The sequence below is a fragment of the Saccopteryx leptura genome, chromosome 13 (genome assembly GCF_036850995.1).
Source record: "Saccopteryx leptura isolate mSacLep1 chromosome 13, mSacLep1_pri_phased_curated, whole genome shotgun sequence".
Taxonomy (NCBI): domain Eukaryota; kingdom Metazoa; phylum Chordata; class Mammalia; order Chiroptera; family Emballonuridae; genus Saccopteryx; species Saccopteryx leptura.
This window is the reverse complement of record NC_089515.1, coordinates 1402835-1541875: the sequence shown is the minus strand read 5'-3', so window position 1 is coordinate 1541875 and position 139041 is coordinate 1402835. Positions and strand designations below refer to the sequence as shown.

Genomic DNA, 139041 nt, shown 5'->3' with positions numbered 1-139041 from the left:
AACCTTCAGCCTCTCTTCTCTCCTGGAGGTCAGGGAGTAAGGTCTGAAAGTAGTGACCCTGCCAGATCAGGGGGGTTCCCCTGGCACCAGCCCCATCCTGAAGGGCTTTTCAAAAGTCTATTTATTAACATAACAAAAGATACCTTCCTGGCTCTCATCGCTTAGGAAATTCCAAGGCTTTTAAGAACTCCGTATCAGGAATGGGGACAAAGGCCAGATATGTGGTTTTTATTATAAGTCACAAAATCACCAAGGAAACATCAGAAATACTAAGAAGTCGCTGGTGTCAGTAGGCTTTCAGCTAACTGGGGCCCTTCCGCGCTGGGTAGCTCAGTTCTCCGGGTCTCGGGCATGGGCAGCACAATGGCCACCAGAGGGCACCCTCCGCCCTGCTGCTGAGCTGGCTGTGCTCAGAGGGTCACCCCCACCCTGAAGTGGCCCCTGGCTTCAGGCTGGGTCCTGAATTGCCTCCATCCTCTAAGAATCCCCAGTCCCTCTGCTTCCCACCTCCTCTGGGCAGGCAGGACACCAGGGCTTCAACCACGGTGGGGATTAAATGTTGGGGGAATGCAGAGGGCGTGGTACACAGAACAAATCACCATGCGAGTCGGTATTAACTTAGCCAGGAGCACCCGTGACTCAGCTGTGGCCGTGGACCCCAAGCCTCGCCCTGAGGCTGGAGTGCACTCCCCTGCTGTGGGCAGACACTTCTGCAGCTGCCCCCTCCCCCAGCCCTCCCCCAGGGGGAAAGGGTCCCTGGGGGCTCACAGCCCTTCAGAATGCTTTTCCTGGGGGCAGGGGCGCCCGGGGCATGTGGCAGAGCTCAGGGCCACCGTCCTGTCGCTGTTCTGGGAAGATGACAAGTCCTGCCCTTTCCTATGATGGAGATGTCTTAGAATAAAAGGTCATTGAACAAATCACACGAAAACCCAGCCTGTCAGCTTCTGAAAATGACTCCAACTCAGAAAGGGATAAATATACAATCTACCAAAGTCTTATGACTGAGCTTTATGGAGACTTTTTCTTAGATTTCTGAAGGCAGATTTGACCACTGGTGGCAGAAACCCTGGAGCAAGAAGAGAAGAATCCACCTCTGTCCGTCTATAAAAAGTTCAGGCGATTCAGTTAAAAATAGTCTGAGTGCCCCTCCTCACTGACCTAGAAATCTCAGCATGCGTTTTCCTTTGTCAAATGCACGTTGCCGCCTGGACATCTGGCTTCCTCTAAGCTGGAGACCTGGGGGAATGGCTCCCTCTGGGAGGGTCCCCAGGTGAGGCCCTGACATCCTTCTCCTGGGGGCAGCCATCCTCACCACGGGAACTGATTTCTTCCCCATTCGAAATTGGCCGTGACACTCAGAACGTCTGTCTGTGATTCCTAGAGGCCCTCGAGTCAAACTGCGCCATGTCACGAGGTCTCCTTAGGCTAGATCTAGGGCTGGTTGGTTTTTGTTTTTTTTTTTCAGAGACAGAGAGAGAGTCAGAGAGAGGGACAGATAGGAACAGACAGACAAAAATGAAGAGAGATGAGAAGCATCAATTATCAGTTTTTCGTTGCAACACCTTAGTTGTTCATTGATTGCTTTCTCATATGTGCCTTGACCCTGGGCCTTCAGCAGACTGAGTATCCCTTTGCTTGAGCCAGCGATCTTGGGTCCAAGCTGGTGAGCTTTGCTCAAACCAGATGAGCCCGCGCTCAAGCCAGGCGACCTCGGGGTCTTGAACCTGGGTCCTCCACATCCCAGTCCGACGCTCTGTCCACTGCGCCACTGCCTGGTCAAGCAAGGGGTGGTCAGTTTTCATTTCGGTCACAAAGGACACCCCTTCCTGGTGTGGCCTGTGCCTGTCATAGGCTTGAACCTGCTTCTCAGCTCGGCTCCGTCACGCTGGGGCCTGCGTTCTGATGGACAACTGCAGGCAGGCATCCAGAATGCAGGGAAGGACCCCCAGGTTGCTGGCTCGGAAATGCCCTGAACCCTGAAGAGACCTTCTTACTTCTTTTTTTTATTAAGACATCAAACACTTGAACACTGACTACAAGAAGTTTCCAGAAGGTAACCAAGAATCATGGGAAGAAACAAAGACGAGTGTCCTCTGAGGGCATTCGTGCCGAGGGGTGAGCTGTGTGTCTCTGCCCTCTGGGGAGCATCCACCACAGTGTGGCCACATCAGCATTTCAGAAACGCATGAACAGGGGACGTCTGGGAGGCCTACATCCCTGGGAAGTGGACAATCCAAAACATGGGGGCCAAAGCTGGCCAAGCTCCAGGAATGGCGTCAGCTCACCGACAGGGTGCTGGCCAGGCAGGAGAGCCAACTCACCGTTGATGCCCATGAGCTGTACCAGGCGCCTGGTCCGGGTGGGGTCGCACCAGGTACAGCCGTCACGGCCAAGGTGATTCTTTCTCGGGTCCTGAACACAGTGCTGGGGCTGCTCCTGGGGCTGGAGGTCTGCATGGCTCTCCTGGGCTGTCCCCCTGGGTGTCCCAGCCCAAGGACAGCTGCAGACACAGCTGGGGTCCTCACGGAGCTTCCCCGGCACTCAGCGGCCGTGGGAGGGAGACAGGGAGGAAATCCTCACGGAACCCAGAAGCTCTTCCCTGCTGTCAAGGAAGCCTTTGGTATTCGCGCCTGACAGAGCCCCGCCTCCCAGCTGCCCACAGCTGGGTGGGAACAGACAGCCTGTGTGCGAGGAGACACAGCCCCACAGAGCTCCTGGGGGTGGGTGGAGCAGGGCAGCGTTCTGGGAGGTGTCATCCTGAGTATAAAAATGTCTTTCTTCAATGACCTGGAAAGAAAAACTAACTTGCGTTCTGGGGTGGGGGCATGGGGTGTGGGAGCCGACGGATCACAGCAAACAGGACAAAGCAGCAAGTGATACGGTCAGTTGGGAGGCGGTATGTCCGGGGTCAGGCAGGTCACGGAGGAGGACACAAGGAGGTTCTCCATCATAAGGAGGGAGCACATCGGGGTGTCTGATTAGACGGAGTTCCCATCACCAGGACCGGCCCTCCCCAGCCAGTCCCTCTGACCACATTCAGCCAAGATAGGTGACATCGCCAACATTCGCCTATGGTGACGGTCTTCTCACTTGGTGGGGTGAGGCGTGGGGGCCAGAGGGGGGAGCATGGCCAGCGCAGCCTGTCCACGCAGCTGCCCCAGGCTGGTGTTAAGGCCCAACTAGAGGCACAGAGGAACTTCCAGTGCCCACAGGGCAGGGACCCAGGGCCCAGGTGGGAAGGCCCCAAGGGGCCCAGGTGATCTCTGAAAAGGGGGGAGGGTTATGCATCTCCTTCTTGCCCCACCTTGGGGGAGCCCGGGCAATCCATGCAAACCTGACCCAGCAGGCCTAGTGCTCAGGGAACCCCCAGCTCGCCGTCTCTGCGGCCGGGGGCTCATGGGAAACAAGCCTGGGCAGTTGTCATCAGGACAAAGAAGCGTCATCATCACAGGAAGCTGTGGTTGTTTCCCAAAATAAGGACTTGTGGAGAGAGATGGGCAAGTCAGCACTGGTCACTTGAAGAAGAAAAAGTGAGGACACCCAGCAGGCGTGAGAAGAAGGGTGTTCACACTTGAAACACACATTAGTGTGTTTGCTGTTAGTCCTGGAAATATTCTGTTCTCTTTTTTTTATAAATGGGGGAGGAGGGAGAGAGAGACATCAATCCACTGCTGTGAGGGCACAGTCCAGAGGGACACAAACCTCCAACGCCAGAGCAGCCTGGAAGCAGTCCCCTGCGGGAGGCAGAAAGCCTGAGTCAGCATCTGAGGGAGATGAAGGACAGGGCCTGGCCTGGCAGAGCTGCGCGGGAAAAGACCCCTTAGGAGGGCGGAAGGAACTGCCCGGAAGCACAGAGGCTGTGAGCAAACTGGAGGGTCCGGCCAGGAGCTTCATAAAGACAACGGAGACAACGTGCAGGTCTCAGAGACCACGGAAACCTGCTGTTGGTCGCCCACGTGACAGTCCGTGTGACCGAGGCCCTAGGTGTGCACTGCGGGTCCGGCTTCCACTGTGCGGTGCTGAGGGTCAGTGGAATGGCGGAGGGTGAGTTACCAATCACTGAGGATGGCGAGGAGGGCCCTGTCCCAGAGCAGCTGTCTGGTCCCCTGGCTGCCCCTGCAGTGCCAGCCGTGCGTTGCAGGGACCACTCTAAGTGAAGCGGGCTGTTCCTGTCACCTCCCCCCGCCCCACTTTAATTTGAAGGGGGCTGGTGATAGCGTCTCCATTGTGCCCACATCCCAAGGCAGCAGGGGCCTCAGCAATCTGGCACGGTGGGGATTTGTCACCAAGTGTCACTCCTGCATTCTCTTTCATTTTATAGTTCTCGTTCTCTCCTTCAGGTCTCTGGTCCGTTTTCATTGAATTCATCTTTTTGTATAAATCCCTCTTTATGCCTGTGGATGTTCGACTGTTCCAGCGTCATGGGTTGGGATGACTGTTCTTTGCGGAGAACCAAGGGACCACGTGAGGGTTTATTTCTGGGCTCTCATTTCTGTGCCGCCGGCCTCGGCATCTGCCCTTTGCCAGAACCAGCATCCCGCGGAAAGCTCTGGAACGAGGTCATCCTCTGACCCTGGCCTTTGTCCAGCTTGCCCGGCTGCCCTGGCTCGTTGGATTTCCATGGGGTAGGATGTGTCTCTGGTTTTCTCCCCGGGTTCTCCTGCAAGTCCACCTCCCTGAACCCGGTCTCTGGTCTCCACGTCCACAGCTGTGATACGGTTTTAGCCTCACAGTGGTCGTCCGTGCCACGGTCCGGCCTGTGTCCTCCAAGTTTGGTCAGCGGGTGTCTGACATCCTCTAGCAAGGACGCTCTGGGAGCTGATGGTTCTAGGTAATCAGGTAACCAAGGTAAGTGCTGGTGGGGTCGGCCCTCACACTGAACAGCTGAGCAAACCCGACCTGAACAGGGTGAGTTTTAATTTCCCAAACAGCCTCAAAACAAAATACAGAAGCTCTTCAAGTCCCTCCATTTTGCCTCCCTGTCCAAATCAGGGCCAACACTGGCCAGAAGCTTTGGTTCCAAGACAAGTCCGATGCCCCTGCCTCGAGCCTCAGGGCAAGACACAGTTTGTCCCGGGCAGCACAGCTGATGCCAACAGGATGCTCACAGTCCTGGCTGCGTGGAGTGACTGGGGGCCCTGGCATCGATGCCTGGTTTCCCCTCCAGAGAAGCAAGTGGGCAGGGCCTCACCAAATGCCGCAAAGAAAGGACAGCTCAGCAAACCAGTGTGGCCGCCTGGCTGGCAGCTGCCTAATGCCAACCGCCCACACGTACCGACCTTAGCAACATCTCCTCGTCCGCCAGCCTTCTGACTCTTCCCAAACCCAAGCCCTTAGTCCAAGCTGAGCCTGGTTTGCTGTGTATGCAGGTTGCTATCGTGGAAAAACTGGGTTCCTCACACTACTAAACAGTGTGAAAACATTCTGCCCTAGTTTTCCGTTGCATCACAGAACTTTGTGCTGGCCGTGGTTTAATCGCTACAGCCTTGTGCCCCGCAGTTTGAGTTGAGGTATGTGTGTTTTCTGTAGAATGATCACTAACACTCCTCTTATCTGCAGAGATTGGAAGAGCCCCTAATTGACACTGTTCGGCCAGGGCCCTCCTCAGACCTTCAGAGCCGAAATGTCTGGATTAATTCTATCTGAATTGCCCTGGAAATCGTGCTCCTATGGACACTGCTCGTGGAGGAACCTGGGGTTACCAAGCGAAAACATCAGCACTTCTGGGAAAGAGCCCACACTGCTTGGGCTGCACGTCCCGATCTCCACGTTGTTCGTGGTTTTCTCTAGATTCACATTTTGTATACTCTACTTTCAAAATACATTTAAGGAAGGTTTTAAAAGGCTCACTTTTGCCTTGGAACAACAACAAAATAAAATAAACCTGTTGAAAGTTGCCAGCCAAAGAGATGTGTTGACTCACGCATAAGATTAATAGATTTTAAGAACTTACATGTAAGGATCACTTTTGACAGTTAGGTCTAACCTACTTGTTTAACATGGGAAGCAGCTGCAACAACCCGATACTTTCCAGGGCGGGCCCTGTGGGCAGGTGGAGGGCGGCGCACCAATTCCAGTGTGACCAGGCTGACGTGCCCATGTCCCCTGCCAATACACCCTTCCCAAACACCAGGGCCCCCCGACTCTCACTGTCCACAGATCTTGCAGCAGCGTCCTGAGGCTCACACGCCTAAACCTAGGAGCCCAAACTGCACACCTTGAACAGGAAACATAAGTGCGTCACCTCAGACAAGGAGGTTTCTTAGATAAAGAACAAAAGAGCAGAAAGACTGTAACAATCAATAAGCTAGACTTCATCAACATGAACACTTCTGCTCTTTAAAAGGCAGGACTAGGGAGAGGTGGCGCCCAGCCGGACGGGCGCTCGTGAAGGACCTCCGAGAAGAACGTGTGAAGAGCCCTCACAGCTCAGTGAAGGAGGTGGACAAACTCTTGAAGTGGAAAAATGTTTGAACACATTTCACAAGAGAAGATGCACGAATGACAAACACACTCATGAAAAGATGCTCAAGGCCCAACCAGGGACCGGTGGTCACCGCAGCCACCAGAGGTGCTGGCGGGAGGGACGGCGGCAGGCAGCAGGCGGTGGGGCCTGTCCCTCCCTCCGCGTGAGACGAGCTCACCCAAGAGAAATGAAGACCAAAGATGCGGAGAGACCAGCACACGACATTCACAGCAGCTTCATGTACAGCAGCCCCGAGCTGGAGCCACCCGAGTGTCCACCGGTCAGGAAATGGATAAAAACACAAAGAAATGGACGTTATTCTGTTTCTCAAAACCCATCACACTGTATATATACTAAAAGTGATCAATTTTATTGCAGGTTATACATCTAAAAGGAATTTTTAAAAAAAAAAAAAGCTCAGAGAGTTCAACTTTGACTAAAACACAACGTTTGCTGTTTCCTCTCCGAACGAGACTGTCACACCTAGACTTTATTTACGTGACTGGTGATCAGGAAGCACACATCTTCCAATACCCTGGCCCTCTGCTTCACAGAGTAAGAGGGGTTTCACAGTGTCACAAGTGTCCTGTCGATCTGGCACCTTCGCCTGCAGCCGGGTTACCCCGCACAGCGCACTCACGCACACGCATGCCATGCCTAGGACCTGCCCTCTGAGGGAGCCAGTCTAGGCCTCCTCCTCGCCCATCCAGGACTCCATGGGCACCTTGGCTGTGTGTGGAAGAGGCACCCAGGAGGCACATGTCTGAGAAGCAGCAGCCGGGATGGACTGTTGGTGTGAAATCTCTCTGTATCCTCTCTGTGGTCTTTCTTAAAGGGATTCCAGTGTCAATATTCTAAGATGGGTAGGAAACCTATGGCTCGCGAGCCAGATGTGGCTCTTTTGATGGCTGCATCTGGCTCGCAGACAAATCTTTAATAAAAATAATAATAACGTTAAAAATATAAAACAGCCTGACCAGGCAGTGGCGCAGTGGATAGAGCGTCGGACTGGGATGCAGAAGACCCAGGTTTGAGACCCTGAGGTCGCCAGCTTGAGCGAGGGCTCATCTGGTTTGAGCAAAAACTCACCAGCTTGGACCCAAGGTCACTGGCTCAAGCAAGGGGTTACTCGGTCTGCTGTAGCCCCGCGGTCAAGGCACATATGAGAAAGCAATCAATGAACAACTAAGGTGTCACAACGAAAAGCTGATGATTGATGCTTCTCATCTCTCCGTTCCTGTCTGTCCCTGTCTATCCCTCTCTCTGTCTCTGTAAAAAAAAAAAAAAAAATTATTAAAAAAGATTTGAAAAAATATAGGAAAAGAAATATAAAACATTCTCATGTATTACAATCCATTCATTTCCTACCGCTCATGTTCATGGTTGCGGGTGGCTGGAGCCAATCACAGCTGTCCTCCGGGACAACAACAGATTTTTATTGGATAATGCATAACGTACACGGGTCGTTGTATGGCTCTCATGGAATCACATTTAAAAATATGTGGCATTCATGGCTCTCTCAGCCAAAAAGGTTCCCGACCCCTGTTCTAAGACAAGCTGCGGAGAGCTCTGAGATGGGCAAGCCCAGCAGGTGATGTGAGACCGTCCTACACGTCTGTGATCACAGAGCACAATTTAGGAAGGGCAGGCTGGCCAGTCCAGCGTGTCACTCTCCATGGGGCTCTGGTCAGCATGCCCACAGATTGGAAGGAAATAAAACATCCCGATTATGACTGCGTGGTTCAAACTGGGCAGCTGCAGCCCCATCCTCTGGCCCCTGTGGAGCTCACCAGACCTCAAGAGCATGTGGGTCAGGCAACGGCCACCTTCACTTTAGACCAGCAGCTCCTGCTGTGATCTCCACACAAGGATGTCCATGCAGTCCCAAGGGGCCAGCCTCCCTGACACCAGGTGCTTGGACTCACGGTGTTCGTCCAGGTGACACCTGTCCTCCTTCAGCCGTACCTTCTGCGGTGGGTTTGGCCTTCAAGCTGAGGGCTGGATCACTGTTTCTGGAAGACAGGGGCCAACAGCCCCAGGGGCACTGCACACTACAACAACCTGACGAGATCACCCAGACGTGCGGGACTTTGAAACTGCTTGTAGACTCCAGAGAAGAATCCGCCACCTTCCACCCCGAATGCCCACGAGGTGTCCCCTCTGTTGCTCACACCATGGCTGTTGCTGTTACGTCCCTTTGTGACGTTGGCGCCATGCTGGGACATCACTTCCAGGAATCTCAGACCTCAAGCAGCAGGTACCATGGTCGCCTCAGGATCTGGTGTTCAGGGACCGCTGGGGCAGAGTCCCACCGAGGCTGTTTAACACTGTGGACGGTGGGCAGGAGAGGATCCCCGCTCGCTCACAGGGCTGTGATGGCTGGAACACGAGGATCTCGTGCTCGTGTGTCCCCACAGACCCCCACTCACAGTCCACAGGCCTGTTTCTTCAGACCAGGGCAGAAAATCACTGCTTTCTCATTTCTGTGCGTGCATGTGGCGGGTCCCACGGGGGCCAGGGGTGGGGGCTCAGGAGAACGGCCTCGCTGGCCACATCCCTCCCTCCCTCCAAGGTGCACCCTCAGCACCCCAGTGACTGCACGGATGAGCTGAGAGCCACGGACGCCTGCACTGCAGGACTGGCCTGACTCAGGCTTCTGTTGTCACATGGACACATAGACCCAAGAGGCAGGAGAGTTGGGGAGAAGCATTTGTGCAGAAGAAAACCACTGAGTGAGAAGCAGGGAAAGGAAGAATAATGTGGAGGAGGTCAGGGCACGGTCGGTGTCAGCTCCCTTCCAGGCTGGAGGGGGACGCCAGGAAGGGAGCACATTGGCTCTCCGCCACCTTCTTCCACGGCAGGTGTGGAGGAGTATCTGGTGACCTGGCATCGCTGGGACAGAGATACGACATTTTACTGAGGGGAGGCCGGCACCAGCGGGGGGTCACAACCGAGGAATGTGCGGAGCCTGCCAGAACAGGCAGAGGATGCCGGGAAGGCGCGGAGGATGCCGGGAAGGTGCGGAGGCTGCCTGGGAAGGTGCTGAGGATGCCGGGAAGGCGCGGAGGCTGCCTGGGAAGGTGCTGAGGATGCCGGGAAGGTGCTGAGGATGCCTGGGAAGGCGCGGAGGATGCCGGGAAGGTGCGGAGGCTGCCTGGGAAGGTGCTGAGGATGCTGGGAAGGTGCTGAGGATGCCTGGGAAGGTGCTGAGGATGCTGGGAAGGTGCTGAGGATGCTGGGAAGGTGCTGAGGATGCCTGGGAAGGTGCTGAGGATGCTGGGAAGGTGCTGAGGATGCCTGGGAAGGCGCAGAGGATGCCGGGAAGGTGCGGAGGCTGCCTGGGAAGGTGCTGAGGATGCCGGGAAGGCGCGGAGGCTGCCTGGGAAGGTGCTGAGGATGCTGGGAAGGTGCTGAGGATGCCTGGGAAGGCGCAGAGGATGCCGGGAAGGTGCGGAGGCTGCCTGGGAAGGCGCTGAGGATGCCGGGAAGGCGTGGAGGCTGCCTGGGAAGGTGCTGAGGATGCTGGGAAGGTGCTGAGGATGCCTGGGAAGGCGCAGAGGATGCCGGGAAGGTGCGGAGGCTGCCTGGGAAGGCGCTGAGGATGCCGGGAAGGCGTGGAGGCTGCCTGGGAAGGTGCTGAGGATGCCGGGAAGGTGCTGAGGATGCCGGGAAGTCGGGGAGGATGCCTACCCATGGTCTGAGTGTTCTATCCCTTCCACACCTGGGGGCTGCTTCTCTGGGGAGGAGGCTTCTCAAGGCTCCTCCGGTCACTTCCACGCCACCGATTCTGCAGTGGAGGCCCTGCTGGCTCCTGTGTCAAGGGATGCTAGCTGTGCCTCCACGACGAATTCTGAGCTGCTCTGGGCCCCACTTTTCCGTAGGGATTTGTCGGGAAATGTTTTCTGCAGACAGACACATGGACCCAGCTCTGACCGGGCACTCGGGTGGCTCCAGCCCGCACCCCGCCCATCCAGTCCTGTCTGTAGAGGCTCCAAGGCAGAGAGAAAGGTGTCTGTGGTCTACACACGTGGTTTTCAGAATAAGCAGAATAAGAGACACTTTGAAACTTGATGGTGCAAAGCCCAAGGGTTCCCACGACAACCTGGGCAGCATCCAGAGTCCAGGACTCAGAGCTGCGAGTCTGGTGGGAGGGAACGTTCCAGAACGATTGGTTTGGGAGAGTCTGAGAGCAAACGCAGAACCCCAGTACCAGGAGGAGCCCTGTGAAGAGGCCACGTATCCCAGCAACCTGGGCTGACAAGATGCCTGCGTCTGACTTGTGTGGTTATCTCATTAGTGGGGCCAAGGAGCCCGGTTGCTGATCCTACCAGGCTCTTTGCAATCAAGATAACAAGCAAGAGCTAAAAATAGACAAAGAAACTGCCACTCTGCATGGCTGCTCCCTTCTTGTTCTTCCCAGAGCCCAGGGCCCACCTGGCCCCTGGTGTGCTATTGGCAGGGCCTGGTTCCATCTCCGCGGCCTCTGCCGAGTGAGGCTGGAAGAGAGCTGGGAACCCGACTCTGGTAACAGTTGGGTCACAATCTCCCACACGGCACCTCCCTCAGTCATGTTTGTCCCCAGGACCCAGCTGAGGGTGAATGCCATGGTCCTTTTGTTTCAGAAGCTTTAAAAAATGAAAGCAGGTGTGTCTGAGGCAGTGCCGAGCCTTCCATGCTTCTGCAGCAGCGTCAGTGGTGAAGGATGCCGCTGACTCTCTTTGGAGCACAGTTTGCATAGTTTTAGCGGGAACTGCAAGGCCTGAGAGGCACAGCCATATGTGAGAGGCTCTGGGTGGCCCCCAAGCCAGAGAAGCCAGGGAAGCCCAGGACCACCACATGGGCCACGGTGAACCACAGCCAGCTGAGCTCAGGTGAGCAGCTGCCACCCTGAGCTAAGTGCTCAGTGGTCACACGGTACCTGATCCCACACTTCCTTGAAGAGGAGGGCTGGGTGATGGGACCCAGTGGCCCCGCATGGATCTGTGCCCTGTCACCCACCGGTGTCCCCATAGCTCGGTTACCACCCACAGGTGCTTGATGAACTCAACAAGAGTGAGGCCCAGAATCCACAGGCAAACTTGCCTGCTCCAAATGTCAAAGACAGACGGCACAGGGAGCCCCACGCACACACATGAGGGCGTGTTCACGCACAACACACGCACACACTCGTGCACAGGTGTACACACAATACACGGCACATGCGGTCACTGTTGTGCACATGGGCACATGCATGCACACACATACACACCATCCCTAGGAGCTGACAAGCCCTTTGCTGCCACCACCAGCTAAGTGGACATTTCAGCTAAGACCTCAGAGCCGCTCAGCCTGGAGTCTCTTCGTTCACCTGCCAGCACCGCGGTGTAGAAGGGGCAGAAAGGTGGCCTGCAGGGGGACATGGTGGCCCAGCAGTGCCCCCAGGGCTCTCACTGGTGGCTCTTGTTTGGGGAGAAAAGTATTCCTTGGCCTGTGGAGTGCTCTTCCCCACATTAAAAACCCAGGCTGTTGTTCTGATGTTTAACACCACGATTTTATACAGGCTGCCTTTTTTTAAACCAAAAAATAAAAACATAAAGGACTTTTCCACCTTGAAAAAGTATCACTGTGCTTTTGTGAAGTCTGCAGAAGAGCCTGTGTTTCCTTCTTTGTTCTGTGTGGCCGTGAGTCTGGAGCTCGGCTCCTGAGATGGAATAGCTCATGACTTCGAGGCTGCACCACTGGGATGCTCTTTCTGACCAATGGAAAAGTAAGTTCTTACAGATGGAGGTAAAAGGTGAAGGCTGTGTTCTTTTTCATGTGGTAGGAACCGCATCACACACACCGGGGGTCCTTTCCAGCACTTGCAGGGCATCTGTCTAACATGCAAGGAAGGCGAGCACACTGGTTTGTAACTGGAGACCCCCTTCCTGTCACAGCTGTGCTCGGAGCTGCCGGAGGTAACATGGGCTCAGGAGCCCAGGGTCAGCATCTTCACAGGAGCAGGATGGCCGAGGCCTAGGGCTTCCTGCTGCTCGGGGATCTGTGCCCACACACAGCACAGCCCAGAGTGGTGGACGAGAGGGAGCCACGTGGGCCAAGAGGGAGCCCTTGTGGCAGCCCTGGCCCCCCAGAGTCAATGCAGGGGAAGCTCAGAATGTAGGGTGGAGAGCAACAAGATAGAAAAATTTTATACATGTTCCTGGGCTAACCATCTGATTCCTGTAAACTTGCCCCAAGGTCCTTGAAAACACCGTGAGGCCCAGCGCGCTGTGATTGGCTGGAACCAGCTGACTCTCAGGGACCCTTAACTCTGGGAAGAGACAGGCACATGTGAGAGCCAATTGAAGAGGCAGCCATGGTCACCCCTGGCCTCGCTGCCCTCCAGACCAGCTCAGCCTCAGTCTCGTCTAATAAGGAAAGTGGTGGTATCTACCCAGCCTGCCATTAGCAGTAGTCCCAGAGGGCTCATTGGACGGGTCCCCAAGTCACAGCTGCAGGTGAGCTCTGTGAGGAACAGACGGCAGGTTTGGCCATCAGCCCCTGACCGCAGAGACAGCCCCAAGGGCCACCACCCACCGACTGTCCTCAAAGTGCTTCTCTGAGGGACAAGGACCTGCTCTGGCCCCAGGGCTCCAGGAGGAGGTGCTGTTTCTTCCAAGGAACCCCAGCTCCAGTGTCCCCCAGGACCACGAGGGCACCTAGCCTATCTCTCTCTTTGCGGGGGAAGGGGGTTGGACCCCAGGAATGAAGACTTGGGGACATGCCTCATCAGACTGCGCCCCTTGGGTCACAGATGCCCCCTCACTTGGGTCCCTCACAGGGTCTAGAACAGGCCAGCAAAGGCGAGGGGGTCATCTCTGCGAGGGCCAAGCTGTGCAGCCGCCCCCTATACTCCTCAGTGGTGCCCCCTTGGCAACCCCCTTGGCCCACCACCCGTCTCCACTCAGCTGGGGCCCTCGCTGCCCGCCCACCCCCACAGGCTCCTTTTAAGATCAGATCCCGAGCTTGGTAAATCTAACTCTAACCCACTTTGATCGGCAGCCCCCATAGGGAGAGGCAGGTGTTTTGTTGGCAATAAAAGAAAAATGTCTAAACGTGTAACCAGCAGATAGAAGCCGCCTGGCTCTGCTTTCCCTGCGAGTGGGGACAAGTCCAGGCTGGGCCCCGCCCCCAGGGACCACTCCGCGCGAGATCCCCGTGATGCAGCTCCTGTTAGTGGCGGCCTAGGGTCTTCGTGCGTAATTGAGCTTCCTGAATAAAATATTAAGAGTCCAGGTGAACCAGCAGACTAGAATTGCCTTTTTTTTTTTTTCCAGTGAAAACTGCACGAAAATCCTGAGCTGGGCTGCAGCCCCCGTCCCACGTGGCTGTTCCCGTGGCCACACGCAGCTCTGGAGGCTGAGACACCAGCCTCCCCTTGCCTCTGACCCAGAGGCTGCAAACCAAGCCAAAGCGTGTCCGCACCTGAGCTAGACTGTGTCCCCGGAGCAGGGACTTGTGTTCTGACAACAGGAGAGAGCCCCGGGTGAGGGGCTCGCCACCTTTCTCCGGGACACGCTGCGGCGCACCTGCCCGCGGGTGGCTGGGCCTGGGTCCTGCAGTTAGATGTTCACGCGTGACATCAGAGAGCCCTCCCTTCCAGTAGGTGTGCGTGTTGCACCCACGATGTTTGACCTCCCTGTCTTCTTGCAGAACCATGAGCATCACTAACCGGAAGCCCCCCTGACCCAGCCCAAGGGGTAGGTGTCTGTGAGGGCTGGGCTCGGAGAGCTGCGCCCCTCCGCCCACAAGACGGGGCTCTCTGCACAGAGCAGGTCCCGAGAGCTCGAGAGGGCAGCTGAGGGCCAGGCCTCGAAACCTGTTATTTCAACACCAAGATATCTCCCTTGTCCTGGCCCCAGTCGCGAGCTGCATGTTCCGGTTAAAAATAAAACTCTAAAAGCACATCCTCTGAGCTGGCGTCGGGACAACGTGACGCTCCCGCACAGAAACCGCGAGAGCCCTGGGAGCTGGTGTGGTGAACGCGCTGTTTCTCTAGCTTGTTACAAACGCCCGCACTCCCCGACAGGAGCCAAGGGCGTCCCGTCATTGTGCGACAAAGCAAAGGACTGCGAGATGCCTTCCCTTGACTGAGCACACCTCACGAGGTCCACGCCGTTTTGTTTTTGAACCGTGTATCAAAGGCCCACTGATTCTTCCGGCATTGGAAGGCGTTTGGAGACGCAGAGACGTCCTGGGACCACGCTGGGCCCTCTCCCTGGAAGCCAGCCCCAGGCCCGCCTTTGAGGGCCCGTCGGTAGGCCGTCTGCGTTAGGGGACTTTGAGGTCTGATCTCATGGCCCCAGGTGGGTGGACAGAGCAGTCACTGGGCATGCCAGGGAGGTCAGCCTGTCAGGAAGAGCTGGGTGAGATTTAATGGGACAGTGCCTCTCCACAGGGCCACCGGCCACTCAGGTTCGTTTCTCTGGCCTGGCCTCCATGCTGTGCCCCCGAGCACTGGCTGAGCACACTGTCCCTGTTGCCGGCATCTGCTTACACGGGTGCAGGAGGGAAGCTCCGTCTTCCCCTGAGGACACAGGTGGGGTGCGTCTCTGTGCGCTGGTATAAACTCTGCATGAGCTCCCGCCACACAGAGACTGTCTGCTCTCTGCTGTGTCCACTGAGGTTGGCACAGGCCGGACGAAGGTGAATGTGTGAGCGACTCAGACTCAACATGCATGACAGCCCCTCAGCAGGCAGGAAGTAAGGGTGTTAATTCAGCCGACCCTGAGGATGGCGGGAAGGACCAATGTCCAAGGAGGGTTTCAAAGTTACTTAGGATATACATTTTTTAAAAGACTTAAACATTTTTGTTTTGCCTTACCGGGCAGTGGCGCAGCGGATAGAGCATCAGACTGGGATGTGGAGGACCCAGGTTCGAAACCCCAAGGTTGCCAGCTCAAGCACAGGCTCATCCAGCTTGAGCGTAAGATCATAGACATGACCCCAAGGTCACTGGCTCAGCTGTAGCCCCCCGGTCAAGGCACATATGAGAAAGCAATCAATGAACAACTAAGGTGCCACAACTATGAGTTGATGCTTCTCATCTCTCTCCCTTCCTGTCTGTCCATCCCTATCTGTCCCTCTCTCAATCTCTCTCTCTGTCCGCCCAGCAGGGAGACGGCTACAGAACTGTTGTGAGCGGTTAAATGCCACTTAAATGTGTGCTAATTAAATTTGCCGTCCTGTGCCAAGTGTCCGTATCCCCAGCGGGTGTGCCGCCCCGGCCAGCTGGAGTCCCCCACCTGCCCCCTCGACCTGCGCTGGGGTAAGTTGGACTCTTCGCGCATGTGTTCATGTCGCACAGACAAAATATGTCTTTTTCTCTTTCAATTTTTTTTCAATAAGAAAACAGCATCATCCGCCAGATCAGGCGGTGGCGCAGCGGATAGAGTGTCGGACTGGGATGCAGAGGACCCAGGTTCGAGACCCTGAGGTCACCAGCTTGAGCACGGGCTCATCTGGTTCGAGCAAAAGCTCACCAGCTTGGACCCAAGGTCGCTGGCTCGAGCAAGGGGTTACTCGGTCTGCTGAAGGCCCGCGGTCAAGGCACATATGAGAAAGCAATCAATGAACAACTAAGGTGTTGCAACACGCAATGAAAAACTAATGATTGATGCTTCTCATCTCTCTGTTCCTGTCTGTCCCTGTCTATCCGTCTCTCTGACTCTCTCTCTGTCTCTGAAAAAAAAAAAAAAGATCATCCAACAAAAATGGTTTTTAGCAAATTAAGTCCAAGTCAAGGAAGAAAACTTGAAGTTATTTTTTGAAAGGTCTGTGGTGTGTTATTATTAAGACTCAGACTGTTTGCAGCAACACAATCAAGCCCACCGGCAAGGTGACGCCATCCCGGCTTGCCGGAGACCCGCCTCCCAGACGAGTGGTCGGACCAAGGAGACACAGTTTCCATGGAGACGCAACGGTTCTATGTGTCAAGGCACATTCTTCTTTGGACGTCAGCACGGAAGGGTCTGACCAGAGGCCTCTGGCAGACTTGGGCAGCTCTTAGGGGGCATCTGGCTGCCCCCAAGAAGAGCTCCCCTCCAGGGTCTCCAGGCCTCCCCCATCCACGAGCACAGTTCTCGGTTGTCCTCCAGTGGACTTACATTCCTCCCACCGTCTACCAGCTGGACTGTAAGTGCTTCAGAATCCACAGTCAGTGGTGCTGTCCTGAGGTCTGAGCACCACGACCAGCCGCCCTCCCATCAGCCTCCACTGGGCTGCTGGAGGCCACGTGGTGCATCCTTCACAAGTAGAGACAGCCCTGGGGACACTCTGCTCTGGAGCCTCCCCCTCAGACTGTCCCTGTGGGAGGGGGTCACACCCCAAAACAGGCACCCGGACACCCTGGGGCCCCACACAGAGGACAACAGGGTCCATAGCCCTCTTGTGATGCTTTTTATTTACATACTTTATGCACAACCAACAGATTGACTCAGAATGTCCAAAATCACTTGGTTCACATGATAACCTGATGGTCCCTTCCCGCCAGCTCCCTGTGTGACCTCTGCAGGCCTGTCGCCAGGCCGCCCTCCGTCCCACATCATGTGTTCTTAGTTGTTCATGGTGCATCTTCGTCCCTGGTGCGGGAATCGCCCTTTCTGTGTGGGGGTCAAACTATTTCAGAGGTCGTGCAGCAACACGATTGGTATTTACCGACAGAGCCGTGTATCAGTCTGTCCTGTGACTTGCAGACGGCCCATCTTCCCAGCCCACAGGGTCACCTCAGCTGGCACTGTCCCTGCAGCTCCATCAGTTGGCGAGGCTGCCTGCAGGACACCTTTTTGTTCAGATTTTTCTAATATCAGGTCGGTGATCTAGAGGCCATCCGGTGACTGTTCACAGGAGGAGAGAGGTCAGAGCTGGGCCTCCCCTGCCCTGTCAACAGTCTCACACCAGCCGCCCACATCACAGCTGAGACATGGCAGCACCTGCTGCCTTCTCCTGTGATTCCGGCCCAGAGCACATCCTTGCATCAGAACCCACCGAGACCCCAGGGGCCCTTAGCAGCTTCCCAGGAGCCCACCCCCAGCTCCACCCCACACCCCATGTCCCTCACCCTGCATCCTGGTGCCCCCAGAAAATGGCTCCTGCTCAGTGGGCAGTGTGAGAGCCAGCCTCCATGGTTCCTGGGCTTGGGGTTAGGTCCGATCCCCTGCTCCGCTGCCTACACAGCCCCTGCAAGGAGAATGGGCAGCGCTGGGCCTGCCCCCCACCCACTGCAGACACATGGGCCTCCACAGGCAGCCGCCTGTGTGGCTTTGTCCTGACCTTGTCACTGGTGGCGTGTGGCCGCAGCAGACAGCTCACTGTCACACTTCCGCGGCTCACCGAGGTCCCCCCGTGTCCTTTCCCGTCACTCACTAACGTGGTCTCCAGTCTGGAAGGCCCAGGGGGACGCTTCCCCAACTGCTGGCCAGAGATGGCCACTCCCTGGGGCATCCTTGGGAGGGACAGCCGGGCCCTGAGGAGGCCAGGCTTTCACAGAAATGGGTCAGCTCCTGGGGGGATAGTGGCCAGGCTGCCAGGCCAGCCCCCTCATCCTCAGCACTCCCCAGGGACCCTGCTGGCCAGGTTTCTGCAGCCTGGCTGCCCCTCATCTGCGCCCCCCAGGACCCTGTCAGAAACCTTGCCCATGGTGCTCGGCCATACAAGACCCGACAACAGAAAGGAAACGCCCCTCCCATTGTCCCTGCTGTTCTTGGCCATGAAGACCTGTGGTAAGCAGCTGGTGTGCCACCAGAGGAAGCAGCATGGAGAAGAGGTGCCAGTCCCCAAGGGGCCAACACGTGCTGGAGGGACAGGACGGGCCCCTGGACCCAAGAGCCACGTGCTGCTGGTGAGTGCGACCTCTCTCCAGTGGCCTGATGGCAGACGGGCGCAATGGGCGTCTTCAGGCCCTCAAGGCGACACCAGCATCCCCGTGGATGGTTCCAGCTTGCAGCCCATCGTCCTGGACGCTCAGTGCCCATCGGCCCCATTAAATCAGAAAGCACCATCTTTACTGACCAACTAAACTCCCCGCCAGCTAGTGGCTGTGAGTTATGGATGGATAAGGAAAGTGGTGTTCTGTTTAAATCTGGTCCTTGTGGAACAGATGTGAGCAATTGGAATGTGTAGGGACGGTTGCCCCTGGTGTGGGGCTGGGGTGTCTGAAAGGAGCCGGGCAAGGCAGGGCCGGGGCTGGCCCTCGTTCCTTGAGGACCCCCCACTGTGAAGGATTGGAACCTCCGACGATCATGCCCCTGGAAGGTGGCCCCTCAGACCCCACTGAAATGCCCCTGGCGGGGGTCCCGTGGGTCCCGTGGCTCTGTGGCTGTGGTGGGGAGCGGGCTCCCTCATTCCAGGTGCACAGGACATTGTGTCCCTGCGCATCTCACTGGAAAGACCTCCCCTCCACCCATCCTGAATCGTAAGCCCTGTGGGCACAGAGACAGGACCGGCTCAGACACGGCTCCCCCAGTCGTGACCTCGGGGTTGCTGACTCCAGCACGGAGGGCAAACTGAACCGTGTCTTCATCGAGATGCGGGTTCTGGACGGGAACCAAATCCTTTTCCTCTTAAGATATTGCCAGCCTAAGAGCTTGGCCGCATGATGGGGAGACTGTTCCAAGTAATTCGGAAATCAGTCCTCCACCGTGACAGGACTGTGGCTCAGAGTTTGTGCCCATCAGTCCTGGGAGAGACTGCGGGATGGCTGTCCCCGCGGCCCCCTCTGCGAGGCCCCAACCATTCAGGCCCGAGGCCCTGAGTTTCCAAGCGCTTTAGTCTTTTAATTAACTCATGTGACTGTCACCTTCCTGTCCCTGCTGGGAACCAGGTGGGGCTCCGTGGGGAGACAGAAGAGAGTCTCTTGCGGTTGGAGCTGCCTCTCCAACGGCCGCGGCCACACGGCTGGTTTTTAATTATTGCAGCACCCTGGGTGCCTTCTCATCTGTTTCAGACCAAAACCAATAAACACATGTGTTGACGTGGGCATGATGCCAGTTCTTGTGCGGAGAAGGCATGACCGCCTGCCCTCGGGCCCGAGATCTACTCCAGCTCCTGCCGGCTGCACTCGGTCTGTCCCTCTGCCCCTGGGACCCGCAGCCTGAAGCTGGCCACTGGGCCATCCCAGAGGACTGAGCAGGGAGTCTGGTGCGTCCACAGAGAGCATTGATTAGCCCACCGCCCACCATAGGTGCCCTCAACGGACGTTTGCTGAATCAGGAACAGCGAGAAACCTATTTGATTAAGTTGCATTTGCCAAAGGAGACTTAAACCATCCAGAGCAGCAAGACACTCTGCCCCCCTCCATCCAGGATCAAACGCTAGAGAACCCGCAGCTGAGGGTGCAGGCCTGGGCCCGGAGCAGATGCAGAAACCTGCATTCTAGACCCTCCTGCTCCCCTCCCCAGCTGCGCAGCCTGAGGCCAGTCGGTCGCCGTCAACACCCTCTCGGAGCCCAGCACAGGAGCCCAGTGAACAAGGAGGCGTGACAGGCCCGCCAAGGCACACATTCCAGGAAGAGCCAACAGTCACGATTTCTGGCTTTGTGGGACATGCGGTTGCCGTCTGGACAGCACCTGACCAGGCAGCAGAGTACGTGCCTCTTAGGTGTTTGTGGCCAGCCGGGGTGCATCCCAGAGGGGATCAGCCCATGTCAGGACCCCAGGAGGCCAGTGCTGCAGGAGAAGTGGAGGGCTGAGGCGAACGGAAGTCTGGCCTGGAGCCTGTGTTCTTCTGGGGGGGAGAGGGGCAGTCCAGAGGCCCCTGGAATCTCAGAGGCTCCCTCTTGGCTCAAAACCTCAGCAGGCGTGACCAGGTGGTGGCGCAGTGGATAGAGCATCGAACTGGGATGTGGAGGACCCAGGTTCGAGACCCCGAGGTCGCCAGCTTGAGTGCGGGCTCATCTGGTTTGAGCAAGGCTCACCAGCTTGAGCCCAAGGTTGCTGGTTTGAGCAAGGGGTTACTTGCTCAGCTGTAGCCCTTCCGGTCAAGGCACATATGAGAAAGCAATCAATGAACAATAAGATGCTGCAATGAAGAATTGATGCTTCTCATCTCTCTCCCTTCCTGTCTGTCTCTATCTGTCCCTCTCTCTGACTCTCTCTGTCTCTGCCACAAAAATACAAACAATAAAAACCTCAGTGGGTTGAAGCCGGGCCTGCACCACCCTCGCCCCACCTCGCCTGTCCACTGTCCCCACGGATACGCTTCCTCAGGGGGCAGCTTCCTGTGGCACCTGAGGAAATTCCTTCCCACTGGCCTTTGAGGTGTCCAGAGAGCTGGCCTGGGTCTCTCTGCCATGACATTGCTCACGGCTGGGTCCCGCTGCAAACATGCCAGCTCACCGTCTCCCTGCCTGTCCACTACACAGTCTCTCCTTACTCGGTGGACTCCTACTTATCCTTCAAGGCATGGTTCAAAGGCTGCCTCCTCCAGGAAGCCCTGCCTGTCTGCTCTTGCCCTTCACAATAGATGGCCTTTGTCCCAGTCTCTCTCCTGTCCCACCATGCCTTGAACCTCAGTCTTCGTATGGTCTCTTTTCCCAGGGTCAGTACCCTTCTGCCCAGCCACATGCCCCAGTGGGACCTGGCCGTGCTGGAAGGTGCAGGATGAGTCTTGGCTCGTCATGAGGACAGTGCCAGCCCTCCAAGCGATTTGGAGAATATCAGCCCCTCTCAACAAAGGGGCCCTGCGGGGATGATTGCATCACCATGGAAACCATTTACAGTGAAATCCAGATGTTTATTTTGGTGGCATCCATCACCACTAAGCAGACAAATCACATCCGAATTCTTGTCACCAAGAACATGTGACTTGACAGCTACCAGGACAGCTAGGGGTCACCAGAGACCCTCCCGAGGGCTACTCAGCCAAGGGCACGGGGTTGGCTCTCCCAGAGCAAATGTTTCTGAGACTGTGACCAGGCCACTGGGCTTCCAGTAAGCGGTTTCCTCCCCATGAGGCCCCCCGCCCAGTCCATGGGAGCCTCCTCCCTCCCCCTCCCTTGTGCTGCTATTCCCTGTGAGTGCCCAGTGGGTCTGGCCCAGGTGTGACTCTGGGAGTCACAGGTCAGGAGTGATGTCCAAGCCACAGCAGGGAAGGAGAGAGGTGGCAGCCAGGGTCTGAGAGAAGAGGGGTCAGCAGCACAGGGGCAGCCTGCACAGCGGGAGCCTGGGGGTCAGTGTGAGAGCCAGAACCAGCCCCAAGCCAGGTGTCTGCTGGCTGTGAACAGTGAGCTCAGCCGCTCTGACGAGGCTGCAGTGGAGGAGAGGCTGGTCCAGGGGAGCTGGTCAGGATGAAGGCCGTGGCCCAGGAGGGAAGTGACTTGCTCCCCGAGGGAGGCTCCTCCCAGCTCCCAAGCCCAGGGAAGTTCCTGCCTCAGAGATGGCAGGGCAATTTCCTCCTGAGAGAACATCTGCCCAAGGTGAGGCTGTCCAGGTGAGGTGGGTGGAGACTCAGGTGCTGTCCAGGTGAGGTGGGTGGGAACTCAGGTGCTGTCCAGGTGAGGTGGGTGGGGACTCATGTGCTGTCCAGGTGAGGTGGGTGGGGACTCAGGTGCTGTCCAGGTGAGGTGGGTGGAGACTCAGGTGCTGTCCAGGTGAGGTGGGTGGGGACTCATGTGCTGTCCAGGTGAGGTGGGTGGGGACTCAGGTGCTGTCCAGGTGAGGTGGGTGGGGACTCAGGTGCTGTCCAGGTGAGGTGGGTGGGGACTCAGGTGCTGTCCAGGTGAGGTGGGTGGGGACTCAGGTGCTGTCCAGGTGAGGTGGGTGGAGACTCAGGTGCTGTCCAGGTGAGGTGGGTGGAGACTCAGGTGCTGTCCAGGTGAGGTGGGTGGGGACTCATGTGCTGTCCAGGTGAGGTGGGTGGGGACTCAGGTGCTGTCCAGGTGAGGTGGGTGGGGACTCAGGTGCTGTCCAGGTGAGGTGGGTGGGGACTCAGGTGCTGTCCAGGTGAGGTGGGTGGGGACTCAGGTGCTGTCCAGGTGAGGTGGGTGGAGACTCAGGTGCTGTCCAGGTGAGGTGGGTGGAGACTCAAGTGCTATCCAGGTGAGGTGGGTGGGGACTCAGGTGCTGTCCAGGTGAGGCGGGTGGGAACTCAGGTGCTGTCCAGGTGAGGTGGGTGGGGACTCAGGTGCTGTCCAGGTGAGGTGGGTGGGGACTCAGGTGCTGTCCAGGTGAGGTGGGTGGAGACTCAAGTGCTATCCAGGTGAGGTGGGTGGGGACTCAGGTGCTGTCCAGGTGAGGCGGGTGGGAACTCAGGTGCTGTCCAGGTGAGGTGGGTGGAGACTCAGGTGCTGTCCAGGTGAGGTGGGTTGGGACTCAAATGGGACAAATTTGAGACCTGCCAATGAGGCCTTTCTGGCAGAGGTCAGGAACAAATTCTCAGTGAGTCAAGGTTGAGGGGTCATAGAATGTCGCTTGCCGATGGGCATTGTCACGTCCAGTGACATAGTGACCGAGAACACGTGAGCCTCCTCACAAGAAGGAAGCTGGTCTTGATACATCGGTTTGGGGACAGTGGGCTGTGACCCTAGAGATGGAGAGCACCCTAGGAGGCCAGCAGCCCAGGGGTGGTGACCAGTGGCCAGGAGCCCTCAGTCAGCAAAGCTGGCGGCCGAGGACATGGGGACTGGGAGGGGCGCTGGGCCTGGTTTGCTGTCGTCACAAGAGCCTCGTCATTGGCCCCAAAGCAAAGTGTCAAATTCACGTTCCTTATACCTTGTTGAGAAGTCAAGAACCACAAGTTCTCGTCACAGAATCCACACGTCAAGCTTTTTTATTTCATTCCCAGTTCATTATCTTCTCTCTGAAGTGTTTCTTCTCGGGCACAGCCTGTAACATTCAGTCAGGAGGTTCCGGGAACCCCTGGGGACGCCCTCTGAGCACACAGGTCTCAAGTCCCAGGCAGGGGCTCTCTCACCCCTCAGAGGGCACCCCAGTGACTGTGCTGCTAGTCAGACACAAGCCCCTTGCTTCCCGACTCTCCTTGGACACCAATGTGCCTGGGGAAACTGCCTCTGGGAACAGTGTCATTGTTACCTCCGCGTCCTGTCCCCTCGCACACAGCCTAGCCCTGGCACCAGGCGACACGCCCATCACAAGGTCAGGGCTGCCATGCATGCACATCATCCGTGACGATGGCCAGGGCGGGCTTCCAGGCCTGTGGGAGCCAGCGAGCCCCCCAGAGAAGGCCATGAGTGTGTTGAGCCCCATGTCCTCCTCAAGCTGGCGAGGACCCGGGCAGCCAGGACTCCGGTTCTTTGGAAACAGGACTGAAGCTACAGAGCTGGGGCCAGTGGCCCGATGTCAGTCCCACTGCTGCCCGTGGGGTCGAGGAAGATGCAGCTGGAGGCTCTGTGCAGTGGCGGCCGGGGACGGCCCCCACATCTCAGCACAGTTGTGGCAAAGTGCTGTGACTTTAAGAAGTGTTGCTGGCTGAAACCCAGGTCTCCCTGGAGGCCCCAGATACAGAGCAGTTGTCTAAGAAAATTCCTTTACTGAATTAAATATTTAGCCCAGGTCCACATTTTCAGACTGTCTTATCATTTTTACAGTTTATGTTTTCAATCAGAATCACAGAAGGGCCCTGCATGGTAACTAGTTCCTTCCCCCTTTGTGTTTCTGCTGAGAAACCCAGTCCTTGGTCATTTCGGACGGACACCCAGACTTGACAGGCAGCTCCCAGGTGGGGGCTCCCTGCCTCAGTCACACACAGCCCAAGACCCGAGAGGTGCAGGGAAGGCTGCGTGCTCCTCGCTGCCTCTGAGAGCCCCCGCCCCTATCTTCACTTCCTCCAAGCTTCTCCTCCACCTGCTGCTCCACTGGGAACACTGTGGACCATATGGACGTACTGGTCAAATATTTGCAGCTTGTGAACTGCATTGTGAAATTAATGAGGATCTGAGCTTTCAGACACTTCCAAACTAGATAAACACACCCACTGGGGAGAAGGGGGCTCGAAGTTTCCCCTGAAACCGATTGGTCTTCTCTCTCCCAGAAACATCACAGCCGTGGGGACACCTGGCTCTTGGGGATGGGTATGTATTCTGTCCTTCACTCTCCGAATCAGCCTCAGGGACCACATGTCCCTGGGAAGGGCTGTGTGTCTAGAGAGGCCCTGTCTTCCTGGGACAGCGCCCCGGCCCTGCCACCGACCTCATGGCACTGTCGTCCCCACAACGCAGATGCTCATGTGCTCGCCACAGACCGACTCTGAGGGCAGGCTGTCATCACCGCGTCCCCACCCAGGGCACGTGGCCCCCAGACACGTGGGAAGTCCAGGAATATCCACGCACTGCTCTTTACAGGACTGAGTTTGGGTAAAAGGGGCCTTGGAAAGTAATGATTTATCGTCACAAGTTGTGATCCTTTTTCAGAACTCAAGGCTTTTTTTCCTTTTGTTTCTGCTTTCCAAAATGTTTTGCTTTTTCCTTCCTTCTAGATTTTTTTTTAAATTTTAGTGAGAGAAAGGGGAGACAGAAAGACAGACTCCCACATCACTCTGACCAGGATCCAACAAGCATGCCCACTAGGGGGCAATGCTCTGCCCATCTGGGGCCATTATTCTGTTGCTCAGCAACAGAACCATATTTTTAACGCCTAAGGCAGAGACCATGGAGCCATCCTCAAAGCCCTGGGCCAATGTGCTCGAATCAATTGCACCATGGCTGTGGGAGGAAAAGAGAGAGAGAGAGAGAGAAAGAAAGAAGAGGAGAGGAGTGGAGAAGTAGATGGTCACTTCTCCTGTGTGCCCTGACCGTGAATCAAACACGGGACAGCTACACACCAGGTCGACACTCTACCACTGAGCCAATAAACCAGGGCCTCTAGATTTTTTCGATTTGTGATTAATTTTAGTGATTTTTCTTGCCCTGCATTTATTTATTTGTTTGTTTGTTTATTTATTTGTTTTAGTGAGAGATAGACAGGAAGGGAGATGAGAAGCATCAACTCATAGTTGTGGTGCCTTAGTTGTTCATTAATTGCTTCTCAAAGGTGCCCTGACCAAGAGTCTCCAGCCGAGCTAGTGACCCCTTGCTCAAGCCAGCGACCTTGTTGGCCAGAATAACAGGGAGAAAAGTGATTAGAAATTTAAAATACATGGTCCTGGTCGGTTGGCTCAGTGGTAGAGCGTCAGCCTGGCGTGCAGAGGTCCCGGGTTCGATTCCCGGCCAGGGCACACAGGAGAAGCGCCCATCTGCTTCTCCACCCCTCCCCCTCTCCTTCCTCTCTGTCTCTCTCTTCCCCTCCCGCAGCCGAGGCTCCATGGAGCAAAAGATGGCCCAGGCGCTGGGGATGGCTCCTTGGCCTCTGCCCCAGGCGCTAGAGTGGCTCTGGTCGCAGCAAAGCGATGCCCCGGAGGGGCAGAGCATCACCCCCTGGTGGGCAGAGTGTCGCCCCCTGGTGGGCGTGCCGGGTGGATCCCGGTCGGGCGCATGCGGGAGTCTGTCTGACTGTCTCTCCCCGTTTCCAGCTTCAGAAAAATACCAAAAAAAAAAAAAAAAAAAGAAAAAAAGAAATTTAAAATACAGATTTTTTTTTTTTTTTAGGCATAAGGCTATTTTGAAAGGGGTGGAGGAAGCATCTCACAGCGTGAAGTGTGCCGTGCCAATGACTCGGAAATACTAATTTTCAAACAAATCGTTATCTTAACAAAAATGCCAGGTGGAGCCATTTGCTTTGGACCACATCTGATTTGGTCAAATTGCTTTGGCCTGAACGCCAGAGCCTTGGCAGGAACCAGGCAGGAGACAACCATCGGGCAGCAACAAGGACAGCGGAAGCCAGTGAGGCCAGTCTGAACCGAGCTGTGTCCAGCGAGCCGGCCAGCCCAGGCAAGGTCATGTGGGTCAGACAAGGTCAGAGGGTGGAAGCAGGAGGCCCCAGCTGGGCGAGGGTGTGTCCGGGGGGGGGGGACACCTGGGACAGCTCCTGGGCAGCTGGGTCTCCCTCTTCCCCACTCTGTCAGGGCTAGACGCCATCCCTGCATCCCTGCCTTGGGCAGTGGACACTGGGGCCCCAGTCTACCCTGCACCCCTCAGGGTCTGCTCAGAGGAGGCCCCACAAGGAGGCAGGTGTCCCAAGATCCCTGCCTCCCACCCCACAGTATGAGCCCCCACACATCTAGCCCCCACCAGGACCCGCTCACTCACCCCTCATCATCCCGATATCCATTTAATGCCTTCCCCCTGGTAGGGTGGCCGAAGGTCTGGGCTCCAGGAGGGTCTGGGGTCTCAGAAGGAGAAGAGAAAATGTGATTTGTGGGCGGAAGGGAGTGAAATGGAGTAACTACTTGAGAAAGGCCAGAAAGAACAAAGGAGAAATGGGAACATTCCTAACATTCAGATGTCTTCATATGTGTCCCCCTCTCATTTCTCCAAAGGTCTTCTCATGGTGGCCCTTGTGAGGGGCCCTGAAGGTCCCAGAAGGCTGGCCAGGCCTCAGAGGACCCAAGAAGGTAGAGGTCTGAGATGGCACTGGGCATTCACTGTGCAGTCACCACTGCCCCATGCCCAGCCTGACCCTGTGTCCTGCAGAGTCCAAGGTGGGCCTGCTCAGCACTGACCAAGAGGGCCTGTGCCCCGACCCCAAGCCTGGACAGGCATGGACAGCGGGGGGGACACAGGCCCCAGGTAAAGCCTTTCAGGCAAAACCCACCTGAAACCCCCATTCTGCAAGGGGCCCCAAAACACCCTCAAGTTGCCCATTTATTGCAAATGGTCAACAAGAAGCTGCACAAAATACCTCAGTGACCTCCCTGTGGCCTCAGTTGGTGGCCTGGCTTCTTCTAGGGTGCAGATGAGGGCTTCACAAAAGGAAGGGCCTTGTCAGATCATTCTAAGTTTATTACTTTTATTATTTGGTTCTCAAACAAGGCTTCATCTCAGGGCTGAATGAATTTGTTGGGTGTAAATCTTGGTTAGAAACGGTCTGCACAAATTCAAACTGACACTGCGGGGCAGGGGGCGGGGCGGGCAGGAATGACTGGTTGCTACAGCAACCAGAGACCTGGTTTTAGTTCCACTCTGAAAGCCATGGATACAAAGCACACACAGAGGCCGGCCATGCGTCCCATGCCCTCCAGGCCAGGCTGCGCACACACACGGGAAAGCCACTTCCAACGTCATGGAGCATCACCTGATTTCAGGTCCTCAGAGCCCCACACGATGGATGGAAATGAGGTGACTCCAAAGCTCTCCACAGTGTTCGGACAAAGAGGAGAGTTTGGCCTGAGACGTCAGCAACTGAGCAGAGGCTGTTCTTATTCCAGACATGCTGCGTTTTCACCGAACTCCCTGCCTGCACAGGATGGGGGCCGAGCGCTCACCTGGGAGACAGAGGAGAAGGCTCCGAGAGGCCCTGGGCCGTGCTGGGACAGCTCAGTCACTGTGCCGACTCCCCAGACCCTTGACTCTGTCCACAGAGAGGCCAGCACCTCGCCCAACACCACAAACAGCTCTCTGGTTCCAGAAGCCAGAGGGTTCTGAGAGAAACTGGGGTCCCAAGAATGTGTCTTGGATGTAGAAACCAGGCTCTGGCCTCCAGCGGCACAGGGGGCAGCCGCACTGCTCTGTCCCCTGATGAGGTAGGACCCCCACGGGCAGCTCTGTGCCCAGCCACAGCAGACAGCTGCCCACCCTGCTCCAGTGAATTCCCTCAGAGGGATGAATGACATCAGTTGCAGGATGTCTCTGGGCCCTGATGTCCCAGAGGTCAGAGGTGTCTCGCTGTTGACATAGACCCATGCCTGCAGTGTGAAGACTTCGATGGGGCATCCTGAACTCATAGAATGTGCCAGAAAGCTGACCTCTCCAGAGGGAAGCGGAGACTCTGGGCACTAAAAGGGGCCAGGAGGCCACGGGTAGCTAAGAGACGGTCTTCCTGGGACGGAGTGAGTAACTTGGATGAAATGGTAGACCTTCCCACGGTGTCGGGGGAGGTCCTGGGGACACCGCAGGCCTGTGTCTAGTACACATTTCTTTCCTTCAGAAGCAGTGTCTGTGCATCAGGAAACAGGAGGACACTGAGACTCCTGCGGCCAACGCTAGACAGCAGAGGCCTCATGGATGAACCAGAGAGCGGAGCGCAGCTCAGGGCTGTGCCCCCCGCAATTTCCACAGCAGCGCCGAGGGGAAGGCGCCTGGCCAAGGGCGTGAACCCAACACAAGGCCTGTGACTTCCCAAACCCGGTCACTGTGAATGGGTCCCTCTGAGTTCTCCGAGTTGAGGCCGTTGTCTTGGTAGGACAAAGACTGAGGCTGCTGGACACAGCGGTCACTCTGAATGCGCAGGCCACCCATGGTGCCCTGGACCTGCTGTCCTGGGCAGGACCTGCCACGGACCAGCACGGCTCCAAATAACGGTGCGGAATTGAGGAAACACATTTATCAAAACAAAAACGACTGACCTGTGGTGGCGCAGTGGATAAAGTGTCGACCTGGAAATGCTGAGGTTGCCGGTTCAAAACCCTAGGCTTGCCTGGTCAAGGCACATATGGGAGTTGATGCTTCCTGCTCCTCCCCCCTCCTTTCTCTCTGTCTCTCTCTCTCCCTCTCTCTCTCCTCTCTAAAAATGAATAAATAAAGTTAAAAAAAAAAAAGATGCAACCGGGAGGACTCTTCAAAATGCCTTAGCAGTATCCCAGTGCCTTATAGGCCCAGTTCGCTTTATTATATAGCCATATGCAAATCAAGGACCCTGATACAAAGTTGCACATCCAAGGCTAAGACAAGAACTCTAGACCAAAGCATAAAACAGGATGCATTAGTGAAATCTACCAACATCAGAAAACAAAGAGTCAGAGGAAGGGCATGTATATTGCTTCCAGTAACCCAAGGAAGCAAGTGAAGTGGGTGCAAATACTCAGCATCATAGTCAATATGGAGGTGAAGGGGGGAGAACTTAGCCTTTTGCTAAGCCTCAAATCTAACAATGGTCCACAAAAAGGATCACTGGACAGGACGAGGTGGGCTTCACAGAGCAGCAGCAAAAGGCAGGATGGGCCCCGTCTGGCTGTGATACTCTAACCAAGTAGCCAGCAAGACGTCCAGCCACTCTGTGCCTCAGTTTCCCCGTCTCACAGGCATGCTGCTCTCTGTTGAGTGCAGAGCGCCACCTGCCTGTGAGGTTGGGCAAGAAGATTGAACACCCGATTCTGCCGCCAGCCCCCGAGACCTGGGCTGGAGCAGACACCCCTGGTGGCAGCTCCAAGACCTGGACACCCGGGAGCCAGAACAGAGGAGGGATTGGTGGGACAGCTATGAGTGGGCAGGGGCCAGAGGCCCCTCACAGAGCCAGAGGCCACAGACACGGTTGCTGGGAAAGCCCTCGACGTGCAACAGCACAGCCAGCCCTGCCCAGCCCCACCCCTAGGTCACTGCGAACTGCAAGGTCAGAATGTGAGCGGCCAGCCAGGCCGGTCTGCCAGTTGGGGTCCCCGGAGTGCCCCCCAAAGCACCTCAAGACCCTTTGTGCCTCCCACCTGACTCCAAGTGAGTCTGGAACTTAGCTTTGCCTCCGCAGCATGGGGGCCCCTCAGAGGGCACACTGGCTGTGACTGAGGCCAGGCTGGGAGGGGCTTTCCCAGGGCTGTCCAAGCCAGGCTGCCCCTTGCCTCCCAACAGACCTTCCGTGCGTTCTTCCAGGGCCCCCTCTGTGAGGTTGGGGAGCCCTGGTTGGGTCTAGCCCCTCCTCAGAGCCCAGGATGGGTCACTGACTCCTGGGAGAGACACAGGGACAGCACACCAGGCTGTGCACGGAGCAGAGGGAACAGCTGTTGAAGGCAGAGACCAGAGCAGCTGCCCCAGAATACCTCCCCATCCTCCACATCCCTCCTGCTGTCCTGGGGGGCCTGGGCCCCCCATGGGCTCTTCACCCCTGTCTTTCTGCCATATCTGGGCTGGGAACCCCTGAGATCAGTGAGGGGTTGACCTGAGTCCACCTTGCACCCCATACCCAGGCAGTCTTGGTGGAGGGGCTGCAGGGGGCAGGACATTAGGACACAAGCACCATGGGGACCACCCCAGCCTGGGGGAGTTGGAAAGAGTCCCCCAGCTCACGGTGGGCCTCCTGCCTCCCTCCCAGGCCTTGTTGTCCACTGGTCTGGGCCCCCAGGGAGCTCGTGACTGCCCCGCAGACCTGGAGAGCAAGCCAAGGAAGCTGGTGACCCTTGCCCAGCTCCCTGGGTGACACCCAGCTCCCAGGGCACCTGGAATCACTTCACCCCTGGGGTTCACACCCCTCATCTGAGGTCCAGGACTCAGAGCCCCACAGAGGAGCAACTGGAGCACTCCACACGGAGGCAGTGCCATGAGGCCAGGGGCCAGCGTGCAGGGGCCTCCCTCTAGCTCCTTTATTCTTAATGACACCCTGAAAATCAGGCCCCTCAAAGTCCAAGGACAGCAAGGACCTGGGAACTCCTGAGCAGGGTCACAGCCTTCAAGACAGAAGGGAAGAGTGCCCGGCCCCTCTCCCAGGTTCCCACGAACTGAGCCCAGACCCGTGGGAGCTTGTGGGGACCCCACCTCCTCCCTCCACGCTGCCTCCTCGGCCCACTTTGTCCGGGGCTGGGGGACTGGACCCAGATGCGGCGGGGGCTTCGTACTCTTTCTGCCTGGTCCCTGGGCACAGCAGCAGGGTCACCCTGCTGACTCACGCTGGGATGGACTCTCTCTGTGGGTTCACCTCTGTCTGCATGCACGTTTGGACTCATGATGTTTTAACACAAGGACTATGAAAATCCCTCCCAAACCGATTTCCTGATCCCATTTCTGTTTCTGGAACCCTCAACAGACAGGGTTCTCCTTTAAAAACAAAGTCCCCAGTCCCCCTTCCCCCTTCCAGGGAGACGTTTTCACACGAGTTGTCCAACTCTGCTGGGAGCCAAGGCAAAGCCCGGCTGGTTGTCTCTTTAAATCGGCTCCGCAGCGTGATGGGCGCGGGAAGAACCATTCCCAGCCTGCGGCAGGGAGCCGGCCACAGCGCCGCCATCCGCCTCCCCCATCCCCATGGTTACGGCTCCTGCTTCCCGCCGGTCCTCGTCCCTGGCTGTCGCCGCGGAAGCAGGCGCAGAGGCGGCTGGCATCCTCACCCGAGCTCTGGGAGCTACGTGCTGAACCTCGCTCGCTGCACGTCTGCCTGTCCTGGCTCCGACTCCCGTCTCCCGCCGCAGCCCTGCAATCTGTTGATAACTCCGCGCGCAAGCCCGGGCGCACGGCCCTCGGAATGGAGACCCGCTCCCTGGCTCACAGAGCTCGCCCAGGCTGCCGGGCAACAGGCACAGGGCTGTTGCCGCTCCAACTGTTTATGCCAAAATAGGTGAGAAGTTGGGCTTCGTGTCTCGGGGTCTGAGCCGCGGTGGCTCCAGGCCGGGGGGAGGAGGTGGGGAAGGCAAGGTCGGCGCCCACTGGCTGCAGAGTCCACTCCCGCCGTCTCTTGGGCATCCGCGCCAACCTGGGTGAGGAGATTCCTGCTCCTGGAAATGCAGATTCCAAATAACTTTGGGTTAAGCCGAGGGCACGGAGCCACGGCCAAAATCCGTCTGCGAGAGAACAGCCAGCCCCTAGGTCTGGCTACATCCACCTGCCGGGGGCTGGCTGTTCTCTGGGAGATTAATTCAAGGTTCACTGATTCTCTTTGACTTGAGCTGACAGGCGTGTTGCACACTCTGTGAGTGGGGCTCCCCATGCGGGTGGTGAGCACGGGCTGCTTTTAAATGTGCGGAAGGCAGTGCTCCCCAGAGGGCAGTCTGGCCGAGGTCCCTGAGGCTCCCAAGCCCGGGTCGCCCCTGGCACCTCTGCGCCCTAACAGATGGAGCCCGGAGTCAGGGGGCCCACGTGCTGGCTGGGCTGAGAGCCGCTGAGATGGGGCAAGTATGGGAGGTATTGGGGCTGCCTGGGGGGGGGAGCAGCAGGAGGACCCTCCCCTGCCCTGACCAGGCCCTGTCTTCACAGGTGGGTGCAGCTTCTCCACCCTCACTCGACCCACAAGAATCGCCCTGAGGCCCAGGGCTGGATCCCGTGGCTGCTGTTTGGGACTTGACCTTCTGGATGGCCATGGAGGCTGGCGAGGAGAAGGGCGCGACCTAGTGGGCCAGCGGCCACGCTATCTGCACCCACTGCCGACCCCTCGTGACTTCACAGTGCTCATGGTGAGTCCACGCCCTCAGGGGCCAGGCCGGGGCCACGCCGAGGGCGCCACCCGGCGCATGGAGGCCCCGGGCAGGAAAAGTGAGTTGTCGGGCGGTCAGCTAGCGGGCAGCCGGCACATGCTGCTCCTGCCTTCGGGAGGCCTGGGGAGCGGGGGCGGCCACCCGTCTCTGGACTGCCTGCTTGGCTGCTCGGTGAGGATCATACTAATTAGTTGATGGCATGCCGCAATGTTGAATCATTTCATCCGCGGAGGAGACGGCCGCCCTGTGCCCTCACGGTCAGATCCAGGGCCTGTGGGCACCTTCCCTGTCCCCAGGCTGGCATCCCTCCCCTGCAGAAAGTTGGCAGGACCGTGGGGGGGGCTGTGGGGGGGCTCCAGAGGCACGTACAGCAAATATGGGGGTGTTACTCTCATCAGCAAAGGGAGACGGCTGCTGCGAGCCGCGGAGGGCTGTGAGGGGCTCTTTCTGGGGATGCATGTGTGCCTCACTGTGGCGGCTGCCGGTGTGGACTCCGGAAGGCTGACGGCCGAGTGAATGATGCATTGTGTGTGTGTGAGGGCCGGCAGCGCGCGTGCAGGGAATGCTGATGGCCGGAGGACAGTGCGGCCGGCAGCCACCGTGGCTCAAGCCCGACAACGTGTCCCCAACGCAGACCTGGTTGTCTGCTTTGTAAGGAGTGGTTGGTCTGAGTCACTTGTTCGTTTTCTCTTGATTAGAAATGTCCAAACAGGAGAGATGCTTTCTGCCAGAACCTAGCCTCTCTCACAGCTGCCCCACGCCTCGGAGTCTGGGAGGACGCCAGCACTTGCCTCTCACACAGCTGAGAGGTTGCGCGTTCTGAGCACAGGCCGCACCTCAGGGAGGCGGGTAGCGTGGCCCAGCCCCCAGCGTCCTAGCGGCTCACTTGTTGCCCCAGGTGCCGCACCCAACATGGCTGTGGCCTGGGGGGGGGGGGGGGATGCTATTCCCAGCTTTCCTTCCTCAGGTGTCGATGCCCATGTGCAAAATGGGATCTGTCATTGGCAGAGGACAGGTGAGCTCAGAAGTGCTCCAGGAGGCAGGGCCCAGCTCTGCCCTTCAGGTCCAGCACGGTGACCACTGCCTGTCTTTGCCTCATCACTGACCTGTCGTCGCTGTCCGTTTCAGAGACCGGGGCCACCCACGGGCCAGGCCAGCCCTGAGCACTGCCAGTTAGCCCTGCCCACAGAAACTGGGTGTCCGCAGTATGTTGGGTTTTGTCACATTCACATGGGAAAGAGTGTCTGCCAGGAACAAAGGACTCCCAGCATCTCAGGCAGGTCACACAACATGCACGAGTGCTTTCTGGGTGTGTCGGAGCCTGTGGTGCAGACGCCTGGGCAGGTTTGTCCTGAGGGGCGGGAACACTGGGGGGAGGCCTGAAGACCCAGCCGGTGGGGTGGCCTGCGCCCTGACTGACCCCCGGCCTCGCGTGCGGCTCCTGCTGGGTGTGGGCCTCCCTGACCCCTGTGGTTGGCAGGCTGCATTCCGGATCCCATGTCTCCATGCCGCACGCTGAAGCTCAATTGCACTGAGTTCCACGTATCTCTGGGCAGCTCCCTGGGCCTGGACCTCCTTTCAGAGTGGGCAGCTTGACCCAGTGCTTGGACAGGGTCAAGACACCCAGGTACTGCCCCTCAGGTGCCCGTGTCTGGCACCTGAAGCCCAGGCCACCACCTCCCTCATCCTCCTCACAGCTGTTAGTAAACAACGCCAACGTGGGTGCTCCTGTCCCAGCTGCTGCCCTGGGGGTGCAGACGCAGGCAGGTGCCAGGTGCTTGGTCCTTGTTCCTCATCCTGTAATCCTCGGGGACCCTCGCACGAGCTGCAGGATCACTCCTCCCCCAGGGAACAAAGTGACAGGCTTCGGAAGTGGAGCAAAAGCTTGTCCAGACCTCTGTGCTTTCTCTGTCTCCTTTTGGGCAGTGTTGGTGGCCTGGCTGAGGGGCTCTGCTGTCTCAGCCCCTGTGCTCTGGGCCAGGACGCAGTGCAGGGAGAGGCAGGCATGGCCGGTGCAACCACCTGCTCACCTCCAGCCACTGTGACATCAGGTCATGCTGAGGGGGAGCTTCCATCACTGACCTGTAGGCTCCGGTGGCACAAAGGCCACTTGGTCAATTTGGGGAGGCCCAGGCTGGGCTTTATGTTGACTCCAGCGGAGCCCACATGCTCTTTGTCCTCAGCACGTCCTGCAGGGCCCCAAAACCAGGACAGGGCAAAAGGTCAGGCCTGCACCAGCCGTGCTAAGAATGGAGACACAGCGTGCTCAAGACACACCTGTCCCCACAGAACTGCCCACATTTAAAAGGGGAGTTAAACCCCCACAGAGACTAAGGTGGGCACCGGGTGGAGACAGGGCACCCGGGAGGCCGACAGGAGGGCACTGTGGGTGACCTCAGCGAGTCAGGGTGCTCCCAGCTCAGTATCGCCCAGAGTCGGTCAGCGTGTGCCAAGCGTGGGTGCTGCCCCCTGCCCGTGCCGGCACCTCCAGCCTCGCCAGGAGCCACTGCCGGCTGCCGCAGATGCTTGAGAGCCCCCGTGAGTGTTCGCTACCCCAACTCAGCCCAACGCTGACGCTTCCCACAGCTCATCCCCTAACAGAGGGGTCGCCCACTCATAAGTCCCCTCAACACGAACAGGGTGAAGCGGGCATCACCCAGTCTGGAAGAAACATCCCCGTGACGCCGCTCAGAGTTCTCCCCAAGAGCTCCCAGATGTCCAGCAGCCCACATGCCCCGTTCCAAAAGGAAACCGTAACACACATGTAAATGCAACGTCCAATTAGGGTAATTTGAGCTCTGAATGAATAAATTACTTACCTCTTTCCTCTGCCTGTTCCCCCCGGGAACACTTTGATGGAAGGTTGACAGATCAATAAGATGCAATTATCATTAAAAAGGCGACAAGGGACACTGGCTGTAATGGAATCCGTCTTGGTTGGTTCAGAACCATGAGGAAGGATGCCCGTGAGTCCAACCGGCAGGTCCAGCCTGTGGACCCCTCGCTGCGCAGGACAGCATGGACACACACCCCTACACCACGTGTCACCTCAGCTGAAGGGTGACATTCTGATCAGACAGTGACATGTGACCTGACTAGCCCTCTGCCCTTCCTCGTGTTCTCAACATCCTGATGTATTTGATTTGCAGAACACGCCAAATGGACACACGACTAACATAGTAACAGGAAGCTGTGCCTCAAGACGCAGGGACGCAGAGAGCGCACACCAGGCCTGGGCACCGTGAGACAGGAGGCCACCTGGGGAGGACGGAAACCCAGGCTCCCCAGGAGGAGGAGACAGCTTCACCGTCCAGGGAGCTGAGAGGGGGGCCCCGCACCCTCCCAGCTCCCCCGCCTCTGCTGTGAGATCCCACCTCCACCCACGTACAGGTGCTGGTCCAAAGGGTGCTGCGGGGGCCGTGGCCTCGGGGAAATGACCAGTCCAGAGACCTCAGCCCTGCTATGTTGACCACATACTGACGATCGTACCGGATTTGCTCACGGAACACTTGCATGGTACATGCTTCCAAGAGGAACTTATACATATGTGAACTTTAAAGTATAAATATGCCTCTGTTTTGCATTATCTACTTTGAATTTTAAATGTCACCTCTAAAAATGTAGAAAGGCACTGTTGATAACTCTGATCTGCAGAAAGAAAAAGGTAGGAGGCCAAAGGGAATCGAGTGTTTCTTCTTCCACACACCCACCGTGGACGCAGCTGCTCCGGGGTCGGGGCCCCTTGCTGCCTCGGCCCCTGGGCCTTCGGAGGAGAAGGAAGGCCTACGCGGAGTGACCTCCTGGCTTGTGAACCCAGCCAGGCGCATCCTTACGGAACGCCTCTGCATCTTGAACCAATGCTCCGAGATGTTAGCACGTGGCAGGAAACCCCACCCTGACTTACTGTTTGGTGTAACGTGGGGCCGGGGTGTGAATAAACCCCAACAAGGTGCGTTTGCACGAAGCTCTCTGACACGTCTCCCGGGGACATGCACCGCGCCAGGGTGATCCTGCAGAGGACACTCAGCTGCCCTCTCCACCTCCACCCCTGCACCTGTCCCCGGTCTGACGACAGCACGAAACCGGGTCTCCAGGGGAGCAGTGCAAGGCCCCAGGCATTCATACCACAGAGACAGTGCCCCGAGAAAGGGCACAAGGGGATTTGAGACCCCAGAAGGGTGGGCCGCGGCCACTCAGCGCGAGGATGTGGACGCTGGTCAGTCAGGGACAGAGCCGACACAGACCGCGGGGGCCGAGACGTGTGTGCACACGAGGCCTGCACTTGTGGCTGGGGCCCGGCTCCTTCCACCCTGGGTGGTTGTCATGGGAAGGAGGAGCCATGGACTCTCAGGAAAAGGATGACAGGGCCAGAGTGACCTGGGGACATTGCCTGCACCCAGTCTGACCTGATTCCTAGACCTGCCCGCCACAGCCAAGCTGAGGGAGCAGCGGTGAGCGGAAGGTAACCTGGCAGCAGGTGGCTTTTCTGTGACGTCTGCAGGGATTCACCTCAGACAGGCAGCAGGCACCTGCTGACAGTGACACCTGCACGATACCCGGAGGACACTTGGGCCACCAGGATCCCCTTCCTGCTGTCGCTTGATGGCAAATGCCCTGGAAGTTGCGGTGCCAAGTGCGAGTGTGTGAGTCCCAGCAGCCAGGACGTCAGCGGGCTGGCCCCCGGGATCTGCTGGCCTGCGCTGTCCCTGCTCAGCTCCCTCGTACCTGTGGGACGGTTCCTCTCCACTAACAGGAAGTCCTGTCCCTTGTCACAGAAGCCCGTCCTTGCACAGGCAAGGGTTGCTGTGCCAGGACAGAGGGCCCAGCAGGCGTAAGACCAGCATGGCCAGGGCCAGGCTTGAGGGGATGCAGGCCACCGATCCTCGCTCGGGGCCCAGCGTGGATGGTCGTCCTGCTCAGCTGAGGCAGGCAGGACCCCCAGGTCTCCTGTGCGGGCGCTGCAGCCTCAGTGTCCCTGTCACCTTGAGGCTGACATCTCTCCCCAAGCTCACGATTTAGTGGGAATTTGAGCTGGTGTGCGGCCTGCATCCTGCTGATGGCCCAACAGGAGTCACCAGTGTTTGGTGTGTGTGCCCACCTGCACTTCAGACACCCTGGGCTGCAGACAGTCCAGACTGAAGTGTGGGTGCCACCGAGGTGTCCAGCCTCTGGGGTGTGGAGTGTCACAGCACCCCTCCTCCGGTCACGTCTGGTCATCTTCTTATTCTGGGTATGGGCACTGTGTCCGGACTCCATTGTCAAACAGGTCCCGCGGTGGTCAGACCGTGAGGTGTCTCCTTGGTGTCCAGGGACTTTTATGCGAGGTCCCTCTGCTGTCACAGCAGCAGTGATGGGACTCGGTCCCCAGGGGACCCGCCCAGGGCTGTCAGCGCCCGATAAAGACTGCCAGCTAAGACCACCCTGGAGCTGATGCCCCACGTGGGCACCCGCAAGGCCGCAGCTCCACTGGCGTGAGCCCCAGCCTGCGCCTGCTGGTCCCGGCGCTGGCGGGGAGTCTGTGCCTGCTGGAACACAGCACACGACGTCCCTGAGGCAGAAAACGCCTCGAGCGACTGGCAGGGAAGGGCTGGGCCTCCAGGAGTGCCGCGTGGCTCTGCTGCACGGCAGTTTCCGGCCACGTTGCGCATGTGTGTCTGCTCTGTGTTCTTTCCAGGATTTGAAGACCGTCCTGTCCCTGCCCCAGCACCCAGGGGAGTTCCTGCACCCCGTGGTGTACGCCTGCACAGCGGTCATGCTGCTCTGCCTCCTCGCCTCCATCGTCACCTACCTCGTGCACCAGAGGTGAGCCCCTTCCCCCCAACCCCCCAGGTGTCCTGCTCTCCCTGCCGAAGGCCCACCCCCAAGTGGGGCTGCCTACCCGCGCAGAGCAAGATGTCCCTGGAAGGTACTCCACACATCGCCAGCCAGCGTGAGCCTGCCCAGCCCAAGTGGCCCTGGGGGCAGCCAAAGGTGGCTGAGTGTCAGGACAGCATGCCCCCAGCGTGTTCTGTCCCTGGCGCCCATGTTCTCATCATACCAGGGGAATAAGTTCTTCCTCCAATGGCTCAGCGTTTGCTTGGGTGCTTGAGAGCCCTTGTCCTTGGGACGTAGGCACAGCCCAGAGACACCAAGGCATGTCTGTCTTGTGCCTTTTTTTCTAGAAAAGGGAGCCTGGTCAGCTCTCCACTGAGATGGTTTCCTGGCCACCTCTGCGTGGGAGTGGAAGGGGACCTGGCTGTGTCTCCATCACTGGCAATGCCGTGGGGAGAGTGGAGAGGGGTCCTGGCCATGGTCAGGGTCTATCCCACAGTGCAAGTCGCAGGCCCTTGCCCCACGCCTCACGGCACAGGCACGTCACCATGCTCAGGGGAGAGGCGTGGGCGGGCACAGAGCCACAGAGAGGCTGTGGCCATGGGCAGAGCTGTCAGCATGGGCTAGGCAGCCTTTGCCATAGCCATGGCCAAAGGTGAGGAGTACTCACAGCTTGGCAGCGTCCGAGCCCAGGTACAGGTGTGATGATAGGGTCCCTGTGGAGTCAGTCACCGTCACGGTCTCCTCTCAAGGGACCAGAAACCTGCTCAGAGAGGGATGAGCTCTGTCCTGGGAACAAGAGACCAGGAATTTCTTTCCCCCACCCCCATCTCCATGACGGGACAGGCACCCTCAGCTGTCAATGGCCAGGTTGTTCAAGATTCCTTCAGTCTTTGTGTTCCAGGTGGATTTAACACCAGGCCCCCCAGCTGCACGCTCAGCGTGGGTTCTGTGGGGTCCATCCGTCTCTTCTTGTTCTGGTCCGTGGGTGTACCCCTCGGCCCGGAGGGCTTCAGCCCGGTTCCCATGGGGGCAGACATGGGTAAGGGCCTCAAGCCACTCCACTGAGGGCGGGTTCCTGCGTTTCCTCAGCGCCATCCGGATCAGCCGTAAGGGCAGGCACACACTCCTGAACTTCTGCCTGCATGCGGCCCTGACCTTCACGGTGTTCGCCGGCGGCATCAACCGCACCAAGTACCCCATCCTGTGCCAGGCGGTGAGTGCTGCCCGCGTCCTCGTTCTGCCACCGGGTGCATCAGCTCTCCTGCCAAACGGGAGATCTGCCACAGTTGTCTTGTGTATGAAATCACATTTGAGTTCCTGTTCAGGTGTTTCTCGTAAAAGGAGCGGTTAAGTGCCCAGTGTGGCCGTGGTACCGACCCAGGTGAGTCCAGTCACCTTGCTCAGCGTTCGGTCATGTGAAGAGCATTTCACTGAGGCCGGCTTGCCCCGAAGCCTGCGGTGACATGCTGACAAGCAGCTCATTGTCTCACGAATGGTGCTTGTCCAGAGTAGGGGCACCTGCAGAGGGGTGGGTCCAGAGCAGAGGAGAGGCCACCTGCTGACCCGTTCAGGTAAGCATCCCAGGACACTGATGCCAAGACTCGTAATCAGGCAGCAGAAGCTGTCACCCATGGGCTGCCATGAAGTCCAGGCCATGGAGACACGTGTAGAGGCCACAGAGAGTCGGTCCTGCCTCTCTTGGGTGAAAAGGGAGAAACTGAAACTACCCTTCAGTTCCCGGTAGGGCTCAGAAGAGTTCCTTCCACAATCTAGAAGCCAACAGGAGGAGACGCAGCCTCTGCAACTCCCCCTGCATCTCAGGGCCCCCTTGGGGCCCCTCCGGTCCTCCCAGCCCCTTGCCCAGCCCACCAGCTCACATCCCCTCTCATCTCCAGGGTGGACAGACACATTCAAGATAGACAGTTACCCCATGTGACTCTGTCCTGACCTCCCCACATTTCCAGAAGGTGGCAGGGGCATCAGACATTCTTCATGCATTCGTGCACAAAAATGCACCGTAGGCCGCAGGTGCTGTGGGCACCGCTCAGAACAAACCCACTGGTTCCCCCGCTGAGTGGATCCACCATCCAGTGGAGAGCCATAGACACAGCAACTGCCCAGGGCTTCAGGGAAATCAAACCCGCAGTGAAGGCGAAGCCAGGCTTGCTCTCCCTGCTGGGGAAGGAGACCAGGAGGCCCAGGCAGGGTGATGGCTACTTCATGAGTCCCATTGATGGGTTCAAAGGGCACCCGGACGTGCCCAGCACAGCAGAGCGCGTCTGCGATGGTGTTTGGGGCAAGGCGAGGGAAGCTGAGCCCCCCTCAGCTGCTCCCTGGTCCAATCAGCTGTGACAGCTGTCCCCCATCTTTGGACGCAGACACGGACGGGAATGACATCGTCACTCTCCTGGGTCTCCAGCATGTCTCGAGGGCATTCCTAGGCTCCTTAATTACACGAGCCAATTCATTACAAGCAGCCCGGCTGACCCCTGCCTTGACCACTAACAGCCACACATGGCCCTGCTGCCCACACCGGACCCTCTGGCCAGCCCTTCATGTCCCGTCCAGTGTCGCTCTGGGTGACGGTGAGTGATGGATGAGAAGTGGTCCAAGCTCCGGGTGGCAGCAAGAGCACACAGTTGTTATGGCAACAAAAAATGACCATGTGCCTCGTTCAAGTACGAAGTAACATCAAGAACACAGACAGACGGGCAGCGTTGTCCTCACATTCACGTGTGCGTCAGCACCGCCCTCGGCCCCTGGGTGGAGGCAGAGAGCTGTCTGAAAGCTAGGGCGGAGTCCCTGTCACCGATCCCTGTGTCCAGCCGGACTCAGTGTTTGGGAGACAGGGCTCTGCTGTTTATACGCTCTAGACGCCCCCACACATGCTGTCAGGCGAGGCTCAGCCCCACCCTCCTCTTTGTACTCTCCTCCAGGCCAGGGGACATGGTCCCCCTTCCTGCTGCTTCTCCTGCTGCCAAGTTCATCCCTGCTTCCCAGGTGGCCGGGCAGGGTGAGGCCATGTGCCTGGGATGGAGCTCAAGCCAGACGGAGGCCAAACCAAGGAGAACTGGACACACCCGCATGCGGGACCCCATCCTAAACCCTAAACCAGGGGTCGGGAATCTTTTTGACTGAGAGAGCCATGAACGCCACATATTTTAAAATGTAATTCCGTGAGAGCCATACAACGACCCGTGTACGTGAGGTATTATCCAATAAAAATGTGGTGTTGTCCCGGAGGACAGCTGTGATTGGCTCCAGCCACCCACAACCATGAACATGAGCGGTAGGAAATGAATGGATTGTAATACATAAGAATGTTGTATATTTTTAACGTTATTATTTTTTTTATTAAAGATTTGTCTGCGAGCCAGATGCAGCCATCAAAAGAGCCACATCTGGCGAGCCATAGGTTCCTGACCCCTGCCCTAAACACACTGTGGGATTTTTCTCACACCACCAAGTTCTCATCGATTTTTACAGAGTTTTCTCAGCAAGAACTGAACTCAGCATTTGATGTATCATTGTCGTGGCTGAATGCGGGCTTCGTTCAGAGAACCTGTGTTCCTTAAACATTTATGTCCTTTCCAATTACAGCCACACTTTACTTGCCACTGCAAAACGTCAGGTTATGACTTCAAAGGTAACCTCGTTCTCCAGACCCGCATGGAGACAGAGTGTGAATATGTGAGGAGCCCGGCCCCGTTTCCACAGTAACGGGCAACTCTGATTTACAGGGAGCAGACTTGGGCGTGTGATCTAGAAGGCGCTGCTGTCATCAACAGTGCTGGAAATGCTGGCACTCAGGAGACCGCGGCTGCAATCCCCACCAGCGCGCTCGGGGTCCGTGCCCCCCACGGGGATATGTGCACACAGGCTCACGTGCAGGATGGTGCATACACCGCTCAGTGACGCCCGTGTCACCGGCCTCATGTGGACCAGGCCCAGGAGTGCAGAGTGCACAGGCCTGCAGGCTCTCCAACCTCCCCTCTGCAGGATAGCTGAGCTGCCCTGAGTTAGGGCACCTGCAGAACTTGGTGGCCCAGGCATCTCCCCTGAGCTCAGAGGTCTCTGTGAAGTCCTGTGTCTGCTGGGGCCACCTCATTTCCTGTCACCACAGAGCTGCCTCCTGAGGGCACAGGGGTGAGGGAGGGCGGGGCGGCTCTGGTCTGAGCAGTCAGGGGCCAGCGCACTGCGGCTGACCTGTCCCCCTGCCCCACCCCCCAGGTAGGCCTCGTGCTGCATTACTGTACGCTGTGCACCATGCTGTGGATCGCCGTGACCGCCAGGAACATCTACAAGCAGGTGACCAAGAAGGCCCCACCGTGCCCGGGAGCAGAACAGCTGCCGTACTCCCAGCAGACCCTGCTCAGGTACCCGAGCCTGTGCGTGTCCCCTGCCCCAGGCTCCCGGGCCCCAGCCCTGCATCTGCTTTGGGAGTCTAGACACAGTGGCTCATGGGGAAACTCGGGGCCCAAGGACGAGGTAGCCGAGTCTGGGGGTGTCAGGAGCAGGCAGTGAACAGGGAGCTGGAGTCTGGTCTGGGTCCAGTGCATCTGGCCGGTGCTGCTGAGCTTGTGCCATGGGTGGGCCATGGTGCAAACGGTGGCACCGGGTCAGTGAGTGGCCTCAGCTACTCACAGGTCTCTGAGCTAAGACACCCACTCGTCAGCTGGGGGAACCGAGGCGGCTCAGGTGCTAAAGTTGCTGGTATCAAGGTGACTGTGCCCTGGGCCTTTTTGCGGGGGTTGACAGTGGCTTTGGAAAGGGGCCCCAGTTCCAGCCAGGCACCTGTTCCTTCCTCAGGCCAGGAGGCTCCAGGGTACACAGGGGGTCTCACGAGCAGTTGTAGTTTGTTTGGGGGTCCCTGTGACAGCCCCGCCCAGGCGGTCCTGTGAGGGGCAGCTGCTCCCTCGATGAGGTTGTGGCCCGTGTGTGGGGCCGGGGGGCCAGCCCCTGGGACTGAGCTCCGTCTGGCTCTGAATTTGAAGGGCCATCTGGCAACACTTCCGGGTGCCTGGTCGTCGTCAGAAGCACTCGTTTTTTTGTCTGTTTGTTTGTTTTTTACAGAGACAGAGAGTTAGTCAGAGACAGGGATAGACAGGGGCAGACAGACAGGAATGGAGAGAGATGAGAAGCATCAGTCATTAGTTTTTCATTGCGCGTTGCAACACTTTAGTTGTTCATTGATTGCTTTCTCATATGTGCCTTGACTGCGGGCCTTCAGCAGACCGAGTGACCCCTTGTTGGAGCCAGCGACCTTGGTTGGGTTCAAGCTGGTGGGCTTTTGTTCAAACCAGATGAGCCCGCACTCAAGCTGGAGACCTCGGGGTCTTGAACCTGGGTCCTCTGCATCCCAGTCCGACGCTCTATCCACTGCGCCACTGCCTGGTCAGGCAGATGCACTCATTTTGAGGCAGATGAAACAACGCCCTGTATTGTGTATGTCACTCAGATGACCTCCCCTGGAGGGTTCCCGACGTGGTATAGTTTTCGGACCCAGGCAGACCGATTGCCGTGCGGTAACCAGGCCGATGGTGCTGCCAGCACGGGACAGAGAGGTGGGATTGGTGATCCTGTCTGGGCTCCCGACGAGGGGTTGTAAAGCCTGAGGCCCCAGGAGGAACTGAGATCGAGGTTTATCGTACTCACAGGGAGGGGCCCACACGGCTCCACCAGGGTCGTCGGCACCAGGGACGGTCACTGAGCATTGAGAAGCAGACAAGGCAGGCAGGAACCAGGAGAAGGCCAGGAGCTGGTCGGCCTCAGGGTCTCTGTGGGGCAGGACACAAGGACCCATGTGGGGGATCCTTCATGCGGAAGGTCCATGTAGCACCTGCTCCTCCCTCCAGGAGGAGAACCACACAGGGTTCCTCCCCAGGGCAGCGGCCAGGATGTGGTCAGGGTTTCACTGCGACTGGCCGCAGAGGCGTCCCTGCCTGCTCGACCCCCACAGTGGCTGATGCTCAGGTCCCAGAGGATAGCAGGGGTCCACAGATCCCTTCATAGTCGAGGCTTCACCATACGAACTTGGGCGGGACACACACATTCAGACCACAACCGTTGGGCCGAGGGAACTGCTTCTGAATCAGACCTCGCTGTGGTTCCATAGGCGCTCAGAGACAAATGCCCGATTTAGCTACATGTAATCACATCCTAATTTTGCAATCTCTTCTGCCCTTTCTGACAAGTGCCCCTAAGTAGTTCCTGGTGTTTACGATCTGCTGGGCGTTTCTGTTAGAAAATGCACTCACACGAACACTGCGGTGCTTATGAGCCCGTGACCCGAGTGCTGCAGGGCAGGGCAGTCCCTGAGTCCCACCTGCCCAGTGGGAGGGGCTCCCTGGGGTTCCTTCGGCGGGAGCCTTCTCAGGCTGCAGCACTGATTCTGATGGCAGGCACAGGCTTGGCGTTCACGGCTGCACGCCGGGCCAGGAAGCACCACTGCCCCTTTGTGGGGCACCCCCAACACAGCTGCCCTGCGCAGGGGCTCAAGGCCAGACATCCTGGTTCGCAGTCTAGACTCCGGAACACAGAGGTCTTCTTAAACACAATTGACCACACCACCCCAAGTCCTGGCCCTAAGTGACCAGGACACACAGGACTGGATGATAAAGCATCCAGGTACACTGTAGATGCCAGGACACAGCTCTGGACAGAACACCACCTTGCAGCCCCCTGCAGTCATCACTGGCACACCAGACACAGCATTGCCTCCTCTGCGGGAGTCCTGCAGGGCTGGACCTGGTTAGTGCCTGGCCACCGGGTGCCCAGCCACTGAGTGAGTGAGACTGGTGCTGAGGGGCCACCTGGGGGCCAGGAAGAGTCACTGGCCCGGGCAGGGCTCCACACCGCTGACTGCCCACGGGCTGTGAGTATAACTGCCTAGGCCTCCAGCGCCCTCTGCTGACGTAGCCAGCTCCATGCCCTGCTGCCTCATCCTCTGCATGGAGTCCGGATTTCACTTGTACATTTACGGTCAGAACTCTGTTGTTCATGGGGAGGCTCATCAGGAAGTTTACATTCTTGCTGTCCTTGTCTGGTTTCGGTACCAGCCTCAAACTGCCTTAGGGGTCCCCTTCTTTGTTCTTTGTTTCAGAAGGAGCCTAAGTTCGGCCCGTCTGCTCGGTCAGCCTGTGATCAGGTTCACCTTTGACCCACGGACCTGGAGTCTCTCTGTAAGGAGTGTGGATATTGACGTCAATCTTTTACTAGACACAGAGTATTTATTTATTTATTTATTTTTTTTTTTTTTTTTGTGGCAGAGACAGAGAGAGTCAGAGAGAGGGAACGATAGGGACAGACAGACAGGAAAGGAGAGAGATGAGAAGCATCAATTCTTCATTGTGGCTCCTTAGTTGTTCATTGATTGCTTTCTCATATGTGCCTTGACCGGGGGGCTACAGAAGACCGAGTGACCCCTTGTTGGAGCCAGCGACCTTGGGCTCAAGCTGGTGAACTTTGCTCAAACCAGATGAACCTGCACTCAAGCTGGCGACCTCAGGGTTTCAAACTTGGGTCCTCCGCATCCCAGTTCGACGCTCTATCCACTGCACAACCGCCTGGTCAGGCGATACAGAGTATTTAGGTTTTCTACTTTTTCTTGTTTCATTTTTGGTCATTTGTTGGGTTTGTGTTTTTTTTAAGAAATTATCTATTTCGTCTAAGTTTCTCCATTGCTCACGTATGCTTGTGTACGACATGGAGATGGTCCTCGTCTTCTGGTGGAGTTTTGTTCAGGAAAACCCATCATAGGCTGAAAATGTTGTCAAGTCGGGCGTGCATGTAACACACCTAACCCACGAGCACTGCAGCTCAGCTCAGCCCACCTTCCCCGTGCTCAGAACACGACGTCCCAGAAATGCTGGTGACTCAGCACACCTCCGAGGACAGACGGCCACCCTCCTGCTGGCACGGCTGACGGAAGCCTCGGGTCGCCCGCCGCCCAGCAGCACGAGGGTGCAGCGGACCTCGTATCACCAGCCAGGGAAGATGAGGATGCGTGTCACTTTCGCACTGTTGTAAAGTCGAAAACCCGCACATGGAACCACCCTAAGTCGGGCTACGATGGTGGACTTTGTTCTCTCTCTTCTTCATCAGCCATCTCAGGGCACGGGGTTTTGTTGATGTTTTCAGGAAATCAACTTCTGCCTTGGTGATTTTCATTATTTTTGTCTTTTTTTTCTTAATGGAGGTATAATGGACGTAAAACTCTGTTGGTTTTGGGTATAGGACATAATGATTCCCTGTCTCTTTATATTGCAAAGGACATGGTCACCTCTATCAGCCTAGTGAACACCCATCACCCACATAGCTACAATTTTTTATCTTGTGATGAGAACTTTTAAGACTGACTCTCAATAATACAGTGTGTCATCTTTGAAAGTGGCTAACTAGAGTCACCATGCTGTCCATCACATCTGGGGACTTTTTTTTTTCTTTATTTCTGCTCCTGTCTTTATTATCTCCTTCTTCCTGGCTCCTCTCCACATACTTTGACCTTTCATTTTTATGGCTTGCTGAGTTGAACTTTTATGTCCCTGAACTTGAGACCTTTCTTTTTTTTCACACAGAAACATTTACTGCTATGAATGTCCCTCTGAGACCAGCTTTAGCTGGGTCCTAGAAATCTTATGTTGCATTCTCTTTCTTGTGCTGTTTAAAATATTTTCTAAATTCCCTTGTGATTTCTCCTATGGCCCGTGAATTATTTAAAAGTGTGTCATTTCTTTTCCAGATATTTGTGGTTTTCCTAGTTATCTTATTGTTATTAATTTCTAATTTAATTTCATTGTGGTCAGAGTATATACTCTACATGACTTCAATCCTTTCAAATTTATGGAGACGTGTTTCATGAAGCAACACATAATCTGTCATTGTGAACAGACCATGTGCGCTTGAAAAGAACAAATGCTGTGCATTCATTGATTGTGATTTCTAAAAAGAGCAAGTAGAGCAAGGTGGTTAATATTGCCGGTCAGATCTTCTGTTTCTTAACTGATTTTTTTTTTTTTTTTTTTTTGCTACTTCTATCAATTGCTAAGGAAAGGGAGTTAAAATCACCAGCTATGATGCTGGAATTGTGTATTTCTCCCTTTAACTTTGTCCATTTTGCTTCACGTATTTTGAATCTTTTCTTAGGCACCACATGTTCATGGTTGTCATGACTTCCTATAAACTAGCACTGACATCTTCAGGAAATGTCTCCCTTTATCTTTTCCTCTCAGAGTCCACTTGATCTGCTATGAATATAGCCATTCCAGCCTTCTCGGCTTGCAGTCTGTGTGGATTGGTTTTTCTGAACAGTAACGTTCAACTTTTCTGTGTCGTCTATTTTTTTTTATTAATTTTACTAGGGTGACATCAATAAATCAGGGTACATATGTTCAAAGAAAACATGTCCAGGTTATCTTGTTATTCAATTATGTTGCATACCCATCACCCAAAGTCAGATTGTCCTCCATCACCTTCTATCTAGTTTTCTTTGTGCCCCTTCCCCTCCTCCTTCCCCTCTCCCCCCCCCCCCAACCACCACATTCTTATCAATGTCTCTTAATCTCATTTTTATGTCCCACCAGTGTATGGAATCATGTAGTTCTTGTTTTTTTCTGATTTACTTATTTCACTTTGTATAATGTTATCAAGATCCCACCATTTTGTTGTAAATGATCTGATGTCATCATTTCTTATGGCTGAGTAGTATTCCATAGTGTATATGTGCCACATCTTCTTTATCCAGTCTTCTATTGAAGGGCTTTCATGTCTTGGCCACTGTGAACAGTGCTGCAATGAACATGGGGCTACATGTGTCTTCACGTATCAATGTTTCTGAGGTTTTGGGGTATATACCCAATAGAGGGATTGCTGGGTCATAAGGTAGTTCTATTTTCAGTTTTTTGAGGAACCACCATACTTTCCTCCATAATGGTTGTACTACTTTACAGTCCCACCAACAGTGAATGAGGGTTCCTTTTTCTCCGCAGCCTCTCCAACACTTGCTATTACCTGTCTTGTTGATAATAGCTAATCTTACAGGTGTGAAGTGATACCTCATTGTAGTTTTGATTTGCATTTCTCTAATAACTAATGAAAATGAGCATCTTTTCATATATCTGTTGGCCATTTGTATTTCTTCCTGGGAGAAGTGTCTGTTCATGTCCTCTTCCCATCTTTTTATTGGATTGTTTGTTTGTTTGTTGTTGAGTTTTATGAGTTCTTTGTAAATTTTGGATATTAGGCCCTTATCTGAGCTGTTGTTTGAAAATATCATTTCCCATTTAGTTGGCTGTCTGTTTATTTTGTTGTCAGTTTCTCTTGCAAAAACTTCTTAGTCTGATGTGGTCCCATTCATTTATATTTGCCTTCACTTCCCTTGCCTTTGGAGTCAAATTCATAAAATACTCTTTAAAACCAAGGTCCATGAGTTTAGAACCTATGTCTTCTTCTATGTACTTTATTGTTTCAGGTCTTATATTTAGGTCTTTGATCCATTTTGAATTAATTTTAGTACAAGGGGTCAAGCTGTATTCAAGTTTCAATCTTTTGCATGTAGCTTTCCAGTTTTCCCAGCACCATTTGTTGAAGAGGCTTTCTTTTCTCCATTGTGTGTTTTTGGCCCCTTTATCAAAAATTATTTGACCATATATATGTGGTTTTATTTCTGGACTTTCTATTCTGTTCCATTGGTCTGAGTGTCTATTTTTCTGCCAATACCATGCTGTTTTGATTGTTGTGGCTCTATAATATAGTTTGAAGTCAGGTATTGTAATGCCCCAGCCTCATTCTTTTTCTTTAGGATTGCTTTGGCTATTAGGGGTTTTTTTATAGTTCCATATAAATCTGATGATTATTTTGTTCTATTTCTTTAAAAAATGTAATTGGAATTTTGATGGGAATTGCATTAATTTGTATATTGCTTTGGGTAATATGGCCATCTTGATTATATTCATTCTTCCTATCCAAGAACAAGGAATATTCTTCCATCTCATTGTATCTTTTTCAATTTCCCTTAACAATGCTTTGTAGTTTTCATTATATAGGTCCTTTACATTCTTTATGTTTATTCCTAAGTTTTTGGGTTTTTTTTGTATTTTTCTAAAGCTGGAAACGGGGAGAGACAAACAGACTCCCGCATGCGCCCGACCGGGATCCACCCGGCACGCCCACCAGGGGGCGACGCTCTGCCCACCAGGGGGCGATGCTCTGCCCCTCCGGGGCATCGCTCTGTTGCAACCAGAGCCACTCTAGCGCCTGGGGCAGAGGCCAAGGAGCCATCCCCAGCTCCCGGGACATCTTTGCTCCAATGGAGCCTCGGCTGTGGGAGGGGAAGAAAGAGACAGAGAGGAAGGAGAGGAGGAGGGGTGGAGAAGCAGATGGGCGCTTCTCCTGTGTGCCCTGGCCGGGAATCGAACCCGGGACTTCTGCACGCCAGGCCAACGCTCTACCACTGAGCCAACCGGCCAGGGCCTATTTTATTTTTTTATTGCAATCGTGAAGGGGATTATTTTTTTGAGTTCATTCTCAAATGTTTCATTGTTGGCATATAGAAAGGCTATGGACTTTTGTATGTTAATTTTGTATCCTGCGATACAGGATTGTATTGGCTTATTGTTTCTAGTAGTTTTTTTGTAGATTCTTTGGGATTTTCGATGTATAGGATCATGTCATCTGCAAAAAGTGATACCTTTACTTCTTCTTTTCCGATATGGATGCCTTTTATTTCTTTGTCTTGTCTGATTGCTCTGGCTAGAACCTCTAGCACCACATTAAATAAGAGTGGAGAGAGTGGACAACCCTGTCTAAAGTTTGTTTTTTTTTCATTCGTTTTTTTTTTAGAGAGGAAAGGGAGAGACAGAGAGAGAGAAGAGGGGGAGGAGCTGGAAGCATCAACTCCCATATGTGCCTTGACTAGGCAAGCCCAGGGTTTCGAACCGGCAACCTCAGCATTTCCAGGTCGATGCTTTATCCACTGCGCCACCACAGGGCTGGACAACCCTGTCTTGTTCCTGATTTAAGGGGGAAAGCCTTCAATTTTGTGCCATTTAATATGATGTTAGCTGATGGTTTATCATATATGGCCTTTATCATGTTGACATATTTTCCTTCTATACCCATTTTGTTGAGAGTCTTAAACATAAAATTGTGTTGTATTTTATCAAATGCCTTTTCTGCATCTATTGATAAGATCATGTGGTTTTTTTGTTTTGTTGATATGGCGTATGATGTTAACCATTTTACATATGTTGAACCATCCTTGAGATTCTGGGATGAATCCCACTTGATCATGATGTATTATTTTTTTAATATGTTGTTGTATTTGATTTGCTAGTATTTTGTTTAGTATTTTAGCATCTGTATTCATTAGAGATATTGGTCTGTAGTTTTCTTTTTTTGTGCTATCCTTGCCCGGTTTCGGTATGAGGGTTATGTTGGCCTCATAAAATATGTTTGGAAGTATTGCTTCTTCTTCAATTTTTTGGAAGACTTTGAATAGAATAGGAACCAAGTCTTCTTTGAATGTTTGATAGAATTCACTAGTATAATCGTCTGGGCCTGGACTTTTATTTTTGGGGAGGTTTTTAATAGTTTTTTCTATTTCTTCCCTACTAATTGGTCTGTTTAGGCTTTCTGCTTCTTCTTGACTCAGTCTAGGAAGGTTGTATTGTTCTAGGAATTTATCCTTTTCTTCTAGATTGTTGAATTTAGTGGCGTAAAGTTTTTCATAGTATTCTACAATAATTCTTTGTATATCTATGATATCCGTGGTGATTTCTCCTCTTTCATTTTGAATTTTGTTTATATGAGTCCTTTCTCTCTTTTCCTTGGTAAGTCTTGCCAAGGGTTTGTCAATTTTGTTGATCTTTTCAAAGAACCAGCTCCTTGTTCTATTAATTTTTTCTATAGTTTTTCTGTTCTCTATTTCATTTATTTCTGCTCTGATTTTTTATCATCTCCTTTCTGCAGCTGGTTTTGGGTTGTCTTTGTTCTTCTTTTTCCAGTTCCTTAAGGTGTGAAGTTAAGTGGTTCACTTGGGCTCTCTCTTGTTTGTTCATAAAGGCCTGAAGTGATATGAACTTCCCTCTTATCACTGCTTTTGCTGCATCCCATAGATTCTGATATGTTATATTGTCATTTTCATTTGTCTGTATATATCTTTTGATCTCTGCACTTATTTCTTCTTTAATCCATTCATTTTTTAAAAGTATGTTGTTTAGTTTCCGCATTTTTGTGGGGGTTTTTTCTTCTTTTTTGCAGTTGAATTCTAGTCTCAAGGCTTTATGATCAGAAAATATGCTTGGTACAACTTCGTTTTTTCTGAATTTGCTGTTGTTATTTTTGTGGCCCAATATATGGTCAATTCTTGAGAATGATCCATGTACACTGGAGAAAAATGTATACTCTGTCACTTTGGGATGAAATGTCCTATAGATGTCTATCATATCCAGGTGCTCTAGTGTTTTGTTTAAGGCCAATATTTCTTTTTTTTTTTTTTTTTTTTTGTATTTTTCTGAAGCTGGAAACGGGGAGAGACAGTCAGACAGACTCCCGCATGCGCCCGACCGGGATCCACCCAGCACGCCCACCAGGGGCTATGCTCTGCCCACCAGGGGGCGATGCTCTGCCGCGACCAGAGCCACTCCAGCACCTGGGGCAGAGACCAAGGAGCCATCCCCAGTGCCCGGGCCATCTTTGCTCCAATGGAGCCTTGGCTGCGGGAGGGGAAGAGAGAGACAGAGAGGAAGGAGGGGAGGAGGGTGGAGAAGCAAATGGGCGCTTCTCCTATGTGCCCTGGCCGGAAATCGAACCCGGGTCCCCCACACGCCAGGCCGATGCTCTACCACTGAGCCAACCAGCCAGGGCCGGCCAATATATCTTTATTGATTCTCTGGATGACTGATCTAGAGCCGTGAGTGGTGTATTGAGGTCTCCAAGTATGATTGTATTTTTGTCAGTTTTTGTTTTAAGGTCAATAAGTAGCTGTCTTATATATTTTGGTGCTCCTTGGTTTGGTGTATATATATTAAGAATTGTTATGTCTTCTTGATTCAGCGTCCCCTTAATCATTATGAAATGACCATTTTTGTCTCTGAGTACTTTTGCTGTATTGTAGTCAGCATTATCAGATATGAGTATTGCTACGCCTGCTTTTTTTTGGATGTTATTTTCTTGGAGTATTGTTTTCCAGCCTTTCACTTTGAATTTGTTTTTATCCTTGTTGCTTAAATGAGTTTCTTGTAGGCAGCATACAGATGAATTTTCTTTTTTAATCCATTCTGCTACTCTGTGCCTTTTTATTGGTGAGTTTAATCCGTTTACATTTAGTGTAACTATCGATACTTGTGGGTTCCCTATTGCCATTTATACATTGCTTTCTGTCAGTTTTGTGTCTTGTTTGATTCTTTTCTTTTGTTTTTTTATCCTTTGTTTTTGTTTGTTTGTATTCCATACTTTTTTCCTCTGTTGCTATCTTTTTTAAATCATGTGCTTCTGTGGTGGTTTTTTCAAGGGTGGTTACCATTAAGAAATAAAAAGGGTTCCTACCCTGTTCATTGTAATGCACTATCTTGTGAGTACTTCTGTACTCCATCGTCCTTTGCTACTGTTAATTTTCGTCATCTCCCCTTTTTTTTGTTTGTTTTTGTTGTTACAAATTTACAGTTTAAATTTGGTTTTATTGTTTTCTTGGTGGAGCTGTTACTTGTGGTTTTGTTTTGTTTTGTTCTTTGTATCTGGTTGGAAAACCTCCTTTAGTAATTCCTGGAGTGGGGGTTTTCTGATGATAAATTCTCTCATCTTTTCTGTATCTGTGAATGTTTTTATTTCTCCTTTGTATTTGAAGGATAGCTTTGATGGGTATAGTATTCTTGGCTGAAAGTTCCTCTCTTTCAGGACTTTAAATATTGGGGTCCACTCTCTTCTAGCTTGTAGAGTTTCTGTTGAGAAATCCGATGATAATCTAATGGGCCTTCCTTTATATGTTGTATTCTTCTTTTCCCTGGCTGCCTTGAGAATTTTTTCTTTGTCGTTGGTTTGTGCCAATTTCATTATGATGTGCCTTGGAGTAGGTTTGTTGGGATTAAGAAAACTCGGAGTTCTGTTTGCTTCTTGAATTTGAGGCTTTAGTTCTTTCCACAGGCTTGGGAAGTTCTCATCTATTATTTGTTTGAATATGTTCTCCATTCCATTTTCTCTCTCTTCGCCCTCTGATATACCTATTATTCTTATGTTATTCTTTTTGATGGAGTCAGACAATTCCTGCAGGGCTTTCTCATTTTTTAAAATTTTTGAGTCTCTTTCTTCTTCTCTCTGTTGTGCCTCAAGTTGCTTGTCTTCTATTTCACTAATCCTACCTTCTATCTGGCCTCTTCTATTAGCTAAGCTTGTTACCTTGTTTTTCAGCTCGTGAATTGAGTTTTTCATCTCTGTTTGATTTGTTTTTATAGTTTCAATTTCCTTGGTAATATATTCTTTGTGTTCGTTGAGTTGTTTTCTGAGCTCCCTAAATTGCCTTTCTGTGTTTTCTTGTATATCTCTGAGTATTTTTAGGATTTCTATTTTAAATTCTCTGTCATTTAGCTCCAAGGTTTCCAATATATTAAATTTTTTCTCCATAGATTTTTCCTCATCTATCTGCGCTACCTCTCTGTCTTTTGTATCCATGATATTCGATTTCCTTTTCCTTAATGGCATCTGAGGGTGGTTTTGTTGATAGTACTTTGTGTTTAGTGTGGAACTGCTGGAGGCTCCAAGGATAGATTTTTCTGTCTCTGGTTGAAGATCTTGTTGAATTTTGGGGGAGATTTATCAGTATCACTCCTTACGGCGCCATTTCTCTGATGTCACTCTCGCAACTATCTCTGTGTCGTCTATTGTAGTCAGTATGTAACTTGCTTTCGGTTGTTGTTCATCCATTTTGATGATCTCTGCCTTTGGAGTCTTTAGTCCATTAACGTTTAATGGAATTTTCACTTGACTGGATTTAAGTCTCCATTTCAGTTTTCTATATTTTTTTCTTCTGTTCTTCCTTTCCTCTTTTATTTTCTTCTTTTGGATTATTTTAATTTTTAAAAATGTTTTAATCTATCCATTTGCTTTTTGCCTATTGATTTTTTTGTGGTTGCTTCAGGGATTCAGATCCACAGCTTCTTCACAGTCTATTTAGTGTGAAAATCCTACTATTTCATGTAAAATATATTAGAAACTTGGCAACCGAATGGGACCATCTCCCCTCCCACCATCCTTATGCTGCAAACACTACAGGTAGTGCCCCAACATGTGTCATAAACATCACAAGGCAGAGTTAACATTTTTTCTCTAAACAATCCTATATATTTAAAGAAGTAAAGAGGAAACAAAATCTTTTGTATTTACCCTAACATTTAGCATTTTGATGTTCTTCCTTCCTCCAAGTGTCCATCTGGTACAAGATCCCTTCAGCCTAAGGGACTTCATTTTGCATTTCTTTTGGTGCAAGTCAGCTAGTGGCCAATTCTCTAAGTTTTATTTTCTCAGAATATGTCTTTCTCCTTCATTCTGAAGGGTGTGTTCTCTGAGTGTAGGATTCTGGGCGGCAGAGTTCCCAGGAGTCACTGAAAGGGACCATAGGCAGGATCACCCTGCTCCCAACCAAGGACATGGGGCCCATGTCATTCTTCTCACTGGGGACAGGGCACTAGGGCCTGGCCAGGGCCATCTCTGCAGGGTGACAGCAGCCAGTGAGGGGGCAGAGGAGATGCCAGGCTCTGGCCATGGCTCCCTGGTGGACAGGGCTAGTGATGCCCCTCACTGACAGCCACCTGGTCAGGACCCCTGGGGATGCCCTTCCTCCTTTGCCTGGAAAGTGGTGCTATCCTTTGGGAGACCTGGTTGGATTCAAAGGGTAGTGAGTGGCCTCCTATTCTCCGGCAGGTTCTACCTCATCAGTGGAGGGGTTCCTTTCATCATTTGTGGAGTCACGGCTGCCACGAACATCAGGAATTATGGGATGGAGGGAGAGGACTCTGCATAGTGAGTATAAGCATGGGGAGAGGGGATGCCAGGCTTCTGCCCAGAAGCACCGGCCAGGTCCAGTGCCCTGGCTGCAGGTGTCTGGCAGCACCAGCTCTGCTTATTACAGCCACTCGTAGACGACAGACATAAACAGCCTGGAATGAGGTGCGATCTCACTGAGACCACGCAAGCAGGGGTCCTGGGGCCGCCCAGTGAGTGCTCCCAGCTGCCCACGTGGTGACATGTACTCCTCCCTGATGGACTCAGTGTCCCCATAGCCTCTTTCCCTGGGTACCATCATCTGGTTTTGGGGAGATGAAAGAGGCCTGGGGGACCAATAACACCCGATCGCATGGCCAAGGCCAGCAGGGTGGACCCAGCTGCACGTAGGAACTGAGTCCCCCACAGGTCCTCCCCACCCTCATTCCCCACAGGACACCCATCCCCAGCCCTGTGGGCCCCAGTGCCCCAGGACACAGCCCAGCACCCTTCTGACCTCTGACCTGCAGAGCAGTCTGGGTGCATCAGGCTGGCCCTGGTGGGTGGGGGGGTCACATGCTCATCACCTAACTGTGAGGCCCCTGTTGGCCACACGCAGCAGTTACTCCAGAGGCACCTAAGGGTGCAGGCAGAGCAGTCAGCGCTGGGCTCTCCCCACAGCTGACCCCTCTGGCCCTGGGAAGGCATCTCTCCCCCACATTTACGACAGCACCATGCTGGGCTCAGTCACAGCACAGCCCTCAGCAGACCCTCTGGACCCACAAACTGTGCCTGTAACCCCCACGCCATCACCTCTCCTTCTCCCTAAGTCTCCCCCACAAGCTGAGCCCCACAGGATGCAAGCCCTGCTCCATCCAGAAATCACCCCACCTAGGGCCTCTCTGAGGCAGACAGACACGGGAAAGGCACCACACAAAGAAGCAGGCAGCAAGGACAGGCAGCCCACCTGTGCCCCCACACCCCGAGCTCCGCTGGCACTGTCCTGGTGCCTCGGCACCAGCGGGCCAGGTGTACTTGTGTCCTTATCACACAGTTGTGCTCGCTGACTGTGGAAAACGCCCTTGTCCCGACGAGCTCAGGGGAGCAGTGGCCCTAGTTCACCAGATGCTGTACACGGTGTGACCTGTGCTGACCTGCTCTCCTCTCACAGCTGCTGGATGGCCTGGGAGCCCAGCCTGGGCGCCTTCTACGGGCCAGCGGCTTTCATTGCCCTGGTCACCTGCGTGTACTTCCTGGGCACCTACGTCCAGCTGCGGCGACACCCGGAACGCAGGTACGAGCTGCGGGAGCGGATGGAGGAGCAGCACCGGTTGGCGGGGCCAGTGGCCAGCCCCGGCCCCAGGGCCCCGCTGGGGATGCCACCCCCCTGCGCCGCCCTGGCTGCCTCGCTGCTGCAGAACGAGCACTCGCTCGAGGCCCAGCTGCGGGCTGCTGCCTTCACGCTGTTCCTGTTCACGGCCACATGGACCTTCGGGGCCCTGGCTGTGTCACAGGGCCCCCTCCTCGACATGGTCTTCAGCTGCCTGTACGGCGCCTTCTGCGTGACGCTGGGGCTCTTCGTGCTCATCCACCACTGTGCCAAGCGGGACGATGTGTGGCACAGCTGGTGGTCCTGCTGCCCTTCCCGCCGGCATGCCCACCCTGCCCTGGACGCTAATGGGGATGCACTGGGGCATGCCACCTGCCTGCAGGACTCGCCTTGTCCCAGTAAGCCACGGGGCTTTGGACACCCACCGACCAGCCACTGCAAGATGACCAACCTGCAGGCCACCCAGAGCCACGTCAGCTGCCTGTCACCGGCCACACCATGTTGTGCCAAAATGCACTGTGAGCAGCTGATGGAGGACACGGCCCACATCCACATGCACGAGGAGGACACCTTTGAGCACGACCCGTACCTGCACAGGTGCCTCCAGGGCAGAACTAAGCCTCACTACTTCAGCCGGCACCGGGCAGCCACGGACGAGCAGGAGTACGCCTACCACATCCCGTCCAGCCTGGACGGCAGCCCCCACAGCTCATGCACGAACAGCCCCCCCAGCTCGCTTGAGGGCCCCATGGGGACGCACACGCTGGCCTGCTGCGCCCAGGGCAACCCCTTCCCCTTGGTTAGCCAGCCCGAGGGTGGCAACATTAGCCCCACACTCTATGGCTGTGCCCCACGGCCCAGCAGGGAGGTAGCCTGCGACCCGGCCCACTTCGAGATGCTCCGGAGGGCACAGTCTCTGCCCTTCAGTGGCCCTGGCCAGAACGGGCTGCTCAAGGGTGACGGGTGTGACGCCGTGCCCTATGGTGCCGACAGCACAGGCAACATCCGGACGGGGCCCTGGAAGAATGAGACGACCGTGTAGCCGCCTCACCGCCCATCCTGGACCAACGTCAGAGCAGAGCAGGGAGTCTGTGCCACGTGAGGTCTGTGGGCTCACCCCCGATGATGCCTCATTGTGAAAGACTCAAATGGGAAGAACTTTGGGCCATATAGCCTCCACTAACCTTGAGGTCAGACAAGCCGTCCAGCACAGTCACCACTTTCTGAGCCGCAGTACCTGGTCCCCGGGCAGCCCAGCCATACAGTGGGCAGAGGAGCCCTGCCCACGGGTGATGTCCATGGCAGTAGGCACCACTGACGTTTCCTAGTGTTCAACGTGTGTATTGAGTCTTGTTCCAAGGGGCAGGCAACCTGCTGGTCAGTCCAGCAGACCTGGGGACCCACATCTGAGCCTTGCCCAGTGCCATCACCTCCTTCAGCCCCCCTTCCTGGATCAGCCCCGCCCCACAGGCCTGCAAGCCTCCCACGCTCAGGGGCACCATCTGTGCTCTGGGAGAACGTCATCATCAGGGGGTCAGACGGGCCTTTGGCTTTGTAAATGCCCAAACATCCTTTAGAAGATTCGACTTCCAGAGTCAGCAGCTGTCAGGACTACATCCTGCCCCATTTGGGAAAAATTAATTTCCCTGCCCCCAAAAGAGGAGGAGCTGGGCTGTCCATGAACATCTGCATACAAAGCCCTGCCTCAGAGCCCAGAAGTGCCCCATCTCACACGGGCAGGCTGGTGGGTCCTCACAGAGGCAGAAGCCTGGACATCTCGAGGGACATGCCGTGTATATGAGACCTGCACAGCTGTTCCTCCATCACTCCCTCTTCCTGGGACCCTGGGACTGTGACACACACACACACGCACATGTGTACACACACACCACACATGCACATGCCACATGTATGTATCACATGTTCATCGCACCCATGCACGGGACACCATCCCTGTGCATGCACATCACCACCACACATGCACACGGCTCATGTGCACAGAGTAACCAGATGTCCAGTGCCCTGCACAGGTGTCATCGCTGTGACTTACCCGTGTGCTCCACCGTCTAGGTGGGAGAACGTCACTTGGAACAGGTCCTTCCTTCACACACTGGGGGGACGGGGAGTGTGTCAGGGGCCCCGGGTCCCACGCTCAGCATCTGAGCACCAGGAGCCTCACTCCCCAGGATTCCTGCAAACCTGACAATGAAGTTGTAACTCACCACAGTGTCCCTACCTGCTGCCAACCCCATGTGTCCTCACGGGCCACCCAGACAAGCACCCCAGTGACCGCCAGGCAGCCCCTGTCTGTCACTGTCCAGCCTGTCCACCTGCTTCTGTAGCCGAGATGAACCTGAGCCCCGACACCGTGCTGTGTGCACTGTGGATGCAGGACTGTCAGGTGAAATACAGCGTTTTGCACTGTTCACCCTTTGTGCGGCTGGTTCATACCGTCCGTGTGCATCTCTGACCCTCACGGGGACGAGCTGCCTGTGCGCGAGGTCCTGCTCTGTGCCCTGGAGCCTGGGGCTGGTTGCTCTCCTGCCCCCCCCCTGGTGTCCAGCGCCCCCTACCCACCCACAGCCATCCTGGCAGAGCAGAGCCACATCTTCACTCAAACCAGAGCAGCCTAGCAACACATGTTAAACCTTGAGTGTCTCAGGGCTGACTCAGCTTCCTGAGCCCAGCTGGGAGCCGTGTTGTGACACGTCCCACTGTCACACCATGTTTCTAGAGCACAAAATCCACAGCAGGACGGCAGGCAGGTATTCCGTGCAGAATGCCTTCTGGAAAGGACATCTTGTGTCCTTTCCTTGCTCTGTGCACATATGTCTGCATGTGTACATGTGTGGGTGGTGAGGTGTAAGGTTGTGTGAGAGGTATATGTGCTTACATGTGTGCTGCATGTTTGTGTGTTATATGGCCGTGCACATGTGCGAGTCCATGCATGTGTGACTGTGCGTTAGTGAGTGGATGTGTGTGCATGACAGTGTGTGTACATGAGAATATGCACATGTGTATGTGAGTATGGATGCATGTGCATGTACACATGTGCATATGTGTAGTACATGAGAGTGTGTTACATGCATGTGGGTGCTCTTCAGAGAGTTGGAAGGGCAAAGCTGTGAGCTCTGGCTGTTTGGGGGGCAGCAGAGCAGGAAGGGGCATGAGAGAGAGGTACACCCCTGAGACGTGACCCATAGCTGCTGGGCCCATCACTCAGTGAGAAGCTGAAGGAAGGGGGTTGGTGACAGGATGAGTCGCCCCACCCCAAGCTCTGCTGTGTTGGCTCTGGTGGGCCAGGAGTGAGGGGGTGCTGGATGGGGCTGTGTGGACACGCAGACACATGTGACAGAGACACACCACCCAAGGAGCAGCCCTCACCAGGCTGTGGATCCAAAGGCATTGGCCTGACGTCACAAAGGTTACCATGTCAGTCTGAGGACCGGAAATCCCTGCACCCAGGCAGGGGAGGGGCCTTGCCAGAGCCCCCCTGTCCTCCACCTCCCTGCAGCCCTCATGCCCACCAGGCTGGCAGGTGTTGGCCCTGCAGGGTCCTGCCCATGGCCTTCCTCACCCAGGTTCCCAGGGAACCACCGGCCATGGCCATGTTCCCCACTTTCCCAGGGTGCAATGCACCAAGTTGTGCCGTAAATTCCCTTCACCTCAAAATGCACAAATGCCCACACTTGCTTTGTCACAAGCAGCACACTGCTGTACACTCATAGCTCTGCCACACCCATGTGGTACCTTTGGGGTGCAGGCTGGCTGCCAGAGGGACCCCACTTCCTGTGGTTAGGGCTTCTGGCATCAGAATTTGGGTTAGAGTGGTTAGGAATGGAATTTCCCAGTCAGTCCCAGCTGGGCACGGGGTTGACTCAGAACGTGGGGCCGCAGTCCCCTTCCTCATTCTGTCCACCTGGACCAGGACCCTGCCCAGGCTTCCCCTCATGGACAGATTCTCACAAAGCAGGGAGCCCTGGTCTTCCCCAAGCTCCTCAATTGTGAGAAGTCACATTCGGGGTCTTTGTTCCCGATTCAGGTGTGTGATGGGGGGGCAGCTGGCCTGGGACGCATGCCCGCAGTGACCTCACCCCTTCAGCCCCAGGCCCCCAGGAAGGCAATGTGAGCTGAGCGAGGATGCGGCCCACGGCGCAGGTGGTTCAGGACAATGCGGAATGAGACGCAAGCCCTGTTCCCCAGCGTGTCACCTCCTGGGAACTGTGAGTTTGCTACGTCCCAACTGTAACTCGGCCGCACATTTGTGTGATTGCAACACGAGGAAGCGGCATATCCACACAACATCCTTAAGTGAAAGGGATGCCGCGGTCTGGGCCCAGTGGGACAGCGCGAAACGGGGAGAGCGGGGAGCCCAGAGCAGTGCAGGTTCCCCAGCAGAGGTCGGCGGTCCGCTGTCCTGGGTGTGCTCCCATCTCCAAGAGAAGCATCACCACTAACTTGACCCCAAAACCTCGACAATGTAAAACGACTCTCACGATCACTGGAAACAAACAAAGTTTTAAAACGTTAATTTATTCAATTTATTAAAACTTACATACGTGGCCCTGGCCGGTTGGCTCAGCGGTAGAGCGTCGGCCTGGCGTGCGGGGGACCCGGGTTCGATTCCCGGCCAGGGCACATAGGAGAAGTGCCCATTTGCTTCTCCACCCCTCCCCCTCTCCTTCCTCTCTGTCTCTCTCTCCCCCTCCCGCGGCCAAGGCTCCATTGGAGCAAAGATGGCCTGGACGCTGGGGATGGCTCCTTGGCCTCTGCCCCAGGCGCTAGAATGGCTCTGGTCGCGGCAGAGCGACATCCCGGAGGGGCAGAGCATCGCCCCCTGGTGGGCAGAGCGTCGCCCCTGGTGGGCGTGCCAGGTGGATCCCGGTCAGGCGCATGCGGGAGTCTGTCTGACTGTCTCTCCCCGTTTCTAGCTTTAGAAAAATACAAAAACAAAACAAAACAAAAAAAAAACTTACATACGTATTTGTTGCCGGAAGGTGTGATGGGTTAGCTGTAGAAACTTTCCAGCATAAAAATAAGTCACAGTAGAATAAAATTCTGGGCAAAACTGGGTGGCTATAATGAGTATAACGAAAACGTCATGATAAGGACTTCTGACTGTTCTAGAAAAACATGTTTATATGCGTTCTTTATTTTATAAATGACTGATGGTGGATACCAAAACCGCTTTGGTATTCAGCTTCTTGGATATGTTTACAAGAATGACTGACAACTTTATTTCAAAGTGTCAATATTTACACCACACCAAGTATCATGTTCTTTGCAATTATTTACATTTTATGGTTTGTTTGCCTTTCTTTTTTTTTTTAATTTGGATGTTGACTTCAAAATGTGCGTAGGGTTTGACAGCTCTTCAAATTGTTTTAGGGAGAATGAGAGGGAGTAGGCCCCTGCTTCCCTGGCCTCGTGTCAGCCTGACCCAGCGGGGAATCACCTGCACACCCTGAGCCTGAAGGCTCCCTCTGCACGAGACGGGGCTCAGAGAGCATCAGAGAGCAAGACCAAGTCCTGACAGTGTCCGAGTGTGAAAAGACCCGAGACTAGCGCCAAGCAGGCTCTGCAGGAGACCCCGTCCCTGGAGGTCTCCTGTCCTGAGCACTGACCAGGAGGGAGGTCAGTTGGAAGGACGGGTCAGGCAGAAGTGGCCAATCAGAGGGAGAGTCCTGCAGGGAAGAGGGGGTGTGGCAGAGACTGAGTAGACCGATCAGTGAAGACCAGTAGGAAGACTGGGCACTACCTGTCATGGCCTTGGAAGCCAAGGAGGATTTAGACTGCCCCTGAGAGAGGCCTCGGGAAGGTGTGGCACTGGGCACGTCCTGGACACTCGGGGATGGTGCAGAGGCAGATGCAGAAGCCAGACCAGGAGGCCGCTCCTGTGGTTTGTTTGGTCATGAACATTTTTTTGCCCTGTTTGGAACTGAGGTTGAGATGAACTTTCAGGGGACATCCAGGGGCTGCTTGGCTGTCTTTGTGAACGCCTGCATTGGCCCGTCAGCTCTGGGAAGATTTAGGGTGCCTAATCTGCACAGCTCTGATCTCAAGAACCAGGCCCTCATCCCACAACATTAATCGGGCATCTACTACATATGAGGCACCAGGACCCGCGGCCAATAGAACACTCGCCCTTGGCGCAAAGCTTGCCTCCAATTATGGGGTGACCTTTGTCCTGTCCCATTCAGTCCTCACCCTAAACCCTGGTCCTTTAGCCAACTGCACAGTGACCCAAGAACCAGGTGACAAAGCCCCACACGCTCCTCTGTGAGGCCCCTGCAGCTGACCCGTTGTGCCCCGGGCCCCCCTGGCTCCAACAAAGGAAAGTGACAGTCAGGGCACTGAGCTCCATAGACCCAGGGTCCAAAGATGAGGGTGCAGCTGGAGCCCCAAAGTCCTGGAGCAGAGCCACTGTCAGCCTCCTTCTGAGGACCTATGCGGTGCCCAGAGAGACAGCTCAGGGACAGCAGGCCCAAGTCACACATCTGTGAGATGCCTTTTCTCCCATTTCTGCCACTCTACCTCCTTTCATCATACCCCATACCCTGGCTGCTGCTCGGACCTCCTAAATACCCCAGGATAGGGTGAGGCTGCCCCCAATTTCTGCTTCAGTTGAGCTAAGTGGTCCCAAGGATCAGCATTTGGCACAAGGTGAGGCTGCTCAGCACCCACTCTGGCCTCCAGCCTCAGGTCTCACTGCCCGTCTGTTTTTATGGTGACTTGGGAACCCCTCACATGCTTGGAAGTCATGTCCCAGAGTTCCGGGCCACAGCGACCTGATCCAAGGACAGAACATTAGGAATTAGTGTGCCTGCCCTCTGCACCCTTGTACTGTGAAAAGCCCACCACGAGCCCTGCCCCATTCACACAAGGAGTGCAGGCTGTGCTTGGCCAGGCTAGGCAGTGGTTTGGGGCTGACCACATGCCGGAGCAGGCCGGGGGTGGGGGGTGGGGACCTGACCTACAGCCCTGCCTTCTAAAGTGTTGTGGGGGAAGATGACCATGTCGACCCAGGGTGTTGAGATTACCATCTATCCTTCTGTAGAAAATGTGGGTTGGGGGCACCCTGGTTCAGTCTGGGGTTTGGGGGTTGGATCCTGGCTCTCTGCCCAACCACAGGCCCCAGCTTGGGGCAAGGCTCACCTTGATGCTGAGGAAAGCCAGCTAGGGGACTCTAATGGGCAGCAATGGGCTGAATCCCCAGCCCCCAGAGCTGCCAGAGATTGTCTGGTCCACACCCAGAAGGTGGCCATAAGTGTTGGTCCCCACATGGCCTCCATGAGACCCTAACTGGAGTGAGGGGGCTGGCCACCCTCCAGCTGCTCCGCTGGCCTGGGAGCCTCTGCGGCTGCCACCCCATCGGGGACTGCGGCAGTCCCACCCGGCCAGCAGGGGCGGGCAGGGACCCGCGCGGCGCGATTGGGGGTGCGCCACGGCCCCCGCCCCTCGTGTGCCCAGGTGGGCACGGACCCACCCGGCGGCAGCTTGCAGCGCCCCCAAGAACAGAACGCCTGCCACACGCGGGGCCCCGCCCGCACAGCCCCAGCCACCTGCTCCGGCCGCCCCCTCCCCACTGGGCATCCCCCCAAAAAAGCGTCCAACGTCCTGGAGGAAGCCTGGCACCCGCCCCAGTGAGAGCGGCCCTGCAAGTGCCGGGACCCCCAGCGCCGCCCAGGCGTCCTCCTCCCCCGCTCGGCGACACTGCGGCAGACGCGCGGGCGGGGCGCACCGAGGGCCCAGCCGGCGGGGGCCGCGGGGCGGGGCGGCGCGGGGCGGGTTGCCATGGCGCCTGGGCGCGCGTAGCCGGACCGCGCGCGGAGCCGGCGCGGCAGACCCGGCGCAGAGGCCGCGGGAGGGCCGGGCGGGGCGGGCAGGGGGCGCCGGCCGGACAGGAGCGCGGGGACAGCGGGGGCCGAGGCCGCGGCGCTACCGGCGCGCTCGCAAGATGCAGGCCATGGACCCGGCCGCGGCGGATTTTTTCGAGGAGGACGGCAAGGACCTAGACTTCTACGACTTCGAGCCGCTCCCCACTTTGCCGGAGGACGAGGTGAGCCCCCAGCCCCACGGCGCGTCCCCCACCTTCCCAGGAGGTGGGGTCCGCGGAGAGCCCCTGGCAAGGATGCCTTCCGCACCTCAGGCCTCTGCCCGTGGGCCAGGTCTTGGCAGTAGGAGGATCCCCAGCTAGTCTTGCCGCCCCCCACCCCCCAATCAGCCTTGAACAATTTTCTTCTGGATGGGGCAGGACCCTGGGACGCCCCCGTAGGGCAGACATAGGTGGGCTGGCACTGAAGTTGACGCTCTGTGAGGGGTGGGCCCCGATGGTCTGTGATGGGCATCGGGTGCACATGGGGGGTGCAGGGGGAGTGGTGGAGCACTGTTTCTCTTTGCTGCTGCCCTAGGAGGTCAGCGGGAGGTGCCAGCAAAACCAATCAGATCAGCACTGAGCCGGGGTCAGGGGGTCAGGACTGAGGGCTGTTTCCTGCTGGCAGAGGACAGGGCCCTCACCCAGGTCCCAAGTGAGTCCCCACCCATGGTGCGTGGGGTCTCAGTCACGTGGGGTTTCTGGACATGAACCAAGTCAGATGCCTGCAGAGCCAGGCTGCTCCCCACTTGGCTCGGGTTGGTCCCTCTGGTTCTGGCTCCCCCATAGTGTCCCATAGGCTCTGGGCCAAACAGATGAAGTCCATGGTTGTGAACAAGCCAGGCCCCTCTGCATGATGGGGGACCCTAAGGATGCAGCCGCTCCCTGGAAGCCCCTCAGTCTCCCAAGGCTGTGGGGCTTGGACAAAGGCCGCCCAGTCCTCCAGCAGGCAGACGCCCCAGCCTTGGGGCTTTCCTGCCCCCTGTTGAGGGCCAGCTCTCAGTGGCCCGAAGTATCAGACACCTTCCCTCCACAAGGCTGGTGCTGATAGAGACCCCCCCACGCCCCTCTCTGGGTGAGTCGGACTGGCCAGGCCTCCTGGAGTGGAGAAAGGGTTCATGTTACCACAGCTGCAGTCTCCATGGTCTTCTACCCTCAGCCCCCCCTCCCCAGCCAACCCCCCAGGATCTTGGGCCCACGGGGCTCATTTCTCCCTTCTGGGCAGCAGAGTCTGTCTCAGGAAGCTGCTGTTGGCCAGAGAGACTGCTGAGCCAATGCCCCGGAGTGGTGCTGCCCCCCCCTTGCCATGGTGACCTGGATTTGGTGAGAGAAGCTGCAGAGAAGAGGGGTGAGGGAATGAGTAAACCTTTGGATGTCTCTGTGGCTTTGACGGGAGAAGAAAGGGTGCCCCTGCCCCAGCCTTCACAGCTCCCTGGAGGACACATTCCAGTGCATCTGTGGGAGCACTCCCCTCCCAAACCCCACAGCAGACACAGAATGAGCCACCCACACTCAGACGGCCTCCTCTGAGCCCAGCACACCGAGCCAGACTGTGGCCAAGTAAACAGGACAAGAGCCAGGATTGGACCCAAAACCGCCACTTGGCCACCGTCTGCCCTCCCACTGCAGCCTGACACTCTCCTGGGAGGTGCCATGGCACAGCTCTGTGCACAATGCCTGGGGTTGGGGGTCCCCACCATCCTGTGACTGAGGCCTCCAGATGAAGTGGGACACCGCTATTGTCCCTCTCTTGAGCATCCAGAAGAAGGTTCAAGGGGTTCTTCCAACTTCTTGCTCCTCTGGAGAGACAGGGGCTGCCTTCAGGTATGCTCACATAGAACAGGAGGCCGGGGCCCGGGTCCTGGAGCAGACAGTGACCTGTTTCTGAGAGCACACCAGGTCCAGACTTTGCACTCCACACACACTTGGCTGGGTCGGCATGGAAGGTTTTAAATCTACATCAGGGACACGTGACTCTGCCTGCTACAGTGATACGTAGTCAGGTGGCACCTGGAAAGCCATCCTGTGCAAGGTGAAGAGGAGCCAGGCTCAGTGTCACCTGGGCAGGCTTGCCAAAGGAGTCTGTCTGGAAATCAGGACAGTGAGGACACGGCCGCCCTGAGGAGGGACAGTGAGCACCAGACCCTGGACATATACAAACCTCAGGAGACATAAGAGTTCATCTTTTACAGCACCTGACCGTACGGTGAGGTCAAGAAATAGAGTCCTCCAGACCCCAGGAGCCCATGGAATATCCCTCCCCAGGGTCCCACGAGAAAACCCGAATAGCTCATGTTGTTCATGAAAAGATGCGTGACTTCATTCTAATGGGACAGAAAATACTCTGTGAACTCCTCTCCACAAATGCCAAGCTGGTCAGAGGCCCTCTCTCATTGATGGGGGCACGAAGGAACAGTTTGGGGCAAACAACTTGGCATTTGTTGTGAAGCAGAGGATGCCACAGCCTGTGTCATGGCAGTTTCACTCTGATGTGTGCCCCGTGGGTGCAAACGCATGGGAGAACTCTGTTGGAAACCCCCGGAGCACATGGTGAGGGGTTAGTGCCACCCCACAAGGCCCTAGAGGTGGCGGCCGGGCCAGCCCCCAGCCACCTCCAGGCAGCACCATGTACACACCACGTAGGACCGGGTGTCGGGTTCAGGCATAGCCACCGATCAGGCAGGGTGGTGGGTGCAGGAGCAGAGACACCAGGTGTCGAGAGGCAGGTCGGGCCACTGTCCATCAGGGTCCATGGGGCAGAAAGTGGACAGGAATTGGACGAAGGCAGGATTGGACAGGAAGATGGCATACCCGTTTGGGCATGGGGAGGAGGGCAGGGTATCTCCTGGTCTCTAGACTGGACTTCCCCGTGTTGTAAGGAGCATTCTATCCTTCCCCAGTTCAGTAAGAGCCTCCCAGCATCTGTGAGCTGAGTGCTGGGCTGGCTCAGATGGGACCTTGTCGCTGCCCAGAGTGGCGGTGCCAATGAAGGAGGAACATTCCCATTGTGCCCTGGAGCGTCCATGTGACGTCTATAGGGAATGAGCTCAGAGCTACAGGCAGCAGGAGAGCCGAGGAGAGCTTCATGGGGGGGGTGCCACTTGGGGGGGACTCTATATGCAAGTAGCAGAGCCCCAGCAGGGCACCATGCAGAGCTGCCCAAGCTGGGGGTCTGGTAGCTGGAGGGACCTCTCAGCAGGCCTGGGGACTGTGGACAGACCTTCTCAAGTAGTGACTGGTTTTTGTGTTGGCAGGCCCCAATCCAAGGTTGAAAAATTACTTAGTTATAAGAGAGTACGTTTGAAATGTGCAAAATGACCCCTGGTCCCCATGGAACCCTGGCTCAGAGTCTGCCTGGGCCGGTGGCCTCTCTGAGGCACAGAAGCCCCTGAATGAGTACTTTGCTGCAGCCAAACAATGGCCCTGGGTGGGAAGCCAGCCCTGCCCAGGGCCCCAGGGACTGGCTGACAAGGGGCTGCCCTGGGAAGTCACCTTCACCTGCCTTCCTTCACCCCCTCCCAGCCAGGATGGGTTGGCTTTGTGTCCGCACAGTTGCAATTGGAGACCACTCTTTCCTGCCCTGCGAAGAACAGGGCTTAGAGGTCCTGGCCTCACCCCTCCGCATGGCCCGCTCAAGCACTGCCTAGTTGAGGGATGGGGAGGGCCAGGGCACGAGGCCCAGTGAGGCCCAAGTTTCAGGACCCCTCAGTATGTAGGAGATCCCCTCTGGGGGAACCAGCAGCATCTCTGGGCTCTGTCCTGTTTCAGTACCCCTCAGTATGTAGGAGAACCCCTCTGGGGGAACCAGCAGCATCTCTGGGCTCTGTCCTGTTTCAGGACCCCTCAGTATGTAGGAGAACCCCTCTGGGGGAACCAGCAGCATCTCTGGGCCCTGTCCTGGCCCATGCTTCAGCTGAATGCCACCTTCCCATTGCAACAGCAGGGTCTCAGGGGGTCTCAGCCACATGGAAGCAGTGACCGGGCCCTGTGGACGTCACCTCATAAAATCCCACAGAGAAAGCCTTGATTAGCTGCTCCCACTGTGAATAGGTACAGGGACCCCAGGGCAGGGGCAGGCAGGGCCTGGACCTGAGCAGGAAGTCGAGTGGTAGCCAAGAGATGTCCCTATGGGCACATCTGGCCTAGGCGCCCCCTCAGCAATACACCCAGTCACCAGCTACGTGAGCAGGTGTGCCTGCCAGCCATGTGGGCTTACCAGTGGGGGCGCGGGGGCCCCTCAGGGGGCTGGCACAGGCTCACACCGTGGGCTAGCTTCATCTTCTGAAGCACAAACCCACAGACATTTGGTTTGTGTGTCTATGTGTGCCTGTGTGCACATATGTGAGTGTGTGCATGCACGTGTGTGGTGTGTGTATATGCTCTGTGTATGTGTATGTGCTGGTGCATGTGTGGGGGTGTGCGTGTGCATGTGTGTTTGCATACATGTGTGCGTGTGCACAGAGCCAGGGCTCCCTTTACCCAGCCTGCAGGCGTCACTGAGAGCACTGGGCCCTCCTGAGTCCTGGGGAGGCCCGGGTGGTGCAGCAAGGCTCCACGTGTAACCAGATCAGAAGGACCTATTAGCCGTGGTCCTCGGGGACACAACACAGAGAGGAGGGAGCTGATTTCTGGGCTCCCCCACACCCACCGCCCCACACTGACCCTGTGCTTCTTGTCCTGGTTTCTCCTTTTAAGCCCCAGTCACCCTCCTCACAGGGACACGTGTCTGGACCCAGCTAGGGGCTCTTGGCTCTGGGAGCTGCAGATTCCTGTGGCCACTTCTTGAAGCAGCTTCCCCAAGCTGCCCTTCCCTCACAGAAAGAGCTGGAAGAGCCTGAGGAGCGACATCACCGAGCCCCTCCCTGAGCCCAGAAGAGGAGGCAGAGGGTAGCCTGAGCCACAATCCGGGCACTGGGCCCGACTCCATCCAGCCCCACGGCCGACCCGGAGCTTGGCCGGGACGACGCATGGGTCTGCCTGGTTCTCTCTCCTCCTTCCTCAGGTTAAGCCCTTAGTACCCTCTGTGCCTGGTATGGGGTCCTTGCAGAGCAGGAGACGATATTCAGGCACAGGGGTGGAAAGTGCTCCCTAGGACCCAACCCCTCGTCTGTACTTGAGGGACAGTCGTACAAGCAGAGCAGGGGGCGGGGGGTGCACTGAGTCTGTGGAGGGGCCTGGCCTCCCCTCTGCACCGTCCCCCGCCTGTCTCCCACTTCATCCCCCAGCTCAACCCCTCTCCGTCCTGCTCAGAGGCCGTGGCCCAGGCGCTTTCTGGCCCCACCAGCACGGCTCCTCAGCCAGCTCCCACGTCCACCTGCCCATCCATAGACCAGGTGGTGGACAGACGCAGAGCATCAGGGTGCCAGATGGAAGAGCAGGGAGGCCCTGAGGTCCAAGGTGTCCGCGATGTGTGTGAGACGGAGAGCACGTGCTGCTCCCTGTCACTGTGCACGTGTGCCGAGGGGCGTTGCGTACAGATAAGTGTGTTAGTGTGTTAGGTGTGTGTGGGCACGTGCGTGTGGGTGACTCACAGCTGAACTCTCGCGGGGTCACAGGAACCTGCTCAGATCTGGAGGGTGACCTGACCGTGGGGAGGGCCGGGGTCTGGCTGTGTCCTCCATGTGAACAGCCTAGAGCGAGTGTCCAGGTCACTTCACAACCGGTAGGCCACGTGAGGGTTGTTGCGTGTTCCGTGATTGTGTCTTGGGACCTCGCACATTAGCCTTGTTAATGGCTCGCTGTGCACAGCCGCGTGTCCCTAGGCGCTGACTCCACCCCCAGTTCTGACGTCTCACTCCTCTGCTCACAACCCGAGTCAGCCAGCACCGCTGCACCTCCCGGCTGTGTGTGGTGTGCAGTGGTCGGTGATGTCTCAGCAGTGGTGACCTGCCCGTGGGGCTGCAGGAACCAAGGCCCGGCTGCAGGCATGAACACCCGCCCGCGATGGCACCTCATCCTCTTACTAAAGGCTCTGTGGCTTCTGACATCCAGAAAACAGTGGGATCACTTTCTATTGGTTTAAAAAAAAAAAAAAAAGCCTCGCCTAAAACCTCTTTCTTGACAAAAATGGATCTGCTTCCCCGGAATGATTCTTGAGGCGGGGGTCCAGGCCTTCCCGGGGAGGAGGCCTGTCCCCACACCTGTGTCAGGGAGGCCTGTTGTTGGCAGGAGAACGTGTCCCTGGCCGACATCCTGTCCCTACGGGACAGCGGCCTCAGTGAGCAGGAAGCCTGGGCCGTGTGCCTGGAATGCTGTCTGTCCATGAGGAGCGTCGTCCACTCGGTCATCTTCCAGACGCTCTGCATCACGCCCGACACCCTGGCCTTCAACACCAGCGGGAACGTGTGCTTCATGGAGCAGCTCAGCGGTGAGGCCCAGGGCGGGCGCAGAGCAGGTGCAGAGCTGACGCAGGGGCCCCTCCCTGAGCCCGGGCAGTCGTGCAGCCCTGGTTTCCGTGGTAACCAGAGGGGACCTCCAGCCCCCGGGGCTGGGCCCTGTTGGTGGGAGCCATCCACCCGGACCCTGATGGCAGTGAGGACCGGCCCAGCGCCTCAGTGGCCCAGCAGTGGGCCTGGCGCCTTCAACTCTCCAATCTGGGAGGACAGCACCCCCTCTGTTGCCCTTTGGGACCCCGTTCCCACACTTGCAGGGAAGGAGGTGCCCTCCCACGGGAGCCAGGACGAGGTAGGCAGGAGGCAGGGTCAGGCCTGGAGAACACAGGGCAGAGGGAGGCGCCGGGGGCGGGGCGGCATCTGCTCCTGCTGCAGGGAAATGTGATCACAGTGTCTCTCTCTCTTCCACTTCCCCAGATGACCCTGAGGGCGCCTTTGTCCCCCCAGAGTTTGATGTGACCGGAAACACCTTTGAGGTAAGTGACAGCAGGGAAGGAGGTCAGCTGTGTGCAGGGGAGCCCCCGCGCCTCTGCCTTCGGGCACATCCACCCCATCACTCCCGCGGTGGCCCAGGCTCCGTGACAGCTTGGTGTGTGGACACATGGTTGTCTTTACAGTTGTGTTTGAGAGTGTGAATTTTCTATATTTAACACATTAAAAGTGCCTCAAATTATGGGTGGTGGCTGCAGGGACCGTTGAGTCTCCGAGCGTCAGCAAATAGTTCATGGTGATCGGCAGCCACACCAACTCATTTTGACGGTTTTATTGGACTTCACAGGTCAGAACCTTCTCCTGGGTCTTCGGTGTGTAGTTCCCATCCCTGGTCCCTGCACAGACTTCTTTTCTTTTTTTTTTTTGTATTTTTCTGAAGTCGAAACGGGGAGGCAATCAGACTCCCACATGCGCCCGACCGGGATCCACCCGGCACGCCCACCAGGGGGCGATGCTCTGCCCATCTGGTGCGTTGCTCTGTTGTGTCCAGAGCCATTCTAGCACCGGAGGCAGAGGCCATAGAGCAGGGGTCCCCAAACTTTTTACTCAGGGGGCCAGTTCACTGTCCCTCAGACTGTTGGAGGGCCGGACTATAAAAAAAACTATGAACAAATCCCTATGCACACTGCACATATCTTATTTTAAAGTAAAAAAACAAAACAGGAACAAATACAATATTTAAAAATAAAGAACAAGTAAATTTAAATCAACAAACTGACCAGTATTTCAATGGAAACTATGGGCCTGCTTTTGGCTAATGAGATGGTCAATGTGCTCCTCTTACTGACCACCAATGAAAGAGGTGCCCCCTCCGGAGGTGTGGCGGGGGCCGGATAAATGGCCTCAGGGGGCTGCATGCAGCCTGCGGGCTGTAGTTTGGGGACCCCTGCCATAAAGCCATCCTCAGCGCCAGGGCCAACTTTGCTCCAATGGAGCCTCAGCTGCGGGAGGGGAAGAGAGAGACAGAGAGGAAGGAGGAGGGGTGGAGAAGCAGATGGGCGCTTCTCCTGTGTGCCCTGGCTGGGAATCGAACCCAGGACTCCTGCACGCCAGGCCAATGCTCTACCACTGAGCCAACCAGCCACGGCCCAGACTTCTTTATTTTTAATTGCGTTTTCAGTAAGGGAACTGTGCGCCAACATGAAAGCCCTGGAAGCAGTTCTGTCCTGTGTCCCCCCCACAAACACGCATGCACTCAGTGCCCGGTCTCACAGTGACCAATGTGGACGGCATCCTGCCTCGAGGGACTCAGGGTCTACACAGTCTCCCCCTTGATGTTGGCAGTGGGCTGGGCCCGAGTGGAGGGTGTGGGGCCTGGTGAGGAAATCACAGGGTCCTCATCTGGACTGAAAGGCCGGGAGCCCGCTTGAAGAAAGTGAGGTTGAACTTGACACCTGAAGTATGAGTGGGGTTCACAGGATGGAGACTGGGGGCTTCTGAGACAGATGGGATGGAATGTGCCACAATGCTGATACTGGTCAGTGTGCAGTGGACAGTGTCATCCAACACACAATGAGACGTATGTTTGCTGAGTTATTTTCAAACTAAAAGATGGACGGACAGATGGATAGGAGGAACAGATGGATGGGTGGGTGGATAATGGGTAGATGGATGGATGGATAGATGGGTGGACAGGTGGCTGGATAGGTGGACACCACCAGTGTGCCCCGAGGGAAACACGGGACAGCGGACTTGGGCAGACACCCTGGCCTTGCTGTCCGTGGTGCAGAATCGGATTTTATTCGGGACCGTGATTTGCCAGGTGCCTCATGGAGGAGCTCACAGCTCAGAGCTCTGGCTGGGTCCTGGGCCCCTCAGGCCCTGCAGGTGGGGCTCTTCCATCCCAAGCATTAGCCTCCCATGGGGCTAATGGCTGGCTGGCTGGGGCAAATAGATGGATGGGCTGGGGGTTCCCAGGTCATCCATGAGAGCTGGGAAGAAGCTTGGGCACAGGGGGAGCGAATGGACGCAGGGGCCATCAACATGGCTCCCCGTGTCCACGGGGGGCCTGAGGAGCAGAGGACACCACTAAGCAGTGTGTGAGGTGGGGACAGGATGGCATTATCAGAGGTGACGTGTTTGTGAGCCTGACACCTGAGCAGCTTCAGTGGGAAATAAAAGAACTTCAGGGGCTGAAAATAGGATACAGCCCCAAAATAAATAGCTTCTCTCTGTTTGTAACTATGTCAGAGATGGAAAACGTTCCGTTTATAACAGCAGCAACTCAGGAACGCCCAGAGTAAAGACTGAAGGGGGAGCTGGACAGGTCAGGTGAGGAGACGGGGCTCAGACCTGAACCCCGGACCTAAGTCCAACCGCACACTCCCCAGCTTGACCGACACAGCAGCCCAGCACCCCGTGCGTTTCCAGTGCACAACCACGTTTACACTGCGAACGATGCCCACCAGCCGGGGGTTAATGCCTTGATCTCATCCTCGCTGTTTTCTTGGGTCTTGAGAATATTTCAGACCCACTGTCTCAGCCACTCTGGGGTATCCAGAGAGACATTATTCACTGTCGTCCCTTGTCCCACCCACAACACGCCAAAAACGGATGCCTCTTGTAACTAGACCTTTGTCCCCTGGACCAACGTCCCCCCACTTCCCCCCCCAGCCCCAGGTGGCCTCCCTTCTCCGTTGCTCTGGGTTTGACTTCTTCAGATCCCACATGGACGGCTGTCACGCGGAACCTGTCTCTTTCTGCCTGGCTCACGTCACTTAGCACGATGACGGCTGTCACGCGGAACCTGTCTGTTTCTGCCTGGCTCACGTCACTTAGCACGATGACGGGTGTCACGCGGAACCTGTCTCTTTCTGCCTGGCTCACGTCACTTAGCACGATGACGGCTGTCACGCGGAACCTGTCTGTTTCTGCCTGGCTCACGTCACTTAGCACGATGACGGCTGTCACGCGGAACCTGTCTCTTTCTGCCTGGCTCACGTCACTTAGCACGATGACGGGTGTCACGCGGAACCTGTCTCTTTCTGTCCGGCTCACGTCACTTAGCACGATGACGGCTGTCACGCGGAACCTGTCTCTTTCTGTCCGGCTCACGTCACTTAGCACGATGACGGCTGTCACGCGGAACCTGTCTCTTTCTGCCTGGCTCACGTCACTTAGCACGATGACGGGTGTCACGCGGAACCTGTCTGTTTCTGCCTGGCTCACGTCACTTAGCACGATGACGGGTGTCACGCGGAACCTGTCTCTTTCTGCCTGGCTCACGTCACTTAGCACGATGACGGGTGTCACGCGGAACCTGTCTCTTTCTGCCTGGCTCACGTCACTTAGCACGATGACGGCTGTCACGCGGAACCTGTCTCTTTCTGCCTGGCTCACGTCACTTAGCACGATGACGGGTGTCACGCGGAACCTGTCTCTTTCTGCCTGGCTCACGTCACTTAGCACGATGACGGGTGTCACGCGGAACCTGTCTCTTTCTGCCTGGCTCACGTCACTTAGCACGATGACGGGTGTCACGCGGAACCTGTCTCTTTCTGCCTGGCTCACGTCACTTAGCACGATGACGAGTGTCACGCGGAACCTGTCTCTTTCTGTCCGGCTCATGTCACTTAGCACGATGACGGCTGTCACGCGGAACCTGTCTCTTTCTGCCTGGCTCACGTCACTTAGCACGATGCCCTCCAGGCATCCTTCATCCCCAAGGCTGAGTGACGGCCCCTGTGCGCTGAGGCCACATGGTCTTTGCCCATTCATCCAGGACTGACACGGAGGTTGTTTCCATGTCTTGGCTACTATGGATAACGCTGCAGTGGACACAGGGGTGCAGATAGCTCTTTGAGGTATAATGATTTCACTTCCTCTGGACACAGACTCAGAAGTGGGATTGCTGGGTCGTGTGGCAGTTCAGTTCTGTTCTTAACTTTTGGAGGACTGTCCATACTGTGTTCCACAGTGGCTGCACCAGGCTACATGCCCATCAACAGAACACGAGGGTTCCCTTTTCCCCAGGTCCTCACCAACACTTGCTGTTTCTTCTCTCTTTGAAGACAGCATCCTAGTAGGTGTGAGGTGATGTCTCATGTGGTTTGACTTGCATTTCCCAGATGATGAGTGACGTTGAGCATCTTTTCACGTCCCTGGTGGCCATCTGTCTGGTTCAGTTCCTCAGTCCATTTTTTAATCAGATTTGGTTTTATTATTATTTTTTTATTTATATTTTAATTTTATTGCTGTTGAGTTGTATGAGTTCTCTATAGTTTTGGGATATTAACCCCCTATGAGATGGGTGGTTGGCAAGTATTTTCTTCCACTCTGTAGGTGGCCTTTCTGTTTTGTTGTTTCTCTTGCTGTGCAGATGGCTTTTAGTTTGATGTGGTCCCACTGGTTTGGTTTTTTTTTTCTTTTGTTGCTTGTGCCTTTGATGTCTTAAATCGTTGCCAAGACCCATGAAAAGGAGCGTTTCCTGGTGTCTTCTTCTAGACATTTTACAACTCTGGGTCTTTGTTCAAGTCCTGAATCCATTTGTGAGTTCACTTTTGTAAGCTGTATGAGATAGGGTCTAATTTCAGCTTTCCGGCACCATCTATTGAAGAGACTGCCCTTTTCCCATTGTCATTGACTTTCTCGTCAAATACCAGTTTACCTTCGGTGTGTGCTTCCATTACTGGGTTCTCCATTCTGTTCCATCAAGTTCAGTGTCTGTTTTTGGGGTTTTGTTGTTGTTGTTTTGGTTTTTTTTTTTTTTTGTATTTTTCTGAAGTTGGAAATGGGGAGGCAGTCAGACAGACTCCCGCATGCGCCCGACCGGGATCCACCCGGCACGCCCACCAGGGGGCGATGCTCTGCCCATCCGGAGCGTTGCTCTGTTGCAACCAGAGCCATTCTAGTGCCTGAGGTAGAGGCCACGGAGTCATCCCTAGCACCCAGGCCAACTTTGCTCCAATGGAGCCTTGGCTGTGGGAGGGGAAGAGAGAGACAGAGAAGAAGGAGAGGGGGAGGGGTGGAGAAGCAGATGGGTGCTTCTCCTGTGTGCCCTGGCCAGGAATCAAACCCGGGACTCCTGCACGCCAGGCCGACACTCTACCACTGAGCCAACCGGCCAGGGCCTCAGTGTCTGTTTAGCGCCCACATCACACTGTTTTGAGTACGGCAGCCTTGCAGTATACATTGTATCACACTAATTTGAGTACCGCAACCTTGCAGTATACATTGTATCACACTGTTTTGAGTGCTGCAGCCTTGCAGTATACATTGTAGTTAGAAATAAGGAACGTGGTGCCTCTGGCTTGCTTTGACTATTTAGGGTCGTTTGTGGTTCCCTGTGAATTTTAGGATTTTTTTTCTATTTCTGTGGAAAATGCCATAGGAATTGTGATGGGGGTTGCATTCAATCTGCAGATGGATTTGGGTAGAATGGACATTCTAATAAATTCTGACTCATGAACACAGGATAGCGTACTATTTACCTGTGTATACTTTTCAGTGGACAGACCGTTCACCTCCTTGGTTAAATTTATTCCTAGGTATTTTATTGTTTCTGGTACTTTCTTTCTTTTTCAGTTATTTTATTGTATGCTGATTTTGTTCCCTGAAGTTTTACTGAACTCACAGACTAGTTTTAACAGGTTTCAGTGGTGCCTGAGATTTTCTACATATAAGGTCATGTTGTCTGCGCGTACAGACAATTCTATTTCTTCCCTTCTGATTTGGGTCTGTTCTTTTTCTTGCCTAATTTCTCAGCCTAGGGCTCCTGAGTGCGTGTGAACTAGGAGGGCGAGCGTGGGCACTTTGCCTTGTTCTGATCATAGACGAAGATCTGTCAGCCTCTCACCTCTGAGGGTGACGTCACAGTCGGGTTTGCTCTCTACGGACTTTCTCACGTGGAGGTTCATTCCATCACTACCCAATTTGCTGAGAGTTTTTCTCGTGAAAGGATGCTGGATATTGTCAGATGCTTTCGTGCATCTACGAGGATGATCGCGTGACTTTTATTTTCATTTTACGTATGTGCTGTGTCACGCTGATTGATTGGCGGATGTTGAACCAGCCTTGTATCCCTGGGGTAAACCCCACTTGACCATGCTGTATGATCTTTCTCATGTACTCTCAAATGTGGTTTGTTAATATTTTCTTGAGAATTTCTACATTTATAATCCTCAGGGATATTGGTCTGTCATTTCCTTTTCCTGTAGTGCCGTGTCTGGCTCTGGTGTCGGGGTGATGCTGGCCTTGTAAAATGAGTTTGGAAGTGTTCAGTGTTCCCTCCTCCTCCTCCTCCTCCTCCTCCTCTTCTTCTTATTCTTCTTCTTCTTTTTTGGAAAGAGTTTAAGAAGAGTTAGTATTAATCCCTGGGCTTTTCTTTGTTGAGAGGTTTTGATTACTGATACAGTCCCCTCCCTAGTGCTGGCCTGTTCAGATTGCCTGTGCTCATGGTTCCATCTCACTAGGTTGTACATTTCCAGGAATTTACCTGTTTTTCCTGGGTTGTCTTGTTTGCCACGGTGTTTCCCATGATCCCTTGTATTTCGGCGGTTTTTGTGGTAACATGTCTTCTTTCATTTCTGAGTGTATTTGCCCTCTTTTTTTCCTAGTTAGTCGAGATAAAGGGTCTATAGCCAGAAACAAGGTCTCTCTGCCTCCTACCTGGTGCACAGGTGGGAGAGACTACTGCCAGGTCCCCTGGGGGCGGCAGTCGGTCCCACAGCAACCACAAAGGCACTTCTGTCCATGGCTGGATGCCACCTCGTTGTCAAAGGGGCTAGGTGCTATCTAGGGACATCCTATTCAACCATCTTGCTAATGTCCTAAGTCTTTTATTTTGTAAGATGTTGGTCCTTCCTAAATTCTGCAACGTTAATGCAATTAGAATAAAATTGCAACCATTTTTGGTTTGTTTTTGAATGGGAATGGGGAAAGTGATATATATATATATATATGTTTTTCATAGGACAAAAGTGAAAATAAAGAAACTCTTTGGGAAAAATAAATAAGTGAAGGTTGACTTCTCCTCCCAGTATGAAAATATACTCTGAGCTACTGTAATTAAAATAACATAGTCTGGACGGAGGGAGAGGACACAGACCAGCGCAGCAGCAGGAGGGGGTTATCGGAACCAGGGCCCCGGCGCAGACAGCAACGCGGAGTCTGGGGTGCAGGAGGAGGGGGCCTTTGTTTATGGTGATGGGAGGTCACCCTCCAGATGCCAAAGTGTCCTGGCACACAGACAGACTTCAAATGGATTACAGCGAGATGTTACGAAGTGTGTGTTACGAGACCCAGAAGAAAGCTGTTCTTACCACCTGAGGGTGAGCAAGGTCCTCCTAGGAGCTGCTAGAGGAAAACATTTTTCTACTTCCCAAATTACACATTAAAGTTTCTGGATGTCAAAAGACAAGTGGCAGAGAACGTGTGTGACGCACAGATGGGGACAGTCCCTGCTGTGCCTGGAGCAGCCTGAACAGGCAGAGCCCATGAATCCATGAATGGCCATAAAGAGAGGGAATTAAATTGGGGCACAGAGATCAGACTGGGATGCAGAGGACCCAGGTTCAAGACCCCCAAGGTCGCCAGCTTGAGCTCGGGCTCATCTGGTTTGAGCAAAGCTCACCAGTTGGAGCCCAAGGTCACTGGCTTGAACAAAGTGATACTCGGTCTGCTGAAGGCCCGCGGTCAAGGCACATATGAGAAAGCAATCAATGAACACCTAAAGTGTCGCAACGAAAAACTGATGAGTGATGCTTCTCATCTCTCTTCGTTCCTGTCTGTCTGTCCCTATCTATCCCTCTTTCTGACTCTCTCTCTCTGTCTCTGTAAATAAATAAATAAATAAATAAATAAATAAATAAATAAATAAATAAAATGGGGCGCAGAGATGAACAGGTGTCCTGGTTCCTTCGTGACAGTACAGGTACAGACAACACGAGATAGTAGCCTCCCCTGAGAGACCGCAGTGGGCACGTGCACATGGCCGCAGGTCCACACCTGCGGGTCCTGTCCGGGGAGGGTTATCAGCAGCGAGTCACCAACAGAACCTGGACCCAGCGGTCCCGCAGCTGGGATTGAGCCCCCAGCAACATGGCATGAGGCATGTGGACCTCCACCAAAGACCCATGAGCATTGGTCACAACAGCAAACGGGCACCCTGGGTGTTCAGGGCCCGTGTGGAGGGGATGGAACCCACATTCCTCATTGCTGAGATAGAGAGACAGGTCCAGAGAGCGGGGTCTCAGCCAGGTGACCAGCAAAACCAGACAGTCCTGCAATATCACAGAGAGCTGGTCATCCTGTACATGACAACAGACAGAAAGGTGGGTCTTCAGGGTCCTGTGTTGAGGCTGCCCAGGGAGGGGCCCCACCACCAGGACCTCGCCATGCAGTCCTGCTGGGTCTGGCCCCAGAGGATGTTTGACCATGGACCAGAGTGGGCACCAAGGCTCCGGAGTAGGGTACTAGGCCCAGAAAGGGAGCACTGGGCAGCCAGTGGGGAGCCTGGCCTTTGGTCAGGGCCAGGCCCCCCTGTGTGCGGTATGACCTGCCTCTCAGAGCCACACAGCCCAGGGCCCTCGCCTGCCACTCCTAGCCTGACTGTGTGGCCCCAGGCAGGTTTCTGAACTTCTCCGAGCTCAGCTTCCTGTTCGTAAAATGGGCACGATAAAGCCCCCACACGCATTGTTCACGCCAGCCATGGGGAGACACCCACGGGCCGAGGCCACCAGTGTGGCTGGTCCTGTGTGTTCTGGCTTCAGAGCACACATTCCTACGTATGCAGAAACCCCCAATTTTCAGAATGAGAGACCCCGTCTTTCCTGCTGCTCATGTCCAGTTTTTTAAGACTAGACCAAAAAGGCCCTGGGCAGGTGGCTCCGTTGGTTAGAGCAGCGACCCAATACACCAAGGTTGCAGGTTCAATCCCTAGTCAGGGCACATTCAAGAAGCACCCAGTGAGTGTGCAATTAGGCGGATTTCTCTCTGTGTGTGTCTGTCTCTCTCTTGTTCCCTTCCTCTCTCACTCTTTCTACAATCAATCAGTCAAGAATAGACCTAAAAAAGAAAAAGTGTCTCTGCCCTTTGGAGACAGTATTGTCCGGGAACCCCTGTCTGGTGCCGTGGGGCCAGCACAGGCCCAGACCCGAGAGCCTGGGGCACATGGCTCAGTGCCATGACAGTCACCACAGCAGGGAGGTGGCCGTGAAGAACATGTGTGGTCCTCAAACACACATTCCGGGCCCAGGGAGCAGCCGTGGGGTGACAGGGACACCGGTGCCCCTGGCCCTGACAGCTCCTTGGTGCCACAGGCTCACATCTACTCCCTGGGAGCCACACTGAAGGCCGCCCTGGAGTATGTGGTGGAGCCCCAGCAGGAGCCCCGCCTGAGCCCTGACCTGGAGGCGCTGCTGGACCAGATGCAGGCAGAGGACCCCGGGAACCGGCCAGACCTCGAGGTAACTCCCGCCGTCCCCTCATCGCACCCCAGAGGCTGAGCCCCGACAGCCTCCATGCGGCCTGACGCCTTGTGGCCACACACACACTCACAGATGGACACACGGGCCTCCTATCCCCCTGCCCTGCCCCCTGTCCCGCAGGCTCCTCCCTGGGATTTGGTGACATTGTGTGGTGTTTAAATAAGAACTTGGGTTTTTTTACACGTTTTGTGAAGGGGTTTGGCTTATAGTTCCCGTCTCCTGACTTTGTCATCCCAGATACGTTGCTTTTCTTACAGTTTTATTTTGTCAGTTGACTGTATTGGGGTGACACAGATAACCATCACATGGGCTCCAGGGGCCCAGCCCTGTAGCACAGCTGTACCCCATTGTGTGCTCACCCCCAAGTCACGTTTCCATCCATTGGCATTTACCCCCCCGCCCCCTGGCAGTCAGCCCACTGTGGTCCCTGTTGGGTACGCTTTTTTACACCAGCAAATGGGCCTGAGGGTGGGCGGGCTGGCGTGTGACACCCAGGTGTGTGCAGAGCATCGTCGCGCTGTGCGAGGAGAAGATGAGGCTGACGTCCTCCTGCCACCTGTGCCGCAGCCTCTCTGCTGTCGGGAGGAGGGTGCTCTCCATCGAGTCCTTCGGCGCCTTCCAAGGTGAGCCTGCCGCGCACCCGTGGGCGTTCGCATTCGCTCCCGGGCGTGCACATGTTCACACGTGCACACGGTCACTCACGTGCGTGCCTGAATGTCCACAAAGGTTAACACTGCTCACACACATGCTCACACGTGCACACGGTCACTCACGTGTGTGCCTGAATGTCCACAAAGGTTAACACTGCTCACACACATGTTCACACCAATGCACTCACAAACACACATGTGTGTACAAACTCATCATCGCTGGTTTAAACGGCACACTCATGCACAAGCACCACACGCCTGCTCACACACACACACACACACACCATGTACAAAGATGAGCGCACGGACTGTGCAGACAGTGTTGTTAGAGGTGAGAACCGAGGTCAGGTTGAGCAGCAGCTGAGCTCGGGGCTGGGTGCTTGTCGGTCCCGTGAGCGTTTCCGGGCCCCGCTCCACGCTGTGTTGGAGGGCACATCCCTTCCCCGCGTAGGAGCCGCCCCTGTGGCGTCTGGGTTTCCATGGCTCACGTGGGACTCCCATCTCAGGTCACGTTTTGAACAGACGCCAGCACCTGCACTGAGCTGTGCCGTGGGGGAGGGGCCGTCAGTGCCGCCACCGAGCCAGGCGGCACCGCACGGCTCTGACAGCAGAGGGTCCCCGTGGGAGGCGCGTGTGTCTGCCGTTCCAGGGAGGCGCGTGTGTGGAGGCTGCCCCCAGGGCCAAGGGGCCCCAGCCACAGTTCCTTTCTCCCTGTGGGGCGTCATCTCACTCGTGTCCTCATAATTGGGCATGATGTGCTTTTAGGACGAGATAATTAGACAGGATGCAGGGGCTCCTGTGGGAAGCTGGCTGCCCGGGGAACAGGCAGGCTGTTAATTAGCTGGGATCATGTGATTAACGAGGGTACTCCTGGGCCTGCGCTGAGGGAAGAGGCGGTTGGGAACCCCGTCCTGGGGGCCCTGTGCTCAGTCTGACGGGTGGGGGCCAGGGTCCTGCAGGAGCCCCTTAGAGGTGGCCATGGGCAGGAGTGTTGCAGGAGTGGCCATCCTGGGCTGAGTCCCTGGCCAGCGGTAGTGACCTGTCCTGTTTTTGCCCAGATATCAGCGAGAGCGCCTGGCGGGGGAGACTTGCTCCAAGATGTGTGGGGCCCAAGAGGCAGCCTGGGGACCACAGCGCTGGCCCAGAGGCTCCACCTGCTCCTCAGGGCCGGCCCCAGACCACTGCCTATGACCCCATGACCCTACCCTCCAAGCCTCTGCTGTCACCCATGGTGAGAAACGGAGACAGCCACGGCGGGGAGGGGCTGACCTGCCTGACCCTGGACACGCAGGGCCCGGCAGAGAGGGGCCGCCTGAGAAAAGTTCAGACGGTCCCCAGGCTCCTGTCCGAGGGCCCCGAAGCCAGTGCCCTCTGCCTGCCGTTTGCCAGCGTGAAAAACCAGTTGCCCACAGCTGACTTCTCCCCTCCACACCCCAGGAAGGCCCTTCCTGAGGGGAAGAATGGCCTTTCCAGTGTCAAAGCCCCACCCATGTCCAGACTGCGGCCAGAGCAGGAAGGGGCTCAAGGTGCAGGTCACAGTGAGGGTGGGGCTGCCAGGGTGCCTGGCCAGGGCCCTGTGCAGGGGCCTCATCTGCCCCATCCTGAGGACCCTCAGGAAGCAGACCGAGACCCAGGAACCCTGGGGGCCAGTGAGCAGGTGGCAGCAGGAGCTGGGGACCTGGGACGTGCAGGCATGGACCAGGTGGGTGATGACGTGTTCTGTGTAGCCCGTGGGAGGGGTGTCCCAAGCCTGGAACTGCCCACTTATCAGGAGGGAGGGACAGGGGAGTCTGTTAGAACCATGTTCTGGGAGTTTGAGGTGGACCTGCGGGCACTCTGAGTGGCCCTTTGTGGCCGAGCCCCCTGTCCTGCTTGGCTCCCAGGTCTCTCTCTGAAGCTCTGTGTCCCCATGAGCTCCTGGGGCAAAGCCACCTGGGTGGCCAGTGGCCCAAACCCAGTTATCCCCAGGCCCAGCACCCCACCTGACTGGGTGGCACCAAAACCTTCATTTCCCACAAGGTGTTGCTGACTGAGGAACAGGGGTGCGGTCTGTGGGTTGCATTTTTATTCGCGTCCTGACACACACCCTAGAGTGGCTTATGGGACAGAGTGGTGGCCGTAGACGGAGCCACCTTGCAGGCCCTGTGCTGACACTCTGGGTGTGCACACAGCGCAGCTGCAGTCTTCTTCTGCCAGTTCCCGGGGAGACCCAGGCACCGCACAGGAAAGCTGGGCACCTGACCCTCGGCTTACTTGCCTCCCCATCCCGGCCGCCCCGCTGAGCAGCGTCCTCCAGTCCATCGTGTGTGGCCAGTGTCAGAACAGACTCTTTTTAGGGCTGAATAACATTCCTAGTGGATAGACCATGTTTTCCATGTCCAGCATCCATCCATGGACTCTTCTTCCACCTCTGACCTGTTGTGAGGACACTGCCATGAACTGGGGTGTGGACACCTGCTCCCACCTGGCTCTCAGGCCTCGGGGTGAAGGCCCAGCCGTGGGTCTTGGGCCCCGGGGCTGCTCTGTGTGAATGTTTGAGAAGCCCCACACCGGCCTGACCTGTGGTGGCGCAGTGGATAAAGCGTCAACCTGGAAACGCTGAGGTTGCCGGTTCAAAACCCTGGGCTTGCCTGGTCAAGGCACATGTGGGAGTTGATGAGAAGCCCCACACCGCGGTCTACCCCGTTCACGGGCCTTGTCCCCACACCCTCCAGCACCTGCTGTCGTGAGGTGCAGACGTCTCCCAGAGAGTGTGACAGCAGTGGGTTATGTGGGAGGCACAGCTGGCCGTGTTTGAAGTGGTTCTCACCCTGTCGCCTCCCCCAGGGCATCTCCCTGCAGGACCTCTTGTCAAAGCTGGGCCGGCCCTTCAAGGAGTACGAGCTGTGGGCCCTGTCCCACGCCTGCCTCAGCGCCCTGCATGCCCACCGCCAGCACCCAGGTGACGCTTGCTCTGAGGTTCCCTGTTCAGCCGTGTGGGCCATTGGGACAGTAGTGTCCACACCATGAGCTGGGGGCACCCCGGGGGGCGTTTGTGCTGTACTCAGGACTGAGGGGTCAAGGGACAGTTGCCTAAATGGTGGGCCTTATAGCAGGCAACCTCTCAACAAGGAGACACTGTCCCCAAGGAGGGGCACAGTGCCTGAGGGGGATCTGAGATGTTACACTGTCAACATACAGAACGTTGTGAGAGGCCCGCAGCTCTCTGTGGTCACAGGAGGGGCTGCCCTCGAGTCCCGTGGTCCACAGGCCATTGGGGTTCAGTCAGGCCCGGCCCCGAGCCTCTTGCAGGACGCCCAGAGGGGCATAGTGTGTGGGCCGTGTCCCCACCACCCTCCTCTTCCTTCAGCTCCTTTTTTCTTTTTCTTCCGGTTTCTTGTGCCCGGCAGCCACCAGCAAGCCCTGGGGCGGGAGGCGGCTCCAAGGGTCTGTGTGTCCAGTACCCCCTCCCGGCCATCTGCCCAGTGCCTCTGGGAAGGGGAGGAAGCAGAGCCAGCGCCCTGGCCCCTTGCTCCATCCAGGAGGGACCGAGTGCCCTGGCATCACCTGGGTGGCCCAGGGGGCCTTGGAGTGGCGGGTTGCCCAGCCGACAGCACCCTTCCCGGTTTCTGGGGAGCAGGCCCTTGTTGAGCCCTGCCGCCCTGACCTCGCCTTCTGTTGCAGCCTTCTTGTGTCCGGACTCCGTGCTGGTGGCCGAGGACGGGACAGTGCTCTTTGGGCCGCCCCCTGCCAACGGTGCGTACACGGCGTGGGCTCGCCCCTCCCCACACTGAGTTCCTGCGTTGACCACGAGGTGGAAAGGAGAGCTCAGCTGGGCTGGGGTTTTCTCTCTTAGGCACTTCCAACTCATTCTTCCTGGCCCCCGAGGTTGCAGAGCAAAAGCTGGTGACTGAAAAGGTACCCGCCCCCACCCTGTCCCCTCCCGTGGTCTCCTGACTGCCCCACCTTGGTGATGCCACCCACATCTGTCCAGAGAGCCCGAGGGGGAAGGAAGGGACAGGCGTAGGCTCCGGAGGAGGCCCTGACGCGCCCCCCCCCCCCCCCAATGCAGCAGATGCGTCACGTCTCTGGCTTTGTCTGACCTGGGTAGCCTCCACTGGCAGGAGCCTCCCCAGCTCAGCATGGCTCTGCCGTGTCACCCCACGACGGGACCTCCCATGGGCACTCCAAGTGGTCCGCGCTGGCTGAACTTCCGGGAATATCTGCACTTGTTAAATTGTGCAATGTACAGTTCAATAAACTATATTCAAAACCACAGCAGAGCTCCTGCTTCAGGGAAGGCGGAGGGGATGTCACTCCCTGCTTCCCCCAAGGCCACCTAGTGCCCCCAGGCTGTTCCTAAAACAAGCTCTCAGGGGAGGGGAACGAAGCCTCCCTTGGACAGTGCAGCGGGGCAGGCCCTGCGTGCTCCTCCCCTCCCCGGGGTGCAGAAATCACCAACAAGAGCCCCAGCTCATGAGCCGGTGGAAGGAACAGGCCAGCAAAGGCCGGCACACGCCGAGGTGTTTTTCCTCAGAGCCTATGGTCAGCCATTTAGCGGCACAGCCCTGGTTCAGGGGGTTTGTGGCCTCAGATGCCCATGTGGCACCTCCCTTCGTGAGGAGGAGAGAGACAAGAGCCTCCCGTGACACTCGCACTGAAGGTCCAGGACCTGTGGGCACTTGTCAAAGACGCACGTGGGGATGGTGGTGTTGAGGCTCTGCGTGGAGCCGGGGGGGGGGGGCAGCGGAGGCGGCTGTAGTGGATGGAGACCGGCCTGCCAAGCACGGCTGGCTTCCCTCCTCTCCAGGCCTCCGTGTACTGTGTGGCCGCGGTGCTGTGGACGGCGGCCAAGTTCAGCATCCCCCGAGACCATAAGCTGGCCCTGCCACGCAGGCTCAAGACCCTCCTCCTGGAAATGGCCAGACGCAGTGCCCGGGAGCGGCCGTCTGTGACCGAGGCCATCAAGGTAAGGCCTGGGCGGGGCCCACAGGGAAGGGGAGCTGGACACAGCTTCTTATTTCCAGGAAAAGTGAGCATTGGGCGGGAGGCACAGGTTTTATTTGTGGAGGGCCCAGCATCCCACACCCTGGTTCCCTTCGCCTCCTCTGAGTCCTCACAGCTCCTCCCTGTCTGGGCTGAGGGCAGGGCTGGGGGCTGGGCCCTGACCCTCTCCTGAGTGCCAAGTGCAAAGGGAGCCCCGCTGCTGTTTCCCTGGCAGGGGTCACAGGGCCGTCTAGGAGGAGAAGCCACGTGCAGACAGGGAGGGGATGGCTTTGGGGCTGTGGCCTGGGTGCAAGGCCCTGTCCAGTCTGCTGTGAGAGGGATGGGGCTGGTGGCCACACCGGCTGCATCTCCGCGTGTCGGACAGGTGGCCTGTCCTTGCTCTCAGGTCTGTGGCAGCCACCTCCTTCAGCGAGGCATGGACAGCAGGAAGATTTTAGCCCACCTGAGGGCGTGCACTCATGAGGTGAGATGGTGACTTCCAAGGCTCAGGTGTGAACCCCTTAGCTCGCCCCGGGGTCCCGGGGAGGAGGGTCCCTGTGTCCACTGTTGATTGTATGGACGCAGAGTAGGGAAGGGGTGAATCTGACACTGTCCCTCCTGGCCTTTCCCAGCATCCTGAATGGCTGTCCCACGCCCTGGTCCCTGCCGACCCAGGGAAGGGGTGGGGGCACGCTGGCCCTCTGGGAGCTACATCATTCACATACATTCCTTTGGTGTCCTGGGCAGCTGACCAGGTGGGGCCCCATCAGGGTCCCCCAGACAGCAGACAGGCACCCAGCACCCCCAGGGTCTCAGACGGTGTCTGATCTTCCCCTGCCCTAGAAACTACCAAACCTTTCTGTATCAGGACGCAAGTGCCCCCTAAGGCTCCTGCTCTGTGAGTCCCTGAGGCTGCAGCGTAGTGTCTACTGTGCGCCCTGGGCCTCCAGGTCACTTTGACCAGGGCCTGTCCTTCTGCCCCAGGTTTACCAGGAGGAAGAGACCATCAGTCTCCAGAACACGTGCTCGGTGGTTGAACTGGCCCCCAGCGCAGCGCCCGCTCCTGGGTCCAGCTTAGGTGGGTCCCCCCAGACCAGCTTGTCCTGCCCCTTGGGCCTGCTGCTGTGCACCAGGGAGTGACATCACTCCTGGACATCACCAGGAACCCCTGCCGGCCTGTTCCCCTCTTCCCCTTTCTGCCTCGGTCTCTCCTAAACACCCCTTCGCTCGGGCCTCGGCGCCACATTCTCTCCAACGTCACCAGCCGTCAGAGTGGTAGCTGCGACCCACCTCCACCCCCGCACCCTCCTGCGTCCACAACGCTGACCCCCGGGTCTTGTCCTGCTCGTGTTGCCTCCACAGAGCCCACAGGTTCTGCCTGCGGCCAGCCCTCCCTGAGCCGTGCCCCCAGCCCCTTCCCAGCTTCCCTTCTGCTGGGAAGTCCCAGCGTGCTTGGGGATGGGTGGAGGGGTCACCGCACCCCCTCAGGACTAGAGGGGCCGCCTCGGCCTTGACGTGGCGTGGGGTTGTCCCCTAACACCCCATGTCTGTCCCAGGCTTTGTGCAGGTCGTCGACGACACCAGACTCGTAGCCGTGCGGGGTCCCGTGCCCGGCCAGCCCTCCTGCCGCGAGGGGGCCTTGGAGCCGCCCCCGGCCTTCACCTCCCCGGCCACACACTTCACGCCCATCGTCCTCGCACCAGATGCAGGTGCGGCCAGGTGAGTGGCTGGTGTGGCCGGGAGCCGGCAGCGTCCAGGAGCTCCTCCTGATCGCTCTCTCCTGCTCACAGGGATGCACTGGCTGGCTCCACGGGGCCAGCAGGAAACCCAGGGGAGACGAAAGGCAGGCTGGACGGGGACGCTGGTGAGAAGCAGGCACCTGAGGCCCACCCTGCAGCCGCCAGCTCAGAGACACCTGACCATCTGGCTCCTGGTCCCAGACCACGGGGCACAGCCCCAGGATCCACCAGAGAGACGGTGCCGGAAGGGTCGGCCCAAGAGATGCCCTGCCCCACAACCCCTACCTCAGCGGAAATACCCCTGTCTTCTGCCCCGGCGCTGGCCCCAGACCTGAAGGCACAACAGCCACCCCAGGAACAAGGGCCAGAGGATCGGGTCCCCCCTGGAAACTCGTCCAGAAGCCTTAGACCCCACACCCCAGGGCCCACTGCAGTCCAGCATGGCCCCCGTCACCCGGCCAAGCCCCCAAGGAGCAAGGCCACCAAGGGCCCAGCCCAAGAGCTCCAGAGCCCCACCTCAGTCCCACTCAGCCCCTCCCTGGCTGAGGAGAGTCCAGACAGTCACCCTGAGCGACCCCGGCCGGCAGAGCGCAAGCTGTGTCCACCCAGTGTGGACCCCTCACCGATCTCAAAGAGCAGGGCCTGCCCATCTCTGCAGGAGGCCACGCGCCTCATCCAGGAGGAGTTTGCCTTCGACGGCTACCTGGACAATGGGCTGGAGGCTCTGATCATGGGTACCAGGGGCCACCAGGGCTGAGCGCTGCCCCAGGACCGGGGAGAGGCAGGGGACAGGAGGGAGCCCAGTGCACAGAGCGGGTGGTTGGCATGCGGGGACTTCAGAGTAGGGGCCCCTCTTTGTGGTAACCAAAGTCGCCCTCCTGTCGACCCTCCACAAAGAGCCAGTGGGCAGAGCCAGGCCCCCCCTAGGGGTCATCTGGCAGTGAAGAGGGTCCCAGAGCCCAGCCACCCTCCCTCCCCATCCCCTGGGACCAGCCTCATTCATGCAGAAAGTGAGGAAACTCCCAAAACTACTCGCCCACATTTTAACTCCCTGATCATTTTTGCAAAACCAGGGGAGTATATTTACGCCCTGAAAGACCTCACCTATGCCACTTTCTGTGGGGCCATATCGGAGAAGTTCTGCGACCTCTACTGGGGGGAGAAGCTGCTGCAGAGCCTTTTCAAAGTGGTGAACGAGAGGATGTCGTCCCCCAAGAGGTGAGCTCCCCCTCAGGCCCGGGCTCCCCCTGACCGGAGGCAGACGCTCTGTGTCCACTGACCGCTCCCTCCTCCTGCCCGGGCATTCAGTTTCGTGACTTCCCCACGGCGGCTGCCCACTGAGGACCTTCTGTGAAGTGGGCGCATGTCCGGGAGGTGCAGGGCGGGCTGTGGACGGGCTCCCACATCAGAGCCTCATGCTCACACAGCAGAGGTGCAAGTCGGGGTCTCCAGTAAGAGGGAGGTCTCCCTGGGAAGGCTGTGGACGGGCTCCCACGCCAGAGCCCCATGCTCACACAGCAGAGGTGCAAGTCGGGGTCTCCAGTAAGAGGGAGGTCTCCCTGGGAAGGCTGTGGCAGAGGGGACCTGCAGTGGGGGGGTCTCTGGGGGGGCACGGAGGCTGCAGGTCCCCGTTCTGCTTGCAGCGTATCGGGGGAGGCTGGGTCACAGTCCGAGGGCGGCGGCCGGGCCAGTGCACCCAGCGGTTGCTCACCGTCCGGCCAACGGCCCCTGCTGCATGGAGCAGGTAGGATGTGAGCAGGGGAGGGGCCCTGTCCATGGCAGGCTCATCCTGACCCTCTCCTTGTCGCTGGGTGATGGCAGGAAAGGGGTCTGTGCTGTGAGGGGTGTTCTCCTTGCCCTGCAGGCAGAGGAGTGGCAAGCAGGAGGGCGGGTGGCCTGGGGGGGCGAGGACAGGGGCCCTCAACCCCCTCTCACTGCACGCAGACTAGAAATGCCCGAGGGACGCGGCACTTGTGCTGACCCGCCCCCACCGCCCTGCGGAGGGCCTGGCGCTCTGCAGCACCCGTCTGTGCTCAGACAGTTCAGGTTCCCTCGACTCTCCTGTCCGCTTCGCCCCCACGTGACCACCCTGTTGGTGACTGCCCTGCTGTGAGAGGCCCAGCCCTAGCCCCGGGGACCCTGGGGCCCCTAGAGCAGAAGTGGGTGACCAGGCCACCCTGGGGCCTCACATTCCCGAAGGGGGCAGGTAGCCTCTCTGTAAGCAGTTTGCAGAGGGCTGTCAGCATGACCTATGGCTGCTGCCCCCAACTGTTTGTCCTCTGTCCAGGGAAGGACACACTGGCCGCTCACAGCAGCAGAGCCCCCTGCCCGCCCCACTCACTGTCCGACATAGACTCAGACGAGCTGTCCCGTGGCAACTTGGAGGTGGGATTCCGGCCTCAGAAGTCAATCAAAGCCGAGAAGGAGCAGCCAGCTGAGGCCGGAGAGGACCAGCTGCAGGCGGGGGGCCCAGAGCTGGCCGGAGGAGCCTCGGATGTGGAGACAGTGGCCCGGCTGGCCAGGCCCGAGGAGGGTGATCGGGCCGTGAGCCCAGGCCCGGCCGAGTTCCAGAGCTGCAGCCCTGGCTGGAGCAGCGCCTTCTACGAGGCTGACTGCTTCGGCGCCGACGTCCACAACTACGTGAGGGAGCTGGCTGGGCGGAAGGCCGGCAGGGACCCTGACATCTCGAGCCCAGTGAGTGTTGGCCGTCCACTGTAGGGGGGTGACCAAGCAGGAGTTCTGGGCTCCCAGGTGACAGGGCTGCTCCCTGTGTCCCCCTCCCGGTGCCCAACTCGCCCCCAGGACCCCCACGCAGGCTGGGGCGGCCCGCGCTCGTCTGCACATGCCCACCACGTTTGGGGAGGCCAGGCCTTCTCTCTCCTTGTCATTGGAGCATGTGGTTGCCAGTCAGTCGGTCAGGTTGGGGCCATGGCTCTGGCGTGGCAGGTGCAGCTGCCGGCCCTCTGGGCCCTCTTTTGTCTCTCAGCATCCCTGTGGGAAACTTCTGTGGTGACAGTGGCTCAGCCTGGGCCCCGGTGACCGCCTGGCCTGGACTCCGGGTCTGGGGCCCTGCGTGGTGGACAGGAGGGGACCTTCCTGCTCCTCAGCCCAGTTCAGTCGGCCTCCGCGCTGCGAGTCACAGGAAGTGTGTTTCCCCCCCTTAAGCGCCACCCAAGCCTTCCTAGTGTTTCTCTCGTCCCCTCTGGCCACTGTTTGAGCCTCGCTTTGTCACTCAGTTCTGGCCAGAATGAGACACGGCCCTGCCTCGGTCCTCACACACATAGGGTGGGGGCTGTGGTCTTGGGAATCACGCAGTTTCCTCTGGGCTCTGTGGAAGGTGGGACCCCAGCCTGTGTGACCCTGAGCACCCAGACCCCTGGGCCGGGAGCCACGCGTGAGGAGGCTCCCACAGGACCCTGGTGAGGAGGACGGCCGGGCCCATGTGCACAGTGTCCAGGGCGGGGCAGACGGAGCTCCTGCGACCACACGGAAGCCCAACGTCACTGCGCTGGAGTCTGCAGCCCAGCTGAGGGAGAGGGTGGCTCCCAGCCCCAGACACGGTCTGCTGCCTTCCACTGTGGGGTGGCACATCCCTGTCCTCGCTGTGCACATGCACAGAGCAGCTTGCTTGGAACGGCTGACGTTCTCTCTGGTGGCAGCCTTTCCTGGAAGGAGTGGAAAACAGCCAGCTCAGAGCAGCAGAGCCAGCAGGGCTGGTGCCGCCGTCTCCTTCTGCAGGGGAGGCTGAGGCTCGGGGGGGCCGCCGTCTCCTTCTGCAGGGGAGGCTGAGGCTCGGGGGGGCCGCCGTCTCCTTCTGCGGGGAAGCTGAGGCTCGGGGGGGTGGGGGGGTGGGGCCAAAGTGGGGCGCCCGTGACGGCTGCGGCTCATGACAGCCCAAGACGAGCAGCCTGGGGACCGATATGGGGCAGGGGCCAACGTTGGAGCATCGCGAGGGGTCATGGACAGCGAGCATGTGCCGCGCTGTGGTGACGAGAGGGGGTGGAGGATAAACCTGTGTGCCTGACTCTGCGTCCACATGTCCTAGTGCGGTCGGCCGACGGCCCGGGAGCAGCGACGCGCTGGCATCCACCCCTGGCCCAGATCTATCCTCTGACACCGTCCTCCAGCCAGAGGAGCCACGGCTCCAGCTGTGGCCACGGGCCCTGGGTTGCCGCAGGACAAATGCAAGACGCGCTGGAACATGAGACACAGTGATGGGCCCGTCCGTCCCAGAGCCACCGAGGAGCTCCCGCGGCCACAGCTGGAGCCATTCACGCAGCAAATGAAGTGAAACGGCATTGGATTCTAACCCAGAGCACGAAACAGACATCCAGATGGACTCACGGACACAGGGGACCAAGTGGAATCGGGAGAGATGGCCCAGTGACGTTTTACAGCAGGAGAAAAACCCACCCCAGAAAGCAGGTGAATCCTAGGGACCCCGAGTGACCTAACAGTCATGGAAGAGGACGGAACTTAGGGCTCTCTTCCGATTTGGACGTGTACCACAAAGCTGCTGTCACCAAGTTGGAGCGGTGCTGGTGGAGGAGTAGACGTGGACCGTGGGACAGGACAGAGCGCCCAGAAATGAGCCCTCACATCTGTGGCCAAATGACTCCCGACGGGGGCCGAGACCACCCGGTGGGGAAAGGACAGGCTTCGGCAGGTGGAGCCGGGAGAACTGGACGTGCACACTCAGAGGGATGAGGCGGCACCTGTACCTCACACCGTACACAGAAATTAACTAAGAAATCAAAGCCGCAGACGTAAGCTCTGAAACCCTCAGAAGAAAGCACAGGGAAGCTTCCCAACACTGGACGGGCAAAGCATTCTTGGGTGTGACCACATGCCCAGGCAACAGAAGCAGAAACAAGCAAATCGGACCTCATTGAATTTACAAGCTTTTGGGGACCAAAGGACATTCTCGACGGAGTGGAAAGGCTCCACAGAGACGTTCGCAAGTCGTCTGTCCACTAAGAGTTTAGAATAGGATGTACACCAGCAACTCCTAACTCAACAACAAAACACACAACCCAGTTAAAAAACGAGGAAAGGACGTTTCTCCAAAGAAAACGTACAAATGGCCAAAACGCACATGAAAATAGGCTCTGCTTCTTCAGTCATCAGGGAAAGCAAATTAAAGCCACAAGATACCACTTACTTTCCACAAATTAAAAAAAAAATTTTTTTTAAGAAAACAAGCCTTGGTGGGGTAGCTCCATTGCTTAGAGCACCGTCTCAATACACCAAGGTCGTGGGTTTAATCCCCGGTCAAGGAACATACAAGAGTCAAAACCACTCAATGCACAACTTAGTGCAAAAAATCAGTGTTTCAGCCCTGGCCGTTTGGCTCAGTGGTAGAGCGTCGGCCTGGCGTGCAGAAGTCCCGGGTTCGATTCCCGGCCAGGGCACACAGGAGAAGCGCCCATCTGCTTCTCCACCCCTCCCCCTCTCCTTCCTCTCTGTCTCTCTCTTCCCCTCCCGCAACCGAGGCTCCATTGGAGCAAAGATGGCCCAGGCGCTGGGGATGGCTCCTTGGCCTCTGCCCCAGGCGCTAGAGTGGCTCTGGTCGCGGCAGAGCGACGCCCGTCGGGCGCATGCGGGAGTCTGTCTGACTGTCTCTCCCTGTTTCCAGCTTCAGAAAAATACAAAAAAAAAAAAAAATCAGTGTTTCCCTCTCGCTCTCTCCCTCCCTCCTTTTTGTCTCTCTCTCTAAAATCAATTAAAAAATAAAATGGAAGGAAACAGTAAGTGCTGGCGAGGATGTGGAGAGACCAGCACCCTGTGCACTGTGGGGGGGGGGGGTGCGCGCCGGGGGTCCCTGAACATGTCCACCCCCCAGGACACCATGCAGGACCCAACAGAACTGACCGACGGCGGGACTCAGACCCTTACGCCGCCGTGTTCAGAGCAGCGTTATTCACAGCAGCCAACAGCTGCAACAATCCAGGTGCCTCTGTGGGGCGCACGGGGTGGGGCGCACAGAGTGTAGTATGTGGTCCATCCGCACACGGACTGCTGTTCAGCCTTCACCTGCTGCAGCCCCTCCAGGTGGGCCTGGAGGATGTTGTTTGGTGACATCAGCAGACACAAAACAAGTTTGTGTGATCCCACTGCCATGAGGTCCCCAGAAGGAGACAGAAACAGGTGGGAGGCGCCGGAGCAGGGGAGGGGGGTGTTCAGTGAGGACAGAGTGTTGTTGCTTTGGGAAGAACGTTCTGGGGATGGTGGTGGCGACGGCTACGCAGCCCTGCGCATAACCTGCTGCCATTGAACTGCATGATGAGACGGGGTCAAAATGGTAAACTTGATGTTTTCTATATTTTATCACAATACAAAAATCTCAAAACAAAAGTATTTTAAATGAGTCGAAGAATAGAAAGTGGGGAGAGAAGCGTGACGTGAGACTTGCAGGTGTGGTGCTCATTGAAGCTAAGTACGCAGGCGAGACGGGTCAGATGGCGTCCCAGTGGTCCTCCCGTGGGCCCTGAGCCCAGGCATCCAGCGTCTCCCCAGTGTCACTGTGCTGTCATGCTAACCCCAACTGGACCCGGAGTCAGAAGCCCCACTGACCTGGGGCCAAATGGTGGGGGCAGGGCTGCCTGCCTCCCTCCCTGACAATTAGGGAGAGGTGGGAAAGGCCAGGTGTGCCCTGCGAGGTCACAGGTCACCATTTGACCTCAGAGGTCCTCTCACTGCAGCAGTCACGTCCTTACGGACAGCTGTGGCAGGTGGTGGAGGGTGGTGCCATGGGGTCCCTGTGTGGGTGCCTGGTCTGGGCAGATGAGGCCAGTCCTTGACCTGTGTCCTCTTCATGGTGTTGGCCCCTGTGGGGGGACGTGCCCAGTGGTGAACCCGGGTCACCCCTGCATTTCACATACGTTGTCCTTGAAAGTGGACTGAGGCAAACTCAGACTGTGCTGGGGCAGCATCTGCTCCCACTGGATTGCGAGCCTGTGGCCGGTCTCCCCTGGGCCTCCTGTCTCTGAAACACCACCCTGGACAAGTCTACCCCGGGCCCATGCTGGGCCCTGCCATCACTGCACTGGTACCTGTGGGGACAGGCTGCAGGAGGGGGCCCAGGGGAACGCTGTGGGGCCGACCGGCACTGACCTCGTTTTTCCCTTTTTCCTGCTCACCTGGGAAGACCTCTCTCCTAGAGCCCGAGTGCAGGCAGGTGAGTGTCCTGGGCCCTCTCGCATCCGGGGGGGTTTGGGGGGGGGGCCGGCCTATGACCACAGCGTCAGGTCCTCCTTGAGAAACTGCATGTCGTCTTCGGGACCTCAGAAAAACACAGGAGCACAAAACCGACAGTGGGCACAGTTCACGTCCGCTGCCCAAAAGCAGAGCGAGGGTGAGACAGGCCCGGGCACGGGGTGGGCGGGGCCTGCAGGCACGCGTGCGCATTGCCGACCCAGGCGGCAGCACCTGTCCACCACGCATGCTGACCGGGCCACTGCAGCAGCCGCATCCCTGGTGCCCAGCACTGCGAGCGCCTCCCATCCAGCCTGCTCTCAAACAGGCTCTGCCTTCAGAATGTGAGCGAAGGGCCCGACACAGGTCCACTCTCTCTCCTTTCTCTGCAATTCCTGTTTCTGCCGACTTCCTTGGCACCCCGATACCCACTGCCTCAGGTCCATGAACCGCCCGCGGCTGCGGTGCCTGAACTGGGCCTCGGTCACTTTCATTCGGTTCTCTGACGAAACGATGCTCTTTCTTCTGTGGAAGAGTTCTCCGTCGGTCAGGGAAACACCCGAACTCAGGTGATCTTGTGTTGCACTGGCCAGTTCGCTTGCTGTTCCGTTTCCTGTGCTTCCACCACTGTGGCTGCCAGGGTGATGCCTAGGCCAGTGACTCTTTCTCTGTCATCCCAGGTGCTCTGTGCACTTGAATCCTGTAGGTTTATCTTTTGTGTGTGTGTCAGAGACAGAGAGAGGGACAGAGAGAGGGATAGATAGGGACAGACAGGAAGGGAGAGAGATGAGAAACATCAATTCTTTGTTGTGGCACCTTAGTTGTTCACTGATTGCTTTCTCATATGTACCTTGACCGGGGGGCTACAGCAGACTGAGTGACCCCTTGCTCAAGCCAGTGACCTTGGATTCAAGCTGGTGAGCCTTGCTCAAACCAGATGAGCCCACGCTCAAGCTGGTGACCTTGGGGTTTTGAACCTCTGCGTCCCAGTCTGATGCTCTATCCACTGCGCCACCACCTGGTTAGACCTGTAGGTTTATTTTTAAAATCATTGGAAACAGCCCTTTCCAAACAGCCCTTTCCAACTGGTCTGCAGTTCAGTAATATGCAAAGTTTAAACTTCACACCTAACTTCACCAACTGAGGTTGCGGAGACACTGACTCAGAACGAGACCGCAGGGACTGGTAACCACATCCTAGTGGTCTCTGTGCCCATGGACCCACGCCCGGGGTGTCAACCTCAGCATCTGGACAAAGGACAAGGGGACGATGAGCTAGACGCACAGGAAGGAGGCGTGTCATGGAACACAGGGCTCCAGCCATCCTGCTCTGTCCAGGCTGTGGGGACATCAGCCGGGGTCACCAGCACTGTCCTGAGAAAGCTGGGATCACAGACATGTGCGTGCTGGATGCTGCAGCCCCCAGGCCTTGCTCAAGTACGACGTGCAGACAGTGAGGACAGGTCCCACTGTGCACACAGCTCCTTGGGGGCACCAGTATTGAGTGGCCTGTGCCATCGGACAGGACTGTCCTCGGTGGAATGTTCCAGATCTGCCAGTCCACAACATGTCCACTGGCGTGAGTGACTTCTGAGCACTTCAGTGTGGCCCCACGACTGAGGCACAGACATTTTCCTCTGCTCAGCGCTGGAGATGCCACACGTGGCCAATGGCTTCCACGCTGGAGGTGCAGGCCCTGCACACACAGCCCTCGGGGTTGGCCCCACTGCTGGCCCGTGTGCTGGGGGCTGCCAGCTGTCAAGTGGGGGGCCGGACTGGGGCCCAGGCTGAGTGACGTCCCAGCCCACACTCTCCTCCAAAACACTGTCCCAGGAAACGAAGTTCCCACGACCCTGAGTGCCCACCTCACGTGGATGTCTCTGTGCAGTCTGTCGCCCTCCGGTGGTTTCCACGGGGATAGATAGTGTGACAGCCTCCCCCGCGCTGGAGAAGGACCCAGAGTCTCAGGGGACCTGGTCAAACAACGAGATTGGGCAGAGGGACATGGGCACCATCTGCACCGCCCACCCCCAGATGCCCCGGCCGGGAGGTTCTGACCGACCGCCCAGTGGGGGGCTACCACCCCATCGTTAGAATAGCAAACACGTGAAAGGAGCCGGCCACGGGCAGATAGAACCCCGTCTTCAGTTGGAGGGGACTCTAACATTTAGATACAAATAGCGCCTGTGCCGTGCATTCTGCCGAGTGGGTCAGCGCTGAGTTCCATCAACAAAGCAGAGTTGTCACTGGAGGAAGCGGAGGCTGGGAGCTTGTTTGGACTTGAGCTCATTATGTGCCCCAAAGTAAACACCTGCGTGCAGCTGCTCTCAGGTGGACACACCTGTCTGTGGTGCGTTCAGGGCCAGTTCGCAGGAGGCAGTTTCCCCAGGAGCCCGAGGGTCCCTGTGCGGGCGCCTCCTGTCCCTCTGTCCTCGCGTCCCAGTGTCCTGCCCCACAGTGTCGGCCACTCCGCCCCATCGTCTTGCAGGAAGGGCTAGACTCACAGTCCCAGCTGAAGACCCACTGGAACTCCAGGGTTTGCTCAGTTGGACCCCAGAACCCCTTCCCTCCTCAGTCCTGGGATCGGAACCCAGAGGCTGTTGGGTGGAGAAGCTGCCCTCTCCCCTTTGAGAGGAGGGTCCGCCTGACCGGGCGGTGGCGCAGTGGATAAAGCGTTGACCTGGAAATGCTGAGGTCGCCGGTTCGAAACCCTGGGCTTGCCTGGTCAGGGCACATATGGGAGTTGATGCTTCCAGCTCCTTCCCCCTGTCTCTCTCTCCTCTCTCTCTCTCTCTCTCTCTGTCTCTCTCTCTCTAAAATGAATAAATAAAATAAAAATTAAAAAAAAAGTAATAACGTTAAAAATATAAAACATTCTCATGTATTACAATTCATTCATTTCCTACCACTCATGTTCATGGTTGCGGGTGGCTGGAGCCAATCACAGCTGTCCTCCAGGACAACACCAAATTTTTATTGGATAATGCGTAACGTACACGGGTCGTTGTATGGCTCTCACGGAATTACATTTTAAAATATGTGGTGTTCATGGCTCTCTCAGCCAAAAAGGTTCCCGACCCCTGGGATAGAGCATCGGACTGGGATGTGGAGGACCCAGGTTCGAGACCCCCAAGGTCGCCAGCTTGAGCGCGGGCTCATCTGGCTTGAGCAAAAAAAAAAAAGCTCACCAGCTTGGACCCAACGTCACTGGCTCAAGCAAGGGGTTACTTGGTCTGCTGAAGGTCCATGGTCAAGGCATGTATGAGAAAGCAATCAATGAACAACTAAGGTGTCGCAACGAAAAACTGATGATTGATGCTTCTCATCTCTCTGCATTCCTGTCTGTCCCTATCGATCCCTTTCTCTGACTTACTCTCTGTCTCTGTAAAAAAGAAAGGAGGGTCCGTGTCTGGTTTCTGGTCCTTTCCAAGGCTCCCTGCCCTGAGCTGGGACAGTGGAGACTGGGGGGGGAGGGGATGCCCCTGCCAGGCAATCTTGGGGCTCCTCCCTGGAAGATGGGGACCCTCCTCCTGAAGACAGAATAATTCTCCAGGGAGGAGCCTAGAAGCCGTGACACTGCAGCCCCCGCTCTGTCCTCGGTTCTCTGGACAGAAGCCCCACACGCGCCAAGGTGCTCTGGCCCCAGGTCCGCATTGTGGTGCCTACTCAAGTTTAGTGTTAAGGGTAAAGCCACCGGAGTCACACAGGAGGCGCACCTGAGGAAGCCGCACCCTCTGCCAGTGGCTGTGCTAAGTGGCTCTAGAAGAGGCGGCCACGGAGCTGGCGGGGCTGGAAGGAGGGGTGTCTTGTTTCGTGGAGGCAGATTTGCTGGCGAGCAGGGACTCCGACTGTGGGGTGGGGGCCTTGGTGGGGACTCGCAAGACAGCACATGCCCAGGTGGGGACAGCTGCCACTTGCCGCATGGACCCCTACCTGTGCCAATCCCTAGGACCTAGGAGGCCTGAAGGAGGCATGGTCGCAGGGCTCCAATCTCATTATGAATGTGACATTCATAGAACTCTCCAGAAAGTCAGATCCCCAGAGGACGGGGCAGTTCCCAGGAGGCAAGGACAGTTCTGAGCATTGGGAGCTGACCCCACCCCCCTACCCTTGCCATTCTGTCCCAGGGGACTGCAGGGCCTGGAGTGCTTAGGGGACAGTTAATAGAGGGTAATAGCCCACCAGCCACCCGATTTCAGGGGCTTCATTCAAGGTCAGTGTGACTTCCTTCTTTGCAAAGGCCAATTTACTGCAATAGCCACTCACTCGCTTGTGGGCCTCAGCTCCAGTGTCCCCTGGGGTCACAACAGAGGTAAGCGTGTCCAGGGGGCCACACTGGCCCAGCCCTGGGCCCACCAGCTCTACCCCCACCCCTACCCCAGGAACTGGAGCAGCAGCTCATGATGGAGAAGAGAACTTACCGGAAGACCCTCAAGTTCTACCAGAAGCTCTTGCAGAAGGAGAAGCGGAGTAAAGGTGTGGCCGTGGGCGCCCAGGGTCCGCGGTGCCCCATGGACTGGGCCCCAGGCGCTGACTCTGCCCTACCCCCAGGCTCCGAGGTGAAGACGATGCTGTCCAAACTGAAGGGGCAGCTGGAAGAAATGAAGTCCAAGGTGCAGTTCCTCGGACTGGTCAAGAAGTACCTACAGGCGAGTTGCCCTGCATGCCCACACCCACCCCCGGTCTGGGTTTCCTAGTTAAAGCCACAAGCTGGGTCACCGCCTGGGGCTCATGTCCCACACCCCCTTGGTGGCAGCAGGTCTGCCAGACGGCTCTGACCCCCACCCCAGGTCCTATATGCGGAGCGGTGGGGGCTGGAGCCCTGTGCGCTGCCTGTGATCGTGAACATCGCCGCGGCTCCCTGCGACACGCTGGACTTCAGCCCCCTGGATGAGTCCTCATCCCTCATCTTCTACAACGTCAGCAAGCACCCCCGTGGCGGCAGGCAGAGGAAGGCCCGCGTCCTGCAGGCCGGCACACCGCTGGGGCTCATGGCATACCTCTACTCCAGGTGCAGCAGCCGTGCCCAGGAGTGGGCTCGTGGGTTCCCCTGTCACCCCTCAGCCCTCTGAGAGTGAAAGGGAGGGGGACAGATGAGGGGACAGAGGTGGGGAAGTCTCGCCTCCCTTGTCTGAGATGGGTTCTCACTGCTTTTATTTAAAGATTTTCATACCCAGCTTGTTGATTGGTGGTAGCTGCCACATCTCCTTTGCTGGGCTCCTGGCCCCAGTGGCCGTCAGAGCCACCGGCCCCACCAGGCCACAGTCTGAGGCTCTGAGTATCTGGGTCTCAGGGGTCTCAGCAGGAGCTTTGGAGGAAAGTGTGTGATTAACTGCCCAGCAGGCTTTCATGTGGGAGCCTCGGAGACACAGCTGGGTCTCATCCACATTCTGAGTCAGACACCCCACGACTCCCGTCTGGCCCCCCCGGGACGGCCAGCACGCTGGGCTCGGTGCTCGCGGCAGCATCCGAGCAGCTGCCACTTGGGGAGTCAGCGCCACTCAGGCCCACGGCGCTCTCATGACAGCTTGTCCTGCAGTGGCTCAGGACCCTCCACCTCTCCATCCCTCTGTCCTAAACGTACCCCGTGTCCTGCAAGGGCCCCTCTGTGATACCTGACCCCCAGGCACAGGACCTATCGGCAAGCTCTCTTAACCCAATGGCCTGGCCCACACCCAGCAGAAGGCCACCAGTCCAGACAGCGGCAGAGGCCTTGCCCAGGCTTGGCTTGTGGAAGACCATGGGTCCTCTTTGAGCTGGAGGCTGTGGTAACCCTAGAACTGATGGCTAGGTGTCTTCAGGGGACACCAAGGGAGGCTCTCAAGGGAGGACAGCCAGGTGACGGACCACCTGCATCCCCTCCTGCAGCAGCGGGGAAGGCAGCCTTGCCAGGCCCCCTCCCTGTGTTCTCACTCTCAGACTCGGTCACAGACACACATGGTGTCACCTGACAGAAGCCTCCTGGGTCGCCCTTGAGGGTGGGGGACACTCACTGGGTGAAGGAGACACCCTCATACACTCACCTGCCCAGCTTCACCCCCGTGATGCAGAGCTTTGGGGCACATGCTGTTGCTCTTTCCCAGAGCAGTGATGTCCACCTGGAGGCTGGTGGCCGCGTGCACAGTGTGTGAATTAGCAGGTTCTAGAAGGAGACTAATGGGGGACCTTGAACAGTCATGTGTCCCTCGCAGGCACCCACACTCGCCCTCGCTCACACACACAGTGACCCCAGTAGCAAAGGCTGTGGGAGGAAGGGGGGCACCCCGCTTACCTGAAGCACAGGTGAGGTGTGGAGGCCCGTGGGCCGGGTCTGACGGACACCTCTGCGCAGCGACGCCTTCCTGGAGGGCTACGTGCAGCAGTTCCTGTACACCTTCCGCTACTTCTGCACGCCCCAGGACTTCCTGCACTTCCTCCTCGACCGCATCAGCAGCACCCTGTGCAGGTATGCCCGCTGACGGGCTGCATGCCACAGGGTGGACCCTGGGCCCCCCTCGTGGTGACCCCAACGAGGATGGCTGGAGAAGGTTGAGAAGAGGATGGAGGAGGCGGAGGGGTCACTGCAGAGGAGCCAGCATTGCGAGAGCAGATGGCGGCCCAGCCCCAAGAGCCCACTGGGGGACGGGATAGGAGAAGGCGGAGAGTGAGGACAGGGACAGGTGGGAAGTACCAATGGTCCTGCAGCCCACCCACAGCCAAGGGGCTGGGGTGCTGAGGGAAGGGGTGGTGGACGCTGGGTGGACGCACTCTGGCTATTCTCTGAGGATAATAGAGCATCGTCTTCACCTCGGAGCCTGGGGGCAGGGCAGAGTCAGAGCCTGGCCAAACAAGCCCCCACCCCACACCCCGTGCACCCTCTCACCAGGCTGGGAGCCCAGCAGCCTCAGCCCATCCTTGTGGGGGAGGGGTTCATGGGACACCTGATCCCCAGCCCAAACCACACGGGGAGCCAGGCTCCCACCCTGCTGGTTGGTAAGCCCTCTCCCGTGGCTTCCTGCCCCCTGGCATCCCAGGTGCTGGCTGTGAGTGTGCCCATGCCCAGGATGGGCACACAGGGTGGGTGCAGGAGAGTCTAGGTCCTGCCCCGTGACGCTGAGACCTGGGCCCCCGTGGTGTGGCGGCTGCTGCCTCGCTCCTGTTCCTGGGTGGGTAGCGTAAAGGCTGAAATACCCCCCTTGAAGGCAGTGCTGCATTCAGACCACACATACACCCCCTTGCTTGGCCGTCTGCCCCCAGAGCCCACCAGGACCCCACCTCGACCTTCACCAAGATCTACAAGCGCAGCCTCTGCCTCCTGCAGGCTTGGGTGGAAGATTGCTACACTGTGGACTTCACCAGGAATGCCAGCCTGCTGGGGAGACTCGAAGACTTCATCTCCTCCAAGGTGACCACTGGGCAGCACTCGGGAGTGGTCGCCACCACCCAGCCCATAGGCACCTGTGACCCCTGTGCTTCTGTCCAGATCCTGCCCCTGGACGGCTCCGCAGAGCACCTGCTGGGCCTCCTGGAGGTGGGAACAGACCGGCGGGCTGAGGGCGCCCCACGTGGCACAGACCTGGAGGACCCCAAGGAGACAGAGGAGGATGCCAGACCCCTCAACGCCCTCTGTAAGAGGCTCTCGGAAGACGGCATCTCCCGCAAGGTGGGGGCCTTTCCCAGGGGAGGGCCTCTCAGGGAAGACGCTGTTCCTGACCCTGAGGACCCAGTGTGCACACGTGTGCATGCACACAGAGACATGCACACACGTGCGTGCATGTACACATGCATGTATGTGCTCATGTGGGCACTGAGCACACACATGCCCTGTACATGCACGCACACACACATGCAGACACAGTTGCACACAGGCACATATGCACACATACCCTGTGTTGCCAGACCTGGGACCAGCCCTGTAGGGCTGGCACTTCCTGTCCCCCCTCACTCCAGGCAAGGACAGCAGAGAGGCCTGGCCAAACACTAAGATGACCTCACCTTTCTGACCTTTGAGCCCTAGATCCAGGTGGAAGGAAGCATTGTCAGGAAATACCCTGGGACAAGCATGGGGACTGAGGGACAGCCCCAAACTTCCATGGCTCTGTTCATGGGAACCCACTGAAAAGACCAGGGCGGTGTCCTTGAGCCCACATGGCCGCAGGTGGGAGGGACGTGTTCTGACTCTAGCTGAGCCAGGCTGAGGGGGCCTGGGCCTGGGGCCTGTCTCCCCCTCTATTCCCGCAGAGCTTCCCCTGGAGGCTGACCCGGGGCAACGGGCTGGCCCTGCCGCACCACAGAGAGCGCCAGTACACCATCGCGTCCGCCCTGCCCAAACCCTGCTTCTTTGAGGACTTCTGCGGCCCCTACGCCAAGGCCAGCGAGAAGGGGCCCTACTTCCTGACCGAGTACAGCACCCAGCAACTGTTCACACAGCTGACGCTGCTGCAGCAGGTGAGGGCTGGCAGCCTGACGGAGGGCAGGCCCACGCGGCTCACCTGCAGGCCGGGCAGGGTGCTCGGGCACTCGCAGGCCCCCGCAGATGTTTGCTGGAGGGACACACGGACACGCAGTGAAGGGAGCCTGGTTGCCAGGTGCACAGGCCAGGGGGAGAGGCCCCCTGACAGAGACCCAGGAGGGGCTTTGGGACACAAGGCCCACCGTGTACCCTCCTGCATCCCAGACACTCCCTCCTCCGGAGAACCAGCGGGCACCCTGTGGACCTCCTGAAGCTGGGCAGATGGAGACCCTTTGTGCCCCCGCACCCGGGGACTCGGGCATCTCCAGGACCCTCTGCTCGGGCCCTGGACTCAGCATCCCCATCCTGGTCCCCCATGTCACTCAGTAGGTGACAGCGACACAGCGCAACCCCAGCAGGGCAGCCTTCGAGTCTCCCAGGGGCTGATCCCTATAGCACACAGGGCAGCACCGAGCCTGCCTCAGCAGAGGTGTCTCCAAGCCCCAGGACGCTGCCTCAAGCACGAGGTCCTTGGGATCGGGGCCCTGACCGCCTGTGTCCTTGTCTCCACAGGACTTGTTTCAAAGGTGCCATCCCGTCCACTTCTTAAACTCACGGGCCCTGGGCGTCATGGACACAAGTGCGGCCATCCCAAAGTGAGTGTCCACCCAGGTGTCTGCCGGAGTCCTGGGATGAATGGTTGGCGGGAGCGGCTTCGGGGTCTCACCTAAGTGTCTCTTGGACACTCTTGGCGGAAAGGAGATGCTAGTGTCAGGACCGTCCCCGGAGCGGGACCCTCCGAGTTGTGCTGCTCAGCCCGGCCCCCTGCCCATCCTCGCTGTGACAGTCGATGTGTCTGTTCCAGAGCCAGCTCCTCTGAGTCTCTGTCGGCCAAAACCTGCAGCTTATTTCTGCCCAGTTACGTCCAGGACAAGTACCTGTTACAGCTCTTAAGAAATGCAGATGACGTCAGCACCTGGGTGTCCGCCGAGATCGTGACCAGTCACAACTCCAAGGTTGGTGCCTTCACAGCGCCAAGCCCAGAGCAGGGCAGGGGGTCCAACTGTGGGCAAACAGCCCTCTGTGGGGCTGTCATCATCACCCAGGGTAGGGGGTCCACAGACCCCACCCCAAGTCACAGCTTCTGTCAGCCCTGACCTCAGACACAGTGTCCAGTGGGCACTGCCTATCCCACTCCAGCCTGGATGGTCCTTCACTCTCCTGGGGACGCATACAGGCTCTGGGCCACATGACAAGCATCTGTCCTCCATGGGATCTGCACATGTGTGTCACCCAGATACATGTATGTCTCACACATGCATACACAGTCCTGTACATGCAGTCTACACGCAGTCACTGTCACACACACAGTACTCACACACTCAGGGCTCAGAGAATACTACCCCCGGGCCCCCCTCCACAGTCCTGCCTGAGCTGTGGTCTGGGCTGTGAGCTGTGACTCCTGACTGTCCCACTAACCTGACCTCGTCAAGGGTGGGATCGACATGGTCACCATCACGTCCTTGCCGGCAGCACATTGTGTGTCCTAAGCCAGCTGGTGGAATCAGTGAAACTCAGGTCCAGCCAAGGTCAGCCTCCCACTTCCCAGGGGCTGGGCCCAGCCTCTGCCTAAGTCCCTGGGGTTGGGCTGGACCAAGAGCATCTCAGCCTGAACTGACCCACCTGCTTCCAGGCCAAGGGGGACAGTCCCCTGCGTCAAGGCCCCAGAGGCTATCGAGGCCACCGCTGCCCCATCAGATGGCGAAACCAAGATAATGTGCTCGCCTGGCATGAACAGCCTCTGCGATCTCTTTTTTCTGAAGCTCCTTTGTGAACCCCCCAAACCCCACAGGGCAACTCCAAGTCCCACTAATAAATTCAGGATTCTGCTTTTTTCACCTGGGGTAGAATTTTCCAGCTTAGAGGTTTGTTAGTGGACAGGCTGACCCACCCTCACTTCTGCCCGGACGTGGGAACAGGGAGCCTGGGCTTCCCGGTCTGTCCTGACCCTCAGTGTTGCAAGGTTTATAGCAACACACGCAGCTTTCTCACATCGGGGTCTTTCCTCAGCGGCCCGAGCGGCTGCTCTTTGCAAGGGCCTTCCCAGGGGGTATGAACAAGGAGTCGTGTCCTCGGCCTCCTGGGACATTTCCTAAACCTGAGCCCCCAAAGAAGGCAAAGAGCGTGGGCTCCCCATCCTGCATCAGCAACTGCCTCGCTGACAGGTCAACACAGAGGTCCCCGCACCTCTCTGTGTGAGCGTGACAGACCCAGACACACCCAGGCTGTCACTGGCCTGCAAGGGCAGGAACAACATGGACAGGCTCCAACCCTGTCAGCAAAAGACAGAGACAGAGTTGTTCCGAGTCGCACTCACCACAACGCGGGAACTGGTGACGGGTAGAGCCCACAGCATCTCGCCAGGGGACACATTTCTGATGAAACTGTATGTGTGCCTTCAACCAGTGTGCTGGTCACAGCTGACACAGCAGCTGTAATGTCAGCACAACCCAGAAGACTGACTGACATGTGTGGACTCTGATCACAGGAAAGTGTTAGAATTAAAATGTTCAGACAGAGCATGTAATGAGGTGGTCAGCAAAGCCCTCGAGGACAACATATTCCGTTCAGATGACAGTCCGGGGAGTTGGGGTGGAAATACAAGTTCAAGAAGAAACAGGAGCCATGTCAAGTTTCTCATCTTGAGGAAAAGCTTTTCGCGTGTGTGTGTGTGTGTGTGTGTGTGTGTGTGTGTGTGTGTGTGACAGAAACAGAGAGAGGGACAGAGAGAAACAGAGAGAGGGACAGAGAGAAACAGAGGGACAGGAAAGGAGAGATGAGAAGCATCAATTCTTCGTTGCAACACCTTAGTTGTTCGGTGATTGCTTTCTCTTATGTGCCTTGACCCGGGGGGCTACAGCAGACCGAGTGACCCCTTGCTCAAACCAGATGAGCCTGCGCTCAAGCCGCGACCTTGGGGTTTCGAACCTGGGTCCTCTGCATCCCAGTCCAACACTCTATCCACTGCGCCACCGCCTGGTCAGGCAACTTGTCTTTTTTAGGTGAAAAATGATGAGTTTGAAAGAACAGGATTCTTATTTCATAAGTTTGAAGGTTTTGTAACACAGTAGCCGAGGGGGAGAAGTCCACCCGGTCCGTCCTTCCAGCCGAGCCGCCAACACTGTTCTGCCCCAGAAAGGGATCAAATCCTGGCACAGGCAACGATGTGGATGAGCCCCGAGGACATGGCGCTGCAGGAAACAGCCAGTCACACAGGACACCTGCTGCTCCCAGCGTCAGACTCCATGACGATGGCGTACAAGGGCGGTGCCCTCTGACCGGCACAGAGTTTTAGCGTCAGAAGCCAGGTCTGGGGCGCAGCCAGGTGAGCAGTTAATTCTACTGAACTGGATCGAAAGTGGTTCAGCGAATACTTTTTATGTTATGTGTTTTGTTAAAAAACAAAGCCAAACGTGATAGGACTGACGTTTGATCTAAGTGTTTGAAATTACACATACTCTGCATCTAAATACACGAAGAAACAAGTGCGATGTCAACTTAGGAAGTGTGAGTGGAGGAATGCTTTTCAAGATCCTTTGGGAGGTGCTCAAGTCAAGCAGCTGGGAGGTCACGATGGTGAATGACCTCCAGGGACCATCCATGTGAGTTCCGACTTCCAAGTGCATCAAAATCACCTCAAGGATCAAGCCCAGTGGAAAGGCATCTGGTTGGGACGTGAAGGTGCTGTGTCCACATGGGGACAGTAGGCAGGGTGAGGCAGCTCTGAACAAGGGGTCTGCTGAACACTCCAGAACCTTCCGGACATCTGGAATTGTGAAATGCAAGCGCTGTTCATGGGTCCGTGACCTCAGCCCCTCAGGTCTGCTGTGAAAGAGTGTGGCCTTAGGAGTGACCTTGCTCATGGGTCTTCCCATCAAATCCAGTGACCTGGCCCTCGTGGCTAGCTCAGTTGGTCAGAGTTGTCCCCATACCCCAAGGTTGCAGGTTCAATCCTGGTCAGGGCACATGCAAGAGTCAACCAATGAATGCATCAACCAATGAAAGTGGAACAACAAATGAATGTTTCTCTAAAATCATTAGAGAAATATATTTTTAAAAAACAGTGACCTTGCCCCAAGTGGCCATCAAACCACAGAGGAAGCAGTGGGGCTGGGTGAGACCACATCCCCGGTCAGGCACTGAACTGCTTGTGCCGTTTGCTCCCAGACCCGGGGCTCCATCTCCCCGGGGTGGCCACCCTTCCTGGTCCTGAAGCTGCATCCCACCCCAAGTCCCACAGGTTTGTCCCAAGTGACGGCACCTGTGAGGCCTGAGGTCAGTGTCCTCGCCCATCTCTGTGCATACTGGACATCAGCCTTGTTTTGATTGTTTTGTTTTTCAGTCATGCCCATTCTCCTGCCCGGCATCCCTCCCACCACTGGACCTGTGCCCCCTGCTGCCCTGGCACACATAGTGGGCCTGACGCCAGGTCCTGCTCACAGGTCCTAAAACGACCCTTACGTGTCCATGGTAACCAGAAGATGCTGACTGCGCCTTTTTCCATGTCAGCTGCAGGTGAATCTGCTGTCCAAATTTTTGCTGATTGCAAAATCGTGCTACGAGCAGAGGAACTTTGCAACCGCCATGCAGATCCTGGGCGGCCTGGAGCACCTGGCTGTGAGGCAGTCCCCGGTGAGTCCACGAGGACTGTGGGCCGGGCGGTGCTGACCCCTGTGTGAGTGCCAGGGGCTGTGGGCTCAGCCCACTGCAGGGTCTCACCTGTGCTCTCATTCTAGGCCTGGAGGATCTTACCCGCAAAGATCGCAGAGGTCATGGAAGAGCTGAAAGCCGTGGAGGTACTCTAGCGCTGCATGAGCTTCTGGCAGCTGTGCCCACCTGGGGCTTCTCCTTAACAGTCTTGTCTGCACAGCTCGGGGGTGGCACCCAGCAGAGCCAGGGTCAGGGCCCCAGCGCTCACAGCCCCCTTGGAGTCATGCATGGAGCAGCCTGGCTCTGCCCATCACCCCACAGAGCCTCTGCCACTAACCTGGGCAAAGGCAGCCAGGAGCTCAGGGCCGCTGGAAGCCCGCCTGCTGGGCCAGTGGCACAAGGTACAGGTGCCCAAAGGACCTGAGCCTGGCTGACTGGCTGGCCTCCTTGCTACCTGGCAAAGTCCACAGGCGGCCTCCTGAGATCCTAAAGGAGGGAACCGTGTGGCATTTCCCCCAAACAAGGCAGCAGGAGCAGGCCCCGGGCCAGACTCAGCTCTCTGCAGTGGGAGGGCAGTATGTCCTCGGCTGACACCAGACACAGGGGCATCTGCACCTGGCCAGCCCTAATGGTCGTCTTGGTTGGACAGTTGGGTCACCTGATTCTTTTCTAGAGCCCACGGGAGAATGAGTTAGGGAAAGAATTTGCCACTCTAGCAGTGAGAGATGTGCAGCTCTCTTGGGGGAGGGTCAGTGTCCATTGGTGGTGTCCAAGAGTAAGACATCTGGACTTTAGACCCTGGCTGGGTGGCTCAGTGAGTCAAGCATCGTCCCAGTGCACCCAAGGTGGCAGGTTGACCCCATCAGGACACATACGCGAAGCAGACAATGAGTGCACAAATGGAACTAGGTGAAAGGATGAGTTTGTGTTTCTCTTTCTCAAATCAATGGAAAAATTAAAAAAAAAAAAAGACATATGGACCTTCGATCCCCAATCCAATTATCCAAGGTACATTTGGACAGGTTGTAAGTCCAAGGGCATTAGTGCCACACTAAGGGGACACGGGTGCAAACCAGATGTGCTGGGCTGAGCCAGCCTCTGGCTGAACGCCCAGGACTGACCTCTGGCCTGTCTCCCCCGCCCACACCCCGGCTGGGCCACCAGGTGTTCCTGAAGAGCGACAGCCTGTGTCTGATGGAAGGGAGGCGCTTCCGGGCCCAACCCACCCTGCCCTCAGCCCGCCTCTTGGCCATGCACATCCAGCAGCTGGAGACGGGGGGCTTCACCATGACCAACGGGGCCCACAGGTGGAGCAAGCTCAGGTGAGGGGCCCACAGGTGGAGAAGCTAGAGAGGGGCCCCAAGGCGCAGCAAGCTTGGGTGAGGGACTTCCTACTCACTCCTGCTCCTCTCAGACCTGGGCCCCCTGATCCTCACTCCACCCTCCCCCAGCCCAGGGTCTCCCCACCCCCCACCCCTATGACCTGCAGCCACCTCCTCCACAAATTTAGCCAGTGTGAACCACACTGTGGGCATCCATGGTCTCAAAACATTGCCCCCAGATCACTGCGACCTTCCTGCTGGGAGGTCCAGGCCCACCTCGAACCTCACCTCAGTTGGCACGTGAATGCCCCCCCGATCAGCAAGTACCACATCTTCCCTCTCTCCCTGCCCCCGCTGCCCCCCTTGGGCCCTGATCCCTAGGGCTGCCTGTGTAGGACCTGTGGTTGGTCCTCAGCCTGCTCCTGCAGTGCCACTGTTCACCTGCCCAGCACAACTGGGGAGTCACCTGGGAGGCGCAGAGTGGAGTCTGTTGTAAACACCACCACCAGGACCCCAGCCAAAGAGGACATTGCTCCTTTCTGCCTTGATAGAGGCCTTCCAAAGGTCCACCTCCAGCCTCGCCTGTCCTAGAGCTCCAAGACCATGTCTGATGCCACTCTGGACCAGTCTGGTTCCAGGGGGATCTTCACCCCCATGACCTCTGCACCCCGTTCTCTCCCTCTCTTCTCACTGCCCACACAGGCGGGCAGGTGGGGGCTGGTCAGGGCACGCCCCAGCCCCACATCCTCAGGGTCAAGGGTAGATTGTCTGGTTCTGTGAACACGGCCCAGAACCTGGAGCCCAGTGGTTCCAACCCACTGTGTGCAAGGCCCCCGTCTAGTCACCGATCTTACAGTAGTGTTTAAGAGACACCACAGTGCACACGTAATGAGATCAGAAAACCTGTGTCAGCAACACGGAGATGAGATGAGACACAGAAGAGGCGGCCACAGTGCAACATGTGGACGCGTGTGCCCGTGATCGCCTCAGCAAGAATGAGGTCATCCTGGACCCGCTGCTCCCTCTCCACCCGCCCCCAGGCATTCCCGCTCCTCAGTGGTGCCCAGGTTGCTGGTCCCTGTTCAGTCTGCAGCCCTCTGGGGAAGATCCCTGCTTCACGGCGTGGGCCGTGTCCAGGGTGTGTGCACTCACACAGCGTTGGCTCAGGCTGCCATCCTTCTGTCATTGGACCCGGCACTGGGGAGTCCTGCGCCTGCACCTCCCCATAACACCCCTTAAGCAACCCCCTTATACTACCTCCACCCCATTCTCTGACAACAGGTTTTATCTATGTTGGAATCCTTAGCACCGACCAGGAGACATCATCAATTTTCAGTAAACATCTGTGAAATGAAAAGGGGGTGGACGGACAGATGGATGAATGGACAGGCAGCAGGCCTGAGTAATGAATGAGGTTTGGCCTCCTGAGTTTGTATTTGGAGGAGCTCTGGTTCCGAGCATCTAGAAATGCGCCGAGACCGTGCGCCGCGCCGCAGAAAGCCGCTCCTGTGACCCGTGCAGGCTGACGTCTGTCTGGCTTATTCCCCCACAGGAACATAGCCAAGGTGGTGAGCCAGGTGCATGCGTTCCAGGAGAACCCCTACACCTTTGCTTCCGACCCCAAGCTACAGTCCTACCTCAAGCAGAGAATCGCCCGCTTCAGTGGGGCTGACGTGGCCATCTTAGCCGCAGACAGCAGGGCCAGCTTCCACCAGATTGCCAGTGAGAAGCATTCTCGGAAGATTCAGGACAAGTTACGGAGGATGAAAGCCACGTTCCAGTGAGGGAGGCTCGTGAGTCTGGACATGAGAGTCCACACCGAGGACAGAGCTGGGGAGAACGGAGCCCACCGACCCGCTGCCCCAGGCCACACGGCCCTATGGGCACAGCACCCACCCACCGCCTTAGACTAGGGAACCCCAACAGGGGCCCAGCCTGGGCCTCTGGGCGCCAGGACGGGGGAGTGCAGGGCTCAGACTCTGACCCGGAGTTAATGGGCATCAGTGCAGGTTGGGGTGTTTCTGCTAGAAAATTTAAAAATTAAACCTTAAAATTTTAAATGAAAATAAGATCAGTGAACATCCCAGGATCGGATAGAAACAGTCCTCACCACTTCTCCAGTGACCCTGCCCACCTCCAAACCCCACACCTACCTGTCCAGACTAAGATTTCAACTCAGTGCCCGCTGAGCTGTTTTCATGCTTCTGGCCTCTGTGTGCCCAGTAATAAAGGACCAAGTCTGACCTCTGACCCCCACGCCAACCACAGGTTCCAGTGGGTTCTAGACCCTTCCACTGGGGCCTCTGAGGCTTCCTAGTGGCCTGAGCCCCAACCTGTTTCACACTCCCACCCCCCAGAACCCCCCCACTCCCCCGACCCACCCTGTCCCAGCAGAGTGGGGGGGCCAGAGCCCTGCAGCCTGTCCCACCACCCCTCCCAACCTGACCCCCTCTCGCTGGCAAGCACTCACAACTCCGCAGTGGCAGCCCCCCAAGTGCCCACCACCCCCACCACTGAGAACAGCTCCCGATGGGACAGGCGCGCCCTGGCCAAGGCTGTGCTTCCTCGCAAAGCAGGCAGGACACAACAGCTCCAAAGCAGAGGCAGCCTCAGGGGCCCTGAGCGGTCTCCAATCCATCTGGTGGCCCCTTGGCTATGGCCACTGCTCAACTGCCTCCAGCAGCCATGCATGCCCCACACCCACTGCCTCTGGGCTCCCTGCTGAGGTTTTCGGTCACTAGCACTTTGTCCTAACCGACCAGCAGAGGAAGTCTGCTGCCAGACTGGGCTGAGCTCCCCGCAGGGCTGTTTCCACAGGGCAGGTGCAGAGAGCTGCTTGGGGGAGGGGGGGAGGGGAGGAGCACCCTAAGGCGGGGCCTGCTGTCACACCCCCCACAGGGACGCTTCCCCACTGTGGGAGGTCAAACTCTCTGGCACCATCCCAGGCACCCACGTTCTTATGTTGCAAAATCGCTAGAAGACCCACTATTGCTCTTGAGTTTTAGAGTTAGTGGTTCTTGAGAGCTGCCAGCTAGTGGTATTTCTAGGAAAACTATTACTGTGATAAAATGCTGCTTTTTCAGTGTCAAGATGTGTTGTTTTCCCACATAAATTCATTTCGGATACCCAGGTCCTGCTAAAATGGAATACAGGGGACTCAGCACTCCTGGCCATGCAAATGTGGCTTTATTTTATTGGGCTTTTTATTTCTTTAGGCTTTTATATGAGGATTACGTTCTGCCAATCAACTCTTCATATTTTCAGATTTTGAATTTAACAAGATAGTGTTGCAAAGCCTGAATGAAGCAGATCAGTGTCCAGCACAAAATAAACATTCCAATCGTAATGATGTATTCGGGGAACCGATGGGGCTTTTGGCTTACGCACGACGTTTGCATGGCGCCCTCCTGTCGTGTATAGCACAGGTTTCTAAATAAAACCATTTCTATGGAGGCAGCTTCCCTGTGGCTCCTTTCATTTCTCCCCAGAACGGCACCTGCTCTGTGATCGGGGTTGGGGCTCCTCCGTGAGACGATCAGGGTGCTCGTGGCCAAGTCCTTCTACAAGGTGGACAAGGACAGGTCAGCCCGCTCCTTCCTCACACAGGCCCCACCAGAACGTGCAGGAAACACTTGCCCCTGGAGAAGACTGCAAACCACCCAAAACAGCTGAGTCCCCAACGCCTCCCAGTGCCACCAGCCAAGACTGCTCTGCCACAAACTGCCCAGCCCTGTCCACTCCCACCTGACCAGCCCCATGAGCACACTGTGACCCAGACCGCACCTTAGCTGGCAGGCAGGACAGCGGCTGGTCACTCCCAGAGCACGACCTGGCCAGGACCAGGCTGAACAGAGTCCTGATGGAAGGGTTTAGGACTGGGGGACACCATAGGAGTGGGGTGGGAAGCCAAGAGATCACAGTGTAGCCTGACCTGTGGTGGCGCAGTGGATAAAGCGTCGACCTGGAAATGCTGAGGTCGCTTGCTTGGTCAAGGCACATATGGGAGTTGATGCTTCCAGCTCCTCCCTACCTTCTCTCTCTGTCTCTCCTCTCTTTCTCCCTCTCTGTCTCTCTCTCCTCTCTAAAATTAAAAAAAAAAAAAAAGAAAAGAAAAAAAAAAGAGATCACAGTGTTGATGTTTTCTGTGAAGAGTTGATGGATCTGTTGGGATATTCCTATATGAATGTCAAAGCTCTCTACCCGACAGGCAGCTCTGGAAGAGTCGAGTTTTGTAAAAGACAACGCCATAGTAAAGTCACATTACTGTGGACAGTAGCTCCCGTGGTTAGGTGGTTTCAGTGCCCATATTATGGGGATTGGTGGTTTGGGTCTTCACCTTTTTTTTTTTTTTCAGAGAGAGAGAGAGAGTCAGAGAGAAGGATAAACAGACAGGAATGGAGAGAAAAGAGAAGCGTCAATCATTAGTTTTTTGTTGCAACACCTTAGTTGTTCATTGATTGCTTTCTCATATGTACCTTGACCGTGGGGCTGCAGCAAACCAAGTAACCCCTTGTTCAAGCCAGCGACCTTGGGTCCAAGCTGATGAGCTTTGCTCAAACCAGATGAGCCCGTGCTCAATCTGGCGACCTCAGGGTCTCGAACCTGGGTCCTCCGCATCCCAGTCCGACGCTCTATTCACTGTACCACCACCTGGTCAGGCGGGTCTTCACCTTCTTAAAATCACTAAGCCGTGGTCTTTTCCCTCCTGAGACACAAGCAAGGGGCAAGAAAGGTCTCCCTCCACCACACTGATCTAACCAAATCGATGAGAATGAAAGCGGCAACCCTGTGGGTCCCCCAGGGAGCCATGCTTCCCGGACACCTAGCAGGTCCCCTCCTGCACTGGAAGAAGCCCAGTCTGTTGCACCCATGCTCTGGAAAAAGCCACCACCAGACAGATGGTCTGACTGCCCAAGAGGGACCAGCAGGCAGGGAGAGCCCAAGGTGGCTGTGGGGGGCTGCATGGAGATGGGGAGATGCCTGGCCAACCAGCCAGCCAGAAGCCACCCAGGCACCAGGACATGCCACTTGGAGCAGACCAGCGGGACTCTGAATAGCCAGGCCATAGCCTCGGAAACGGTGAGCAGGACTGCCAGGCAGGGGCCACCCTCACCTGCCCAGTCACAAGAGAATGAACGAGAGCCCACCTGGCCCTCACCCTCAGCTCTGATCACAGAATCATCAGCATAATCAACCGGTGTGGCCCTCGCCACTGCATGGAGCGGCTGTCACATCTAGTCACTAAAGTTCGAGCTGTGAGGCGCTGACCTATCCCCAGATACGTGGTTCCACTAGGAGAATGAACTCCAGCTGCGACTGACCAGCTTCCCTTGCAGACCTGTCCTGTTGCGTCCAGATGCTGCTGAGCTGTTTGAAACCAGCGGCTAAGATAAAAGAGAATGGGAGTCCTGTGGGGTGTGGGGCACTGGGCCTGGAGCCACCACATACCCCAACCTCATCTTCGTCTGCCTCTCTCACCCCTTTGGGGGCTGACCTAAGCAACCACGGGAAAGGTGTTTGCAAGGGAAATAAATGGTCAGGCCAAAGCCAAAAGAGCTGCACGTGGTGACTGCACTCAGTCCATGCGTGGCTGCTCACAGGGGCCAAGCTCAGCCAACCCAAAGCTACTCTCCACTCGCACGAGGGCTGGCCAACAAGCTGTGGACAGGGAGCCAGGCCTCCCACTGCCAGAGAAAGAAGCTACAGGAAAGTCCGCGAGGAGGTGAGAACGAACCCTGTAGTGCTGTGGCAAGGGGGCCGGCTGGCACAGAGCTACTACCCGGGTGCAGGGACGCGGACAAGCGTACACTCCCAGGCTGTTGCGAGGCTTCTGTTACTGACTGCAGCGTTTGGGTGGATTTCTTCTTGCTGCAGGGCCACCCTGGCACTGTAGGAGGCTTCATAGCACCTTTGGTCCCCATTCATTACATGTCAGCAGCACCTCCCAGGTCGTGACAACCAACAATGTGGCCAGACATGCCTTGGGGGGGACACCCCCTGAACCTGAACCACTGGCTTAGAAACAGTGACAACTTTCTACCCAGACCTTGTTTTCCAGATCCCATTCCACAGAAAAAGAACCACAGACATGGTTGAACAGTTGATTGGTGGGGAAAGTGCCCATGGCCAGCAGCACACTACAGTGTCAGAAGCGAGAAAGTGCTAAAGGCAGTGGGGCATGTCAAAGGACAGAGAACAAGAAGGAAAAAGAGCTGTGGAAAACTCCCAGTGGCCAGCGCTGTGCTACCTGAGCACCTAAACAGTGTCAGACGGTAGGTAACCCAGGTACAAAACAAACGTCCATGAGTCCGCACTGACGTAAACGGATGCGTGAATGAATAAAACACAGAGTTACAGAAGAACCCCTAACGACACATGCAAACACTCCCTGGATAAAGCCTGGTCACCCCCAAGTATAGGTGGACATGGTGGCTGGCCCCCACTGCAGAGCACAGAAAGGGAGAAAGTGACCTGACAGTGGACAGACCAGGGCACCACCTTAGGGTAATCTGGTGAGCGTCACAAGCCTGCCAATGTCACACCCTGATATTAAGAGCAAGACAAGCACAGAACCAGAAACCCGAACCCAGTCCAACCACCAGACAAACCCAAGCAGAGGGGCATTCCACAAAATACCTAACCAGTGTCCTCAAATTGCCCATGTGGGGACAAGACTGAGGACACACGATTACAAGGAAGGTCTCTGGACAGGATGCTGGGGCAGAAAGGGATCCTGGTGAAAACCTGGTATGACCCAAATAAAGTCTGTGGTTTGGTCGATAGGGCTGTGCCAACGTTAAGTTCTCTCTGACAAACGTACCACGGAGGTGTGCGAAGCTCAAGGCTGAAAAGCTCAGGGACTCTGTGCTGCAAATATAAAATTTTCCCAAACTAAAAGGTTGCAAAAACTATTGCAGCTAGTATACAGAAATTAAGTTGATTTGTGTTTATTGGTCATTCAATGACTTTGCTAAGTTCACTTACTAATTCTGATCATGTGCTTGTACATTATTTTGTAATTTCCACGCACACAATCATACAATCTGCAAATGAGGATGGTTTTACTTGTTCTATTCTAATGTTTCATTTTTCTTGTCTTATTGCTCTGGCTATAATTTCTAGAACAATGTTGAGCAGAAATGGTGATGTTGAGCACCCCGTCTTATTCTTAATTTCAGAGTAATGCTCAAAACTCTATACTGACCATAATTTTAGCCAAAAGTTTTTCTGTGAACTGCATGCGTGTGTGTGTGTGTGTGTGTGTGTGTGTGTGTGTGTGTGAATCATAACACTAATTCTGATCGCTGGTCATAGCTCTTCAGCAGTTCCAGCCCACGCCCCGCGATGCGGAAACACTATAGCTGCGCGGGAGGCCGGGCGCAGGGCAGTGACTAGTCCAATCTGCGAACAGCTCGGGGCGCACCAACGGCAGCGAGGAGGGGGGGCGAGGATGCCTTCCGGATAGAACGTTCCAGAGCCGCTCTGCACAGCTGGGAGAGGACACGCACATGCGTAAGCACCTAACGCGCGTCGCTGTGTGAGTTTGCAACTCCATCGGTTTAAAAACTACAACCTCAGTTTTTCGGCGAGTTCCACCTCGTCTGCGGGGCGGAGCTTTGCTCTCGGCACTCGCGGCCTAGGGACCCGGAAAGCTTGTCGGGAAATCGAGGCGCCAAAACAGCCGGGTTGAACTTGGCGAGCGGAGGGGGCGGGGCGGAGCGGGGCGGGGCGGGGCGGAGGGAGGGCCGCGTAGACTCGGGCCGGTTCTGGCTCGGACGGAGGACGGAAGCGCACAGAGTGCTCAGAGCGCGTGTGGGCGGCCTTGCGGGCTGCGGGCCGGAGCCCAGCGCGTACACCCCCCCCCCCGGCCCCAAAATGCTGCTCCGGCCCCGGCGGCCACCCCCGCCCGCGCCTCCCGCACCGCTGGCGCAGGCCAGCCCAGACCTCGAGCCGAGGGCAGCGGGGGACGCTCCAGGCACTCCGCCCAGACGGCCCGCCTCGCCTGGCGCGCCGATGGTGTCCGAGACCTTTGGGTCGCCAGTGTCCCCAGGATCAGCGCAGCGCACGCCCTGGAGCGTCCATGAGACGGAGCTACTGCTGGGCACACTGCTGCAACCGGCCGTGTGGCGCGCGCTACTGCTGGACCGCCGCCGAGCGCTGCCCATCTACCGGCGCGTGTCGGCCGAGCTGGCCCGCCAGCAGGTGCGGCGCACGCCGGCACAGTGCCGCCGCCGCTACAAGTTCCTCAAAGACAAGCTCCGCGAAGCGCACGACCAGCCGTCGGGACCCTTCGACGCGCAGATCCGCGAGCTCATGGGGCTACTCGGAGACAACGGGCGCAGGCGCGGCCGCCGCCGCTCCCCCGGTCGCCCCCCGCGCGGCCGTCGTCCGGCCCCCGGTTTGCCTGCCGAGCCGGGTAGGTGGAGTGGGGGAGGGGCGCTACGGCGCGGCAATGCTGGGTGGGGAGCCAGAGGACTGGGGGTGGGGGAGCACCAGCGGCCCCCTACCCAACCCCACACCCGCTCCTGCGTTGCAGACACCCCGTCGCTGTCCGCCGCTCGCGATTCCGACGTGGACCCAGCCTGGACGCTAAGATTCAACTCCTCCCCGCCCAAGTCTTCGGAGGCCCCTTGCGCCCCCGGCTCCCCGACGGTGCTTCCCACCTTAACCCCCGCGCCCAGCCGCCCCGAAAACCACGCGCCCCTGCACGTCCCCGGCTCCCCGCCGCCCCTCGATCCCGCCTGGGAAGAGCCCGACTCGCCTCCCGGCAATCCTGAAAACCACGCACCCCCGCAGGCCGCAACCCCATCGCTGAACGCCGCCCTCTTGCAGACCCTGGGGCACCTGGGCGACATTGTGGCCATCTTGGGCCCGTTGCGCGACCAGCTGCTGACCCTGAACCAGCACGTGGAGCAGCTCCGCGGTTCTTTCGACCAGACCGTGTCCCTAGCCGTGGGCTTCATCCTAGGCAGCGCCGCCGCCGAGCGGGGCGTCCTGGGGGACCCACGCCCGTGAGGCCTAGCCTGTGCCGTCCGTTCAGTTGCGCCATGGCCTCCTCGGCCCTGACCCCATCTTACCGCCCTCCCCCCCACTTTTAGGTACGTTCAATAAAGAAGATTGTTTTTCTCGATTTAACCGTGTGAATGCGTGTGGGTGCTGCCTAGGCAGCAAGGGTCTCCTGTAGGTAGGACGAGGTTAAAATGACCTTAGAACCCTAGGGAGGGGCAGGGGGACCCGGGGACCCTGTCTTGGGGGTGCTGAGCTGAGCTATGATCCGTAGGGATGCCAGTCAGGGCCTTACCTAGGAGACCAGGCTCCGGGGGCGGGGCTGTGGAATCTGAGGTTGGGGTCCTTCAGTTCTCACCAGACTGCCCACCAGCCCGGACCAGCCGTGGCCGGTGAGCTCTATCTCCGCCCTCCCTGGGAGTCCTGCTGAGCAGAACAAGGAGGAGGCTGGGCCCTGCCGGGAGAATTAGAAGGAATTGCAGACTAGGCATTCCCAAAGTTCCACCTTTGCGAGCCAGCCCTGGGCTGCTGGGATGAGCTCTCTGGGAAACGGGAATCCTTAGAGGGACCTGAGACACAGGAAAGCTGCACACGCCTAGGGAAGGGGCTAGTTTTGACTTGGGGGTCTGAGACTTTTGATATTGGCTAAGGCAGGGACCCCAGCAGTTTTAAGGGTTTTATAAAAAAGTCGCTGGGAGAGTTTTGCAAATTGTAATTAAGAGCCCCACCCTGGACCTGTGGGTCCGGCTGAGGGGAGTGGGTGGGGCCAGAGGTACCCCTCCCTGGCGGAGATAGGAAGTAGCCTGAAGCGCCTAGCCAGCATAACAATACGGGGGAGTAGAATGTTGGGCGGGAGGCCTTTCACCAATTTGGGGCTCCTAGGCGACTTGAGCGATTGCCTGGGGCTGCAAAGCTTAAGTGTGGGCTGGGGTTGCAGCCCCTCCCCCAACCCTTTTCAGGAGACTGGAGAAGAGATCTCAGTTGGTGGGCCCTCAACTAGTAGGGTCCTCTGTTAAGGCAAACTGAGCTGTGTTGATGGCAGGCCCTGAGAGCTCGGAGGGACCAAACCCACAGAACTGACTCCTACGGTTACCTCATTTACGACTGGCTGCCTCAGCTCCAGGATGTCCCTGCTGCGGTCCCAAGCATCACCAAGCTGGGGAACCTGTTGTGTGAAGAGTGCTGCTTGCAAACATACCCCCACCCTCCATTCCTGGGAGCTGAATCCCAGCAAACCCACCCACCCCCGGGGTGGAGATAGTGTCATTTGATATGTCTATCACTCAGTCACTGGTGATCCTCTCTACCCTGGAGAAGAGCTGTGTGAGGCTGATACTAGTTTCAGTTTGGGAAGGTCAAGTTGGGGGGTCACATGGTGGCAACAGCTGCACAATGGTGTGAAAGGACTCACTGCTGCTGAACTGCACGCTTGAACATGGATGATGTAGTGAATTGTTTTACCACAATGAAAGAAGGTGTGAACTTGCTAAGAAGCCCCCTTAATGAAATGAAAAGGGGACTTTCTGAAGGGTGGCCCTGGGATGCGCTCCTCCAGCCCCTGGGAACCACCATTCCACTTTCTGTCTCTATGCATGGAACTTCTTCTAGGGACCTTGTTTAAGTGGAATCACACAGTATTTGTCCTTTTGTGACTGGCTTATTGCAGTGAGTATAATGTACTCGAGGTCCGTCTGTGTTGTGGCCTGTGTCAGAATTTTCTTCCTTTTTAAGGCTGAATAATACTCCATTGTATGAATGGACCACATTTTTTTAAATTGAATTTTATTGGGGTGACACTAGTTCACATAATATTACAGGTTTTAGGTGTCCGAGTCTACGGTACATCTCTGTACACCGTATTGTGTGTTCACCCCCTAGACCAGTGGTCCCCAACCCCCGGGCTGCAGACTGGTACCAGTGCATAAGCCATTTGGTACCGGTCCGCAGAGAAAGAATAAATAACTTACATTATTTCCATTTTATTTATATTTAAGTCTGAACGATGTTTTATTTTTTTTTAAATGACCAGATTCCCTCTGTTACATCCATCTTGAGACTCACTCTTGATGCTTGTCTCATAAGTTTGACAATTATATTTAAAAATACCACAGTTTTTACGCCGGTCACATAATTTTATTTTGTGCATTTATCCATCCCACCCTAAAGGCCGGTCCGTGAAAATATTTTCTGACATTAAACCGGTCCATGGCCCAAAAAAGGTTGGGGACCACTGCCCTAGACCAGGTTTTCTTTATTAATGCATGAACACTTGGGCGGCTTCTATCTCTTGGCAATTGTGAATAATGCTGCTATGAACATAGGTGCACAAATACCTGTTAAAAACCCTGCTTTCAATTCTTTTGAATATATACCCAGGAGTGGAATTGTTGAATCATATAGTAGCTGTAGGTGTAACGTTTTGAAAAGACCCCCACTTTTCCACAGCTGCTGACCATTTGAGGTTCCCACCGACAGTGCACAGAGTTACAATCTCTCCACATCCTCATCTTTTTGATAGTGGCCATCCTAGTGGGTGCCATTGGCGGCCTGCTGTGATTCTCACAGTATGTGCAGGTCCAACGCCACATTTGATGACCTGACGCCCATTGCTCAATTGCTTGGTGAACCCATCTAGCTAGTGTTTCTTCCAGATGGTGTTGATTCCTAGTGAACTTACCTGCATTCTCTTTCTCCTCTGTGGTGTGCTGAGGTCCCTCAAGTGTGCACATCAACCTGTGTCCCTCACCAGCTCAATGATAAGCAGTGACCATGGGAGGAAGCATCGTCAGGGGCTGGCCTTCAAAATGTGGCCCGTGAGACTGAGACACTAAATTATAATTTTTGTGTGTGTGTGACAGAGAGAGGGACTGACAGGGATAGACAGACAGGAAGGGAAAGAGATGAGAAACATCAATTCTTCATTGCGGCACTTTAGTTGTTCATTGATTGCTTTCTCAATGAACACATTGGTATGTGCCTTGGGGGGGGGGGGTTGCAGCAGACCGAGTGACCCCTTGCTCAAACCAGAGACCTTGGGCTCAAGCTAGTGAGCCTTGCTCAAACTAGATGAGTGTGCGTCCTCAAGCCGGCGAACTCCGTGTCCCAGTCCGACGCTCCATTCACTGCACCATCTGGGCAGGCTGAGACATTAAATTTTTTTATGAATGTTTATTTATTTTTGTGACAGAGACAGAGAGAGGGACAGATAGGGAGAGACAGACAGAAAGGGAGAGAGATGAGAAGCATCAATTCTTCACTGTGGCTCCTTAGTTGTTCATTGATTGCTTTCTCATATGTGCCTTGACTGGGGGGTATAGCAGAGTGAGTAACCCCTTGCTCAAATCAGCAACCTTGGGCTCAAGCTGGCGACCTCGGGGTTTTGAACCTGGATCCTCGAGATCCCAGTCCGACGCTCTGTCCACTGTGCCACCGCCTAGTCAGGCTTAAATTTTTAAATGTAAATTTATTTCAATACTGCATATGCCTCAGAGTCCTCACTCAGTCCTTACATAAAATTCTGTTGTTTTGTGTCACCTGTCCTTGGTTTAAGGTCATCTCTTCAGAACACTGCCTTTAAATTTACATTTAATTCAAGTGCCAGATTCCTTTTTCACCAAGGTCAAAGTCCTGGAGCCGGAGACCTTCCAGTTGAGGGTCTGCCTGCAGTGACTACTGTCACCACTGCCACCTTTGAACAGCAGTCGGGTCTTCATCGTTCTATCTCTTCACCCCTTTTTATTTTTATTTTTATTTTTTTTCTCTTCACCCCTTTTTAAAATCCCACATTTCGCCTGACCAGGCGGTGGCGCAGTGGATAGAGCATCAGTCTGGGAAACAGAGGACCCAGGTTCGAGACCCCGAGCTCGCCAGCTTGAGCACGGGCTCATCTGGTTTGAACAAAAGCCCACCAGCTTGAACCCAAAATTGCTGGCTCCAGCAAGGGGTTACTCGGTCTGCTGAAGGCCCGCAGTCAAGGCACAATTGAGAAGGCAATCAATGAACAACTAAGGTGCTGCAATGCGCAATGAAAAACTAATGATTGATGCTTCTCATCTCTCCGTTCCTGTCTATCCCTCTCTCTGACTCACTCTGTCTCTGTAAAAAAGAAATAAATAAATAAAAATTTTAAATCCCACATTTCATTATGGTGTCTTTAACCCACATCATACACACCACTAACTGGTCACTGTCCACGCTGTCATGCTTCTTACCTTCACAGAGGGGCATGTTCTTGGGTGCCTTCTGTGGGTGCAAGGCCAGTGCGGGTCTGAGTGGACGTGCTCACAAGCACTGTGCTGGCAACACCGGCCTGCCTGGGTCCTTCCCACAGCTTTACAGAACACTCATGTGGCTGGGGGGGGGGGGGGGGGGGGAGGGTCAGGTTTGGCCTCCAGCGCCTACCCTGCCTGTGGGTCCCCATCTTTGAGTTTACACTGGTCCCTTCCCGTTGCACATCTGCCCCGCTTGTCCAGCCTCCTGAGAGGGTTAGAGGAAGGAACGACCCACTCCCCACGTGTCCTGCGGCAGCTGCAGAGGAAGCTCTGCCTGGGAGAGGGGCCTGAGAGATCGCCCCCTTGGGCCTGCTAGGAAAAAGGGCCCATCCAAGGACAGGGAGACATAGAGACAGAAGCGAGCCCGTGCTCCACCGGCAGCTCCTTCCAGCGGAAATGGGGTGGGAGGCTGACTAATCACACCCACCACCTTGGAATCCGACACCTCCCCACGCCCCACCCCCGGGTGCTCCCTTCCCAGACTCTGACCCAGCTGGGGTGGGCTCCTGCGCACCCCGCCCCCGCACTCACCCCTTGGTTCTTTACACAAAGAGTTGGGGGCCGCAAGGTTAGAGGAGGGGAGGGCTCAGGCAAGGGGCGTGGCGGCGGCGGAGGAGCAGCTGGGCGGGCCCCTGAACGCGTGGGCGACAACCCGAACAGCCGGACCTCGGACCCGTGCCGGGCGCTAGGCGGAGGCTGCGGGGATGCCCGTAGGGGCGGGGCTGCCAGGCCTCGGAGTGACAGACGGGACTGGGAGCTTGGGGAGCGTGTCGGCCGCAGCTGCGGCGGGGTCACCTGGTCTCTGGAAGGGGGTTCAGCCAGGGAAGCTGTAGGCGAGGGATCCGGGAAAAGGGCACTCTAGGGGGTGCTGATTAGGGAGAAAATCGCCCAGAGTTGAGGGAGGTGCGGGCATGGGGTCAGGAGGCCAAAGTACCCGCCCTAGAAGGTCAGAAACGAGGAAGTGTGACCGCGGCGCATGCTGACGGCGGACACCTCGGACGAGAGGTTGGGGCCCAGCGCGGTGACTCCCGGCAGGCGTTGCTCTTCTCCAGGGGCCTGTCTGCACATGGGAAGTTATGGGCCGGGGAGGGGGGTTTCCTTTCGCCAGGTTTGTGAGCACCCCCACCCCGTCGGTCCTGGAGGGTCTCTGCGCACCGCCCGTCGGCTCAGCTGCTGTCCCCAAGCTCCTCGGGGACGCAAGTGAGTGATGCAGACCCTCAGCCTCATCGCGCGGACTCTGGTGACCGAACCCGGCCGGTGCAGGGGCCAGAGGAAGCCCCGGGTCAGCGCCGGTCAGTTCCTGCTGTGCCCATGGGGGTCCGGCTCCCACATCCCTGGCCCCTCGCTAACCGGGAGGCGGGGCTGAGGTGTTAATCCCTGGGCGAGCCCCGCGAGCTCTTTGATTCCACTGGCTGGGGTGGGGCGCGGGGTGGTCGTCAGTGCCTGGCCCAGACTGGCGTCGGCGCCCCAGGAGCCCAGGCTGCTGACCCCACGGACGGTCCGAACGGAAGCTCCACCGCTAGCTTGGAGGCCGAACCAGCGGCCGCATTTCATCCCGAGCTCGGGATTGGGGGCTGCGTTCAGGGCCGGAAGGTGGGTTTCTTCTGCCTTGGAAACAAAGCGCATGCATTTGTCCTGTCACGTGGCGTCCAGGAAACAGGCACCGTCCGGCCAAGGTAGGGGGACAGGTCCAGGTGAGGTGCAGTCTCCGGACGGAACGTGTGGTCAGAGGTGCGACCACTGCGCTAGGGCCACCTTGCTGCATTCGCTGCCTGTCCCAAAGCACCGGCGTCCTGGACGCGGACCTGGCCAGTTCTGGAACGAAGCAACCTTGGGGACAGGGTACTAGTCCCTAAGGCACCTCCCCCCAAAGATCTGGTTCCATAGATCCCCCTAGCCCCAAAAGAGGTAACAGCTGAATCATGACCCTCAGCAGAAGGTGGTGACTCTGTTGTCCTTCCTGCTCAGTTCCAGAGGAAGGGGGTGCTCACCCTGAGCCAGTACACCCCTCCTCCTTTGTGTCACCAGAATCCGGAGTCAACTCCTAGGGCACCGTACTGAACCCCAGCCGAGACGTGGGTGCGTGGCAGCTGGGGATGGCGAGGCGTTGGGCATCTCTGGACAGCCCCTCCCTGCCCTGTCTGGCCTGCCTTACATTTCTATACAGCCAGACAGAACCCTCCCGGATGCAACAGACACCCTCCCGGGCGGAGCCCACCCTGTCCTAGAAGCAGGATGCTGACTCCCCAGACTTGAAGCAACCTCTCTCAATTGCACACCTGTCACCCCCAGCACTGCAGACCCACTGGCACGTAGGAGGACGAAGCAGGCGTAGAGGAGATGGTCTGGCACCCCACAAGACAGGCCCCCAGCAGGGTGGCTAAGATTGGAGTAGGCCATCCTCTCCTGCAGCCTAGGCCATCCTGGTCGGGGTGAGGAGATGAAAAAATGTAACAAGTCACCATCCCACCCCCTCCCCAGACATCTTGGAGCCAGGAGAGGTGTGAATGGCCTCCTTTGTGCCTCTGAATTGGAGTCAATTAGATGCTACTTATCTAGGGGGGATTTGAGCCATCCATGCAAATCTGCTTCCCACCCACTCTTCCTGAGCTATAAATGCAGCCCAGCTCTACTAAACCTGAGGCGGCCCTGTGCTCTCAGACAGCCCAGCCCTGCCTTAATTTTGCCTGCTCCACTGTCTCTCCTCCGGAGGATCAGAGTCTGGCCCCCACTGTATGTGGTGCATAGGACCCGCACCCTCTACCCCTCCGCAAATCCTGACTGGCCGCCACTGTCCAGGCATGCCTCCTTCCTCCAACCTGCGTGGTGGCCAAAAGCCTAACTCCAGCTTTGGCTCTGTGGACTGGCTCTCTCAGAGCAGCCTTGAGGGGCCGTTGCACACATCCAGACCTGCTGCCATCTCCAGGGGGAACCTCCCTACCCCAACCAGGATTGAGGAGGAGTCCAGCAGTGAGGAGCTCCCTAAGGCCATGGGCATGGAGGAGGGGAAGCCCTCAGCAGTGTCTCCTCTGCCAGAGACGTCCACTGCTGGTAAGTCTCTGGGTATGGGCGGGAGGGACCCTTCTTTCCCAGACCAGGCTGGGAGCAGAGGATGTTCAAGAGGAGAGAGTGGACTGACCAGGCAGTGGCGCAGTGGATAGAGCGTTGGAATGTGATGCAGAGGACCCAGGTTCGAGACCCCGAGGTCTCTAGCTTGAGCGCAGGCTCATCTAGTTTGAGCAAAAGCTCACCAGCTTGGACCCAAGGTCGCTGGCTTGAGCAAGAGGTTACTCGGTCTGCTGAGGGCCTGCAGTCAAGGCACATATGAGAAAAGCAATCAATGAACAACTAAGGTCTCGCAATGAAAAACTGATGTTGATGCTTCTCATTTCTCTCCGTTCCTGTCTGTCTGTCCCTGTCTATCTATCTCTCTCTCTGACTCTCTCTGTCCCTGTGTTTAAAAAAAAAAAAAAAAGAGGAGAAAGTGTCCAGGTGGGAGGAGAAGCAGCTTTATGGGGGCTGGGGTTCCACCTGAGCCCTCTGGTAAGTGGTCACTTCTCCAAAGCAAAAGCCGATGATGCTCCTCTTCTGCATCTTCCTCCTGGAGGGGCCGGCCCCTGCCTTGTGCACAGGCCTGGCTGCCCGCAGACTGTGTCCAGGAGTCACTATCCACGCCACCACGCCACGCTAGCAACTTTATGCATGTGGTTTTCTAGTTGTAATAGTCCTGGACCCACTTCTACAAGAGTCACAGGATCAAAGATAAGTATGTCTTAGAGAGGTGGTCGGCAAACCACGGCTCATGAGCCACATGCAACTCTTTGGCCCCGTGAGTGTGGCTCTTACACAAAATACCATGTGTGGGCACTACCTCAATAAGGAATGTACCTACCTATATAGTTTTTTTTTTCCTACCTATATAGTTTAAGTTTTAAAAATTTGGCTCTTGCCTGACCTCTGGTGGCACAGTGGATAAAATGTCAACCTGGAAACACTGAGGTCGCCAGTTCGAAACCCTGGGCTTGCCTGGTCAAGGCACATATGGGAGTTGATGCTTCCTGCTCCTCCTTTCTGTCTGTCTGTCTGTCTCTCTCTCTAAAATGAATAAATAAAAAATATTTTAAAAAAATTTGGCTCTCAAAAGAAATTTCAGTTGTTGTACTGTTGATATTTGGCTCTGTTGACTAATGAGTTTACCTACCATTGTCTTAGAGCATGTGACACCGGCCCAGGTCAGAAGGTGGTTGTGCCCTCTCCCACCCCCAAAGCCAGCCGCCTAGTTTGGCATCTAGACCAGGGGTAGTCAGCCTTTTTATACCTACCACCCACTTTTGTGTATCTGTTAGTAGTAAAATTTTCTAACCACCCACGGGTTCCATAGTAATGGTGATTTATAAAGTGAGGAAGTCACTTTACTTTATAAAATTTATAAAGCAGAGTTACAACAAGTTAAAGCATATAATAATAATTACTTACCAAGTACTTTATGTTGGATTTTCACTAGTTTGGCAGAATCTTTATAAAACAACCTACTATAGTTAAATATATCTTTTTATTTATACTTTGGTTGCTCTGCTACCGTCCACCATGAAAGCTGGAATGCCCACTAGGGGGCGGTAGGGACCAGGTTGACTACCACTGCCCTAGACTGTCACAGTTTCCCTGGAACCCTGCAGGTGTGGTTGAGGGGCAGCCTCTCTGCTTTGTCACATGTGAGTTCACTGCCTTAGACCCATTCAGCTCGGTGTGGCCGCAGTGGCTCCTGAGCCTTATCTAGGCTTTTGTCATTTGCTGATGACACTTTCTCAGTTTGTCTTTCACTCATTGTGTCTTAGCCATGGCTTCTAGGTTTAAAGCCCTATGTAATTGAAAGTAGAGGTTGATGTTATCTGTAAGTTTTCGTTTTTATTTATTTTTATTTATTTATTTATTTTTTTTTACAGAGACAGAGAGAGAGACAGGGACAGACAGGAACAGAGAGATGAGAAGTATCAATCATTAGTTTTTTGTTGCTCATTGTGACACCTTAGTTGTTCATTGATTGCTTTCTCATATGTGCCTTGACTGCGGGCCTTCTGCAGACTGAGTAACCCCTTGCTCAAGCCAGCGACCATGGGGTCATGTCTGTGATCCCGCACTCAAGCTGGCGACCTCGGGGTCTCGAACCTGGGTCCTCAGCATCCCAGTCCAATGCTCTATCCACTGCGCCACCGCCTGGTCAGGCTGTAAGTTTTCATTTTTAAAAAAGCTTAATCCTGCCTGACCTGTGGTGGCACAGTGGATAAAGCGTCGACCTGGAAATGCTGAGGTTGCTGGTTCGAAACCCTGGGCTTGCCTGGTCAAGGCACATATGGGAGTTGATGCTTCCAGCTCCTCCCCCCTTCTCTCTGTCTCTTCTCTCTCTCCCTCTCTATCTCCTCTCTAAAAATGAATAAAAAATAAAAAATAAAAAATAAAAAAAAGTTTAAAAAAAGTTTAATCCTTACGGAATAATTTTATACTTTGATGGGGTAAAAATTTTAGTTTATTTTCTACAACCTGTAACCCCCCCCCCCCAAAAAAAAAAGACCCATCCAATCACCCTGCAACAGAATTCTTCCTGGCTAATCACACCCTACACCCCCACTGCTTCTGCAAAGTGCATGTGTGCGCCTCTCGTGGACACTTAAAAAGTGTTCGAACTAATTTTGAAAAATCTGCTTCTCCCAAAACCACCAAATGGCGTATTGGTCAGCCTTGTGTTCAGTGAAGACCATGTGGAGGGAGGAGCTTCACCACACTGGCTAGTCCTACCTCGTCCAGGATGCTGAGTCCCCCACCTCCTAACTTAGAAGACAGGTTTTCAGACACATCGTTGGTGATGAAAGAAAGCCTGGTTCCAAGTGTTGAAGGCTGCTTTCCCCGCCCCTCATATGCCTTGATTAAAATGGGCTCCACCCCTCTTTCCTTCCCTCATCTGGTGAACTGGGGTTCCTTTTTTGCAGATGAAAGAAACTGCTTTCTAGAAGAAGGTGGGGCAAGTGGAAGCCTTCCTCTGGAAGGAACTGAGTGCCCTGGAGCAGTGACTGTCAGACTCCTCCATCCATAATGAGCTTTCTGCAGTGTCCATGCCCCGTGCTGTCCTGAGCCACAGTCTCCAGACCCTATCGCACACTTGGCTGGGTGGAGGGGTTGTTGCCAACACCAAGTGGAGCAGCGGAACACTGTAGGGTTGTTATAAACAGTGAGGCTGGGGAGGACTGCCTACCCTTCCTCAGGCCCCAGACGTGTTCATCCCTGTGTTTGCGTCTTCTGCCACAGAGCTTGTGGCACCTGTTGAGTGAGGGGAGTGTGCCTCTTGTGGGCCGATGTCCCTTGAGGCCAAACGGATTCAGTGCACTTCCCATCCTCACCCAGGGTTGAGCAAGGAGGCGGACAGCACACGGTCTCCCCGTGTCCGGACGGCTTTCACGGAGAAGCAGATCAGCACCTTGGAGAGCTCCTTCCAGCACCGCCGCTACCTGGGTCCAGTGGAGCGCCGGAGACTGGCCCAGAAGATGCACCTGTCCGAGTCACAGGTGAGGCCCAGCCCACCACGCGGGGCTAGTGTGGTGGCCTGTTCGCCCGTTCTCATCTTCTTTTCCCCACAGATTAAAACCTGGTTTCAGAATCGCCGCATGAAACACAAACGCCAGCTGCAAGATTCACAGCTGAACATCCCCTTCCCTGGAGCTGTCTGCACGTCCCTGGCTTTCTGCCCACTGCCCTCTGCCCTGGGCAGCTACCTGCAGCTGCTGCACCCATGGGCATCCCTGCCTGGGCCCTCAGCTCTGGTACAGCCCCCTAGCTCCTGGGTCCCCTGCCAAGTGGAACACGCCTCCCTGGCCTTGACGGGGGCCTCGAGCAGCAGACAGCCTCTCGTGTGCTGCCTCCCAGATCCTGGGAGCCAGGCACATATGCTGGGCCCAGGCTTGTCCAGGGTACCCTGGGGCCTCTGTGTTCCATGGGAGGCTGGGGATGCCTTTTGAGGGAGCATAGCAGCCCAGAATCCCACAGCTGGGGTGTGTCAGACACTGAGTCATCCCCCGCACAAGGGGTGTGTACAGAGCATGCCTGGCATCAACCTGGAGGGGTGGCCCCATGTCTGTTTATGTCACACAGACGCCCTGGTGTGGGCCGTGTGCTGATACACGGCGGGGGACCCGGGACCGTGACCTGCCCAAAATTCTAGAGGGTTTACACTGAAGACGATGTAAAACCGCTCCTTCCCTGGACGCTGCCAAAGCGTTTGTGATGGTTCAGCCAACAGAACCAGAAGCCAGAGTTGACTTGTTCTGTGCTGGGCTGTTAACTTCTGATAAAAGGTCATCTATTTAATCTAAGGTGTTGTAAAAATGGTTTTCCAGTGGGAAAAAAAAAAGGGTGGGCCCTCTCTCCCTGGGCCAGGCACATGTCTCCATCCTCCACCCCCCATCCAGTTTTTGGCACCCAGGCTGTGATGGGGGGAGGGGGCAGGGAAAGTTGCTTGGCAATGTCAGCCAGTCCAGGCCCCCCATGGACCCCCAAACCAAGTGGACATGGTGGGCTGGCTGATCAGGTTCAATTCCTTAGAGTCCTTGGAGTGACCTTGGCACATCCCCAGCTACCATCATTTTTACATTGGACTCTAGGATATTGAACTGTTCTTCCCAACTTCCTGGTAGGAACTCCCGATGCATTTATTTCTCCCTGCCCAGGAAACTGTCGACAAGGACCCCCACCATCTGGGCTAGGATGAGGCATATGACCCACAGGCCAGTCAGGGACCCAGGGGAGTGCTGTGTTTTCCTGGGGCCCAGGAGCCATGCTGCAGCTGGTGTCAGGATAAAATCAGGCAGAGAACCTTTGGCATCCTGGGTCCAGCCATGGCTGCCAACAGCTGTCCCCACCACAGGGAGCACGGGCATCTGGACCTATGTAGCCAATGCACCAGGTTCTGTGAAAGCGGCTTTCTAACCCTAGGGTCCCACTGCAGCCTCACGGTCTCCAGCAGAGCACAGTCCCAACCCCTGGTAAGGACAACCTGGAAGGAAGGGGGCAGGGTGCTCTGAGCCTAGGGGCTGTGTCCCACCTGACTCCCTGCAGGGCCGGCCTTCCCTCCCCACCCTCCCCCCAGGCCCTGGTCCTTTGAGGGAGGAGCTAGGAGTCCATTCCTATCAGTGAGATTAGGGGAGTGTCCGCCTGGGCAGGGCGCTGGCTGATAAAAGCGCTATTTACTCCATTTGCTGGACCGATTGGCATTAGCGATAGAAGCTGACAATCGCTGGAGTTGAATTCACAGGGCTCCCTCTGGCTTTTTCCTCACTGGAAGTTAAGATGCTAGCTTCTGGGGTGGGGGGGACAGGCCACAGAGCTGTGGAGGGTGTCCTCACAGTCAGGTCCCGGCATTCCTGGCCTGCCCATCACCGTCTGCTGCCACCAGTCCCTGGAGAGTGTCCCGCCTCCGGTGACGCTGGTTATCAGGTCATCAGAAGCCATGTCCCCATCTCCCCACCCCTGCCCAGCCATGTGCATGGGAGTCATTTCATTCCTCTGGAGTGTCTTGGATTCCTCCCCCTACAAGACCACTCTTACGTGTGACCCCCTCCCCCACCAGCACACAAGAGGGAACCACAGCTTTGTTTTAAACTTGTTGAAATAACACCACACTGAACTGCCCATGACATTAACTTTATTGACATTTCTGGTCAGAACATCAACTCCTGCTCATTACAAAAGGGTACTGAAGGTGTAAAGCAGAAACAGCCTAACCAGCCCTGTTGAGGGTCATACCACACCCCAGCCCTGGGCAGATTCAGATTCCTCACAGAAGGGCTCTCCGGGGAGTAGAGATCAGGCAGGTCAGGACCTGGACCGTCCTCCCCACACCTCCAGGGCACACAGACGTTTCCCCGGTTCCTGAGGAGAAGGGCAAGGAAGCCCCGTGGGTCCCAGGGCCCCTGGTTCAAGGGAAGTGGAGGCCGGTCAGGACGCAGGAACCGCAGAAGAACCTCGTCGCCCCATTTTCCCATGCCTTACACCTCTTTAGGCCATATCCTCAAAGAAGTATATGCATAGGAAAAAGGAACCATGAGACGGTGCTGGCAGCTGCTGGGCCCCGCGTGGCTGTCCTGCAGCGTTGAGGGGGTCCTGTGGGGTCCTACGGGGCGGCTGGAGGATCTGCAGGAGCTTGGCCAGTCCCGTGGGTGTGGACTCTTCCAGGCAAGTTGGCAGGGAGGCTGCGAGCCTCCACCTTACCTGGCCAGACCTCTGATCTCGGGTCCTGGGCAGCCGGCAAGGCGAGCGGAGCCTGGGATTGCAGGGGAGAGCTGTCTGCTGACTGTGGAGATCTGCAGCTGCCGGCCGCGAGCCCCATTTATGCAAGAGGGAGACCTTGGCGGGGCCTCACAGGGCAGCGGCTGTCACATGTGGTTGCACGACACGCCGGCCAAGGACCTGGCCACCCCCGCACCTGCGAGATCGGGGCACAAAGACCTGCTCTGAGCTGAGTGAGCCCCTGTGGGCTGCTGGCCAGGATCTGGGATGGGGCCAGCCCTGGCCGGCTGCCCTCCTCCGCACTTATCTCCCAATGTGCAGCTGCTTGCGTCAGGGCTGGAAAATGCCCACGGGTGTCCCCCGCCTCCCATCCCGCTTCCAGCTCGAGGACAGCAGCACCCCGCCTCCTGCCTCTTGCCCAGAGCACTGAGCCCCAGGACCGTTCCTCCCCCTAGCCTGCCCAGAGGACCAGGTGGGAGCTTCCAGGGACAGCACACCCCTGACCTGTGCTCAGTTCTGTTCCCAGAGCCCCTGGGGGTGTCTGGAGGCCAGGGGCGCTGCAGTCTTGGGAGTGAGCGTTCAGGAGCAGCCTAGGGAGACGGCACCTAGGGGACAGATGATCAAAGACCCAGTGCTGCCCGCACAGAGAAACCCACAGACACACACCACCCTCTCCCAAGCAGGTGCCCCCGGGGCCTGGGGCGCCAGGCAGGGTAGTTCAGGCCCTGTTCTGTGTGGAAATACAGCTGTGTCTGTGTGTCTGTGTGTACAGCAGCCTTTCCGGCTCTCTCCCCACCTGTGGGGAAATTGTATCCATGTTTCCAGTGGGTCTCTGGGTGGACAAAGACAGGCCCCTAGGGTGGAGGCACAGATGGACAAGTGAGAGAAGTCAGGGGTGTCTGGAGAAGTGAGAGTGTTACCATCCATGTCCCATGGACATACCTGGGCCCTCCTGACATGGACCCCATGATGGCCTGGACCCCTGTTTGGGTGTGACTGAGAAGCTGCAGACCCTGGGCTGAGCGGGACAGCAGGCACTACCCTGCCTGTGCCAGGGGCTTACATGCAGACCATGTCTTCTGGAAGGGACCTGCCTCCTCCAAATGCTGATTGGGACACCAGGCCACTGCACTGTGGTTGATGGGTGTTGGTCAAATAAGTTTGTAAATATGCTATATATGTTTGCTCACTTATAGTTTGCATTGGGTGTGGGGGACAGGCTGTAAGCAGGCAGGGTCATTATAGCCTAAGGCTTAGTTTTAAGACTAAGCCTTTCCCACCCTTTTAATACTAAGATCTTTTCAAAACTAAGCTTTTCCCCACACCCTTGACTGTTGCATGATGTGGGGTGGTGCACTCTCTTGAGGAATCCCATTATGCCTCAGGTAAGTGACTTTATATCAGAGACTTTCTTGTTTGTATATTGGATTAAGGGTTTTGATTTCTACACTATAAAATGGAACAGAGGAGCCCATGCTGTAAGAGAGCAAAGAAAGGCCACGTGGAGCAGAGGAGAAGCAGCCAAGATGATGCAGTGCTGAAGGAGAAGCCAGTTTGTGCAGAGAGAAGGAGATGGGGGACAGAGATGAATAAGGCTGGTGAGCTAGAAACCTTTGATTCTAGGAAACTTTTATCTAGGAAACTCAGATAAGTCAGTGACTTTGGGAGCCCTGAATGGAAAGAGAAGTGTTTTCCCACTGTGTGTATTTCTTGCCTGCCGGGTGCAAGCTAGGATTAAAGCTAATGGTGCACCAGTTCTTGGCTCCGTTGTTTCATTACCATCTGTCCAAATCAAATGCGAAACTGCATGGGCCAGGTGGCTGTGATGGTGGCTGTGGCTACTGGCCTTACAATGGGGTAGAAGAGGAGTGAGACTAATGGGTCAGTGGGTCAGAAGCCTCCTGGGCCAGGCAGGACCTCTGGGCTGGATGCCCCCTGAGGCATGGGGAGAGGGGACAAAGAGGTGTTTCACATCTTCAGCTGGAGAGGGGCAGGGCCTTGGGGAAGCGCTCAGGCATGCTCACACGTGCTCAGGCACACACACACACTAGCTTATACAGTTGTGCAGTCCCACATGCTTGCACACACACACTTACATTCACAGACACTCCTCACACTCACTGAGGCCCTAGATGGGAGCCATCTACTGAGTCTCGGGCTGATAGTGAAGCCCTCAGTGGGAGGGGGTCAGGCTTCCCTCATGTCTCCCACTCCACCTCCCTCCTCACAGCTGCCTCAGGGGCTTCTGGAAAAGCATTGTTGCCCTTGGCCTTGGGCGCCTGAGGCCAAAGGTGTGCAGGAGAGAAGGCCAGGGGTCCAGAGAATGGCAACAGAGAAAGAGACAGAGAGACAGGGAAGCAGGGGTGGGGGGATGCTCTGGACTGTCCTGAGACAGAGGTCTCCACATTGTTTTCTCTCTTTTTTATTTTTTGTATTTTTCTGAAGCTGGAAACGGGGAGGCAGTCAGACAGACTCCCGCATGCGCCTGACCGGGATTCACCCGGCATGCCCACCAGGGGGCAACCCTCTGCCCACCAGGGGGCGATGCTCTGCCCCTCCGGGATGTCGCTCTGTCGCGACCACCTGAGGCAGAGGCCATGGAGCCATCCTCAGCACCCAGGGCCAACTTTGCTCCAATGGAGCCTCGGCTGCGGGAGGGGAAGAGAGAGACAGAGAGGAAGGAGAGGGGGAGGGGTGGAGAAGCAGATGGCCGCTTCTCCTGTGTGCCCTGGCCGGGAATCGAACCCGGGACTTCCACACGCCAGGCTGATGCTCTACCACTGAGCCAACCGGCCAGGGCCTCCACATTGTTTTCTTAAACTTCTTTTCCTGATTATAAAATCAATGCAGTTGGTTGAAAGTACTTTAAAAAAAATTTTTTAATTTACTTAGAAATTAAATTTAACAGGGTGACATTGATCAATAAGAGTGCATAGGTTTCAGGTGAACATTTCTGTAGCATTTGGACTGTTGACTATGTTGTGTGATAAATCATTTCTAAAATCCTGAGAGGATAAAGACAATGACAAGCAGTGGAGTCCCCAACCTGCCCTCAAGGGTGTCGCTGCTCCAATCAGGGCCCCTCATTCCTCTGCTGCCTCCTCTCCCTTTGAGGCTGAGGAGCCGAGGGCGTGTCCTGGGGCGAGGTGGCTGGTTCCCCACCAGCAGGGAAAGAGGTCTGGACCCACTGCCTGTGTTTCCTAAGGCCAGACGATGACACAGGAGATGCCGTGTCCAGGAGCCTCCCTCTGGCTGCTGTGCAGAGCTGATCAGAGGGAGGAGGTGGCTGTGGGGGGCTGGGCACACAGGGAGGGGTTCCAATACCAGCCAGCTCCCCGCTGCGGCCCCTGGAGTGACCTCCCCCTCAGGGACTTTGCTCCTGTTTTATGAATCTGGGAGGTGAAAGATGGACTCAGGGGCAGCTTCAGCCCTGGAGAGCTGAACTCAGGAGGCCTCCAACAGGTAGACGCTGGGGCCACTCACTGCCCCATAAATACCCCTATATACCTGCCCTACTCCAAGCCCAGTGCTTTGAGTGAGACCCAATGGGGCCACACAGCCTGGCTTCACCTGTCCAGGGACCCAGGCCAGACTATTCCAGGAACAGAGTGGAGCAGGAATGCTGGGTAAAGCCCCTTCCCCAAATAATGAGAATGGTCTTGGTGGGTAGACACATGTCAGATTCCAGAAGGCCAGAGGAGGAACAGGACTCCAGTTCACGTGAGGTTCTACCCACCAATCTTGGGGCCTCCAGACAGACCCTCACCCCCAGGAAGCCTGGCCTCTGTGTCTTGGTGCCAGTCACCTGGGGCAGGGGCTCCCTGCTGGATCCAGCCAAACCCTGGGCACTGTGGACCCCAAGAGTGGCCCCTGCAATATCAAACATGCCATGCCTGACCCTCCTTTTGCCTATGAGACAGAGTATCCTTGTGGGCCCTGGGAAGACGTGTTTGGCACGGAGCTGCAGTGGATGGGTGATAAGGGGTGGCCTTCAGCACTGCACTCCCTCCCTGCTCCATTCCGGGGGGGTTACTCCCACAGCTGTCCGCTCAGCTCCAGCTGCAGTCACCAGTCCCCCAAGGCAGCCTGCCATTAACCCTTGGTGGATTCTCCAGGCCTATTCCCAGAGTGGCCCACTAATTTGTGGGACATGGTAACACTAGTTTCTGCACTGGCTCCAGGCTACTCCCACTCTGCCCTGCACCCCCTGGAGTGCACTGCACCCTGGTTACTGTGCACTGTGCTCTCCACCCCCAGGGGCAGGCCAGGCAGTCACTGGCCAGGCCACAGAGCAGTGGCTGAGGCCTGGATTGGGGCTCAGCAGGGCTGTGCTGTGCAGTCCTCCTCGCCTGGCCTCAGTTTCCCCAAATGTCAACGTAGGTACTGAAAATGGCCAACCTGTTTGGAACCATAAGGTTGAACATGTGTCTGCCCTGAGACTTGGCAATTCCACCTCAAGTGGAACAGAAGCACTGTCCCCAAACGGACCAGACAGGAAGGTCTTTAGACCAGACAGCTCCCCAAGGCCCACTGTCAGAAGAGTGGATGTCACTCCACCTGGCTGGTTGGTCCCTGTGGTGGAGCACAGCTCAGTGACAAAGAAGACATAGTCATAACAAATTATTATTTATCTGAAATTAGAATTTACATGTCCTGAATTTTTATTTTATTTATTCATTTTAGAGAGAGGAGACAGGGACAGATAGAGAAGGGAGAGGAGCAGGAAGCATCAACTCCCATATGTGCCTTGACTAGGGAAGCCTGGGGTTTCAAACCAGCGACCTCAGTGTTTCAGGTCGACGCTTTTACCCACTGCGCCACCACAGGTCAGACCGGGTCCTGAATTTTTATTTGCTGAATCTGGAGACAACACAAGCTCAAAAAAGTGAAGTGACAGGAACCAGGTGTGGGCTCAGGACTCAGCTTGTGGGAGGGGACCTGAGGGCAGAGAGAACAGAAAGGTGGCAATCAGACATGCCTGCAGCTCCTGGGTCCACCTGGGCAGGGGGCTTCCTGCGCAAGGGCCTGAGCCGGGGCTGTCCGGGAGGGCAGTGCCACCAGTGTGACGGGGTCAGAGGCTCCTGTGGCCTGAGGTACTCATGGTAAGCTCCTGTGGGTGCTGGGTTCCCCAAGACATATGCTCCAGGTGGGGTTGTTCAGGATGCTGACTGGGCCGGGGCCAGGGCCCAGGGGATCTGAGATGGGATGTGATGGTCGTGTGGGAGGTGGGAGGGAAGGCAGAGTTAGGCCTGGGCCCCAGGCAGTCCCTGCCTCTGCGTCAAAGCCTCAAGGCTGGTCTGTGTGACTCCCTCAGGGGGAGATAATCCTGGCTCCTTGATATTCTCTCTCTCCCTGTCCCTATCAGGAACGCTCGCCTGGCCCTGGGAAGTTTCCTCTGCCCTCCAAGGTCGCTGAGCGGACAGCCCTTCCTGGGGCACCCTTGGCCTTTCCAGGAGCCCCCACTTGATGGAAGAATGTAGCCGCTTTGTCTGGGCTACTGACCTGGCAGCCCCGGCCCTGGCATCTGGGAGCCATTCCACACTTGGCCCAGAGTTTGTCACACAGGTGTGCACATCCACGTGCTCACACACCCACATGTGCACACACATGTTCAGCCCGCCTCTTTCCTACTCACTCCCGTTGGGGTCCAGGCACCAGCCCCCGGCCTTCGCCCTATGTACCATAGTCCAGGGATCTCTTCCCCATTGAGGAGGGTGGCTGGGCCCCAGATTTGGGGAGGGTCCTGTCACCTACAGCCCCTCATCCCCCAGTACCAGCTGATGCCTGTGCAGCCCGCCTACAGTCCCTTCGGGTCCTGGGTTGGCTGACCCCCAGGGGATGCTCTCCCGTGGGTCCCCGAGAGTCCCCACAGGTGCTGCAGGCTCTCCGGCCATGGTCTCAGGAGTCAGCTCGGGATTGGGAATGCCAGAGTGAGTTCAGCCTGAGACTGAGAAGCCCTGCCCCCATCAGTGCTGTGCTGAGGGGCCCCGGTCCTCCCTCCCACACTTTACTGAAGAGAATTCCGAGGCCCTGGTCAGCATGGTGACCCTAAACTCCCAGGGATAACAGCCAGCCAGGGTCAGAACCAATATCCTCCTGCCTCAAGGGGCCCTTTCTCACTCTCCTAGTCGACAGAGAAACCGCCCAGCCTGGCTGGGCTGGTGGGGGCCACGGGGTGCCGTCTTCCTGGGAAGCCCCAGCCGGGCAGCACACGTGGGCTTGCTGCCACTGAGCTGTGTGGGGGATGGGAGGCTGAGTGGACCCAGGATCTGAGGCAGGGGCTGGGCTGGGGCTGCCACCCTGGCTGCCAAGGGCCACGGATAGCACTGGGTCACAGAGAAGAGCATAGGCAGAGCCAGCGCTGGGACAGTAGCAGTCAGGACGAGAGAGGGTCCTGGGCTGACTGAACACACACGTGTGTATGAGGACCCTTGGGTCTCAAAGGTGGACTTTGAGCTGGGTCCTAAGTGTGGTGGGTGGTAGAGGGGGTACAGGGGCTGTGAGGACTGAGGCTCAGAGGCCGTTGGGCCTAGACCGTGGGTG

General features: G+C 56.4%; 4 protein-coding genes across 8 annotated transcripts; all 4 read left to right on the top strand.

Moving 5' to 3' along the window:
- The first annotated feature begins 31076 nt into the window (after positions 1-31076).
- ADGRA1 (adhesion G protein-coupled receptor A1) lies at positions 31077-59184 on the top strand. 2 transcript variants are annotated; one of them, XM_066355475.1, is made up of 7 exons: positions 31077-31788; positions 32424-32620; positions 38316-38443; positions 39545-39668; positions 42686-42831; positions 55367-55465; positions 56598-59184. In XM_066355475.1, exons 2-7 carry the CDS (start codon positions 32618-32620, stop codon positions 57796-57798), a joined length of 1701 nt encoding a protein of 566 aa, XP_066211572.1. In that variant the 5' UTR covers positions 31077-31788; positions 32424-32617; the 3' UTR covers positions 57799-59184. The 2 variants fall into 2 exon arrangements, with proteins under 2 accessions (XP_066211572.1, XP_066211573.1); XM_066355476.1 differs by lacking the exons at positions 31077-31788; positions 32424-32620 and adding an exon at positions 36394-37103.
- A 5495-nt stretch (positions 59185-64679) lies between these two features.
- Positions 64680-113345, top strand: KNDC1 (kinase non-catalytic C-lobe domain containing 1). 4 transcript variants are annotated; one of them, XM_066355332.1, is made up of 31 exons: positions 64680-64815; positions 70798-70996; positions 71439-71497; positions 80771-80917; positions 81444-81561; positions 82647-83290; positions 84415-84529; positions 85252-85323; positions 85424-85485; positions 86378-86536; positions 86960-87037; positions 87538-87631; positions 88110-88272; positions 88344-89026; positions 89366-89510; positions 89936-90036; positions 90580-90986; positions 95440-95469; positions 99868-99961; positions 100037-100134; positions 100276-100496; positions 101817-101930; positions 102722-102869; positions 102948-103127; positions 103706-103912; positions 104490-104572; positions 104782-104932; positions 108486-108608; positions 108713-108772; positions 109791-109948; positions 111501-113345. In XM_066355332.1, the coding sequence occupies exons 1-31, from the start codon at positions 64714-64716 to the stop codon at positions 111730-111732; spliced, it is 5247 nt and encodes a 1748-aa protein (XP_066211429.1). In that variant the 5' UTR covers positions 64680-64713; the 3' UTR covers positions 111733-113345. The 4 variants fall into 4 exon arrangements, with proteins under 4 accessions (XP_066211429.1, XP_066211428.1, XP_066211427.1 ...); XM_066355331.1 differs by having other exon boundaries at positions 86939-87037; positions 108492-108608; XM_066355330.1 differs by having other exon boundaries at positions 86939-87037.
- Positions 113346-117823: 4478 nt separating this feature from the next.
- UTF1 (undifferentiated embryonic cell transcription factor 1) lies at positions 117824-118963 on the top strand. The gene is made up of 2 exons (XM_066355558.1): positions 117824-118364; positions 118485-118963. The coding sequence occupies exons 1-2, from the start codon at positions 117824-117826 to the stop codon at positions 118961-118963; spliced, it is 1020 nt and encodes a 339-aa protein (XP_066211655.1).
- A 7063-nt stretch (positions 118964-126026) lies between these two features.
- Positions 126027-130232, top strand: VENTX (VENT homeobox). The gene is made up of 3 exons (XM_066355556.1): positions 126027-126276; positions 129622-129782; positions 129855-130232. The coding sequence occupies exons 1-3, from the start codon at positions 126027-126029 to the stop codon at positions 130230-130232; spliced, it is 789 nt and encodes a 262-aa protein (XP_066211653.1).
- The last annotated feature ends 8809 nt before the right edge of the window (positions 130233-139041 follow it).

Bases quoted from the DNA above. Each gene is read 5' to 3' on its own strand.
- KNDC1 (XM_066355330.1), top strand. From the start codon at position 64,714: ATGCAGGCCATGGACCCGGCCGCGGCGGATTTTTTCGAGGAGGACGGC. The intron at 89,027-89,365 runs GTACCAGGGGCC...TTGCAAAACCAG, and splicing joins GCTGGAGGCTCTGATCATGG to GGGAGTATATTTACGCCCTG. The intron at 89,511-89,935 runs GTGAGCTCCCCC...TTCTGCTTGCAG, and splicing joins AGGATGTCGTCCCCCAAGAG to CGTATCGGGGGAGGCTGGGT.
- VENTX (XM_066355556.1), top strand. From the start codon at position 126,027: ATGCCTCCTTCCTCCAACCTGCGTGGTGGCCAAAAGCCTAACTCCAGC. The intron at 126,277-129,621 runs GTAAGTCTCTGG...ATCCTCACCCAG, and splicing joins GCCAGAGACGTCCACTGCTG to GGTTGAGCAAGGAGGCGGAC. The intron at 129,783-129,854 runs GTGAGGCCCAGC...TTTTCCCCACAG, and splicing joins TGCACCTGTCCGAGTCACAG to ATTAAAACCTGGTTTCAGAA.
- ADGRA1 (XM_066355475.1), top strand. The intron at 38,444-39,544 runs GTGAGCCCCTTC...GCGTTTCCTCAG, and splicing joins ACCTACCTCGTGCACCAGAG to CGCCATCCGGATCAGCCGTA. The intron at 55,466-56,597 runs GTGAGTATAAGC...CTCCTCTCACAG, and splicing joins GAGGGAGAGGACTCTGCATA to CTGCTGGATGGCCTGGGAGC.
- UTF1 (XM_066355558.1), top strand. From the start codon at position 117,824: ATGCTGCTCCGGCCCCGGCGGCCACCCCCGCCCGCGCCTCCCGCACCG. The intron at 118,365-118,484 runs GTAGGTGGAGTG...CCTGCGTTGCAG, and splicing joins CGGTTTGCCTGCCGAGCCGG to ACACCCCGTCGCTGTCCGCC.